General features: G+C 38.9%; 14 protein-coding genes, 1 long non-coding RNA gene and 2 other non-coding genes across 24 annotated transcripts; 8 read left to right on the forward strand and 9 right to left on the reverse strand.

Moving 5' to 3' along the window:
* Positions 1–13,006: 13,006 nt before the first annotated feature.
* On the forward strand, positions 13,007–16,578 carry LOC116209667 (glucan endo-1,3-beta-glucosidase 2). 2 transcript variants are annotated; one of them, XM_031543384.1, is made up of 4 exons: positions 13,007–13,229; positions 14,592–15,845; positions 15,966–15,993; positions 16,112–16,578. In XM_031543384.1, the coding sequence occupies exons 1-4, from the start codon at positions 13,163–13,165 to the stop codon at positions 16,260–16,262; spliced, it is 1,500 nt and encodes a 499-aa protein (XP_031399244.1). In that variant the 5' UTR covers positions 13,007–13,162; the 3' UTR covers positions 16,263–16,578. The 2 variants fall into 2 exon arrangements, with proteins under 2 accessions (XP_031399244.1, XP_031399245.1); XM_031543385.1 differs by lacking the exon at positions 13,007–13,229 and adding an exon at positions 13,708–13,843.
* Positions 16,579–18,191: 1,613 nt separating this feature from the next.
* LOC116209669 (GDSL esterase/lipase At5g37690) lies at positions 18,192–20,681 on the reverse strand. The gene is made up of 7 exons (XM_031543388.1): positions 20,444–20,681; positions 20,079–20,326; positions 19,822–19,949; positions 19,582–19,708; positions 19,327–19,439; positions 18,929–19,178; positions 18,192–18,798 (listed from the first exon to the last, which is right to left on the reverse strand). The coding sequence occupies exons 2-7, from the start codon at positions 20,311–20,313 to the stop codon at positions 18,590–18,592; spliced, it is 1,062 nt and encodes a 353-aa protein (XP_031399248.1). The 5' UTR covers positions 20,314–20,326; positions 20,444–20,681; the 3' UTR covers positions 18,192–18,589.
* A 692-nt stretch (positions 20,682–21,373) lies between these two features.
* Positions 21,374–25,028, forward strand: LOC116209668. The gene is made up of 5 exons (XM_031543387.1): positions 21,374–22,678; positions 23,380–23,438; positions 23,573–23,701; positions 24,083–24,218; positions 24,366–25,028. The coding sequence occupies exons 1-5, from the start codon at positions 21,980–21,982 to the stop codon at positions 24,744–24,746; spliced, it is 1,404 nt and encodes a 467-aa protein (XP_031399247.1). The 5' UTR covers positions 21,374–21,979; the 3' UTR covers positions 24,747–25,028.
* Positions 25,029–26,204: 1,176 nt separating this feature from the next.
* LOC116207928 (DNA repair protein RAD4) lies at positions 26,205–31,907 on the forward strand. Its single transcript, XM_031541056.1, has 14 exons — positions 26,205–26,443; positions 26,978–27,102; positions 27,256–27,537; positions 27,618–27,710; positions 27,847–27,939; positions 28,036–28,137; positions 28,388–28,437; positions 28,719–29,363; positions 29,775–29,878; positions 29,973–30,130; positions 30,376–30,570; positions 30,692–30,844; positions 30,939–31,148; positions 31,334–31,907. The coding sequence occupies exons 1-14, from the start codon at positions 26,398–26,400 to the stop codon at positions 31,712–31,714; spliced, it is 2,637 nt and encodes an 878-aa protein (XP_031396916.1). The 5' UTR covers positions 26,205–26,397; the 3' UTR covers positions 31,715–31,907.
* Positions 31,908–32,248: 341 nt separating this feature from the next.
* LOC116207931 (HMG-Y-related protein A-like) lies at positions 32,249–35,112 on the reverse strand. The gene is made up of 3 exons (XM_031541063.1): positions 34,987–35,112; positions 34,085–34,264; positions 32,249–33,067 (listed from the first exon to the last, which is right to left on the reverse strand). Exons 2-3 carry the CDS (start codon positions 34,151–34,153, stop codon positions 32,555–32,557), a joined length of 582 nt encoding a protein of 193 aa, XP_031396923.1. The 5' UTR covers positions 34,154–34,264; positions 34,987–35,112; the 3' UTR covers positions 32,249–32,554.
* LOC116207930 (senescence-associated protein AAF, chlorolplastic) lies at positions 35,036–39,129 on the reverse strand. 2 transcript variants are annotated; one of them, XM_031541062.1, is made up of 13 exons: positions 38,870–39,129; positions 38,037–38,413; positions 37,759–37,902; positions 37,568–37,641; positions 37,211–37,287; positions 37,036–37,107; positions 36,658–36,726; positions 36,424–36,470; positions 36,198–36,327; positions 36,038–36,106; positions 35,841–35,944; positions 35,622–35,697; positions 35,036–35,560 (listed from the first exon to the last, which is right to left on the reverse strand). In XM_031541062.1, the coding sequence occupies exons 2-13, from the start codon at positions 38,366–38,368 to the stop codon at positions 35,426–35,428; spliced, it is 1,329 nt and encodes a 442-aa protein (XP_031396922.1). In that variant the 5' UTR covers positions 38,369–38,413; positions 38,870–39,129; the 3' UTR covers positions 35,036–35,425. The 2 variants fall into 2 exon arrangements, with proteins under 2 accessions (XP_031396922.1, XP_031396921.1); XM_031541061.1 differs by having other exon boundaries at positions 35,036–35,517; positions 38,870–39,124.
* An 819-nt stretch (positions 39,130–39,948) lies between these two features.
* LOC116207932 lies at positions 39,949–41,216 on the reverse strand. Its single transcript, XR_004156986.1, has 3 exons — positions 40,886–41,216; positions 40,666–40,694; positions 39,949–40,418 (listed from the first exon to the last, which is right to left on the reverse strand). It is a non-coding gene; the product is annotated as an uncharacterized LOC116207932 (long non-coding RNA).
* A 667-nt stretch (positions 41,217–41,883) lies between these two features.
* LOC116207929 lies at positions 41,884–46,348 on the reverse strand. Of its 3 annotated transcripts, none has more exons than XM_031541058.1 (10): positions 45,638–46,347; positions 45,366–45,503; positions 44,592–44,759; positions 43,975–44,112; positions 43,702–43,820; positions 43,461–43,593; positions 43,216–43,345; positions 43,047–43,126; positions 42,782–42,916; positions 41,884–42,568 (listed from the first exon to the last, which is right to left on the reverse strand). In XM_031541058.1, the coding sequence occupies exons 1-10, from the start codon at positions 46,157–46,159 to the stop codon at positions 42,338–42,340; spliced, it is 1,794 nt and encodes a 597-aa protein (XP_031396918.1). In that variant the 5' UTR covers positions 46,160–46,347; the 3' UTR covers positions 41,884–42,337. The 3 variants fall into 3 exon arrangements, with proteins under 3 accessions (XP_031396918.1, XP_031396917.1, XP_031396919.1); XM_031541057.1 differs by having other exon boundaries at positions 44,592–44,783; XM_031541059.1 differs by having other exon boundaries at positions 42,523–42,646; positions 44,592–44,783; positions 45,638–46,348.
* Positions 46,349–48,299: 1,951 nt separating this feature from the next.
* On the reverse strand, positions 48,300–58,110 carry LOC116208284 (valine--tRNA ligase, chloroplastic/mitochondrial 2). 4 transcript variants are annotated; one of them, XM_031541632.1, is made up of 27 exons: positions 57,760–58,109; positions 57,530–57,614; positions 57,174–57,300; positions 56,791–56,874; positions 56,530–56,624; positions 55,867–55,958; positions 55,254–55,307; positions 54,716–54,768; positions 54,567–54,634; positions 54,171–54,246; positions 53,624–53,707; positions 53,310–53,458; positions 53,102–53,219; positions 52,881–52,997; positions 52,471–52,691; positions 51,816–51,905; positions 51,502–51,613; positions 51,181–51,291; positions 50,830–50,967; positions 50,644–50,694; positions 50,453–50,565; positions 50,233–50,380; positions 49,793–49,897; positions 49,593–49,694; positions 49,414–49,486; positions 49,120–49,286; positions 48,300–48,882 (listed from the first exon to the last, which is right to left on the reverse strand). In XM_031541632.1, the coding sequence occupies exons 1-27, from the start codon at positions 57,896–57,898 to the stop codon at positions 48,754–48,756; spliced, it is 2,901 nt and encodes a 966-aa protein (XP_031397492.1). In that variant the 5' UTR covers positions 57,899–58,109; the 3' UTR covers positions 48,300–48,753. The 4 variants fall into 4 exon arrangements, 3 of the variants coding, with proteins under 3 accessions (XP_031397492.1, XP_031397493.1, XP_031397494.1); XM_031541633.1 differs by having other exon boundaries at positions 57,174–57,363; positions 57,760–57,802; XM_031541634.1 differs by lacking the exon at positions 57,760–58,109 and having other exon boundaries at positions 57,174–57,361; positions 57,530–57,598.
* Positions 58,111–62,683: 4,573 nt separating this feature from the next.
* LOC116207219 (protein C2-DOMAIN ABA-RELATED 4-like) lies at positions 62,684–64,100 on the forward strand. The gene is made up of 4 exons (XM_031540105.1): positions 62,684–63,064; positions 63,240–63,335; positions 63,517–63,815; positions 63,886–64,100. The coding sequence occupies exons 1-3, from the start codon at positions 62,954–62,956 to the stop codon at positions 63,808–63,810; spliced, it is 501 nt and encodes a 166-aa protein (XP_031395965.1). The 5' UTR covers positions 62,684–62,953; the 3' UTR covers positions 63,811–63,815; positions 63,886–64,100.
* A 16,467-nt stretch (positions 64,101–80,567) lies between these two features.
* On the forward strand, positions 80,568–86,834 carry LOC116207207 (transcription factor MYB1-like). The gene is made up of 3 exons (XM_031540096.1): positions 80,568–80,958; positions 81,499–81,628; positions 86,049–86,834. The coding sequence occupies exons 1-3, from the start codon at positions 80,829–80,831 to the stop codon at positions 86,641–86,643; spliced, it is 855 nt and encodes a 284-aa protein (XP_031395956.1). The 5' UTR covers positions 80,568–80,828; the 3' UTR covers positions 86,644–86,834.
* Positions 86,835–96,500: 9,666 nt separating this feature from the next.
* On the reverse strand, positions 96,501–97,583 carry LOC116207638 (probable calcium-binding protein CML23). Its single transcript, XM_031540673.1, has one exon. It carries the CDS (start codon positions 97,453–97,455, stop codon positions 96,937–96,939), a length of 519 nt encoding a protein of 172 aa, XP_031396533.1. The 5' UTR covers positions 97,456–97,583; the 3' UTR covers positions 96,501–96,936.
* Positions 97,584–106,803: 9,220 nt separating this feature from the next.
* On the forward strand, positions 106,804–110,222 carry LOC116207637 (probable serine/threonine-protein kinase PBL7). The gene is made up of 6 exons (XM_031540672.1): positions 106,804–107,747; positions 108,299–108,559; positions 108,669–108,841; positions 109,008–109,087; positions 109,200–109,347; positions 109,613–110,222. Exons 1-6 carry the CDS (start codon positions 107,111–107,113, stop codon positions 109,955–109,957), a joined length of 1,644 nt encoding a protein of 547 aa, XP_031396532.1. The 5' UTR covers positions 106,804–107,110; the 3' UTR covers positions 109,958–110,222.
* A 275-nt stretch (positions 110,223–110,497) lies between these two features.
* On the reverse strand, positions 110,498–111,181 carry LOC116207639 (polcalcin Syr v 3-like). The gene has a single exon (XM_031540675.1). It carries the CDS (start codon positions 111,075–111,077, stop codon positions 110,820–110,822), a length of 258 nt encoding a protein of 85 aa, XP_031396535.1. The 5' UTR covers positions 111,078–111,181; the 3' UTR covers positions 110,498–110,819.
* Positions 111,182–112,411: 1,230 nt separating this feature from the next.
* Positions 112,412–112,493, forward strand: TRNAS-AGA. The gene has a single exon. It is a non-coding gene; the product is annotated as a tRNA-Ser (tRNA).
* Positions 112,494–112,576: 83 nt separating this feature from the next.
* On the reverse strand, positions 112,577–112,650 carry TRNAN-GUU. Its single transcript has one exon. It is a non-coding gene; the product is annotated as a tRNA-Asn (tRNA).
* A 2,656-nt stretch (positions 112,651–115,306) lies between these two features.
* Positions 115,307–117,602, forward strand: LOC116209241 (transcription factor bHLH83-like). Its single transcript, XM_031542830.1, has 5 exons — positions 115,307–116,071; positions 116,355–116,474; positions 116,741–116,806; positions 116,970–117,035; positions 117,204–117,602. The coding sequence occupies exons 1-5, from the start codon at positions 115,379–115,381 to the stop codon at positions 117,324–117,326; spliced, it is 1,068 nt and encodes a 355-aa protein (XP_031398690.1). The 5' UTR covers positions 115,307–115,378; the 3' UTR covers positions 117,327–117,602.
* Positions 117,603–141,052: the final 23,450 nt, after the last annotated feature.

Raw genomic sequence — 141,052 nt, forward strand, 5'->3', positions numbered from 1 at the left:
TAATTCGAGATTGCCATCGTGTTCAGAAAAATTCGCTGATCGATATTGTGCGATGAATTTATTTTCAATCTCGAATTTTGTCCCGAATTTTGAAAATTGACGTCGATGTACGCGAAATTCGAAAATGTCCCAAATAAAATTAGTGTTAAATTAGGCAAATTGCTATTTCCAAAAATGTCCTAAAAAGTCGTGAATACTCGAGTAATTAATCGGAAATATTTCCCTCACGAGTGGTAAAAACGGCGATTTTGCCCCTCTGGAGCCGGTGGACCAAAATTGGGTGCTGACAGCTTGCCCCTCTTTGGTTGCGTGCTCGGATAGAGGGTGCAGCCAAAGATTATGAGAAGCACCCGTTCAGTCTTGACGACCACCTGGCCATTCTCCCAGATGCGACAGACCTGTTTGTGGGAGGAAAAAGACAAAGGATTCATGGCAAGGAAATGATACGGTGTGAATTTGTAACTTGAAAAAGCAAATGCAAGGCTAAAGTTCGAAAAGCAATAAATGCGGACACGAAATCCGGGGATGCAGAGTCCCTAAAGCAGTAAATGCGGACACGGAGTCCCTAAAGCAGTAAATGCGGACACGGAGTCCGAGGACGCGGAGTCCCTAAAGCAGTAAAGATGGACACGGAGTCCTGGACGCGGAGTCCGGAAAGCAGTAAATGCGGACACGGAGTCCGGGGACGCGGAGTCCCTAAAGCAGTAAATGCGGACACGGAGTCCGGGGACGCGGAGTCCCTAAAGCTGTAAATGCGGACACGGAGTCCCTAAAGCAGTAAATGCGGACACGGAGTCCGGGGACGCGGAGTCCCTAAAGCAGTAAATGCGGACACGGAGTCCGGGGATGCGAAGTCCCTAAAGCAGTAAAGATGGACACGGAGTCCGGAAAGCAGTAAATGCGGACACGGAGTCCGGGGACGCGGAGTCCCTAAAGCAGTAAATGCGGACACGGAGTCTGGGGACGCGGAGTCCCTAAAGCAGTAAATGCGGACACGGAGTCCGGGGACGCGGAGTCCCTAAAGCAGTAAAGATGGACACGGAGTCCTAGACGCGGAGTCCGGAAAGCAGTAAATGCGGACAAGGAGTCCGGGGACGCGGAGTCCCTAAAACAGTAAATGCGGACACGGAGTCCGGGGACGCGGAGTCCCTAAAGCAGTAAAGATGGACACGGAGTCCTGGACGCGGAGTCCGGAAAGCAGTAAATGCGGACACGGAGTCCGGGGACGAAGAGTCCCTAAAGCAGTAAATGCGGACACGGAGTCCGGGGACGCGAAGTCCCTAAAGCAGTAAAGATGGACACGGAGTCCTGGACGCGGAGTCCGGAAAGCAGTAAATGCGGACACGGAGTCCGGGGACGCGGAGTCCCTAAAGCAGTAAATGCGGACACGGAGTCCGGGGACGCGGAGTCCCTAAAGCAGTAAAGATGGACACGGAGTCCTGGACGCGGAGTCCGGAAAGCAGTAAATGCGGACACGGAGTCCGGGGACGAAGAGTCCCTAAAGCAGTAAATGTGGACACGGAGTCCGGGGACGCGGAGTCCCTAAAGCTGTAAATGCGGACACGGAGTCCCTAAAGCAGTAAATGCGGACACGGAGTCCGGGGACGCGGAGTCCCTAAAGCAGTAAATGCGGACACGGAGTCCGGGGACGCGGAGTCCCTAAAGCAGTAAATGCGGACACGAGTCGGGGGACGCGGAGTCCCTAAAGCAGTAAATGCGGACACGGAGTCCGGGGACGCGGAGTCCCTAAAGCAGTAAAGATGGACACGGAATCCTGGACGCGGAGTCCGGAAAGCAGTAAATGCGGACACGGAGTCCGGGGACGCGGAGTCCCTAAAGCAGTAAATGCGGACACGGAGTCCGGGGACGCGGAGTCCCTAAAGCAGTAAAGATGGACACGGAGTCCTGGACGCGGAGTCCGGAAAGCAGTAAATGCGGACACGGAGTCCGGGGACGCGGAGTCCCTAAAGCAGTAAATGCGGACACGGATTCCGGGGACGCGGAGTCCATAAAGCAGTAAAGATGGACACGGAGTCCTGGACGCGGAGTCCGGAAAGCAGTAAAGTGCGCGGAGTATAAGGGAAGGTAAGGGCGGGGATGGATGCTAGGCGGTATGTCGGGGACGTCGGCAGAGGCAGATTGTCCCATTCCAAGTCGAGCTTGGTCGGGCGACGTAGGATGCCACTTGTTGCATCTTTGAGCCGTAGTCAAGTGGCCCCCCCCATAGGGCCCTCCACTCGGCTCGAGGTTGCGATCTGTTGCATGAGTCAATCGCATGTCCGTCAAGGAGGAGATGCCCCTTGGGGTTCCATGCGTATCTGCCACAATGAAGTTGCTTCGTCGGTACTCTGCCCCTGGGGTGGTGGTGTGTTTGATCTGTCGGAAGCCGGCTTTGCCGCTAGGGCGATGACTCGTTACTCTACCGGATGTCAGCTCTGTCGCAGTGGCGATTGTAGTTCGCTGGAGATGCCCTGGTCGTGCGATGAGGGACTCAAACTCTAGGGTAGAGTGCCTACGTATCCCGTGGAGTCGGGAATCAGAGTCTGCCGTAGTTCCCGCGTTTGTTGTACCTGTGATCTTGACATCATTAGTAAGTCATGAGATTACTAGCGATTTGTAAGCACAGGTAAAAGGAAGTGTTTGTGACGCATGCTCTTCGGTTTCGGGTCGCCTGGGCGACTCGTGAAGAGTTTTTGCTTTGGGGATGCAAATGGGGGTACAGCTTTCTGAGGCCCCGATGCGAGGCCTCCGGGGCTCCTGTTGGCCTTACATGGGCATATCGAGACGTTCTCAAAGGTGCCCAAGCGGCTCTATCGGTTGTTCGACGCGCCTGTGAACTTAGGACCCTTCTCGTCAAGATCTCGAAGGGCGGCTGCGCTTGTGACCCGCGTGGGGATTTTTTTGCCTAGATTTGATCAGGCTCGGTCTGACCATTTCCAGAATACTATGACTAGACCTCAGAAAGGAATGTCTGAGATTTCGGCTTTGTGGTAGCCTGTTGAAGGGTGGCTGTGACCCATTCTGGAGTAAAGCAAAGACAAACAGAAAAGAGAAAGCTTGGGGGGAACGCGTTGCCCCAGGCTAAAAGGATACACGAGTTCACGCTTGCCGTGAGATGTACCCCCTTCTCTTCCGTCCTTCGGTTAGTGTTGGCTGTCTTGAACTGTTTGGATTGCGTGCTTGGTCGCCCGCTTTGCTTGAAGAAGAATCCGCCTTGGATGGTTGAGTTCGGTAGGATAGCCGATCGGGGATCGTGTTGGAGTAGATAACCTGGCCATTTCCCTTGGGGAGCCCTGGTCCGCGCAGTGTGCGAAGGCCCAAGGTGACTATTTCGTTTATCTCTCGTTTTACTCTCCTTTTGCTACGGTCACCCACCTCGGGGCCGTACCTCTCAACCTAAAGGGGATGAACTCTCCTTTTGCCAAGACTGCCCGCCTCGGGATTTTCAGTCGTGCCTCTCTTTTGCCCTAACTTTTGCCTAGATCGCCCCGAGGGGTTTTCGACCTAGCAGGCTCGATTCTTTTTTCTCTCGAGTTTGCAAGGGCGAAGGGTTCGAATAATTCGACCTCCGAGTGCGTTGTGTTCTGTCTCCGTCGAGGAGTTTGCGTTTGCTGCTTCCCTTTTTGTCGGGGTTTGTTGATTCTTCTTTGAATTGGCGGTGCCGGAGTTTTATATCTCGACGGTACCTTGTTTTGTTCATTGACGGGTTTTTCCCGCGTCTTTTCTCTCTCTCTTCATTGGCGGGTTTTTCCCTCTTCTTTTCGCTCTGTGTCTTTTTCCCTTGCAGCTGGGTTTATTTTGTGCCCCGTGTATTTCTTGAAAACTCCTCGACTTTGCATTGCGTGGTTGCTTTAGTGTGCCTTGCCCCATTTTGTGAAGGTCGGCCTTTCATGGAGATTTGGCTTCAGGATATTCGGAAGCCGAACTTCGCGTTGCTCATCCTTGCAAACTTTACAAATGATTTCCCCTATCGTCTAAGAAGAAGAATAAGATTTTCCCAGGGATGCAGGTGACCGAGGTTGCCCCGGCATGGGTGTTGAACGCGGATGCCGTTCCTGACCGTGGAGGATGCCCCTGGGAGGATAGGTGCTCTTGAAGTCGGCGTACGTGCTTTGCTTCGGGGCCATGCTTGCTATCGACTGAGATGGTTGGGTTGACAGCATGTGACTCACTTAGTCGTTTTTGTCTTAGGCTTCGTTAAAAGGGGGTACTTCCACATCAAGCCTCTTTCCTATCAAAGTATAGGGAGAGAGACCTGATAAGAGTTCTCGTGGAAGTGCGAACCCGTGTATCGCTCTTCGCCTGTAGCCGGCGTGCCCCTGTGAAGTATGACGAAGAAGATGATGTATTAGGTGATTATACGGTGAAGTATGTGGTAAGAAATGTAAGGTGGACCCATGGAAAGTTCCCTCATCCAGCGCGCGACCCATGGGGTGCCGCGCGTGGGGGACACTCAATTTCGAGATCTAGTCATCGCCACCCCAGAGTGGGCAGACCGTTGCTAGGGGCCACATAGGTGTACTTTCCCCAATTGCTGGTTGGCATGCGCAGCCGTCCTAGGGAAGGCTCGAGAAGCTGGATCCCATGAGGACAGACGAATCGAACAATTCCGACAGAACCAACAGGGCATCTTCAGGGCTATCCTAGTGCGCCCGTGAAGGGCTCGTTCATGTCGGGAGCTTGTTTGGGAATGCACATAAATGTAAAAGAGAGTTTAGGGAAGGGTGCATGTTGCCCCAGTGGCTAGTTGATGGCCATAGTGGATGGTGGGCAGGATTCATTCTCTGATCGGAGATGTGACCGTGCTAGTGACTTTCGCGGCGGGTGGGCAGGGCCATGCTCTGTTCGTCGGAGATGTTGCTTGTGATCTTTTGCGGTTGAAGGATTAGACTTGCTCCTCGGAGTATCGCTTGGATGAATTTGAATCCAAGTCGATTTTGGATTTCAGATGAGCCTGAAAACAGTAAACGCGAGGTGTCAAAACCTGAAAGTAGTAAATGCGGGGCCGGAACCCAAAAGCAGCAAATGCGGGACCGAGGCCCGACGAGGGCCGAAACCCAAAGTGGTGTCAAAGCCCAAAAGTGGGGCCGGAGCCTGATGAGGGCCGAAACCCAAAAGTAAATGCAAGGCTGGAGCCCGATGCAGGGCCAGAGCTCGATGCGGGGCCGAAGCCTAATGCAGTAAATGCGGGGCTGGAGCCCGATGCAGGCCCGGAACCCGATGCGATAAATGCGGGATTGATAGGAAAGTGCAAGAGATGCAAAAGTAAAGGTCAATGCTGAGGAACAGTGCAGGGCACTGCAAAGCGGTGACTCTGATTTTTCTTGCGGTCTTGCTTTGTGAAGCAAGGATGGGGACTTAGTGTTGAAATCCCAAGGAGCTGGATGAGAGACGTTTGTTGTCTCAATTGCGGTCGCCCAGTATTCAGGCTGTCTTCTTGTCGAGAATTTCCTGCAATGGGAAAAGAAAACAATGAAAGAGCATAAACTGTTCAAGATTTCAATGTATGAGTGTAGGGAAGCGAACTGGCCTGGTAGGTGACGCGCGAGCACACCAAGAGACATGCATTGATATGTTAAGCATGCGTGTATGAGTTGGTGTGAACGTGCTCGGACATGTGTGAGGCACGCTTAGTTGCTAGTAGATGCGCAAGGTCTTGCGGAGAGATGTGCACATGATCACGCGGTGATGCTCTTTGCGATGATTTGCACGACTTGTTGGTCATGCGAGATGAGTTGGACCCCTTCTTCGATTGGCAGCGTGATCGCGTTTAGAAGCTCCGTGGCGGGTGGGCTGGGACATGCCATGTTCGTTGGAGCTGCCGCTTGTGATCTTTCATGGAGGGAAGGTCGGTCTTGAGTGTTTGGAGTCCAAGGAGGTAGCAGAGAAGTGTTTCCAGTCTTGATTGTGGCCGTTTTGGATTCACGTTGCCTTCTTGTTGGTTATTTCCTGCAATGGGAAAAGAGGAACGATGAAAGAGCAAACTATGTTCGCAATTTTAACGCAAAAGCGTAGGGGATCGAACTAGCCTGGTAGGCGTCGTGCGAGCGTGTCGGGGTGTGTGCATGGGTAAGGTGGAGGCATGCTTGCACGACGCGGGAGGACGCACTCGGTTGTGCTTGTGGATGTGCTCAGTTGCGCGAAAAGACGTGTGCGCGATCACGCGATGACGCTTAGTTGTGTGAGATTAGTGAGAAGCTGGCTTTGCCAAGGAAGGTGCATTGGTCCTCAGGTCACGGCTTGCCTTGCCGTGAAAGTCGTGATTGGTCTACCTGCGAAGAAGGTCTTCACTCACTTGCATGGTGAGACGTTAGCTGTTATGCAAAACAGTAAATGAGTAGGATACATGCGATGCGTGAGTTTTTCAAAACTAATGCCGCCATTCACATTAACTCAAAACGATCGAAGTACAATGTAAATTTTATAAAATAAAGCCCTAAGCCAGTCTTCCACTACACTCGGAGTTTAAGCGAGCTCCTGATTGCATTTTTGTAGTTTGGCATGGGTCGGAGTAAGCTCCCATTGAGGTTATGGTTAGCCGACCAGTTCCACATCTTTCTCAGCAGCTTACTGACGAAGGTGATCGATCCTGTTGTTGGTGAGGTCGACTATTGTGGATGTGCCTGAAGTGGGGGGTGTCCTGACAGGTGTGCCGGTCTTGGTTTGTGGAGACTTGGTGGGAACCTGGTGCATTGACGGACTTTGTCGAGGCACGAACAAGAGACCGAGCAAGGCGTCTCTTACCAAGACGAAAGGAAGACTGCCTTAGGACTCATTCATATGAATGACACCCTAATTTTGTAAAACAGATGATGCGTGTGTGCGAAAAAAAATTAATGCCCACGGCTTAATACAAATTACAAGATACATCGCTCTTGAAATAGAAAAGATTCAAGTGGCACGCAGGCCGACTCAACGGACTGTTTGTCGAAACCGGGTTAGAGGATAGCATGGAGCTCCTGCAGAATGCATGGTTTTAGTGCTACAGGGACCGTGCTACGTAAGGATGGGGGCTCACGACTCAAGGGTGTCAATTCCTTGAAATCGAGCGGGGATCTTTGGGGGCCTAATCGACGGTCCAACCGTGCGACGTACCCTTACTCGGAACCCCTATTTAACCTATGCTCCTATTATCGGTCGTGGGACGCGACCCATAGGTACCTAGAAGCTAGTATGATATGCAATACATGTACGGGAAATAAAAGTGCGTTTAAGTAGATAAGCGGAAAATGCGGAAAACGATAAATAAACAAGCAAACAAAGCAAGCGGAAACGAGCCCGAACCCTCTAAGTGTCCCCAGTGGAGTCGCCAAGCTGTGCGCACCCGAATTTCGTCTCGTCGGGGCACGCAATGCGCGAAGCCTCATTGCAACGCGGCTTGGGAGTGTCCACCTTCCCGGGGACGCGCGACGAACGCACGTGAGAAGGAGTCGCCACTTACTGTTTACGACCCGTAGGTCGAGGGCCGTTGAGTCGCCCGGGTCTAGGGGTACGGGGTACACCTAAATGCTAAGGCAATGATCATGCGGAACCGAAAATTCCGAATTCGGGGGTTCTATTACGTGCGGGCCTACATCCCGCACGCCCTTTCGGTACTCTAGCTTGCTAGGCTTGCCGTTTTGTTTATTTACCGTGTGATTTAAGGTTGCACTTGACTCGCCCGTTTTGACACCGTAAATTCGTAAGCACTCTCAGGCCTTTTCTGCTTATCAACCGGGATCCTTACATTGACCGAATGAAAATACAGGTATGCTTGCATAAATGAAGATACAGACGCTTGTACTGTGTTTTGGACCCGGATGATTTGCATCAAGCCAAATATTCCTCTCGTGCATGCCGTGAGTCTTGAAGGACCGAAATAAAAAATAATGCAACGCGGGCTCATGGAGCCGGTGGTCGGGTTCGACCGGACCGACGAATAACTGAAGAATCGTTTGACTCTTGAGATAGCCGTGGGACAGGTCGAGCTCCCGGGTCATGTCCTGACCACGACTCATTCATCCTATCCGAGTTGTCTTTCCATTTAGACATCACTAAGATTGGGACGTTGAGTCGAGGCAAGACCCGATGCCGCACTCGGGTTGCGCGCTCTTAATGTGCATGGGCGTTGGACCCCGTGATATCGTTTCCTATGAGTTCAGGCTTGAACCGCGATGTATACAGCAAATAACAGAAAAGTACATGTTGCAAAGAGCACGTATTATCATGTTGCATACATATAATTATATAAACAAAATTATTTAAATGAGGCGTATGCGTTATCGGTGGGGAATCCAAGTAGGAAAAGCGATTGGATATCTTTGGAAAAATGTTCGCAGACGAATTTGGATAATTTTAAAGAACAGGGACGGATTTGAAAATTCGAAAAGTTCAGGGATTGGTTTGAAGATTCAGAAAAGTACAGGGACTGGTTTATAAATTCAGAAGAGTTCAGGGACTGATTTGAAAATTCAGAAAGGTTCAGGGACTGATCTGAAAATTCTAAAAGATGAGGACTGATTTGAAAATTCTAAAAATTGGGACTGTGCAAAAATTTACTGAAAATGTCGTAGGACTTATTTGAAATGAAATTGAAAATCAGGACTGATCTGAAAGATAAAAAAAGAGGCCCGAGGACTAAACTGAAACAACTCGGAAAGTTTCTTGGAATGCTAGAACAATTCTGGAAAATTCAAGGACTGATTGAAAAATGATAAAGTGACCGGGGCTTGATTGAAAATGATTTTGAAATTCGGGGCAAATCTTAAGAAAATAAAAATACTTCTTCTGGACTGAAATGTGACAAAACAGAAAGTTTGTAAAATCGAGTTCGGAGACAAAACGATCACCCACGCGACTCAAAAACATACACTGCACATTATATCCATCAAGAAAGCAATAATATTCAGGGAATGAGCCCTAATCAATGCCACTAAGTTGAGAATTTACCTAGTTCGGAAAGTTGAGGGGTGATTCTGTAAATAAAAAAAAAGTCAAAGATATGCTGGGCGAGTTTGACCGGGCCGGTCTGAACAGTATCGGGCCGGTCTGAGCTGGATTGGGCCGAACTCCGATGGAATGGACTGGGCCGAATGGAAGATTGGGCTTCGGAAGGATGGATGGGCCGAAGTTGGCGGACTGGGCCGGACCTGCAACAGAGAAATAATGGGCTAGTCCCGAGATGCGGGATAGGGCCTTCAAGAGTCGGGCTGGACCGTTGCCGAGTCGGGTTTGGGCTGTTTTGGCTTGCACAGACCCGAATGGTAGCAACAGACCCGACTGGAAGGGTGGACAGGCCCGACTGGCACAAGTCGGGTCGGACGTCGCCACGGAGGCTCCCGATGGAATTTTGAGGCAAAGTCGGCGGCATTGGACTCCTAACTGACTGAGGAGCACAGTGATAGATGGCCCGTAGCGAGATTCAACCCGAGCTGACCTGTGCGTCCCTTCAAAGTTCGGATCAGAAAAGACGACCAGAGGAACAGGCCCGACTGGCACAAGTCGGGTCGGACGTCGTCACGGAGGCTCCCGATGGAATTTTGAGGCAAGGTCGGCGGCATTGGAATCCTAACTGACTGAGGAGCACAGTGATAGGTGGCTCGTAGCGAGATTCAACCCGAACTGACCCGTGCGTCCCTTCAAAGTTCGGATCAGAAAAGACGACCAGAGGAACAGGCCCGACTGGCACAAGTCGGGTCGGACGTCGCCACGGAGGCTCCCGATGGAATTTTGAGGCAAGGTCGGCGGCATTGGAATCCTAACTGACTGAGGATCGTGCCTGCAGTGGTTTCATGAAGATTAGACATGTCTATTTGCCTGAGAGATGCAAAGAAAACCGGTAAAAACTGGAAAAATCTGTAAAAGGAGAAAAGAGAGAAATGGCGGTGGTGCGCGGTTGAGCGGCTCTCGGCACGTGACCACCTCGTCACGGGGGAGAGTGAGGGTCATGAGGAACCCTTAGGAAATGATGGCACGACTTGCCATAGTCGTGAGGTGGTGGAAATGTCGAGGAAGCTCGGGAAAACCGTGAATATGTCCTCTGGACAGGGCGATTTTGGCAAGCTGGAAGCTTCAAATCACAAAACTAACATCGGAAATGGACTCAGGAGGTCGAATGCATGTGGGATATGAAGTTTGGTCAAGTTTGGATCGGGTTGGGTGGCGGTCGCCGGAAAACGGGATTGGTTTGGCCTTGTTTGGCCTGGTTTCTGGGCTGAGGGGCTGAGAGATTTTTCGAAAAATCGTCGAGCTGTGGATTTCTCGGTCGTAGGCGAGCTGGAGGTTTCCGGGTCTTCTTTGTCTGTGAGCTCCGGGATCTTTTTTGTCTGTGAGCTCCCCCCCCATTCCCCCGGACGAGCTGCGGGTTTTTGTCCGAAAAGAAAAACCGAGAGAGAGAGAGAGAGAGAGAGAGAGAGAGTGCGTTTGCGTGTTCGAGGAGTCGCGTGCGCATAGGGGTTGGCGTGCGGCAGGCAGGCTCGGGCGCAGCGGCAGCAGAGGTCCCGAGACCGGTCCGTCCCTGCCAGGAGGAAGAAGAAGAAAAAAAAAAGAAAAAGAAAAGAAGAAGAAGACAGGAAGAAGAAGAAACGATGAAGAAGAAGAACAGGAAAATGGGGGGAGGGGGGCCTGGTTAACGGTCAAAGTTGTCAGACTTTGACCGTTTGACCCTTTTTTTTTTTTTTTTTGACGCGCGTATAAATTGAAAATTCCATCTTCTTGATCGGACGTCGAAAAAATAATTCGAGATTGCCATCGTGTTCAGAAAAATTCGCTGATCGATATTGTGCGATGAATTTATTTTCAATCTCGAATTTTGTCCCGAATTTTGAAAATTGACGTCGATGTACGCGAAATTCGAAAATGTCCCAAATAAAATTAGTGTTAAATTAGGCAAATTGCTATTTCCAAAAATGTCCTAAAAAGTCGTGAATACTCGAGTAATTAATCGGAAATATTTCCCTCACGAGTGGTAAAAACGGCGATTTTGCCCCTCTGGAGCCGGTGGACCAAAATTGGGTGCTGACATTTACATTTTGTGATAATTAGTTGTTATTAACTGTGATAACCTCAATATATTTTGTGATAACATTAAAAAAATTAGTGATAACTTGTCAAATTATCATAAATTGAGTCTTAGTTATCACTAGTTGTGATAACCTTAATATATTTTGTGATAACTTGCATTTTGAATGAGTTATCACAAATTTGACTTGAGTTATCATAAATAGTGATAACCCATTTATAATTTATGATAACATGAAAATATTATCAAAACATTAACATATTTAGTAGTTAAAACTCCTTTTGTACATATTTTTAAATTTTATTATTATTAACTATATGAGCAATTTTTTCCTAGTAAATTTCATAATTTTTTGATAAGTTTCTTTTATATATTTCTATTTATTATTAATATAATAGAGGAAATAAAAAAAAAAAAAAGAAGGGTGGGGTTTGTTTTTTTTGAGAGGGTTTTTTACCGGTTGGAACCGGCAAAACCGGTCCTCCATCCTTTATCTCTCCTCCAGGGACGGTTCGCGCGTGGACGGGAGAAGCTCCCCTTAATGAAACGGATTACGACTTGTCTATCTATCAATGCTAGTTCCAACACTCTGCTCAGTGCTCTCTCTCTCTCTCTCTCTCTCTCTCTGGGTAAATGCAGAGGAAGGGGAAAAGGAAAAGCTCCTCTGGCTTTAAGCAAACCATTTGCAAAAGTACGATGAAAAAAGAGAGACAAAAATGTGACCGTTGAGTTGAGGCATAGCTTTGCTCTACTCTGCTAAGCTGCAACTTCAAGCTCTTCTGGATTATTATTTGTCTGTTTCCTCCTCTTTAGCTAAGCTTAGGGACGGAAGGAGGGACCATCTAAAGTGATAGTTTAGTGGTTTCAAATTCATTCTCATGTACTTGGTAATCTTAAAGTCTCAAATGCAAATCATCTCCATGTAGTGTTGTTAGAAATATACTCTATGGCTTGCGTTTGGGAGACGTCAATTTTTGTGAACTGTATTAAACCTTTAATGATATTTATGCTGATGTGATCAGTGTTTGCGTTAATTATTTAGCTTGTCTGATATATTCAAAATTGAACATGGGAGTTCGAATATTACATAACGGATGTGATAAATTTACCATCAGTGCTGCCCACCCCTTTTTACTCGGCAAAATATAGGGACCAAGGGAGGTCTCTCTGTCCTTTGCTTGTTTCTCTCTTTTTCACTACTTGCCCGTTATTAACTTCAAGCTACTACACGCCATCTCCTCTTTTAAAGATCCTATATTTCCGATGGCACAATGTTTTTCATCTGCTCTTCCCATTCCGGGCGTGGTGTCCAATATCTAACAATCTGACACAAGATCAACGGAACAGAACATTCAATTGCTAGACCTGCTAGTGCCCTGGAACTATTATATCGTGCTGAGCATCAATTAATTCTCTTATATATACAGACATATATCTATATATATATATATATATATATTCAGACCTGCTAGTACTAGGAGTATATCGGAGATAGGCACTTACTTACTAGGAATATACGTATGAAGAATCAAATGAGGAGCATTGAGCTGAGGAAATGACATCTACTGCAAGTAGAGGAAGGGGACAAACGAGGATTAAAAAGAAAGGCTGGCTGCAAGTGCAACGGCTATTTTTAATGAAACCCAACCGAACCAAGTCAGGGGAGAATACTCGAGTTGAGTGTCTTCTTGGGTTTCCTTGACAGGAATTCTTTTGCACGCTGCACTGCATTTCGGTAAACATTTAACAAATAAATACTAATAGTCCAACTTAAATATTAAATTTAAGATCTCTTAATAAAAAATGAACATATGCACCATAAATGTATTACACCGTCTTTTGATTTTATTTTATTTTGTTTTCTTTGTTTCAAATGGGGACACCATTTGATTCCTCAGCCGTTCGATCTCCCCGACAAAAAACTTTCCACGTGATCTGTGGGGTCATTCCCTCCGTTCTCTCTCTCATCTCTTAATATTCTCCCTCCCCCACCTCCTCCTCAGCTTATTTTTATTTCCTAATAGTCAAGTCACTTTGCTTTCTCTTTCACTCTCTCTCTCTCTCTCGTTCTCTCTCTGTCTGTGACTGATTACTTCATTATTTGGTTTTGAGTCTGAGATTCTCTCTAGAGGGGGGTCTTTTGCGGAGTCTGCTAGTGCTTCCATGGCATCGCTCCATCTTCTTCTTGCCTTCCTTTTAGTAGCTGCTTCTACTGTTAGAGCTGACCAAGGTGGGTCCTTTTAGTAGCTGCTTCCACTTCCATGGCATGGCATTGCTCCATCTGCATCTTTTTTGTTTGTTTGCATTCTGTTTCCTTGAGCTTCTGGGTGTTTGTTATCAGTTTAAAATTTTCATTTTTTTCTTTTACTCTTTTCCCCTTTTTGTTCTCGAGTCTGGTGTTAATTCCTCTCCTACCCGGCACCCATGACCATTTCAAGGATGTGTTTACTGCTGCAACTGCAATGGAATTTTGCATAGTTATAGGGGAAATGAGCAACTTGTTTAACCTATAGTGGATCAGAGAAAACAGCAACTGAGCTTTGACTGGATAATTTCTTTTGTCAAGCTTAGTCCAACTGCTGGATTTGGTAGATTTTTTCATTTTTCATTTTTCATTTTTTCAGGGATGCCGGTTTTGGTAGGTTTGTTGATTGAATAGGAAGTTAAGAGGTCTGATATACCCAAAAGAAAGGGGAAAAAAGGGAGAGAGGGAGAGGGAGAGAGAGAGAGAGAGAGAGAGAGAGAGAGAGACAACATAAGGAGGGCTGGGGGTATTAAATAAATCTTCAAGAATGCTGCTCCATTTCCTGCTGTTGAATCAGAAATGTAAAAAAAGAAACAGAGGTCGGGAGGACATTGATTGCAGTCAAATTATTTCTTTTTTCGTGGTTTGGATAGAAAAGTTATTAAAAAAATGTTTTTTTATTTTTTTAATTTTATTTTTTTGGGTGGGAGTAATTCTGCACACTACTTGCATTTACAGAACATAGAAAGTAATATATTGGAACCAGTGATGGTCAAAATTTGCTACATTTATAAAGTATTGCCTTGGGGTTAGATATTGGGAGCTAGCTAGCTGGTCTTATTAGTTTCTCTGGCATGAATTACTGGATATTTCTATGCTGATTGATTGGTTCTTCAGTTTAGCACAAATAAGTTAAAAAGTTGTGCCATGGGACTCTCCTTTTCAGAGTGCTCTTAAGTTTCTTGGATGGTTCTCATCTCGATGAATTTTTCTTTTCGGAGCAAGGATAAGCCTGTGAGTGTTGGAAAATCTGAATGGTGGGCTGTTACCAGTTTCTCTTCGATGTGCAATCACACTCCTAAGCTGTAATCCTAAGCTTCTCCTAGTGAAATCCTAATTTCTAACTTGAACAGTGTATGAATTTCGTCATGCTAGATCAGTTTCCTGGATTCAATCCAAAGTAAAAACCCTTTCTGTCGGAAGATCTCAAAATAAATATCCAAGATCTCAGGAATGAATCACCACATCAGAAGTGTCCTGCATTCACGTCTTCTCACATTTCTCCTCATTCATAGTAATTGATATTTTTTGCGGAGCAACAAATGAATTATGCTGCTTCTCGTGCAGATGCTTTCATTGGGGTTAATATTGGAACTGACTTATCGGACATGCCCCACCCAACACAAGTAGTGGCCCTCCTCAAAGCCCAGAACATTAGGCACATCCGCCTTTATGATGCAGATCGTGGCATGCTCGTTGCCCTGGCGAACACGGGCATTCAGGTCATCGTCTCGGTCCCCAACGAACAGCTTCTAGGAATAGGACAGTCTAACTCCACTGCAGCTAAATGGGTCTCCAACAACGTTGTTGCTCATTACCCGGCCACCAACATCACCGGAATTGCTGTTGGCTCCGAGGTCCTGACCGCTCTCCCCAATGCAGCGCCAGTTCTTGTGAATGCCCTCAGGTTCATTCACTCGGCCCTCGTGGCATCGAACCTTGACCGCCAGATCAAAGTCTCTACCCCTCTCTCTTCCTCAATAATCCTGGACTCCTTTCCCCCTTCTCAGGCTTTCTTTAACAGCTCGCTCAACTCGGTTCTGGTCCCAATGCTTAGTTTCTTGCAGTCAACCGGCTCATACCTAATGCTCAACGTGTATCCTTACTATGATTACATGCAATCTAATGGTGTAATCCCGTTAGATTATGCACTCTTCAAGCCTCTTCTTCCAACGAAAGAAGCAGTCGATGCCAACACCCTTCTCCACTACACCAATGTATTTGATGCCACGGTTGATGCAGCATACTTTGCGATGGCTTTTCTAAACTTCACCAACATTCCAGTAGTAGTGACCGAGTCCGGGTGGCCTTCAAAAGGAGACTCTAATGAGCGTGATGCTACTGTGGACAACGCGAATACGTACAACAGCAATTTGATCAGGCATGTGCTCAATAAGACTGGGACCCCCAAGCACCCCGGGATTGCAGTGAGTACCTACATCTATGAGCTGTACAACGAGGACACCAAACCTGGGCCACTCTCAGAGAAGAACTGGGGGCTGTTTGATGCGAATGGGAACCCTGTTTACATTCTACACTTGACAGGGTCAGGGTTGGTGCTGGCAAATGATACTACAAACCAAACATACTGCGCTGCGAAGGAAGGGGCAGACCAGAAGATGCTGCAGGCTGCTTTGGACTGGGCCTGTGGGGCTGGTAAGGTGGATTGCTCGCCATTGATGCAGGGAGGACCGTGCTATGAACCTGACACTGTGATGGCGCATGCGACATACGCCTTCGATACTTATTATCATCAGATGGGGAAGGCTCCGGGAACCTGCGATTTCAATGGGGTGGCTGCAATTACCACTTCGAATCCAAGTAAGACCTACCTCAAACACCCAAATTAACATAGATATATGGCTTCCTTTGCTCTTAACAATTTGACTCTTTATACTCTGTCCTGTCGGCTCACTGACGGTTCTGGTTACACTGGTGCAGGTCATGGTTCTTGCATTTTTTCAGGAAGGTAAGTATTTTTATCTTCATGCCCTGTCCCCTGCCTCTCAGCTCAATGAGATGAAACTGAAGCTGTACTCGGTTAGCACTAATGTCTTGTAACTATGCGGTCATGTTTGTGTGTGCAGTTTCGGAAGGAATGGAACGTCAGTTAATGTCACAGCGCCGTCTATGAATTCAACGAGCTCAGGATCACCTCTGGGGCTTTGGCGTGGTGGTGTTTCGACAAGTATTCTGTTGTTGATCAAGTCTTTGGCCTTGAGTGCACTGTTCTTGTAGTCTCCTACGGCGTGAAACTGAAGGATACGTTAGCAACTTCACGGAAATATTCTTCTCTTTTCGTCTTTTCGGAATTGTGAATTGCATTCAAGAGTAAGCATTTCCCCTTCCCACGGAGGAAGTCTGTAGGTAGCTGGCAGGCGGACAGTTTTAGGGGGGAATGGACATTGGACATTGGACATTGGACATTGGACATTGGACATTGGACATTGGTCAGGTCAAATTTTGTAATTAAAGGGGGGGAAAAGAAAAAAAAAAAAAAGAACAAAGTGAAACGCAAATCAGATGAGATTGAGTTTGTTGTTCTTTCGAGTCCCATTCACAGAGCCATCACTACCAGTTCAGTTCAGTTGCATAATATTTTGCCGGAGTGTGATTGGATTATTCACTGAAAACGAAGCACATTATGTAGGCAAAAATGTAACTTTAGAGAAGTATGAGGCCCTTATCATAATGATGATGGGCCAAATCCAGTATAATAAGGGGGGTAGTGCGCTTCGAATCGAAACTATTGGAGGCGCTCGTACGGAAACCCTAAGGCGGCCCTCTGCTTAGCAGTTAGCTCTATATATATTAAATCACATCAGCCACCAACTCAGCTCTGCTCGCCTCCTATCCTATACCATGCAATCCGTGGTTGCGGGATCTCATCCCATGCCCGCAGCAATTTGCTTTCTGTTTCTGCAGATCTCTCTCTGTCTTTGGTTTTTGGTTTTTGGTTAGTCCCCTTTCCCTTCCCTCGTCGTCCTGTCCTCCATCCTCCTTTCGAAACTCTTTACGAGAAAGGAAGGAAGGAAGGAAGGGATGCATCCAACTATGATTCCCTGCGTTTTCTTATTGACAACAGCAGCGCAGGGGAATACGAAGGGATGCAAAATTGAAAGCTCAAGGGTGCCTCTGGACATGCAATTTCCCTGCATCTCCATGGAATTTTTCACTCTGCATTTTCTCGTAGGCTCCACAGTTACACACTTTTATCATTCCCAATTTGTTTATTTGTTTGTTTGTTTGTTTGTTTTTATAAGATGATGATGCTCGATGATGATCTTTTTGCTTTAACCACACCGAAGGGTGACCTGAGCGGTGGATGTATGATCCCGCGTCATTTGGCTTGAAGAAATAGCAGATTGTCATTGCTTGCAGCCCTCTGCTTGATTGTGCTTTGATGACACTCTGTTATCTAGAAGCTGAGAGATATCCTATCCTCAAATATCTCTCGCTTTTAGATATATTATGAGAAGAAAGGCAGGCTTCGGCAAGCAATGCAAAGTCTCTGGCTTTTGCGGTTTCTTTTGGCTCTAATGGCGGAGGACCATGCCTTCCCCCCCCCGTCTCAGTAAGTTCCACCTCTTGTGGAAAAACTTTGGCCATTCGACTGAGAGCAACAAACAAATCACTAATTTTGTTTTTATGTTTCTTTTCCCTGGTCGAATCAAAACTTCAAGTCGAATTCTTCTGCTCTTGCAAATAGAAAGTTCTTTTCTCTCGACTTCAGCCTTTAGTAGTCGGTTCGTCTTGCCCCTTCCCTTCCATAGATCGATTGATCGATCGATTGATGGATGATACGTATACAAATAAAAGCTCCTTCTCCTTCTTTTTATTATTATTATTATTATTATTATAAAATAATCTCCCTCTCTCTTTCTCTCTCTCGATATAAACACACAGGAAGGAAGAGCTTTTCAATCTTCCTCGTATCTATTTTTCCCAAAATTATTAGTTCTCTACTTCGTTTTCTGTTCTCAACTTCTTTCCTGGCTTGTTTCCTGGTACTCTCATGATTAAATCATCAAAAAAGTAGGACAGATAAAATTCAGTCGTTCCTCGTGGACTCAAATTGTTGCTTTTCATGATAGAGCAGCTGCTCGTGTTGATCATGTGGAGTCACCTTAGAATTCCTACTAATGCCATGGAGAACTATCTTTGAAATTGGAGTATAAACGCAACGTTCATTACCGGAGAGGCTCAAGGACTACAAAAGATACAAGAAGTTGTATTATATTATCAGCTAGCTCATCTGATTAATAATTTAAAATACATGCTGGAATCTGAAGTCCCTCTTTTACTGAGAGGTTCGACCCTGAGCAAGCAGTATCCATGTATGTTATTCGTTTGTACTTTTGCTTCTGCATTTGGCAGTAATATTCTACTACTGCTTGTTAAATCCTTTTGAATCAATCATCGGAATATCCAAACTCATTTCTCCCCTTTGAATAGAGGATATAGCAATTTCTTTTGGATTTATCAATCTAAGCAGGAGACAATTCTGAAGCTTTAGTTCTATCAGTGACAAAAGTCTCCACTTGAATTGGCGATTATTAACAACATCAATGGGGAGCTGGTGTTGGGGCAGGAGGTTCAGGAAATAAGCTGGAGAAGAGTTTATCGGCGAGCACTGCATTTGCTGCATCAGACGGATGAAAGGCATCCCAGAATACATATTCGTGGCGATTCTTGCACAGCTTGGAGTTTGGCAAGCAAAGTCCTCCCAGTTTTGTGTCCACATTACAGCATGAACTATTGGACACTTTGAAACCTGATGAAAGAACGAAAAATTATTTAAAAATCAACATAAAAGTTCCTGAAGATTAAAAAGAGAAAGGAAAAAAAAAAGGAACACAGCTTGGACTTGGACTTGGACTTGGGACTGTAGGCTATTAGATTACCATAGGCTGAGGGGTTGGTGATCAGATCAAGAACTGCAGGGTATGTATCTGCAAACGCCAGCTGAACATCGGGCAGTTGGCGGTTAATGGAGGCTATAAGCCGTTGTACTCGGGCGTTGAACACGAGAACCCATTCGTTGACTCGCTTCAAGCATTCGCCTCTTCTTGATTTCACCCTCTGTGAAGGAATGCAGCCCAGTGGACCGAGCCCATGAATGACCATCTTCCTTGCTCCTAATTTGTATAGCCTCTGAACGTCATCCATCAAACTTTTTAAGCATCTTATTATTAAAGCCGCAAGAGTGCTTGGGTACAGTACAGTACAGTACAGCTGATGCTTTTCTATGTTTACTTTACATTAAATGAAGAATAAGTAAAGGATAGGGACAGTTTTCTACCGTTAATTGATGTTCTAAGGTGGAGGCCAGGAGTTCCACGAATTCATCGTGAGTGTACTGCTGACCATCAGCTAAGAAGGGCTGCAAGAAATTGTTCACATAGTCATTGCTACCTGTAGAATGGTCCACAGCAAGACCGTGTTTTGTTAGGCTCTATTAGGTAGAAGTCTGTTTTTATTAGGTTTTCTTTTCTTGAAAGTTCAGAAATAGAACTGTCATTGATCGATCTGAAGGAGTGGCAATGTTCTGGTTTACCGATCCCAATAAAGTACAGAGCTTTACTGCAGAACCTCTCTGCTGCCGCTGCTCCAATTTTACCCGCAATTGCTTGTTTTGTCTTGTTGAAATTGTCTATCTGATCATCGAAGGACAATCTCTCGATCTGCAAACAGCACAGAACCGGGAACACATCAAGACTTGCTTCATGAAATCCGTCGCTGCGGGGCAACTGGAAAAAGGGGGAATAATAGGGTGAAAAAAGGTGTTTCTCGTTACAAAGTAGATTCCAGTTTCATTGAGGATTCCTGCTCCGCCAGATGCATAATTAACCCCTTCGAGAAGTTTATCGTCATTTGGAGACAATGATAAATACGGCGGCGGTGATGGAATCCCGAGCTTTGCAGCTGCAAAATTACAAATATGAAGAAAAATAGTATGAATGAATGCTCCGTAAACACCAGACAGCACTTTGCAGAGTAAAATGAGAATGAAATTAAAGAACAAAGTAAGTGTCCTGGTGATGAATGAAGTACATATTATGTCGCCAATGGTACGCCCATTCGTGAACCTTCCCGTGGCCTGACCTCCTTCGTAGTCAATCCCATACCATGGATAGTTGGATTTTGCCAGAGAGTACTGCATGTAGTTATTGTTCCCAACTTCTGTCAGTGAATCGCCGAATACAAAAGTTACTGGCTCGGCTGCTGCAGCAACTGCCATCACAGCAAGCGCAGAAGCAACCAAGAAAACCATCCCGGGAGTCTCCATCTCTCAGCCGATTCTAGTCAATGCCAAGGGAGGGGAAAGTCTGGACAGTTATATATAAGATTTCTTGAAGCCAGTATGATTATATTAACACATGGGAATTGAAGTGATGCCCAGTCTTCCAAGTTAATACCTGCTGCCAGTCAGGTTGGTGAAATGGATATAAGGTATTCGTGAGGGGCAGCGCGTAGTGATCTCGAATTTTCAGAATGGGAGGTCCGTCGATTGGGCAAAATAAAGGAAAGCAGAGAAAAGGGATATCAACTTCATAGGGTGGGTGGCTGCAGCCTCAGGCCAGTGGGTGGCCAACTTGACTCCACAAGTCATCGGCGGTAGTTCTATTAGGTTTATTTTTCTCTCTTTTGGGCATTTGATTTGGGAAAGGGTAACCCAATGGTCTTTAATTCCATATTCACCTCAATTTGACTAAATGAACTCCTGCGATATCGAATTAAGAAGAGCTTAAATTATACGACAAGATATCTCCAATCCTCGTCTTCGCTAAGAAGCTCAATCAAAGAAAGCAATGAGCATGTATAACATTCTCTCTTTTCTTTTTCTTTTTTTCCCTTCCAGCTATATCGATACAGGTTTAGCTGTTTGATTTGTTTCAATGTTCTGCAGAAGCTAACGAATGCAAGGGGATTAACCATCTGTTGATGCTTTTAACATTGTCCACTTTTGACAAGTGAAATATTGATGAGCCATCTAATGTTGCAGTTTGGCCCCTTCACAAGCTCGTTGATATTGAGGGAAAAAGAAAGGAGGAGGAATAAAGTGAAAGAAGGATTGGTATTGGATCAGAAAGCACGAATCCGAGATCGTTGATAGTAGATTCTCGCGGTTGTGCGAGCTTACTGAACTGGCAAGGAAAGCCAACTGCTCTGTCAAGTGTCAAAAGCAAATAATATACGGAGAGGAAATGCCAAAGGAACGAAAAAGTTTTATTCTTGTTTTGCTTTTGCTTTGCTTTGCTTTGCTTTTCTTTGTAGTATACATACATACGTACCTGGCCATGAGCATATAATATATATATATATATATATATAATAAATTGGGTTGGATTGGATTGGGTGTCCCATGTGCTTTGCTTTGTTTAACTCCCTGTAGTGTTTGCTGTTGGAGGAGAGGAGAGGAAAGGAAAGGAAAGGAAAGGAAGAGGAGGAGGAGGAGAGGAGACCTCAGACCAGCGGAAAATGGGGACTGGTCGGAGGAGCCCGGCAGAGAAAGAGCAGCAGAGCATGACATTTTATTTATTTATCTATTATTCGTCTTTCTTCTACATTGTCTCACTGTAAATGCTAAAAGAAGGCTGGGTTGTGTTCTCGATCATTCTCTCATGTCCCTCCACCACATTCTGATTAATTAATTCATTCATTCATTCATTCATTCATTCTTCTTCTTCTTCTTCTTCTTCTTCATACCATAGCAATAGCATAGCGTAGCACACCAGCACAATACAATACAATGCGATCCGATCCAATCCAAATCCAATTAATCAATCAAACAAACCTTAGCTTAGCTTAGGAATCTCCCACTTCCAAAATTCCAATTCACATAGCGTAGCATAGGAATTCTCTCTCTCTCTCTCTAGCTGAGCTGAGCTGAGCTGAGTGATTAGTGATACGTACTCTACAATACAATCCATACAATACATAAACACATCCATATGTCGGTGGCTTGCGGCTTTGAATGCGTCTTCCTGCTTGGCTTCTCCCGCTGGGCCTGGAAGCGCTGCACCTACGTCGGCTCCGATGACAGCTCCGCCTGGCCCCTTGCCACCCCCGACGAGTTCGACGCCGTCCCTCGCATCTGCCGCCTCATCCTCGCCGTCTACGAGCCCGATCTCCGCAATCCCCAATTCCCCCCCGCCGGCGGCTACCGCCTCAACCCCGACTGGCTCGTCAAGCGCGTCACCTACCAGCAGACCCTCGGCCGCTCCCCTCCCTACCTCATCTACCTCGACCACCACCACCGCGAGATCGTCCTCGCCATCCGCGGCCTCAACCTCGCCAAGGAAAGCGACTACAAGCTCCTCCTCAACAACCGCCTTGGCATGCAGATGTTCGACGGCGGCTACGTCCACTACGGCCTCCTCAAGTCCGCCATCTGGCTCCTCAACCAGGAGTCCGACACCCTCAGGACTCTCTGGCTCGACAACGGTTCTGACTACACCATGGTCTTCGCCGGCCATTCCCTCGGCTCCGGCGTCGCCGCCCTTTTGACCATCATCGTGGTCAACCACAGGGACAGGCTGGGTGGGATCCCCAGGAACAAGGTCAGATGCTACTCCGTGGCGCCCGCTCGCTGTATGTCCCTCAACCTTGCCGTCAAGTACGCCGACGTCGTCAATTCCATCATTTTGCAGGTCGGTGGCCGCTGCACTCTGTATTCCCTCTGAATTTGGAAAGCTACCACTAGCTTAGCCTTAGCTTGCCTGTGATCATTTTGAGAACTCCGGTCCATCTGATTTCCCGCTGTCGATCCCATACTTCTTCCTAGTCTTGATTGAAAAGGAGGAGGATGCTGCTGCTGCTGCCTGCTGAAATTTTTGCCTGTTCTTTGGGTGGGTCAGTCAGTTAATTCTAGCATGCAAATCTGTGAGCTCTGGCATGATGCAATTGCAATAATGCCGCTTTCAGCCTCGAGGCCCTTCGGATGGCATTTGCCGTCATTCATATTGTTCAATTGCCGGCTAGTTTCTTGTAGAACTCCCTTTTTTTTTATCAGGTTGGAAGTCCCTCAGCCAGCCACTCCTGACTGTATCTCTCAGATGACAGATGATTAATTTGATCGCCTAAAATTTTATAGCTACCGGGGAAATCGTGTTTCAACAGTCAGGATTTGATGAAAAGAGGATGCATATAAATATGGTTGACGTAGCATTTGAATCCATGCCAAGATCAGACCCACAGAAAACTGGACTAAGCTAAAATGAGAAGGCGGATTCTTTGTTCCTCAAGTTTTTGGGACTCTATTCCCTTTAGCATATATTCCATGCCTACAATTTGGCGAAAGCATTACTGCCCTAGTAGTGTTGCTGTGTAACCTCTTTTGTGGTCTTACCAGGATGACTTTTTACCAAGAACTGCTACTCCCTTGGAGGATATTTTTAAGTCGATTTTCTGGTCAGTGTCCCTCATAATTTGCTTCGTAACCTTTTCTCTTTTAAAACTTTGGTGTGTCGATCTTTACTTTGTTGGACATTTTGGAGTGAGTTGTTATTATCCTTTCTTAATTCAGGCCTTAATGATTTGGACAGCTTGCCCTGCTTACTGTTTTTGGTCTGCTTGCGTGATACTTTTATTCCTGAGGGACGAAAGCTCAGGGACCCGAGAAGGCTTTATGCACCGGGAAGGATGTACCACATTGTTGAAAGAAGATTTTGCAGGTACAATTAAGCACAACTTTAAGTATGTCAACAGGAATACTTTTACTTGTGCATCTTCTGAAATCTTCTGTTTATTGTTGTAAACAAATTGGCTGACTGGGCTCATTACTTGTGCCAAGTGCTGTGCTAATATTGCCTTTCAGCAATTGCTGATTTATGTTGAAAGTAAATACCTGTACTTATTTGGTGAGAGATATTGACCAGCTCATTGATTTTCTTTCATAATTTTTGAAGTAAGTATCCTTTTGCATTAAATCAATTTTAGTAGCTAACAAAAGCGTTTCCCGATAAAGATATCATGCTCTCCACATAAAGTCATTGTTGAATTCCATTCCTTCTGTGTGATTGTTCACCAAGGTAATAACTTGTTTGTCTTCACAGATGCGGGAGGTACCCTCCAGAAGTGAGAACTGCCATTCCTGTTGATGGTAGGTTCGAGCACATCGTCCTGTCATGTAATGCCACATCTGATCATGCCATTATTTGGATAGAACGAGAAGCAGAGAAGGCTTTGGAGGTAAAGCAGTCGGAGTTGCTTAACGTTTCTCTCAACTTTTTTTGCTTAATAGACAATAAACATTCCTCACAACTTGCATTCTCGTCATTGATTTTGCAACAAATCTTCATGATCGCCTATATGATCAAATGGAATTATTTCTTGCAGAGAATGAAAGAGGTAGCCTCTGAGACCATTACTACTGCTCCTAAGATACAGAAGATTGAGAGGTTACAGACCTTGGAAAAGGAGCACAAGGATGCACTCGAACGAGCTGTGAGCTTGAACATTCCTCATGCTGTCAACTCAGCAGAGGAAGAATGCGAACCGCCACCTCCTCCTGAGGAGGAAAGCATGGAGCCCCTAGAGGCAGAGATGAAGGCAGAGATGAAGACAGAGATGGTGCCTGCTGATGCTGAAGGTAGCAGCAAATCAAAGTCTGCTGATGGGAGGACTAACTGGGATGAAGTGGTCAAGAAGCTTTTCAAGAGGGGCGAGTCCGAAGATCTTGTCCTAAAGAGAGAAGATCACGATGCGGACCCCCTATAACAGGAGCTCTGCGAGGATTATGCAACTGTTTCTTTATGTTTGTTATTCTTGGGCAATGAGGGTTGAGCTTTTCTGGGATTTCCTTTTTGTCTTTTCGGTTTGTTGAAAGATGAAATGCCTGCTGTGTCAACCTGTCCTGGTGCAAACTTTTGTAAATCCATTCCCCTGTCTGTATGATACTCTCTGCATTATCTGCTCCAGTCCACCAACGATTAATGAAGAGAAACGTCCTGATCTTGTTCGTCGTATTAGATTTAGAGATCAGCACTGTTAAATGATTCATTCTTTTGGCTGATGCCACTTTGTTGCAAAAGGCTTATGCTGTTCGTTCTCGTTCGTTGTATTAGATTTAGAGATCAGCACTGTTAAATGATTCATTCTTTTGGTTGATGCTACTTTGTTGCGAAAGCTTATGTTGTTCGTGTTAATGAACAGTGAGTTTACATTCTTTGGTACGTCTACTTGGTAGGCATATAGATTAAAACAGGAAAGAGAGTGACACCTGTAAAATAACTGCAGAGAAGAGACGATCAAAATTAATTATCCCTTTTGGTTTTTGGAATTATTTTTCATTTTGTACTGCAAAGCAATATGAATGCTATGCTGCAGGCAGACTGAGGACTGCTTGAATTTAATGGTTCGATTCGAGGACCCTCCTTTTCAGTTTTCATCGGGGTTCATGTAGAGATTTGTCCAATTTTTCCTCATCGAGGAACTGCATGAATTAATGGCTCGAGGATGCTCCTTTTCAGTTTTCCCTGGGTTCATGTGAATTGCAGGGGTTGTGATTAGGAATTCAGCGTGTTAGCAGGTCAATTGAAATTGTAATTTGCCTTATTGATTCGGTTTTCACATAGATTTTGTTTCTGGATGATTCCTCCTATAACTCAGTTTTTTTTTTTGGGAGCATTTTTCTTTACATTCATTTTTAAATAATGATAAAAATTTTATTATTAATTTAATCATCGAATTTTTAAAAATCCTAACCACAGTTGGATCCTCAAAAGGACCTTTCTGTTTTGATTTTTGAAAATTCAAGAACAAAATTGGTGATGAAATTTTTTTTCAGGCACTTGCGTGTTGACTCGCTACAAAATTGATGATTCAAGTATTAGCACGCTAAAAAAAAAAATGCTACTCTATAGAGGCAAAATTTCCACGTCGTTCTCTGGCAAGACATTAATATAATGGAATTAACTTCTTTCGGGAGGCTCCTTAAAATGGGTTAATTACAGAGATCCATAGGAGAGCACCACGTCATCACATGTCGAATTATTATGGATAACGAAATAATAAGAATCTTGTTAAATAGTATGACATTTCTTATATAATAAGAAATTTTTATATAACAAGAGATTTATTTAGTTTTAATATAATAAAATTCATGTTAAATAATAAGAATTTTTTTTTTTTTACTCTCTAATATAGTTCCCCCACCGCACGCCCGGGTTAAACAAATAAAGGGCGCCTCCTCTACCCTCCTCCTCCTCCTCCCCCTCCCCCGCCAAAAAGAGAGAGAGAGAGAGAGGAGAGAAAACCTCCTCGTTCGTCCGCCCCGAAGACGAGGAGCAAAGGAAGCGCACTACTTTTGACTGTGAAAGGCAGCGTGATTGATTGCCTGCGTTTCTGCAATCAATTGGCAAGAATAAGAATGAGGGCTTGCACGGACTCCAACTCCAAGGAACAAAAGATTTCAGGCAAAGCTCTTTCCTTTCTCCTGCTTGCATTCCTGCTGGCTGGTATACTTACTTTCCGTGTATTCTCTTAGCTTTTTCGTCTGCCGGGCACTTATATTGCGTTGATGCTTCTTGAAATTTCATTCGATTTCATATCAATATTTGCTGTTCGATGGCGTCTTCAGTTCCTGTTGGTTTCAGGAGAAGTTGGGAACAAACAAACACTGTAGATTTTCTCAAATGACTTTGTGTTTCTCTCATAAAGCATAATCAAACATTCCTTGCAGCTTATGTTTATAGAATCCGATTGGATCACCTGGTTGGTGCATCCACATCCCAAATGGGTTGGAAAAATGTGTTTTTTGCTGTCAATGATTTCACGTAGAGACGGCCGGTATACAGTTTGGGCGTCAAAAATTTCCAGACTGAGGAAATGACAAATATTTTCTCTAAGGGTGTCATCAGCATTTATTCCTCCAGTGAGATTGTTGCACTGTCGGGTAGGACGGTCAAATGAGAAGAATTTTAAGATGGTTCCTTTGGATTTGATTTCAGAGGATCTTGCTCATGTGTCGCAAGAAGCTGTAGAGAAGCTCCTGAGGAGGAGCAGACCACGTGGCTCATCGCTTAAGAATCAAGACGAAAGTTATTCCACCAACCATGGGGTGTCTCTTGGCTTGGTGAGTCTCATTGTACCAGCTTTCTTTTATATGTTATGCTAATTGAGCACCTTTAGAATTTTCATTGCTATTGCAATTTTGGATCATATCCCTAAACATGGTGTCAAAACTAAATCCAACTTCTCCACCTTTTATCTTCTCTGGGTTTTGCAGGCATGGGGCGAGGCAAACAAGAACAGAGAAAAAGATGGTGCAGAAAATGAAGCAAGAGCTGAAAGAGATATTCTCAGAGGACAGGTTGATGAGAAAGGTCTCTCTGTTTCTGTGGATATGGAAGAAATGAGTGATTCTGACTGGGAAGATGGTTCCGCTCATACTTTTAAATGTAAAGAAAATGATCCAGAGACTTCCATTAATGGCATCACCGTTGAATTGAGCCCATCCCAGGATCTTGCCAGAAGGAAGACTAACCGCCGAGCTTCTGCTGAAGATAAGGTTGCCAATTCGCTCTTGCTTTAAGTGAGCAACTTTCTTTCCCTTTGCCAATGAGCTGAAATTTCTATTTTCTTTGGCAGGAAGTGGCAGAACTGGTCCACAAGGTTCATTTACTCTGCTTACTAGCTCGTGGGAGGATAGTTGACAAGGCTTGCGATGATCCACTTCTTCAGGTCATCTCTTATCACATGGGATAAAGAGGATTGTTCATATTCAGTGTGCTGTAGACACAGATAGCATCCCAAATGAAGCCTGCCACACCAGTACCTTTGTCATTGAATAAACTTATTCCATCCTTGCTTTCCACAGGCTTCTCTACTCTCTCTTTTACCTGCACGGCTGCTGAAGTTATCAGAGAACCGAGAACCTACAGGAGTGTCTTTATATCCTCTGATCAGTTGGGTATATATCTTTGACTTTCTTTGATTAGTATCCGGCAGCTTTTGCTCCTATCTTGATCTCTCTCTCTCTCGCTATCCCCACTTTCTGATGTTGCAGTTTAGCAATCAGTTCAAAGTCACAAAACTCTCCAGTGATGAGAAATCCTTTCGTTCAGCATTAGCTCATGCTCTAGAAGCTAAACATGGAACCCCCGAGGAGGTCGCTCCTTGATCTTTTATTTCTTGAGAATGCGCAAAGATAATCGATAATATCTCTGTATTCAAAATAAACTATAGTATAAGATGGCTTCTCTCGCGTTGTCTTTGCTTTGATTTGGAAGACTGTGCTTAGAAGCCAACCTATTATGATAGCATAACTTGCACTATCTTCGTATCTGCATACGTATTGGAAAAATTATTAGGTTTCTTGTGTCTATTGCATAAGGTTCACTTTATGTTCTCATTGGCAGATTGCAGCATTATCTGTGGCACTCTTTAGAGCTCTGAACTTAACAGCCCGGTAAGGCTTCGTAACATATCAAAATTTTATGGTGTATGCTTTTAGATAGGATCCTGCATTAAGCTGGCTTTCACTAATTTGGCAATGAATGTGTTCGCCGATAACACTTTAATTTTGTTGAGTTTGTACGAATCGTGTACATTTTATTATTAGATGCTTGTTTTTGTTCTTCTGGCGGCGCCTCCCCCCCCCCCCCGGGGCGGTGGGAGGATATATTGGAAATTATTGAGGAAGTAAGGTCTTTTATCTCTAGTGTAATAGGTATTCCTCCTTTTCCTCAGGTTTGTGTCCCTCTTGGATGTTGTCTCCTTGAAGCCAGAAGTTGACAAGTGTGACTCAATCTCCCAAAATGCCCAAAGAAAGGGTAGAGGAATATTTAAGAATCCGACGGTCATGGTAGATGCACAAAATCATGAACCTACATCCCCTGCTCTGCCATCTTTATGCAGCGAGAAGAACGATTACGAGAATGGCAAAAAGCTAAAATTGTCCAATGCAACAAGTGAAATGGATGATATTCAAAGATTAAAAAGGAAAGGGGATGTTGAGTTTGAAATGCAGATGGCAATGGCTTTTTCAGCGACAACTTTTGAAGTTGACAAAGATGCAGGGCGAGAAAAGGCAGCTAATGAATCATTGTCTACTTATCCGAAAAAACAAAGAAGAATTACAAACGTAGAACTTCCATCTTCTTCATCCCAGCCTCTCCCAACTGCAGTTGGAGCAAGAAAAGTTGGATCTCCTCAGTATTGGGCAGAAGTCTACTGCAGTGGAGAGAACATGGTAGGAAAGTGGGTCCATGTTGATGCCATCAATGGCCTTTTGGGTGGTGAGGGGAGAGTAGAAGCAGCAGCTGCTGCATGCAGGACATCTTTGAGATATGTAGTTGGTTTTGCAGGATATGGTGCAAAAGATGTGACCCGCAGGTTTTGATTTCGTCCCTGCTGCTGTCTTCTTGGTTTAGTTTTCCATTTGAATGCTGCCATTAGTAACTTATAGGTTAACTTTTATTTCATAATCGAGCTGTTTATTTTGTTGCTACTGGCTTCTGAGTGATTTGATTTGCCAATTAGTACATGCAGAATGTTGTTTATAGTTTGCAGATGTGCTGGAAAATTCTAATCTTAATGAAGGAAAGAAGTGCTCCCTGCTACATAGACCCTGAATTTAGTCAAACATAAAATGGATTACATGGCTAATTTATAGGTCCCATTGCATGCTTCACCTATGGTACTCTGGGATTCTTAGCTGTCTGAAAAACACCAGAAAGTTTTGTTGAAAACTTGAGGATAGTATAATTAATTGGATTGGCTTGGCTGTATGTGTAAAATGTACAGGTACTGCACAAGGTGGTATAAAGTCGCACCACAACGGGTGAATGCTGCTTGGTGGGATGAAGTTTTGGCACCACTGAGGGAATTGGAATCGCGAGCAACAGGAGGTATCTTTATTTGCAAATTCATGATCTAGCCCTAATTGATAATGATTGAAAACTATAAGGTATTCCTGTGGGTATTGATGGAATGACCTCCCAGATCGTATCAACTTGCCATTCCCAATTGAATCCGGACTGCATGAGGAGATGGATTTAGAATCTTCCACGAGAAATGGTTTTGTTGCTACCCGGAGCACTCTTGAGGATATGGAACTGGAGATGCGGGCATTGAGTGAGCCTCTTCCAACTAATCAGCAGGTAATGAAAACTTGACTTTGTAGGTACCATTGGCATGATTTTATGTAGTTTGCATGTTATACGAGAGTCATCTGATCTGATAGAAGCTTGCAAACCTATGTGGGCCCCAAAGTTTTTCTCCCTGTATTCTATGGGTTGGGTTTTTTTTTTTTTTTCTGACAGAGGAGGAGCACTTCTCTTCTGCCCTGCAAAACGGTCATGGGTCTTGTTGTCAGGTGAATCTGATGGAAGGTGTTCTCCTGCAGGCTTATAGAAACCATCCACTATATGTTCTTGAAAGATGGCTCACTAAGTATCAGATAATTCAGCCAAAAGGTCCTCCGCTGGGCTTCTGTAGTGGTTATCCAGTTTATCGTCGAAGTAGTGTGCAAATGCTCAAGACAAAAGAAAAATGGCTGCGGGAAGGACTTCAAGTTAAACACAATGAGCTCCCTGCAAAGGTATATTCTTTTTTTGTCCTGGAATCCTACCTTCTGTGCACTTAGAGTTATGTGTATTGTGAAACTTATTTGCGTTAATGCTGTAATTATCATCACCTGTATGGAGTATTCGTTCTTATAGGTTTTAAAACGAACTGATAAACAAAGCAAAGTGCAAGCTCATGAGGATGATGATTGTGAAGAGGCTAATTTTGAAGGAACTATTGAATTGTACGGAAAATGGCAGTTGGAACCGTTGCTTCTGCCTCGTGCAGCTAATGGCATTGTGCCTAAGGTGAACTTTTAATTATATATAGATGAGGATTATTATGATGTTGTCAGCTGGTGTTGCAATTAATTATGGACCATTATGTGAGCAAATTTTGTAGAATGAGCGAGGTCAAGTAGATGTCTGGTCTGAGAAATGTCTTCCACCGGGCACTGTGCACTTGAGACTGCCGAGGATATTTGTTCTTGCCAAGAAGCTAGAGATTGATTATGCACCTGCAATGGTTGGATTTGAATTCAAGAATGGGCGCTCCGTTCCTGTGTTTGATGGGATTGTTGTATGCTCTGAATTCAAGGATGTCTTATTAGAGGTAAATCTGCAGCAGCTGGTTTAGTTGGTCCTTTTCTTCTTTTTTTTTCCCCTCCTAAAGTGCAACTTCCTTGTGGAGATAATTTTCTGATAAACCTTATAGTCCTCATATTTCTTTTTGCCGTTGAAGTTTCTGAATGCAGCAAGGGAGAAGTCCCTTGAAACCTAATGTGGGTTCTTTGTCAGGCATATGCTGAAGAAAAAGAGAGACAAGAGGCTGAAGAAAGGAAGAGGAATGAAAGAGAAGCTATGTCCCGTTGGTATCAGCTTCTCTCGTCCATCATAATTCGGCAGAAGCTCAACAACTGCTATGGCAGTGGGCAGCTCGATAATCCCGGCAAAATGGACAAACTGAATGCTAGAGATGCTGGTGAAATTCAGAGTAGGAGCCAACAGCAGGTGGAGAGAATGGAGATTGAGCAGCACGACGTAGCGTCAGGGTCAGGAGCACAAGCAGAAGAGCATGAGCACGTGTTCTTGAAAGAGTACCAGAGTTTTGATGGCGAGAGTTCACTGCTAACTAAACAATGTCACTGTGGGTTCTCAATCCAAGTAGAAGAATTCTAGATTTATGACGTGCTTTCTAGTTTCTGCAGCTTCACGGTCAAGGGAATTTTTGGTAGGTCTTGTTTGTACATATATGCATGATTGATTTCACTATTTAGTAACGCATGGGAAGAGCTTTGTGTATGGATTATGACACACGAGAAATGCCCCATTATTAATGTTATCGAAGGACGTGACAGCTGCATTCATTTCAGGGGAAGGTTCTTTCTTTGCCCAAGCGGATTCAGATTGACTGGGTATCAGCCAGCTAGCCATAGGATGTCAACATCTGCTTTGACCTCAATATGCATGTTACTGCTGATCCTGTTAAATCCGCTGTCAAAATTCATATCACCCATCAACTAATGTCGTTATCAATCAAGGGGTAAAAACAAATGCATTTTTAATTTGTGAAATCTGTGTGGATGGGAGGAATCATTGACCCAATGATTACATAAGCAAACCTGCTGCCTGAACATGGAATATTCCCATGCTTAACAACCACCAAAAAATTGAAAAAGAGTTTCACGGGGAGAGATGCAAAGCTTGTAAATATAGGATAATAAACCTGCCAAATTCATCATATTTGCATTGCAACCACAGATCGTTCCTTAACCAAAGGAATATTAATTAGCCATCAAACAAAGAGTAACTCCCTAGCAGTCCAGTCCAGTCCAGTCCACCACACACTCTCCCTCTGGCGTCGGCGATTATACACACAAATTACATAGACAGACAGACACGTTAGTCAACCAAAACATAGATTATACAGACACCCAAACAAACAAAAATTAAAGACGGCTAATATCTCATCAATCACTATAACACCTCTCTCTCTCTCCCTCTCTCTCTCTCTCTCTCTCATGTCTCTACACTAACTTCAGCGGATGCAGCCTTCACCTTTGGAGGCCTACCCCTCGGCCGGCCCGAAGGCGCAGCAGCTACTGCTGCCACCTCTGCGGACCTGCCTAAGCCTCCGCTGGGCTTGGCCATCTTTCTTGGGCGGCCCCTTGGCCTGCCGGTGCTCGAAGCAACCTTGGGTTTGGTGGGCTTGGGAGAAGCATTTGGGTCCTTTGGTGGGCGGCCCCTCGGCCTTGCAGGGGACAGCTGGGGAGCAGTGGCACTGGGCGGCAGGGGACCCTTGGGCTTTGGGGGGCGGCCACGACCTCGACGTGGAGGCGCTTGGTCCGATTTAATGTAGTTGTTCTTCCAAAAGACGAGGTCCCCACTTTCTTTCATCCGGTTGAGGTTGTCTGACAGCAGCTGCGAATGACCGGCCGGTAAGTCCCCATACTCGGATTCAATGTATTTCGAAATTGATGATTTGTTGGACCCATTCTCCTCCTTCAACGCTTTGAGGGCGGCCATTATCATCTGATTGAGAACAAAAACAACAGAAAGCTCAAATATCAGGAAAGCCATGGCAATATTAAAACCTAAACTAAAACCGCACTGTCAGATTAGATTAGCACAGGCCTGGCCTCGAATACGTATGCATGCGGGACCTTGCAATGCCATCAAGAAATGAAAGAAAAGACATCATTCATAACATAACTACGATGCGTCCATGCGTGTTACCGGTCGTCTCTTCCCCGAAAGTCCAATCAATTCATGATATCAAGAAATCTTATTATTGTTATTATTATTATTATTAGAGGGTTTATTTGCTTGAGAGAGAAGCACAACTACTGCATGTCTGAAAATTACAGAGCATAAACGATATCGTTAGGAAACATAAATCCATGGGAGTTAAGTTTTAAACCAAGCCGACGAAGAATGAATTTTCAGGTTTCCATCTTCGCCGGCCATGTTCAGCTCAATTGATGGCCGAAACATTACTTATATTATATTATTTATTTATTTATTGATGGAGCTCAATTATTATTTGCAAAAAAAAAAAAAAAAAGAAAGAAAGAAAAAGAAGAAGAAAAACTAAAGGCTAGGGTTTGTACGAGATGAATTAGTCTTCAATTTAACAGGGAAAACAGAAATCAAATTCTTAAAATCCTGCGCAAAAATTGAAGTATAATTTGCCATTGAACCAAAAGAGTATATTTGTAACAAATAAAATGTTCTGTTCTGTTCTGTTCTGTTTTTTTTTTTCCATGAACATTACGGAAACCCCATTCTCCAAAATGAGATCCCAAACAGGTGAATCAAAAAATTATGGGACAAAAAAAATACTGAAATTCTAACTCAGAATCACAGTAAAATTCAACCCAGGAGAAAGAGAACAACCGGAGCTCTGAGGCAAAAGAAAAAGAAGCAACGGAGAAGTAATTTAGTCCTTTAATTTTTGTTGTTGTTCTTTATCTTTCTCCGTTATAGCTATTAGATTATATTTGCCGAGGATCAATCGTTCATAAGGGGGACTAAATTAAATGTATGTACCTCGGGGTAAGGAGGAAGTGATGACTGAGGCTTATTAACCTCAGCAGCAGCAGCAGCAGCAGCAGCCATTTGGAAGTCGCAGACAGAGAAGAAAGAAAGAGAGAGTGAGAAAGCGAGAGAGAGAGAGAGAGAGAGGATGGCAGGCAGTCCCCACAAGGCAGCTACAACTCCAACAACTCCCTGTTCAAAATCATCCAGAGACTGAGAGAAAAAAATAAAATAAAATAAACTGTTGAATAAAACTTTCTCTCTCTCTCTCTCTCTTTTTCTTTTTCTTTTTTCTTTTTTCTTTTTTTCTGGGAAGGGAAAAAAAAAAAGAATGAAAAATTGAAAAGCAGAGCAGCTCAGCTTGGGGTAAAAAGAAATGAAAGGCAATTGAGATGAGATGTGGATTTCAGGGCCATGGTGAGGTTTTCTTTTTCTCGGAAATTGGAGGGCCCAGATTCTCCTTCGCCGGATAATCCTACGGTTCCTTTTTTCCCATGAAAATATCACATGGATCGATGACTTTAGCTAAAAAAAAGAAAAAGAAAAAGCAAAGCATCACATTTATTTTTAAAAAAGACCTGAATATATAATCTGATATTTAGGGGTGAAAAAAAAAATAGAGAAGAAGAAGAAGAAGTAAAGGTCCCCCACCCCCAACAACGGAAAGGGAAGTAAAGATACCATAATCTGACCATGGGCCATCCAACAAGCCAGGCCCGGCCCAATGTAGGATGGCCCGTGAGCTACTTCACTCCGATGCTTTTACATGCATACACACGCACACATTTGATTTGGAGGAGTTGGGAGTTCCCACTGCAAATGCAGATGAGAGCCCCCCTTGGATTGGATTGGATTGGATTAGAAGCTAATTTAGTCGAATTTCTTTTGAAGCCAAAGAATAGATCATAGCTCACCCAGTGGCTGACGAACACGGCAAAGACAAGACCAGCGGCACAAATGCAGTGACTATAAATAATTGCATCCACATTTATAACCGTTGCGCTTTCGCCTAAGCACAGTAGGAGATGGAGATGATAACTAACTTAACTATATACATTGCTTTGCATATCGGGAGGGACTTCCCTTGGCATTGAGCTCCCAGCAACATAACATTAGCATTGCAACATTTTCCCCTCTTCTCCATCCTCCATATCATTCATTGCGAGTAATGCGGCGCTGGCCTGGCCTGTTCACCCTTCCTAAACATCAGTTAGAGCTTGAACAAATATTGAAATAGATATCTACAGTGTGGTTGCTGGGTCTCTCATCTGGTTCTATATATCTGCATTTCCTTCCACTCCATTGCTGTCCGCATCGTCCCTCGTCTCTTGATCCACCATGAATCTCCAGCTATCACCTTCCTTGATTTCCCACTGATTCTTTAACTCGTTGATAGCCTTTGACGCGGCAGCAGCAATCGCTGGGTTGCTGTCCTCTGCCAATCTCTGTAGAAGAAAGCCAAAGACGAATGCATTTTTTTTCCCCTTCCTGTTGAAGAAAATACTTCACTTCCGTACACATTTGGCGGTCAATTTGCAGAAGAAGTTACCTGAAGAGCTCCCATTCCCGCATTCCCGAGAGTCCACATTGATGGAGCTGTGGCGAGTGCGTTGGCCAATGCTTTTCTATGAATTGATAGAAGAGTAACAAGAAGGGGGGGAAAAAAACTCTCATAACAAGTGGAAGCAAGTACAAGTCTAATATTCTTCTGAGATCTTTTTTCTTCTTTTTTTTTGGGATGAGTATTTGAGAATATTTTTCCACTCACCTAGTATTAACATCAGGGGAACTTGAGCATTCTGCCAACAGGGATACACTGCTCTTACCATCCATTGCATCGAGATCGATGAGAGTTGTTATAAGCAATTCAAGCTGCTCAATATTTTCATGAGTTTTAAGCTATTTGGTAAACTTGCAATCCGTATAAATTTTTTTTTCTAATTTTAAAACCTAGTGAAATCAAACCTCCTCAGGATCAGTATAATCAATTCCATCAGCCTCCGAGAGTGCAGATGCCATGCTCCAGTAAGCTTCCTAGACAACATCAATGGCCAGGAATCAAATGTGTCCATCCATCAAATACAGATTTGAGCAAACTACTGTAAATGAGTGATCCAGGCAATACCTGGATAGCAGTTATTCGGTCAGTTGATACTTCCCCTGGAAAGAACTCGAGAGCTTTCCCATTCTTTTCCAGCATTATACGTCCCATCAAGTCACTGCGTGAAGGAGAATCCTCTTCCGTACGCAAAGGGCTGACGCCAAACATTCACAGCTACAGTTAAAAGAGAATTGACTTCATAATAATGGTTTGGAAAATAAAGGGGATAGGTTTATGTATTAGAACTTACAATCTGTACATTTTGCTCGCCATCATATCATGGATGTTCTTAACAAACTGCACAGCCCCAATGCCCCAATGAGACTACCTCATTAATCTTCATAGAAAACGTACACTATACGAGCATTATAAGCTTAAGTATGTAAAATAGAACTTTTGAGCAAATACTACACGGGGACACTGTTAAGTCGAAGAGGCATGAAGCTGAAACTGTTAATATTACAGGGTAACGTGAAGAACTCACCTCCAAGGCCATTAAAGCATCTTCCATAGCTCGTTGTTTGGCACGGAAATCAGCGAGGCGCAAATCAGCCTGAAATATAGCTAGTAAGTTTAGGCATGGACAATCAAGTTCAGAAAAGTAAAGAGCTGGCTTCGATGCTGGTGAAACTAACAACTATAACATCCCAACCAATGGTTAGGGCTCACACTTCCTTCTCAGCTATTTCGTTAATGAGAACACTATAAGTTCCAACACAGACATTACGCAAACATGTAGAGGGTGGTTTTTTACTTCATTGTTTGTGCATGATGGCCTCCACTGCAGGCTATGAAGGATTATTTTTGCTCTTTCAGCAATTACAAAGTCAGTCGGTAAAGATAACAGATTAAGCATGCCCACCTCCAAGGCTCCATCACTCCAATGCTGATCCGCAGCAGTTTTCAGTTTGGACTGGGCCTTGTTCTTCAGGATCTGATGAGGAAGGGAGGTTCACCATGTTATGTATCAGTAAAAGAGACGAGCTCAACATTCCTATGAGACAGTAAACTAGCACTCAGATTTCCTTTAGTCATACAGTCGCAATATGATGAAGGCGCTCAGCTTTCTTCTTCATATTCCGGTCAATCTTTTCAGTATCCTCTCTTGCCCGAGCTGTCCAACAAATGTTAATGCAATCAGGAAGATAGTCTAGAAAATGATAACGACAAGAGAAAACAACACTTGACATTTTTCTCACGAGGTCTCGACGCGGTGCCCTCCTAAAAAATTGAGTACTGATGAAGTCTAAGTAGCAAATTCTGGATATTGGATCATTTGGAACTTCCCTTATGGGTAGATTTGAAAAGGTGAATTCCACACTTAAAACTAACTAAAAGACTTGATCGAACATTCCAAAATGAAATTGTTGAAGACACGGAGAAAATAAACTTACCATTGAGCTTAAGAAACTCTGAGCCAAGAATGGCAACATCTTGACGGGCACGGGCATCCAATCTCATTATGCCTCTAATTAATTTTGAAAATGTGAGAGAAAAGGACTGCACATAAACCATCTCCGGAAATGCAACGTAGATGGACAGAGGTAAAAAGATTGAGTGAAAAAGGTTTTGTCATTATTATTACCGAGAAAGCAAGACAATGTCGTTGCGAGCCCTTTCGTTGACGAACTTAGCATCATTATGAATGAACCTGCAAGCTTCAGCTAGACCCTGACTTGACTTGGCATCGCTCTCATGCATCCTCAGCTGCTCATTTCTGGCATCTCCCCTGCGTGCACCATTTCATGGGTTGTAGCGAAGGATTATGTGGAACCAGAGGTGGAAAATGTGAGCATCCAATCCACGGAGATTTTCTCATGTATATCTATCCAAGAAGGTAAAGGTATCTCTGTAGGGAAGTACCTCAAATTTTCCTGCCGAGGAACATCTGAGCAATCAGCATAAGGTGTGGGCCATTCTTTAGTCTCCGTATCCTGAGGTCTGGTGGACCAGTGCACAGCCGGAGACTGCCGATGACCACTCGGCCTCCAGGTTCTTGCAAACAGACAAGAAAGGCGCTCATTTAAAGAGTCGAATTTCCTCAGCAAGAGACCTCTGCTACTGCTCAAGCGCGAACAGTGGTTGGACAAGGGTGATTTGGCAGCGGAATCTGCTGTTTTGTGTGATGGACTACTCATCACTGCCCTGTGAGTTGCTATCGGACTGCTAGGAACCTTGGCCGCCATAAATGCCATACGTACAGAGAGACCCGCTCACCAAGAATTCTCGGATATCATAAGCTGACAATAAAAAAAAAAAAAAAAAGGCCCGAAGAATTAGGAAGCATATATTTTTATATATACAACATGAAGGGATCATATCATCTTAAAACAAATTGAAGCTCAATTTTATTGTAAATAAGCACGCTGGAAAGGAGGAAAAAGAAAAAGGAAAAGGTTATAAAATAAATTTTTAAAAGAAAAAAAAAATTGTGCCATCATGAATCATCTTGCTCGAACTTCTTCAATGGTGAATCCCCACTGGGCATCAGAAGGGAAGGGGATAGCAAAGACCAATTAAGTAGTCGATAGTTAGTTAATCAACCAACCGACCCACAAACATGGAAACTGTCAGCAAATTATAGTTCCACACAACGAGTCAAGTGAAAGCAAGCAACTCGCAAGAAAATTAAATTAAAAATGAAATGAAAAGGGGAGGGGAGGGGAGGGGAGGGGAGGGGAGGGGATTTCGAGTACCAAAACTGCCGGTATGGATGGAGTGGGAGACTGAAGAAAAGAGCGTTCGCAATCAGAAACCTGGGCAAACAGGCGCCGGCCCTTCAGGGAGGAACAGGATAGATTAGATTAGATTAGATTAGACAACGGTGAGAGAGAGAGAGAGAGAGAGAAGGAGGAGGAGCAGTTTAGGCGGAGGACAACATTAATATATACGTGGAGTGGGGGAAAAAGAAGAGAAGAGAAGAGGAGAGGAGAGGAGAAGGGAGGAGGAGGAAATGGATACTGGAGAGGAGTGGTGGCCCAGCAGCAAGTAAGTAAGTAGTAAAGAAAAATGAAAAATGAAAAATGAAATGAGAGAGGGGATTAAGAGGAGAGGAATGGAAGCGAATGGGAGCCACAGAAATGGCGGGTGGGGGACCCACGAACAAGTGTACTCTCCATCAATAATAATACATTTTTAATTTTAATATTAATATAAGATTAGAGGGATAGATATTGTAATATATGGTATAGTAAAGTAGGGCTGGTAGCGTTGCCTCGTGTCCCAACCAAACCAAACCAAACCAACCCGAGGGAATTTAATTGAAAACGAGAACCAAATCGCTGTCAACCCCCGCCCCGACTAATTCATGTTAGGGAAAAGTAATAATTTGTGGAGGATTAAGATTGTTCAGTCGCTGTACAATATCATATTTATGCACGGCCATTGGCTTTAATAATAATAATAATAATAATAATAATACCTCCTGGCTCGGCTCTGCACGGATCCACCACAACCAAGGCGGCCCAGCACTGCACACACAACAAGAGATTGCATTTTACCGCATACATGTGTGTATGCGCGTGTGATTTTTATTTTTACGAAGGAGGTTCAATGCCTAAAATAATAAAAAAAAATAATTTTAAATAATTAATAAAAAAATACGAGTAGTCTTATTAATTATCGAACCTATGATCTATAGGTCAATAGACGAAGGTGTGTGCTGGTGCGTTCCACTCTCTTTTGATGGGTGTGATCTTTATCCACTTGAAGATACAATTTATTATTAATGAATATACCCACCGGATATATTTATCTATATATATACACACATATGGCAGTCTTGGTTCTTTTCAGTTGTGTTTTTGCGGTTTGGTTCCACTCTCAGAGTCAGGACAACTAACCCCCCAAAGTTTTGTTCCCGATTCTACCTGTGCTATGAATGTCATCAGTTAATTGACACGGATAGATTTCATGGATCCAATCACATCGACTTCAACAAAGTAAACCATTCGCTGACGAACAGAACCCGATAGCTACATCATCGAGATTGATTCTTATTTATTATTATCAGCGAACTACAATCGACCGAAGACGACACAAACAAATAATCTATGATAATTAAGGGCACTCGGGACTGTTTTCCTTGGACTTCATGTTATTGTAGCAAGGGCAGGTCCCCTTGTTGCCGCAAGTGCTTGGAGGGACGCACAGGCATTTAACGCAGCAATTGAGGCAGAAGAACACGCATGGCTTCTCGTGCGATGTGGCCGAGCATCTGTACACACACGCACTTTGTCTTGCACTCTGCACACACGCGCACCCCCATCAACATTTATCATGAAAAAGAATTAAGTATATATTATGTGGGTGTGTGCGTGTATCAGTTCAACTTCAATACTACTGCCCCCATCGATCCCTACGTTATTTAATTATCATCTATGCATCTCTCCAGCGAGTGGCAATATATTACAATTAATGCATAATATCTCTATATGGAGGTAGCTAGCCCTCAGATAAAATTGACGACTATGATCAGCAGAGCTTCATTCACCTTTCGGGGCGAAGATGTCCTCCAGAGACCTACACGAGAAATGATCGATTGCCGGAATGACAACATGAATAATTCCAAATCAAGAATTCAATTCACCACAAGCATAAATAAGAGTGCAATGCACTGGATAAGTTAAATCCAATGAAATGACATGAAAGGGAAGCAAAGCAAAACAAAAGAAAAGGGGAAGCAGGCTGATGCGACAGACAGACGGACGTACGTTATGTTAGGAGATCGAGAGCAGCAGAGAAAGCACGAGGAGCAATAATGTACCATTGCAGCTGCAGATGGAACGTACTGGGTGGGAGTGCTGCTTGGGCCAAGGGAGTGACTGACTGAGGAAGAGGAGGACTTCTTAGGAAGGAAGAAATGGAGTGAATAAAGGAGGAAATAAAATCGCAGGGGCGAGTTTCAATAAATGGGGTGAGGGGGGAGATTATGCAGAGAGACTAAATCGGCTTGAGTACGGTAAATGGCGATATATCGAATGAATGCGACCGTCTTTTCTTTGATTCTGCAAGCAAAAGGAACAAGAAGGAAAGTGAATGATCATGGCGGATTGATTAGCTATCCACATGTGTGTGTGTGTGTGGGTGTGTACACGCACATAGACGGGCAACTCACTATTCAGTCAACTGGGAGGGAAAGGGAAGGGGGAGAGAGAATCTTTGTTTCTTTTCTCAATGCGTCCATTATATTTGTTATGTCCCGGTTTTTTTTGGTTCGTTGCTGTGATTCTCTCTTCTTTCCGATTTTTCTTACATCATCAATCATAATAATAATCGCATCGTTTACAACGGACGGATCCCGATTACCTCTTTTCAAACTCTTCCATAGGAAAAACAAACAGGCGGCCCCTTACACTAAATGTTCAGAAATTACATACAGAAACGATAACTAACACACACGACTTGGAAGCTCGAATCAACAATCGCTGCCGAAAGCTCAAAAACAATTCACAATTGGATGTCCAAATCCCAGAATATTATGCTTACATATGTAGTCTAAGCAAATAAAACGCGCATTTATTTCCATCCTCACACTAAATCGCAAACCCCCTTACGACCGAAAAATGAAAATCAAAGGCAATACAAAGTTACAAACACGCAGAAGCTCCATTCCAATCAATCCTCCGCCAAACATAGTTTCTCACTTGAAAAACCTCCATTTAATCTCGTCTATCAGACATAATAATAGACAGTAATAATAACTCAAATCTCAAGCATAAATTAGTAGCAAACGCCCACTTTATTTTGTGAATGTGCTATGGAAACAAAGATCATATCAAAAGTACCTTGGAAAAATTCCCCGTAAAGTTAATAATTTTTTCTTTTTCCTAGCAATGGGACCCCATCCGCCAATCCAGTCCGGGCAAAAGAAGCCCTCAATGCTTTTTGATAACTCAACATTTTGGGGAAATGTCAGCCAACAGGATTTGGCCGCTGCCACAGCCACCGCCACCCTTGATCCCCTAGCTAGCTACTTCATTCCCTTACTTCTAACAAACTTCAAAGTAAAAACTCATACTCGGCCCATCCTTGTTTGTCAATGGGCGTTCTTACAAAGCTTGATGAAGCCTCCTCATAACTAAACTCAATCGCACTTTCATGGGTATATTATAAGCTAACACCATTTATGTGTTTGCTCTTTAAAACTCTCCCCAAATAATAACTCAGAAGTTCTGAGGGATGTTGAATAGTTCGGAGAGTTTCTTCAAGTCCCAATCTTCCATGTTTTGGGAGGCTATGGCAGCCCCGATGGCAAGAATGGATGCTAAAACTGCAAACTTCATACACCCATGGCCCTTTGAAATTTTACCCAGGATAACTTTGCAGTATTTGTCAGCGTCCTTCAGCAAGGCTCTGCGAGCAGTATCCTCTTCCTTTGGCAAGGCTGTCTCATTCTGATTGCACAAAAATCGAGTAGCAGATCAGTATAAGTGATTCGGCCCTTTTCCCTTTTCCCTTTCTTTTCGGGCATACTGAGAGAGGGGGGGAGGGAGGGAGGATTACAATTGATGTGGGCACCCAAAAACCATATTACCACAGAAAAGATGCGGTTGTGCAAATGTATATACAGCAAAGCAAAGATTAATGAGAGTAATACTATTCATTACCTTCTGTCTGAAAGCCTTCAGGGTTTCCCTCACAGGGTCAAGAGTATAATGCTTAACCGAGTGAACTTTCCATTCCTCAGACAGTTGTTTCAGAATGACGACACTGGCCTCGAGATTATCCATGTAAAGTTTGTCCTGATCCCAAAAGTTTTCCAATTTGAGAATGTACAGATATAGAAGGGGATACTCCGAGGTGGAGAAAGGGGGGGGGAAGGCTCATATACTCAGAAAAATGAATGTAAAAAACCTTGTATAAACTGCTTACCCAGAGCTTGTAGCATTCACTGTTTTGAGTCAAGCACCATATGAAGACACTACTTGCTTCATTGCATAAATCAGAGATACCTGCAAATATTTTCCCCCCAAAACCAAGTCAGAGATTCCTGCTTGCCACAGCGAAGTCCATCTGCTATGCATCAGTAAACAACACTTACCTTCTCCAGCAGCTTTGATTGCAAAATTTGACATCTGCACAGCGACTTGTTTCAGTGCTTTGCTCCCAGAAGTGCCAGCGAGTGCAACTTCTCTCAAAGTCGGATAAACTGCTTCAAATCTCTCAGTAGCCTAAGGACAAAGCACATTACAGGAAGTCTCAACATCCATAACTGATGGGACTTGGTAGTACACATTGAGTAAAAAAGAAAAATAGCCTCTCCAATCATTCCAGAAGAATTAACACCTTAAGTCGGGCTGAAGGTGCTGGGAAAGTGACTCTCATCAAAATCTCAAAAGCCGATGGTGGCACCAGGCGCTCTCCCTTTCTCACAGCTCCATTCAATAGTATAGGACGAGCTTTTGGGGAAGACAAAATTCTGGCTCAGGGAACAATAGGAGAATGAGTAAGACAATTCTAATTAGACTTGAAATCAGATAAGATAGACTGGAGCTTATGGGATCTAAAATTCTGAATTATATACAACCTCTCCACCAACTGCAAAATTAAGTCTCTGGACTGTGGATTGCAGCTCTTGCCATTTACCAATGGCAGGAGGAGACGAGCCCACATGTATAAACCCACAGACAGATCTCCTTGAGAGGCCTGTCCCAAAAAACATATATATCAAGTTAAAAGGAGAATAAGAAAAAAGTCATACATGAATAATGAAAAATTTGAAAGGAGCTTTATGTCAGGGAGCAGAAAAACATCTCCCACCATTATAGTGATCATCATTCACCAAATCTCCTAGTAGTACCTGAGAAATCACCCATACAGTGATTGGAAGCTTATCTTGTCCCTGATATCTTGGATTTTCCTTTAGTTGCGAAATTACACTAACCAATGCATCCGGTTTTCTTCGCAGCACCATAGCCAAGGCCACAAATATGCCAACCTGTTTTCCATCATCGCAACAATCGTAACAACCTAAAAGTTAACGGAATATTCATGGACATAACATTGGTAGCTTAAAAATTTAAGAAACTCTGGACATATTCAATAACACCAAAGTTATACTATAAAGCTTCTTTAACAATGTTGGTTATAAATGATAGGAAATAGTCTTGCTCCTTTTATAGGTTTATTTAGAAATAAGCGAACGATAGACACGCACGTTGAATATAAAGACATGGATGATTGACTGTAAATCACCCATCATGCGAAGCTTGGTATAAGAATACACACTCTAAATCACTACAAATTCCAAAGTAGCTGATAACCATGATACAAATTCAACAACAATAGCAGCACAGCTGCTCGTACATATGAACGACAATCATACCTGCAACGCAAATTTTTAAAACTTTTGGTGAAATACAGCACATGAAAAACTGTTTCACCAGCATCCTGAAACATCAGATCCCAGAAAGTTACCTGAGACTTTGATGATACCGGCTGGACCACCTTCTTGGATACCTTTGAAGCAGTTCCAAGATGGCTAGTTAAGTCGGCAACAATGGTGTCCATTGACCATAGAACAAAGGACCCAAGTGCCTCCAGGGATCTCTGGTTTAGCCAATCAACAGATGCCTTATAGACATCCTGCGATATATGACAGATCGGAATCTGATTGTAAAATGATAAAAGAAAAGAAGAATATCAGGGCTGTTAATACTTTCAAAATCAAACCTCAAAGACAATCAGCACAGAAGGGCCCGCATATAACTTCTACTGGATGTGCATGTTACCAATGTTAACACTTTGAAACAATGACCACAACAAACATGCATATGTGATAACTGAGAGCAAACCTAGTGATCATCCAAAGGACAAGGTTTGCAAAGTCATAGTTTCCATTGATGGAGCGAAAGCAACTACAAATAAAGGCCTTAACAAGATTTGCATGGAGGCAGACATCAAAACCTGATCCCCTCATGCAACATCAGCAAAAAGCAGAAAATGCTTTATTACGATGGTTTAGGGAAAAAAGAAAGCAAGAAATGCTTTGTTACGATGGTATGGGTGGAGAAGATAGAAGTTTGCAATCTAACCTGAGGCCATTAGACCAGATTAAACAAAAAAAAAATCATTTTTTTTTCCTTTTGCCCCCAATCGAAACCAAAAGAAATATGCTACTGCCAGGTACCCAACTTCACCCCACATAATTGAATTGAAGCGAATTAATTAATTGCCCAAGGGAATGCTTACGTCGACCAATTTTGCCACGGGAGACTCCTTGAATATCTTCAACCAAGGGAATTGCGCAGCACCAACCGATGCAAATGCGCGGCCGAAGTAATCAGCAAATCGCATGAGCTGTATGTCCTGCTGCGATTCGTACGACACCTAAAACGGAAAGTCGGAAAGGTGAAAAGAGAAAAGGCCTCGTACATACTTTTAGTACCGGACGGCAGTTGATCACACGAGCGATGGGGACTAAACAAGCAAAGCAGGTCGAATTATTAGAGATCACTAGTTACCGTGATATCAGCGAGGAACGCACTCAGATCAGCGGCGTCGATCTTGGCAGCTGCCTCAGCGACAGTCACCTTGGGCTTCTTAGGCTTCTTGGGCTTTACCTTCTTCACCTGCCCGCCGCCATTCTCAACAGCGGCAGTAGCGTCAGAGTCGTTGTCGTCCTCATCGTCATCATCATCAGAATGGCGCTTCGATCTCGATCTGCCGGCAAGATCAGTAACCGCAGCAGCGGAAGCAGCAGCCGCCTGAGCCTCACGAGCTCTCCGGATCCGGTCCTCGTACTGCAGCTCGATCGACTGGAAAATGTGAGGACCATTGAAGGCGGCGCCGTTGGGGCTGGAAGCGGAGCTGGAGATCTCCTGCTGCTGAGATTTCAATTGCTTCTTGTGGCGCTTGGGATAGGAGACAGTCTGCCATCCGGAATTCTCCTTGTTGTCGTTGCGGTTGGAGGACTGTTTGATTTGCCTCTCCTCTTCCTCCTGCTCTTTGAGAATCTGAGCTATGACATCGGAGTTCTCGTCCATGGAATCGAATCGAATCGAATCGAATCGGATGGAATCGAATCAGTCTCTGTCTCTGTCTCTCACTGGAGAACAACACGAAATGGAATCAGCCTCTCTATGAAAAGTATGGTTGGTTTTAGAGTTTGACGAAGAGAGAGAGAGAGAGAGAGAGAGAGAGAGAGCCGACGAGGTGAAGAGAGTCTAAGAAGAAGAAGAGAAAGAGACGAAGATGGACAACTGAGTTAGAGAAGGACAGAGAAGTTAGTTCCCCCTTGGACGGTTTTGGCCCCTGTGACTCCGAATATTACTGACCCTGCCACCAGATCAGATCCCAACCCTTTCCCCACCCCCCCTTACATACACTCACCCGCACAGGGAAAGGGAAAAGAAAAAAGCAATGGATAACGCAAAAATAATGAAGAATTCAAGAATGTGGATTGGACGTGGTGGTAATCGATATGAAAATAATTTAATTGGATGTGTTCTTCGTATGATTAGTCCTGCTTTAGGAGTGAAAGGAGTAATTATATCAAGAGATTCTTATTAGAAACTCATCTACCTTATTATTTAATTGTTAGTGATTATGTGAATATTTCAACTACTTTGTAATGTCTTTTAGGCTTGTTTTGAGACCGATGTTGTTGATATGAAAGTTCTAAAGTTTAATTGCTAAAAAATAAATATTGATTTCATAATGAGTTAAAATTATTCGATTTGAAACTGATAAAATTAAAATTAATACTTATAAAAGAGAATAAGTAGAAGTAGTTTTCATGAGCGTCTATTAAGTTATTAGTGAAAATCACATTTCTTACTTCTAATATGATGATCTTGAAATAATTTATCGAATATTAGTTTTACTTAAAAATAAGTAAAAAAATCACTTATACAACTGTAAGCGTAATTCCAAATAAAAACTCAACAGAGCTATTTTACAAAAGCAGCTATTTCATATTAGCAAAAAAAAAAAAACTTATTTTGATATTATTCTTTGGGCTATATATGGTATAAGTAATCCAAGTGAGAACATTTACAATGTTCCAAAATTATTGCTTTGAATAAAAGGTAAGTGGAAGAATTTTCAGTAGCGTGAGGTGGAACCCTTAAGAAACTACCAAGTCAGGAAATATATATTTCCAATAGTATTTCCATGAAAATGAATATATAAAAATTAACAGTGTGCATTAGAAAGAAAAATAGGGGCATGAAATGGATAGAAAAGTGAGTTACTAGGTTCTGTTGTTTTTGATATTGTACTAATATATATCCTCCATATAGGGGTTGTAAATCTAAGTATATATGTAATAAAGGTAATATAAAAAAATGAAAAATTAGATATTATTTTTTCTTATCGCGAACGCAAAGAAGTAGCATATCTAGATAGAAAAAGAAGCATACACACGCACACGCATATATATATATATATATATATATATATATGTGCGCGCCCGCGCAAGCGGCGTGTACTGGTACTATTCGTTATTGGAGTAGTTATTAGTTGTTTGTGATGATGAAAAGTCAAAGCGAAGCTTTGATTGCAGCCCAGCCCAGCCCAACCCGGCGTTGCGTAGGGGAACAGCTCGATTCCCTGCTAAAATGATCGAGCTAGACATGATATGACATGATATGATTAAAAAAAAAGAAAAACCTACGACTATATTCCCTGCGATTATGCCATATCACAGTTGATCAGAAATCCACTCAACTCAATCCAGTGGAAAACAAGTAACAAATCGAAATAATGAATTCATCTTGTATATTAAAACATTTCGAAATAAATAATTTCTCTTTCAATTTTCAATGAGAATTGAAAATTGAAACATTAGATACTGAGAGATCATATCCGGTAAATGATTTCTCGTTTGTTTTTTTGTTTCTTGATGATAAAAGATTGGATCTCTTATAACAAGATCGTTTCTGTCTCTGTCTTGCTTTTCCACTCATTTTTTTTTATCATGACGTCATAATGTTCTTCATAAATAAAAATCAGTTCCTTTAATTCGAAATCCTTATAATATTCATTGAAGTGGTTCTTTCAGGGATTGGACTTCGAGGTATCTGATATGTAAAATGGTTCAATCCTATAGCCTGGAATCTTGCTGAATATGATTTGTTTTCCCCACTCATCATCAGTAACTATTAATGAATCTGACATCAGATGTGCAGTCCAGAAGCAAACTAGTCAAATTACCGAATAAACATGAATCACCGAATCCGCAGAACGATGACTGAAACTCCCGGCACAATGTACATATAATCAAAGAAAGTGTTTCGTTGAATTAATTGGGACTTCTTCCGACTCTGGCATAAGCTAAAATAAAATGCTATGCTGCTGAGCAATGCTTGGCAGCTGGGAAATCTCGCGATCCCCTTCAGCTCTTGACCTTCCAAAGACAATAATCAGTGGCTGCTAAATCGGCAGTGAGTCGAAGTCGTCTTCCTGCAAAGACAGCTCTTGCTCGAGGATGATGATCAGAATAAAGAAATGCAGCCTTTATCTGCTCCTATTTTAAACCCGTGAATTCAGGGCCAGTTAACCGGACAAGGATCTCGAGAATGAATACATGATTGACTGGCATTAAAATGAGGGGGGTGGGGTTTAAAAAAAAAAGATTCTATTCAGAAACTAAAACGGTCGATTGGAGAAAGGCCAGGCGATTTTTAGTGAGAGTAATCTTCTCTCTTGCTTCTTCTGCCTTCTCTCTTACACCACGCACAATGTCCTCCGGAGCTTTTTCGACAAACTGCATAAAAGCCACTCAATACTCTTAGACAAGCCCTTCAGGTGTTATAGACAAGCTCTTCTACTACCTCACAATTTCCCTTCAAAGTTTTGAAAATGGAGATCAATCACCAAAGATCAAGAGGCCTAGATAGGCACGTGTTCTTAATGTCAAGATTTTAGGACTATTAATAAATGCGTCGATGTCTTAACTTCCATGTATAAGACATAAACCACAGCTTTGCTGGCACAAACATACCTTAGGAGAACTCAGGCGAGATAGAAGCCCATCATATTCCGCCTGCATCTTTGCAAGGCGTTTGGAAAGGCGTTGAACTTCAGCAGAGACATCAACCATATCAGCAAGCGGAAGATAAGCCTCTAGACCTTCACCAGCGACTAAATGGACAGATTGATTCACATCTCCTGTTGTTTTACAGCCCCATCAAATACACCGGGATAAATACAAGTGCAGACAACAAGTGTATAGACTAGTATAGAGACAGGACTGGATGGGGAAAATAAAAGTATGCAATTCAGGAGTAGGCATAACCTGGGGGAGACTCCGCAAAATGGATATTATCCAAATCTAGTCGGGAAAGTAAAGCTAAAACCTCCTTCTCTTTCTGCATCAATAAAAATATAGTTGGAAAGGGGCAGCAAGGGCCTTAGTGACTAAAGCTATTGGTTCAGCCACAAAGTACAGTAATTCAAGGAATGGAAGTTCCTTACAGATATGTACTGAGTCACTTCAGTACTAGCCACTATAGATGCAGATATACGCTTTGCTGGTTCCACAGAGTATTCTGCTCGAGCATTTCGAATAGATCTGGTCTGAGGACAAAATAGGGTGATATTTTTATGATTTTTATTTCTCAAATATGATTTACCCGAAAAGTTACTCAGCATCTATAATAGAGTTATAAACTCACCAGTGCTTGAAGATTTTCGAATTTTTTAATTGAACTGGTTTTCCTCGGAAGTGATGTATGGGGCCAAGTGGACACTATAAGGGCCTCTTTCCTATTTGGTAAAGCCTAGACGTAAGACAGAAGAAAAAGAAAATCAGCAAATGCCTTGATCAAACAATTTCTGCGTTGGTTTCAGAAAACTCAGTCAGAAATAAACCAAATCAGATGAAAGGACACAAAAAATAGCATTAATTAACTGTATGGATGATGTTATCAGCACGAGTGTGATGAAGGAAAACATGAATAAACCTTGAAACGCTGAACATGGTAAAAAATATTCTACACTACTTTTCGTGCTTAATAACTGATATTATAGATCCCAGGATTGTAGAAAGTCAATCAGACAGATTTATGAGGTTGGGGTAAACATGTAACACAAGGCAGTTAGAATGTCAACTCACCTGCCACAGTTCCTCAGTAACAAATGGCATGAAAGGGTGTAGCAATTTCAATATATTTTCAAAGACATACAACAGAACAGCCTGTGCAACTGAAGCACCTGACCCATCTCCTGTATGGTACAGCCGAGCCTTGCTGGATTCAATATACCTGAGAGTATGAAATTACTAACTTCAGTCTAACAACAAGAGCAAGAAAACGTATACGAGAAAAAAATCATACCAGTCAGCAAAGTCACCCCAAAAGAAGTCGTATATTTCTCTTGCAACATCTCCAAAGAAGAATTTGTCATAGCTTGCAGTGACTGTGTCAACAAGTAAATGGAGTTTTGAGACCTAAAACAGTAAACAAATCATCAGTTTATGCAGAAATATTGAGCCGGTAAAATAAGGAAAATTGTCTATTGGCCTTACCACCCAACATTCTGGTAAAGGTAGGCCAAGCAAAGACTCCTCTTTGTCGAACTGAAAAAGTAAACATTAGAAAGGTATTTTGCAAGCGACGGAACAGAGAAGTTCATGGTTCGCAACTGAAAGGAACCATTAAAGAAAAAGCCTGACATGCAAAAATGTGATTGCATATCTACTTCTAGGCCAAACCTTGATAGCCAAGATGGCTTCCCAAGCAGATCCTTCACTCTGATTTGGTAGATTTTGCAGCACAAATTTACCAGCATTCCACAGCTTATTAGTGAAGGCCTTGTTGGAAGCCAACCTCTCAGTTGATAGATTAAGGTCCTGAAAGTAAGCAAATGGAAATAGAAATTAGGCAGTCACATTGAATTGATATGCACCGAATGCTTTCATATTTGACAAAACTAGTCCTATCAAACGGAAATAGTCGCATTTGATGGGACTAGTCAGTATCAGTATGCACCGCATGCTTTCACACTAGCATCTCTAAACTAAAAGCTAATAGATAATTAGCCGTATTAAAAAATTGATGCGAACCTGACCAGCAGTTCCCAGAGCAAGTGTAAACCGTAAAGCATCAGTTCCAAACTCTTTAATAGTATCAATTGGATCAATTACATTGCCCAATGTTTTTGACATCTTCCTCCCCTGAAAGAAGTAATGATCAACAAGACAAGAAAGTCTGCTCTAATACATATCGAATCAGAGAAGGAATTCCAAGAGCGAAAATTCACGCTCAGCTTACTTTGATGAGAAACTACTTATCCTGGGAACAAAATATGAAAGATGACATAAATGACATATAACACGAAAACATGGTGGAAACAAAGGCAACAGCTTACTAGTGGCCTCACTCACTTGTGAATCACGGATAAGTCCATGAAGATAGACATATTGAAACGGAACAGTCCCCGTAAATTCAATCCCCATCATGACCATTCTTGCCACCCAAAAGAACAATATGTCATGCCTGTACAAACATGGGAAAGGTATCACATGCTTTTTAAAAATTACTTGAGATTGCGCATCAAAACCAGAGTCAAAATTCTCGCTCAAGGCAATGGAATTGAAGCTATCTATTGGAGGCCTCCTTCGTTAGAAAGAGGAGATTTTTCTTTTTTAAAAAAGCTACAAGAAATAAAGATGGAAATGTAACTGAATGGAGGACATACCCAGTTTCTAATAAGGTTGTTGGATAGAACCGTTTGAAGTCCTCCGCAGACAGATCTGGCCATCCTAGAGTACTGAAAGGCCACAAGGCACTGACAACAAAAGCAAGATTAAGTTAATTGCACCACATCCAATTTATTCCATACCAATGATATTACAGCTTTCCAAGTCACTGAGATCATGCAGAAATATAAAGGGCAGAAACTCCACAAAGTAGATCAATGATACTGTTGTTTTCGACAAACAACAATACATACGTATATTATGTATAAACCAATGCTCTCCTCTATCATGTAAAGATTTTTTTAATACATATATCTTACAACTAATCAATATTTAAATGTACATATCATTTTTGGATAAGTGTCGTTGCTTCTGTTCATTCCATAAAAAAATATTTACAGCTTACATCATCAATTACATTTAAATGTACATATCGGTGTAGAATGATTTAAAATAGGATGAGAGACGCAGACCATCTATTATCTCCCCATATAAAGAGAAATATATTATCGTGTAAAACTTCTGAGAGCAAAATATATATATATAATATCTGAGATGTGGAAGTTCAGGTTAAGAATGAAAATATAGCAATATACTGTACACCTCTGGCAAGTTCAAAACCAAAGGAAAAGGCTGGCATTTCTTAGAACAAACCTTGAAAACCATGTGTCCAGAACATCTGGATCCTGATATATTTCTACGTTCTTTCCATACTTCATCCTAGCTTTCTCCAGAGCTTCATCAGCACTCCTGGCAACTATATATTCTTCTTCACAGTCTTTTCCCACAATATACCAAACCGGTATTCGATGGCCCCACCATAATTGCCTGCTTACACACCAGTCCTTAATGTTTGATAGCCAATGATTATAGATCTGCAATCACCAGAATGAATACCTTCAGGCATAAACAAGAAGATAAGTGGCAGTTGCCCAGTTGAGCTACCTAAATTGGAAAAACAATTTCAATAAGCACAGATGAATTATGGCCTTCCAAATTTCACAAAGACATTGCACAAAATTTGCCCTAAGACATGGGGAGAGATTTTCTCACATTTAACATACCTTCTCAAATCTTTCAGGGATGATGGTTAATTCCCCCTTCTCAACTGCTTGAAGTGCTTTCTCTGCTAAAGGCTCCATAGATACAAACCACTGCTTGCTTATTAATGGCTCGATTATCTGTCATTTAGATTTGGCGCGGGAGGAATGTCAGAAAGAAAAAAAAAATTCATGCATATTTAACAACCAAAACTTGTAAAAGCAAAAAAGAACACGTGACTCACTTCCCCACCGCGCTGGGACCTGGGAACTCTAGCGGTATGGGGTTCCTGTTTGACAACTAAACCAGTTTCTTCAAGGTCAAACCACAATTTCTTACGAGCTTCAAAACGATCAAGCCCACTGATACAACAATTGGTCTTCGTTAGAAAGCACAAACAAAATTATTCTCCAATAGAATACATAATTGTCCAAATCTTTCAAATTATTTACCTATACAATCCAGCCACTTCATTGAGTGTCCCATCTTTATTCATCACATTGAGTATAGGCAAGCCAAGCTTTCGTGCAAGAAGGTAATCGTTATGATCATGCCCAGGGCTTATCTTCAGAACACCAGTTCCAAAGTCCTTATCAACATACTGCATAAAGGACACCAATGTATAATCCAGAAATCATTTTCCCAAATCTGCTAAAGTGAATTTGAGGAAGGAGATCAGCAGTCACCACTGTGAACTACCATATCTCATCTTTAGTAGAGATAATTGGAGAAAGAGAAATATTGAAGAGACTGAGTGACTCTTTACCTTGTCGGAGATAATTGGAATGTGGCGGCCGTATGTCATTGGTACAATTGCCATCATACCGACATATTTAAAGTAGCGTTCGTCCTGCAAAAGCATTATTAGCACATCTCTCTCAATATTAACAATCCAAATCTAATAAAGACAACCATAAACCTTTTAGTTATCCAGGCCAAAGCGACATAATTTGAACGTGCTTTTCAACTTAAAAGATAGTGACATATCCTCTGAAGGGAGGGATTTGAAAATCGCCACTTTTCATGACACAGTCGCAGTGGCACCACCTTAATATATATAAGTTAGAGAGGTGTCCTTTAATTAAGCTGAGCCACTAGGAGGGCTTATTGGCTTTCTGTAATTAGATGAATAAACAATTTCCTTTCGCTGAAGTGACAAAACTACATGAGATAGCTAACTTACAGAAAAATGGGAGTGGCCATGGCATTTAGAAAGCTTTACCCACTATGTTTCTTCCAGGGATTACATAACAGGTAGAAACCCAAAAAATATTCTGGCATCATCTACTGTTACAAGAAAAAAATTACCACACCTGAGGATTAACGGCAATGGCTACATCACCAAACAAAGTTTCTGGGCGGGTAGTTGCTACAGTCAGGTAATCATCCCTACGAGAAGATGAAGCATGTTAGTATGCGTAGCAGGATAACCATTTGATGGATAAAGACCTTTCTATTGTTTAATATACATGACCATGATATATAATCTTCAACAAAATCTATAAACAGTAAGAGATTTCCTAATTTTGGTGAGGGTTTTCTTGCCACTGTCAGATTCTCATGGTGATTACCAAGTAACCAAGCAAAACAAAGCAGCACCACCAATTGAATTATCCAATAGAACTCAAAACTGCCAAGAGAATGCTTTTTCATATGCATCTTTAATTATAGTAAAACACCAAACTAGATTAGAAAGCACAAGTCAATACCTTGAACCACCAGCGACCCGATATTTTATGTAATACAGAGTACCTGGCTCTTCAGAATATTCTACCTCCTGAGAATGTAAGATGGGACAGTCATCAATAGTATGATCTCAAGAAAGAGTAAAGCCCATGGGAATCCTAAAAGAGCTTACCAAGTCTGAAACTGCAGTCTGTAAGTTTGGGGACCAGTTAACCATATATGAACCTTAAAAGAGAGAGTTAGACCACTTTAGTGACACTCATGAAATGATACTCTGCTTATGTATCAAACAATACCTCCTCTATGATTAATGAAGCTAACTCATAAAAATTCTGAAAAGAGCCCACAGCACATGCATAAAAAAGATTATGAGAAATCAAGACTTCAACTTAGAGAGCTCGTTCTCTAGCATATTCCTCGGGCTTACACTATTATAATCATGAAAATAAAAATGCAAGGCAATGGTCCTTCCAGCTTCATTTTCTTTGGTCAATACCTCTTCGTGTTGGATAAATCTTAGACATTCAATATTCAGCCTATGAAGTTATCAACTCATAGAAGTGAGAAGAATAAAAGAGGGAGCAATTGCATTAGCAACAAAGTTTCCTTCAGGAGTTTGAATTAATACAAGACTGCAGTTCAAATGGGATTGCAATCCAAAGGTAATCTCAGGTCAGACAACAATTCGTGACAGATTTTGGGTCACATACCTTGATAAATCAAGCCCTTCTCATGAAGCCTCACAAAGGCCTCAATTACAGCTCCTGAATAAAAATGAAAAATTCAGCCTCCAAAATAGTTCATTCAAGGGAAAATCCGAGATATCACGGCTCCTTTGATTTCGCAATCTGATTTTAAGATTTTAACTCTAACTTTAACTATACTTACTACACAATAAAAGTCAACAATACAATTATTACTTTTTCATTTTTCTTCAATTTTTTAACCATTCAATTCAATTTTTAATAATAAATTATCTCAATTATTCATTACTTTTTTCATAATTTAACAATACAATCATTACTTTTTTTCAACTATTCATTACTTTTTCACACTTTTTCTCACAATTCAACATCGCAATCATTACAAACCAATTAAAATCAAAACTCAACCCAACTCAACTCTGAAACCAAACACACTAAAACTGCTTGGGTACAAAATAGCATTCACTTTAGTATATTTCAGGCTGTAAAATTCAAAAAATAAACAAATACCAAAGGGTGAAACTGCAAGAGAGCATTGTCATTGCCACAGGCTGTCAAGGTTAAAAATTGGAAAAATTCTTTGAAATTTTATATACACTTTATAGTAAAACTGCCTTACGACTTAGCTGCTCATCAAGAGTGAAGTGTTCTCTGGACCAATCACAAGAAGCGCCAAGTCTCTTGATCTGATTCGTAATGGTCCCACCATACCTAAATCATTAAATAACACATAAATTTTCCTTAAAAACACTAGAACAAGTAGAATGGGAACATGCATACAGTAATTCAACCAACACGACTGCAGTGTAAGAACACCATTAACATATAACTAACATAATAAGAATGAAGACCAGCCAACCAGCAAATATCAACAATGGCCTAATGATTTAACTCTGGCAGCAACAAATCTACTTTGTGCTCAGAAATGGTGCTGAATCCTCAGAAAATGAGATATCGAATGAAATTCTCTTCATCCTCTGTTTTATTACAACCCTGCACCCATGTCTTATTCAAAGCCTCTAATGATGAAAATATACTGATGTTCTTCTTTCTGCATCTACTAGGCAGAAGAAGCCAAAAACTCACGCTAGAAAAACATAGCCTTCCCTTTTGTCAGTTTGTCGTTGGGGACTCCAACTACCACCAATTGGTGTCTCAGATAAGTAAGACTATGAATTCCCATAAATGAGAAACCAAACGACGATCACATTGTGACCAATCATCAATCATATTATGATAAGTAAAATGCAGAGATGATGCATCAATCTGGGAAGATGTGTACTTCTCCTTCCATTCCCATACGCGACTTGTGAACGCATCCCTACTCAAGTCGACCCTTTTTATCCCTTCCGAAGCCAGCATTCTTTCTACAACCAACTGAAAGCAAATCAAAAACCCAAAAGAGAATTTGTAAATTTTTCCGAATAAATTCTATATCCAAAGAGTAACAGTATAGTCATACATATAAAGAAAAGAGAAAGACAAAGTAGTGCAACTCATTTTCGGTCAATGGACTAATCAATACATAGAGCTTTAGTCGAACCTGAGTAGCAATACCAGCATGATCAGTTCCAGGAACCCAAAGTGTTGGCTTTCCCTTCATTCGATGGTATCTAACCAAGATATCCTGATATAAATAAAGCATCAGAGGAAATTAAGGGACGTGAGGCAGAGACGTGAAACCATAGCTGGAAAGCTTGACCACTAAGAGAGAGAGAGAGAGAGAGGAGAACGGCGCATCTGTGGGTTGAGGATATTAATCTAGCGCTAGAGCTTCTTTCTCTCTTTTTTTTGTGCATTGACAACTACAAATGTTCCCAATAATTTCTCAAAAGTTATGAGAAAGAGAAAGATTGCGAACAAAAGAAAGCTTATTCACCAAAGATGGAAAACAAGTGCCAAACAAAACACCGCTTATATAACAACCTCAAGTGTCACGAACATTGCATGTCCCATGTGCAGTGAGCCGGTGACGTTAGGCGGTGGCATTGATATAACGAACGGTTCACTTCCTCTATCGAAGTTGGGCTTAAAATATCCTTGAGACTCCCACCTAGCATACCGTGATTGCACACAGTGATCAAGTTGTCGAGCAAAAGACAGCATTCCTCATCCTCTTCCAGGAAAAGGAAGCCAAGCAGGGAAAGAATGTCAAACATTAGTCAAACTCAGAGCAGCCAAGCGAAAGAAAGAATATATCAAATAAGGGAGCAGACTGACGCATTCTAACGACACCCACTCAGATGCGGGAACTCCAAAGAAGAAGATGATAGAGATGGTACCATTTATATATTCTTTCTTCGGACGTGAAATCGAAGGACTTTCCTATCTCTGGAGAAGTAAAGACGCCATTCTCCGACGCACAAACTGAAACGCAATTAACAGAAGAATAATGAATACAAACTGGAGTGGTTCCAGCTTCCACTTTAGAGCAACAGGAAGCTCGGAAGTGACCAGAAGATGGACAGAGGGGCACTACTAGTAGTAGTGGTAGTACTAGTAATATAATTACCAGCAAAGAACCTGGCTTGCAATCTGTTAACCTGCCGGCGTGGAGCTCTGATGCGTCTGGAGAAGAGGAGAGGATTGAGTCGATAAGCAGAGGTGGGGGACAACAGAGAGGGCCCCGGCAAGGCCATGTGGAGCTTCATTGTGGTGTGGCTTCTAAGAAAGAGCTGAATCGCTTTCTATGCCTTCCGGAGTTACGTACTTCATGTGAGCGACGATTGAAGTAAAATGTTGATTGAAGACTAGCAGAAGCAGGCCCAGGCAGGCAGGAAACGGTGAAGGAAAGATGGTGCCGAGCTGAGCTGAGCTGAGCTGAGGTTTCAGCGCAGCGGCAGAGAGAAGGAGAGAGAGCAGAGCAGAGAAGATGAAAGAGCAGACGAGACGAGTTGGATAGCGTGGGCTTCAGTGGGCCCATATTTGGGCTTTCTGAAATTGGGCTTTCCGAAAACTGGCCCTTGGCAGACCAATAAAAGAAATTCTTAGTTAGGCCTGATTCCTGATTTTGGTTGATTGAAGTGATGGTGGTATAATTGTATCCCTATCCTTTCTTAAGTTGTGGATTTACAAATTCTATAGTAGTAATAGATGTTATCAAATATATATATATGAAACGGTAATAGAATATAGTTTCAAATGCCTATTATATATTAAATAGTCATATGAAACGGTAATAGAATATAGTTTCAAATACCTATTATATATTAAATAGTCTTATAATATATATATATATATATATATATATATATATCAGCTGATGAAGATAATGGTTAGAACTGTCAAAGAAAGAATCTATGTGTTCCCGAGTCTTCAGAGTAAGCTCTTGGTTCCAAGCTTGCTGATGAAGAGAATGGTTAGAACTGTCAAAGAAAGAATCCATGTGTTCCCGAGTCTTCGGAGTAAGCTCTTGGTTCCAAGCTTGCTCCATTGTTAGAATTAAGGCCCGAATGTAATTAACTATAATTTTGTTTTGGCTGAGAGTTGTTTTACATCATTGAAGTATTGGATGAGGAGTGTCGTAAACTCTACGTGAATATTTTTTTGATAGGACTGAAAAGTCTCAACACTGGCGTCCAAGAAAAAAGCCAACACGAGGGCATGTGCTCTGTATAGATAATCTCTCTGTGTACATATAATTATATAAGACAGAATCAAATGTATATATCATCAATTGCCATTTCACTGCCGAATCGATTCAGTTCAATTTGATTCTTCAACTTTATAAGATTAATTAATTGCTTGAAATCTCAGCAAGACAAATGCAAATGCGCCGAAATGTGAACTTAATTTACGCAAATTAATGATTTACTCTTATGATGATGCAACGCTGTGAACATCATAACGCCCGATCCTTTTGGCAAAACGATCATATATTATTCTTGTTCTGCAGAGCCAGTGTAAAAGTAAAGCCTATCAACCTCCATGACCATCCGTGTATGTGGCCTTTTTAATTGATACCAGCACCCACCTGGCCGTAAGAAAGCAATATGTCTATCAGTGTCAAGAGGAAGAAGTAGTAGTAGTTATATGTGAAGGTTCCTTCATATTGAGTTGAGTCATGCTCTCCAACTTCCGCCATCAATCTGCGGCTGAATCTGCTTCTTATAGAGGAAAAAGTTCCTTCCCCCTGAGGAGAGGATCCAATTGGCTCCAAAATAAAGTACTCAAAGCTGCAAGAGAAATATAAAATTCTTCTTAATTTAATAAGCTGGAAAAGTAATTAATTCAGGAACGAGGATCAAACGATAAAGATAGCCAACAAATTAATTACTGCTTATATGATTACCTGAACAGGAGAAAATTAGAAGGAATGCATACCGGCAGCTCCTCCAGCACTGAAGAGCTGGACGAAGTCCTTAGTTATCATCTGTGCCGAGAATAGGAAGGCGACCCTCGAGGGCATAAGACTTGAGAGCAGTACTATCGATGACCCCATTAATGAGATCATCATACTGTTGACCAATTACCTGATCAATAGGTCGTACTGCATGCCCAAGAACATTAACCGTTTGAATCTACTCCAGCTTCTTCGAGTTTCGAGGTGTGATGAGCGTCACACGGGTGCTGTTGCTCGTCTTATGCTTGTGCAGCATCGTTTCCTCGGGAGCTCTCAACTGTTCTTGCATCTCCTGGCCAGGAAACGTACGTAATTAGAGGAGCTTTATGGAACCCATACATATAAATATCTACAAAGAACTGTATACGAATAAAGTTTCAGGCTTCCTGATGGAGAGTAGCAATCAATTTTTCTATCCTCACCACACCTTCCTTAGCACAATATAATAGACTAAAAACATTAAAAGTATCACTATCTTTTAAATTTTGCAAATTTCAAACCTATCTTCTTACATGAGAAGACAACCTCCCTCCAAAATTTTGGTGAGAAGGGGGTAAGCACTACCATATAGAAGACAAAAGAAATAATAATAATAATAATAAAAAGGGCACATGAGCCAACTGAATTTACTCCTCTATGTAAGTAGCCATTTTGCTGGTAGATTTGCACTTCTTCAAGCAGACCTAACCAAAGGAAGACACAGGTACAGCAAGAATTGAGACCCAAAAAGAACCATCAGACCATCAACATGAAGGTAGATGCTTGCCTTGAAAAACACCTCTCAGTAAGTTGTGCTTCACTCGTCATTCTCTTTGTACCATCTCCATAGATTTTTCACAGATTGCTTGCATGTGCAGCTGGTTTTCTACTTCATCTCTCTGTTCGGATTTAAAACAAAAAGAGAAGAATGAAGGTTTACGTGATAAACAGATCCCATGAAGACAGAAGTAGAGGCTCAACTTAAAAGAGAAGTAGAGGTTGACAGCGGCTTACGTTCATTTCTTACTTCGTAGTTTATTCATAACACTTGCTTTAAAAGAAACTTTTGGCTGGTAAGTCGCATGATTTTTGTTCTCTGTCGTACTGCTTCCAAAGGAAGTTGAAGCTGCATCTCCAATTTTTGCAGCTAACTAAGCATGTGAGGGAAGTATAAGTAATTGACTTACTGTGCTATTTAATTGTTGTATTTTGGCTTCTCTCTAGCAAAGCAAGTTCCCACATAAGCTGATACAAAAGACAACAGCAAGGGGTGAGATTGATTGCTAAATTTTACTTTCATAGTACTGCCTTAAGAGAAAAATTGCCAGTTCAGGTTACCTGATTGTTGTTCTCTTTTGCAGTTTTTCCAGGGAGGGTTGAAACTGCACTCACAGAAGCACTGTTAAAAAAAAAAAAAAAACACTTCAACTGCTGTTTGTTTCCCTTAAATAACAAAGAGCACTTGACAAGAGGATCTTCAAACAACAAGCCCACCATTGAAGCATATGTTAAGTGCTCATTTTCCTGTTAGGTATGTTTTTTTTCCCCTTTTGTATATTTACAATGAAAATATATATATAAAAAAAAAGTTATGTTACAAAAAATATATGCAAATATCTTTTACCCTTCCATCATTTTTCATACTTACAATATTTTTCTCGCCGCCATTCTTCTAACAGATGATGCTACTTTCTCCCAACTCTTCTTCTACGGTTCTACCATATGATTCTATTTTTATCTGTTTTGAGAGGAACGTGGAGCCTTTGAGAAATGGTTCATTGGAGCAAGATTCTCATGATGGAAACATTTGCAACATGTTTTTCTTTTCATAAATTATAATAGGGAAATCAGGAGAAAATAGCAAATATAGCAGGCTCAGAGCAAAAAGAAAATATATAAAGTAATTGAAAAAGGCATCATCATGGATTAGTTAAAGCGGTTCGATATTTGTTCCGTTTAAGTAATGTCTCGGGTTCGAGTCATTGTGAATGGAAAAAATCCAAGTTAGGAGAGCTTTAGCTACGGGAACTTATTTCTGATCATAGTGAATAACAAGTTGATATGCGTGATGCTCGAGCGATAGCATAAATTAATAACTGGATATCAGAGAGAGACATTAAATAATTGAGAGGGAAAACCCTAAGTGATTGCGTACTAACGGCCGAGTGATGGAGACAATCAAGAAAGCCCTTAACATGATTACATCTGCAGAATGCAGAGTCTCAGCAGTAGTTCTGGTTATTAGAATTAGAATAGAAATAATCATCAAGTAAATACTATACTATACTATACTATACTATACCGGGCCTGCAAATGCAAGCTGTATCGACGGTGTCCTACTCTGGTTAGTGGTTAATTGATCAGGTGATCACAAGGAAGAAACTGACCCGATGAAATCCAATTGCTCGTCAAAGACTAGAGGTACGGTGGTCACATCACATGTCCGGTTCAATGTTTTAGTTTCCTAATACAATAGTAATTGGGCTATTGATGCCAAAGCCATAATGCAATTGCAAATCTGGACCGGACTTCCCAACCCCGAGACAGTCAGACAGACAGAGCCCACCAACCAAATAGCTATAATAGCCGGCCAGCCCATTCCCAATCTAATATACCAAATCAACACTGTCTGACACGTCAAACAACCGCGCGCTTTCTTACCAAGAGCAATTAAAGACCAGCCCGTAGTTATTATAGACTAAAATATTTAATGAATGATTCATTCACATAAGAATCAATTAAAATGATCATAAGTGGAAACCAGTGAACTCATTATGGAGTCAATTTTTCACTTTTAAATATCTTGAATTAAGTGTTATATATTCAAGTAAATAAGTAATACTTATCAAATATTTATTCGTTATTACATTGTACTCGTACTAGACTAGAAGGACCAACAAGTTGCTAATTTATTATTATTATTATTATTATTATTATTATCATCATCAATTTATTTGTTAAGTAATTAATATGAATATATCATCAAGTGGAATTGATTACATATTTGTTCATTGACATGGTTTCTCATTCTCTGCCCTCCCTTCCCCACCCCCTCTGCATAATTAGTTGACCAATCAATCATCTATATTCTATACATATAAAGAAGGTCGGCCGGAACCTTCCTCACCTTTATTATTACCTTCCCTGAACCTGAGCAGCTGAGCTGATCGAGGATACATAAAACTTGAAAGAGAAGAGAAGAGAAAAACACTGTATTTTCTCCTCTTCATCTCATAATATATATCCCTATCAAATTCTCTCGCCTACATATACATATATATAAACATATACATATCTCAGTTCTCAGCTATATATATATATATATATAGTTAGAATAACCACTAGCCCAGTCTCTTGTTCACAGCAGGCCACAACAAAATCATCAATGGAGCACCTCTTGGGACTTCTCCGCATCCATGTCCACCGGGGTGTTAACCTTGCTGTTCGGGACGTCCTAAGCAGCGATCCTCATGTAGTCTTCCGAATGGGCAAGCAGGTTCTTTCTTACTAATTATTAATATTCTAACTTAATTTAATCTTCTGCTAGCTCCACCACGCCATATATGACTTCATCACATCGGATTGCATGAAGATCTGAGCAAAATTAAACCCCCCTTTTTTTTTCTTTTTTCTTTTTATCTTCATTTTTTCCCCCTCTCTTTTGGGAGCAGAAAGTCAGGACTCGGGTCGTGAAGCAGAACATTAACCCCGAATGGAACGAGCAACTAACCCTTTCCGTAGCCGACCCAAGGCAAGCAGTCAAAGTGGTGAGTGTTATCATCATCAAAACAGAATTAGAGATCACTCGTCAACTGATCAACTGCATTCATCGATCATCATTCCCCATTTGGTTAATCAATATATATCCTTGATCAGCATACACAAAATAAATAAATCTCTCCGGCCGATCCTTCAATTCAAATCACCTGTAATTAATTGCGCGTGCAGTCAGTTTACGATAAGGACACCTTCAGCTTAGATGACAAAATGGGGGATGCAGAGTTCGAGATCGGGCTGTTCTTGGAGGCCCTAAAGATGCGGCCGGGTGGCCTCCCAAGCGGGACCATAATCACGAAGGTGCAGCCCAGTAGGCAGAACTGCCTCGCCGAGGAGAGCTGCATCATCTGGAAGGACGGCCAGGTGGCCCAGAACATGATCATAAGGCTGCGAAACGTCAAGACAGGCGAGATTGAACTCCAACTGCAGTGGATTGATATCCCTGGTTCAAGGGGGCTGCATTAATTAAGGTTAATTAGTTGATCAAACAATTTGAAAATTTAATTCAGTCTCTGCTATCTAATAATTAATTTCCCGCAGTTGCTCTAATTCCCTGGGTCAGCTTTTTGTGCACAAAAAGGACCGTCGGCCCGCCCAGGCTTTCTGTAATCGATCAAACAGCGGAAATGACCGCTAGCATGTCTCCTCATCATTCTCGACTGCAGAAAGGATATATGATATACTTTTTCTCCAGCTATGCATGCATATTATATTGATCATATATAAAATTCAACAAGATTGATTAGAATGGATGATTTATCATTACGACTCAAGTAAAGTTCCCCGAATGAATGAATGATCGATCGTGGCGAGAATTTCACCGACAACCCTAATAATAAAAGAGGTGGATATAATTAGATTTGGTAAAAAATTAGTATGTCATAAATTTTACAGATAATTTTGTAATTATCATATATAAATTTTGATGATATATTAAAATTAAAATATTTCACGTCCAAATATATTTATACTTACATACTAGAATCATTATTAATTTTATTGATTAATTCTTAATTTATATGCATTTATTTATTTAATCATATTTAATCCTAATTGTATACATATATTTACTATTATATTACTGTTTATTACACTGTATTTAACTCTATATAATATATAGGTTGGAGGGAAACCCAATTTTTGGTTTTAGTTTATTTATTTATTTATCTATTGCAAGGTCAAAATAGATGCCGGCCCTTGTGTGTTGTGTCCTTGTCAGTCCTTCGTATTAATTCAGTGACTTCATCATCTTCTTAATTAAGTAATCTTAATAATTAAAGAATTAATAATTATAAGACAATAAAAATTAACAGTGATTAAAACGAACGATCAACCAACTTTGATCGTGATCGCCATAATGCCCTGCCCTGATTTTATAGTTATTACTATTAATTAATTAAGAGTTATAGATTACTCATTTAGTAGGTACATGATGACACTAATGCTTCCCGATTCATTTCAATCGAGATGAGACGACCTACAATATTTCTAAACCATTCCAGAATTAAGATAAAAGGTATATATCATGAGCTTGAAATTCAGAAACACCATGAATCAGTATTATCAGAACCGGACTAAATATTGAACCGGTTGAGACATTGGTTCATGGATTCGTAGGTTCAATCAGGAGTTTAAAGGTTGGACCGCTTCTTAAATTAAAAATTAAATAAATGCTATATTATTTGGAAAAAATGATTGTTGATGATACCACGCATTGAAATGTGGAAATAAAATAGCAGAAATGATTGGTTAGCTAATTGATTGATGTGTGAGTCTAGAAGCAATGGTACTTTTCAGGTCAGGTGTTCAAATTACACCCCAATCATTCATTTTTCTAATTTATAATGAAGAATGGAGAATCCATTGAACCGGCCGATTTTAGTATAAAATCGTCCGGTTCTATTGGTTCATGGGTTCAAACATGCATTTGAGTCTTTTAACAGAATTGACCAGAGAGAGGGTGCCGGTTCCCAATTCGATTGGGTCCGGTTCTGATAACCATGCTATGAATTGTTCCAAGTCGATGACCACAGGAGATTACATTACTTGGTTAACTTTATGTTTTTTTGGCAAAAACCACATATCACTTGCTTATGGAATTACCTAGCTATATATAGAACCTGAATTAATATGAGTTGGCAGGATGTATTATACGTATTCGTTGGTACTAGCCTGGTAGGATGATTGCTATCTTCTATATATATGTATGTATTAGCAAAAAATTATAGTATCTAATATTGTTTTTTTTTCCCCTTTTCCCCCTCAATAATATATACTTGTGCTGTGCAGAAATTCTATTTATTTTTGCCTGATCATATCATACGATACGACGACGAGGTGAGACCATACCACGGGCCAGTTCATGTTGAAAACTTAGGATGGGCCTAGCTATTATTACTATTCTTTCCTCTCTCTTTTTTTGGGAGTTAATATTATTATTAAATTTTAAATAAACTAATAATATATTTCATTTGGACTCGGGCTTTCCTGAGAGTGGGCGGGCTTTCACATGAATTTTTAGGCTCGATCATTCATCATCGTCTGAAAAATGGCCCCCCACTTCGGGCAGCGATTGGTCCATGGTTTTATTTCTGGCCCGACTAATGGATTGATCATGATTATTGATTGATTATATATAAATCTGAAATGAATATTGAATTGATAAAGTCACTTCACCACCGTGCACGAGAGAAGAGAAGAGAAGAGGAGAAGACTCGTCCCTCTTGGTTGATGTAGGAATGGATCCAGGATTTTGGTTGAGGGGTGAGTCTTTAGGGGGCATGGGAAAGCAACTTAGTCGAATTAGGAGGTGAATATAAATAATATTATTAAAATTTACAATTTTTCACATCATATCAAAATTTTAAAAGAAATTTATTTATTATTATTATTATGGAAAAGAAAGAAAAAAAGAAACCAAAGTTGTCAGAATCGCGATTCTACCTAGAATCGGTCGAGAGTCGTAGAATCGTGAATCGCGATTCGAATCGCGAATCGTAAGATTCTACCTATAATTAAAAAAACATATGTAACATACTTTCATGAGCAAAAAAATCAATTCTTGTTCATTCAAATAAAGACCACAAATCAACAAATCAACAATAAATCATAAAAATACAAAATATCATTACAAATTACCGAAATTTATGGTCCAAAATTCAAATCATAACTCAAATTCCCGAAATAAAAAGTTCATAACATATGTCATAGCTCATAACATAAAATAAACAACCATATCAAATCTCATTCAAATTTTCATCATCAGCTACATCATCATCATACAAGGTCCCTGGGAAGCAGCTCTTTAGCTATATAAGCAACTCCTATTTTCTTGTAAGGAGAATCAATTAAGACAGTGGCCTGAGAGAATGCAAAAACTTTGGATCAATAACAGTGGCCAAACTCCTATGTGGGCTCTTTCATCAGAGAAGCTAAGCTAGCTCACTCAACCACTCGAGTTGGTCCTACTACAATACATTCAGATTCGGTCTTTAAAAACATCAAAATAGTTCATTTCGTTCAACTATGGGAGAGTACAGTTACTACATAAGCACAGACCAAATTGACACTAGCAAAATACAAGAAAGATGATCGGGAACAAGACTTGTATTGTGTCGAATATTGGAAGCTCAGCAATTAACAACCATTTTCAGTAAAAGCTCAGCAATTAACAACCAGAAATTCAGCAGAACACGAACAAAAGTATTTTCAGTCAACTATGGGCCGAATTAAGCAACAATCAGCAATTCAGGATTCTCATCGATACCAAGCGAAACTTGTTTCTCGCAACAATCAGCAATCAACAATCAACTATGGGCCGAATTCGCAATCAACTAGGAATCGACTCCCGGCAGATTTCTGATTCGCAATCGGCTGAATTCAATCAATCAACAATCAGCAATTAACAACCAATCAGCAACCAGCAATCAACAATCAGCAATGCGTGCTTTGAACAGTTTGAATTTCAGGGTGATTTCAGTAGGTTGAATTTTGGTGAATTTCGGTCACCGTATGGTTATTGAGGGAGCGGGAAAGAAACGAATCTTTGCCATTGGAAATGAAATTAAGCATATACTCTTAGGGTTCTCTCAGCCAGACTTCAAAATGTTCGACGGAAGGGGAGACCGTACCTGCAATCGGGCGATTCCACAATCGGTAACCGCAGCTCTGCCAACCGAAGGAGGTGGATGGAAGCTCCGAAGCTCCGAAGGTGGACAAGCTAGCTTGTCGGAGACTCGGAAGAAGTAAGTGGTGGACCGTCAGTCGAATCTCGTAGAAGCAATGGAAGATTTCGTAGAAGCAATCGAATTGGAATGAGGGAGAAATTAGGGTTCATCCGACGGGGAAGAAGGAAGAAAGGGTGGGCAGGAGGGAGAGGATTTCGGGTCTGGGCTTCCGAGTCTGGGCTTCGGCCCGCTTCCTGGCCCGGGCTTTGGCCGAATTGGGCCTGAACGTGGAATCGCAGAATCGACCCGATTTTGCGATTTCACGACTTAGCGCGCGATTCCAGCGCGATTCTACAATTCCAACTCACCTCGTAGAATCTGAATCGGTGACCCCCCCTTGAATCGTAGAGTCGTACGATTCTACGATTCGAATCACGATTCTGACAACCATGAAAGAAACTATATATATCATTCCCGGTTCATTCCGTGACCGCAAGTTGGGGTCGACCATTTAATTGGGACCATTTTTCTCTGCAGTTGACTCGATCGGTTTTGCAATTAGACTACAGATATGCGCAATAATATTCGAGAAGAGGATCTCTCTTGCTAAATATGCGTGGAACCACATATACACGCACTCACACACACACGTATATATATTTCTATATAAAAATTGCATGTGCCAACCACTCAATATTTATACTTATGGTGGGACCCGGACCAGTCTGCGGACTTGCTTTCTGCTGCTTGGAGCGCCAAATGACCGCCCACATGGAAGTGGGTCGGACGACGGCCCACAATTAGTCAATTACTATATCAGTAGTGCCTAGTGACTAGTGCTAGTGAAAATGTACTCGCACTTTATTGTGCGATTTTTTTTTAAAGAATTACAAAATACAATATCTTTTAAGTGACTTCTACTGTTTTATAAGTTCCCTCAATTTATACTGTCTTATAGATATATAAAAATTTTGGCTTTGGGAAATTCAAAATTAGTTCCCCTCAAATTATGTTGTATACTTAACCAAAAAAAAGGGCTATTTAAATCACTAATTCAAATTCAAATGCAATACAGCACGCTACAGGAAATTCACTAATTACAAAAGTTCACTAATAATAGAAATAATGAATAACTCAGGTCTGAAAATCACAAACAGCTTAATCCAAATTATTGTGCAAATTGTGAATATTATAATATTCTATTAATAATTTTTTTAGTTTTATAGTATATTTATGCGGATTTTCTTGGAATTGCAGGGACCGGTAGTCCTCGTTTTAATCGGGTCTTGCGAGATTATATTCATGGAGCAAGACCGGACATAGTTAATATCTTGGAGCCAAGGACTAATAGAGGAGTGGCGAGCAAAGTATCACGGTGCTTTCGAGATTTCTCTTCTGACCAGAAGAGGATTGAAGCTGTCGGGCTTTTTCTGGAGGGATCTGATTATTGTAGAATCCGAATGCTATTATTGTGTCTAATATATCTCGGTTCTCTCAAGCTATGCACTTCAAGGCAAGTTAGGGAGGTCCATGGAGCTCGTGGATCACAGAAGTGTATGAGCACCCCTATGGAATCGGTCCGGCGGGAGTTGTGGACCGACCTCACGCGGGTGGCGAGGGGAATGAATTAAGAATGGCTCGTCATAAGAGACTTTAATGAGATTACTGCCATTAAGGAGCAAAGCAGAGGAGCACCCACCAATCTCTTGGCATGTCTCAGGTGCCGCAACGTTTTATGGTTTGTTTGGTTTTAAAGTGTGATTTTTTAACTTAATTTTACCCACAACAAAACAAAATAACACATACAAAGTCAAATGGTAGATCCAATTTATATCACTCTTTTTTCCACAACAAAATAAAATAACTCATACAAAATCAAAGAGTGAGCTCCATATATAATCATTTATACCACTCTTTTTTAAAATCAAAATCTAATTTTAAAATCCTATTTTGAAACCAAACGCGACATTAGAATAATGCAATCTGATTGACCTTGCAAGCATAGGACCGAGACTCCCCTGGAAGGGCTCACAGGTGGGTAGCTATGATCATATCTTCAAGTGCCCCGATAGAGCAGTTAGTAATGTACTATGGTGGACACGATTTCCAGAGGCAGTGGTTCGGGTACTTCCTAGAATTAAGTCCGGGCACCACCTTCTTTTATTGGACTTCAAAGAAACATTCGAGCCACGATCGGGAGGGAGGCCGTTTCACTATCAACCAATGTGGCATAAATAGATTTAGAAAAAAAAAAATTCGTGGACGATGCAGATGTTGAGAAAGGCAATCATAGAGAAATGGAACTTTGATTTGGCGAGAGTTAGAGAATTAGAGATAAAAGATGTATTGAAGTTCGTATACACTTTTATCCAGTAACTTAAGATTTTATATTTTATTTATCGTGAGATTATCCTCGCTATTGTATTAGGTATTCTATTTTCATTTCTTTGTATTATAAACCTTCGCTGTAATTGGCAATAATAGGGAAACAGATTAAGAAATTAATGAGGAAAATTAAATGAAATGACGTTTGGTGCTTAATTTGGTCCACTGTGCACCGCATTTGGTTTTCCTGGTGGATCCCATTTGTGAGTTGTTGGGTAGGGAGTGGAGCATTCAGATCCATCACACTTATTGCGACAGAAATTTTTATACCGATTGGTTGACAAGGAGTACTTGTCAGCTGCCCTTGGAAGTTCATGTTTATCCGCACCCCGACGGGGTATGAGCGCTATTTTTTGGATATGTCCTTTAAACTTTCATACCCGATCTCTATATTACTTAGTTTTTTTTTGTTTTTTTTATTGGGCTTAGCTCTCGTTATCCATAGGGAGAAAAGAGAATCCGCAGATAGATGTGGGACGATGCTAGTGGAAGGTTAAGGACAAATTCTTGCATGCAGAGAGGATATGACTATTTGTGACGGAGCGGGACAGTTTCAGTGATCGAGAGGGAGGCAGATCATCATAAGTGGTCCTAGTAGTAGTAGGGGCGACCCCATTTTTGAACCTGCATGCACATATATATATATGTATACAGTAGCATTAATGTAATATAATTACTAGGAATGAGTATTCATCATTCGTTCCACTTCTCTGTTCTTTATTTGGTTGCCTTGTAAAAATTAATTAGAATGGACACTCCTTAATATATCCGTCTTTATTTTTCAACTTCAATAAGACGGATAATTTTTGTTGAAATATATTATTCCACACGAAAAAGTTGAAAAAGAAACTATCAACTTATATGAGGTTAGGTCGAACAACCTATCGGCTTAACCTTTTAGGTTGCAGATGGGCTCAAATCTGTCTAGGTACAAGTGAGAATTTTTACATATTATTAGAGCGGATTACGCTTTCATGCGCATATGTGGGTTCACACCATGTCAGATTTGATTTCGAGACAATCAAGAGTGCGTCTTATGTTAGTCAATCCCGAGAGTGGTCCGGTCCAATTTCGAGATAGTTAAAGGTGCACCTCTACATATAGGCCCGAGTGCGGAGCTTGAGACTAATTTGGTGTTTGTCCATCGCTTGAGTACGGAAAAGGCTGCTCGGCTCATAATTAGTTATTGAGGGCGAGTGTTTGTTTAAGGGCACATGGCATGTACTGGACCACACGTTACCATGTGAGAGCGAGTGTTATGTGGATGCCGGCTCATAATCAGGTGTTGAGGGCATGTGTTCGTTTAAGGGCACGTGACGCGTACTAAACCACACGTTATTACGTGAGGGCGAGTGTTATGTTGTCCCACACGGAAAAATTTTAAAAAAAACCACAACTTTATATGAGGTTTAGGTCCAACAACATATCAGCTTAGACTTTTGGATTGCAGATGAGCTCAAGTCCTTATAAGTCCAAGTGATAATTATATATATATATATTTATTTAAAGAAAATTAAGGTAGACTTATTTCACTCCTTCACTTAATAGAGTTAAATAAAAAAAAAGGAAGAAAATTTATATGCATTTTTTATTTGTGTACATCCTAGTAGTCGGAAGCACAATAAATCCCGACTTATCCAGTTCGAACCGGATTAGTTCACTAAGAGGTAAAACTCTCACAACATGTATTTTATCTATTCAAATGACTCGAACTTGCAATAATATACACTTTCGATAGCTTCTAATGCCACTTTGGTAATTGGAGTCAAGTTTTGTAATTGAAAAAAAAATGAAGAAGATTACATTCGAACTTTTTATTCTATTCAATCACATATATTAAATATCAATCCAAGAAGTACTTTTTCCCCCCTCGATGTAATTACATTTTTCATTAAGTATTCATCGTCATATATGCATCCCATTCTCTCATACTATGTGGGTGACGTAACGAAGTTGCAACTGGCAAGCGAGGAAATGTGTGCCATTAAGAGATTTTTTTTTTCTTTAGGCGAAAAGATCTCGGCTCGAAAGGGAAAGATCGATTGTCCAAGACTCCAATGCAATGCATGAATGGTCCAAAATTAAGCATATACTATACATACATTGTCAAAGGTCCCAGTCTGCAGGTTATGTCTTTATATATATATATATATATATATATATCCATATATATACCTTCTGTAATATCTGGAGGGATGTCCAGCCGTGACTTGAGGGAAAAATTTCCAATCTAACATTTGTTTCTGACATAGAAAGGAAGCATGTACGAACAAATACAGTTATTATTAATTTTAGTTAATTATTAATTAATTGTAATTTTAATATAGGCTTTATTTAAATTAATTATTACTTATTTTATTTTATTTAAATAGAGCAGGTCCCATGTTGCGCTCAGCCAGCGAGTGAGACGCATATTGCTACTCTTGCGCGTCTTTCTTCTCTTTATGTTTTAGTTTGCGCATCTTCAATCAAATAATTTGAAGCCGTTAAATTATATTTCTAAGATAAACAGGGATTAGTTTAATGGCATTGTGTTGCTATTTTAAGCTTGAGGTGCTATATGCGTCTGTTCATCCTCTTCCCTATTTTTCATTTTGATTTTTTTTTTCCTTCATTGACCTTTCAATCCAAAATCAAGCTCTCTATTCTCGCTCTTTCATATTCTTTTCTTCCTTGTAAAATAAAACATCATAAGAGATGTAAGATAACCCATCCACACAAGGTGGTTCATTTGCATCACGAGCTTGTTTGACTCTCGGGACCTTCTCCGTTCATTATATTGGGGCTTGTTTGGCCTTCCGCCGCCCCCTCACTTGGAAACTCGATTGGCCCACTTCAAATGCTCTCTCGCATTAAAAACTGCATTGGAATCTCGCTTCAGCCCAGTCACGTTGTCCGCCCTTTCCTTACATCTATCTATCTTTTCTTCCCCAGCCTCTCAATTTGAGGAGACTTTTTCCACCAAGTCACCGGATGGGATTTCTTCGTTATCACTATTATTGCCCAAAATATCAAAGCGAGATCCACCCTAAGCATGCAGTTCCTGATTTGACGCCTCCTTTCCATCACTGTACCCCTTAAACTTTTGGTAATTCCTCGATTTGCTCGTCCTGACTTGTACGATCATCCACGGCCCAAATTCGGAGGAGCCACCCTTTTGCTCGCTCACCGGCGGTCCGGCCATCTCTTTATCCTTCCCCGCCCCCATAATGCCTTGGACTACATCCCGACCAGCATGAGCGATTGCTTCCGTAATTTCTTTCTACACCTTCCCAAGCCTCGTCCACCACCTGGACATCATCCTCCTTACTTGCATTTTGTTCATCTGTACATCTCTCACGCCTAAGTCCCACCCTACCGTAACTGAAGCATACCAGATTAAGGCCTTCGTATTCCACGCGGTAAATTACATCCAATGACTCCACTGAAGGGTGTAAAAGGTTCTTCGAGTTTCACTTCGACCCCATATCCTTGCAAAATTCCCTCTATTCGAATCCACCGTGTTCCGATCAATCCTGACCGGTCTACAAATGCATAACCCATCTGTCTAAGAAGGACCTCATTCCGATACTCCATAGGGAGATTGGGAATCCGCACCCACACCGCAACCCGATCAATCTTGGCTTTGTTGGGTAAGAAGTCCAGAACCCATTCCCGGATCGTCAGATAGTGTCCTAATACCAGCCATGGTCCACCGTGAAGCGTGAAGTCCCTATCTTCATCATTCGTGAACTTGACGATAAAGAAATCATTAGGTAAATCTGTTAGAGATAAATCTCCCTTCGGATTCCAAAGCTTCTGCAGACGATTCTCGAGGACTCCATAACTCTCTCTCCTTCCCAGCACCTTCACAATCAAGGAGCCTCCCCATTGGGCACGGAACTGCTCAAGTTCGACTTGGGTAACCAAAATCTTGGGGCATAATTTGTTCGAGTAGTCTACCATCGCACTATCATCCACTTTAATCGTTGCTTGACCCTTACGATACGCCAGCAAACGAGCAACAATCCTTCTTACACGTCCCTTCCTCAGCAAGGCATCTCGATAGTCTACCCCCCATCTTCCCCTTCCCCCTTCCCTTCATCACCATCTCCTCCTCACCATCCGTACCTCTGGACCTACGATACTCCACCGTCCTGACCCTCATCACACTCCTACAGAGTTGATCTTTCTCTTCCTTCGACTTGCCCCCCTTAGCCTCTAGAGACTCCCCGGTGTCGCTCTCACTCATTCTGAAGGCCTCTTATGTCTACAAAATTTTAGTATTCCTTATATCAATTTATTATCTACCGAAAAAGAAGGAGGTTTATCAAGTCATAATCATAAATGCTTGAAACACGTAGGTGCTATAATATATAAATAAAAAATTCTGGACACTCTCAACTGAGTTGACGATCAAGGGGCACGTACATCCTAATAGCTTGTTCAGTGTGCATTAAGCAGCCACCGAGGTCTTATTTTGTTAAGGCTTTCCAGCTTTGAATTCCTCTCTTTAGTTCCCTCCCCGGCCGTTTAATTTATTTTCTTATTATATTAAGGCTTTTGGATTCTGGAATAATATCTCTCTTGAAAACATCAAAGCGAGGATTTATCGCGACACGTCCTTCTTCTTCTTCTTCTTCTTGACAATTTTCCCGTTTTCTCTTTATCTTGGCTTCAGTTCATTTTTCTTGGAGATAAATTGCAAACATGCGTTGGTGTCCTTCTCAAAACTTGCAAATTTTATAAAACTCGAGACACGTGGTTCGATGTGACATGGATGTCTAGGAAGGACTTGTGCGTCTTGACTCGAGGCCTCACCTGATTTCGGGAAACTCAGTTCGGGGCGTGAAAGTTCTTCTTATATCACTTTCGGATAGATTAACCAATCCGTTGGCTTTTTAGGGTTCTTGACAACCCTGGAAGGTCCAGGGGATCGGTTAGCGTCGGTCACAGGCCGAGATAGCCCGCACCGCATATTCTCTCTTTTTCGAAAATAATTTTCACCTTAAGGGCAAAATCGTCTATTTGCAACTTAGCGACACCCCTAGAGTTAGAATAAGAGAAACATTACGGTATCAAGGTAGGGATGTGCTACATGTCTAGGCGCAGGTTCATCTGCATAGCTTGCTCTATCCGACCGATGAGATTCTGTTATTCTAGCATAGTCTTGGGTAGTTAGTTCGGGTGGATTAGCTCAAAATACAAATACCGAATTAATTGTGTACTTGGTTATAACAAAAATGGGCAATAGCGAGATAGGCACTAGGTTCTAGGACTTACGGGCGAAATCTATGTTCGGTAATAACTTGTAACAACCGTAGTGTCACAACATAGAACAATCCTAAAAGTAACCCACAAACACAAGACTTGATAATAGAAGTCACGTACGTCAGGTTCTCGGAAAATAATGCCGAATGCGAAATACCTTCCCGAGGCGATCTTTGATAGATTCACACCCTGTACTCACTTTGTCTGCTTCAGGGTAGGATTTGCATGCCAAGATATCCCGGTTAATAATCGGTTAATTCACGTAAATTCAGCAATAACAAAATCTCATTGTTTGTTTATTTGTGTCCGCTTGTTACATTCTTGTACTTGTTTGTTATGCGGATCGAGCCCAATCCTTTAGGATACGATCCATACGGTGTCCAACGCCCCAATCGTAGATCACGGGATCCAATCCCCTAACACTGAGCGCGCATCTTAATTTCAATCTCAGTCTTTTCAAACCACACGGTGAGCACGAGTGGAATAATAACCAAACGCGAACCGACCGGGATTCAGTTGTTGTAATTTGTATTTTTTTATTTGAGAGAACAATGTAAGGGTTTATGTTGTACATTTATTCATGTAAAGAATCCCGATTAGAGAGTGGACGGTCGGAGTGCTTCTTCGAATTTACGGTGTCAAAACGCGTAAGATGAGCGAAACTCAATTAAGCGGTAATTAAATCAAAACGACAAACCTAGACAAGCTAGAGTACCGATAGGGCGTGCGAGATATAGGCTCGCATGTAACAGAACCCCCGAATTCGAAACCTTGAGTTTTATAGACCATATGCCTTAGCAATTAAGTGTACCCCGTACCCCTAGACCTAGGTAACTTGTCGGCCCTCGATCTTCGGGTAGTAAAATGGCAAGTGGCGACTCATTCTCACGTGTGTCCGTCGCGCGTCCCCGGGAAGGTGGACACTCTCAAGCCGCGTTGCATAGGCGCGCGCACGCGTGCCCCAACGAGATAAAATTTGGGTGCGCACATTTATATATGTTATTGGTGAATATGATTTGTTAATTCTATCAGCCATAAAATAATAATTTTTTTGGCTATCGCGAGGTATCCGGTTTTGCTCGACTAATCAACACGGTCTCATACGCAGACCTACAGGTACACAGAATAAGGTAAACCAATCAAAGGCCGTCTAGGTTGGCCCCAAAGGGGATTCAAACTTGGGACGGTGGGATACATATTCTCCTCCTATTACCACCAAGCCAAAATTCTTTTTCATTTCCAAGAAAATAATAGCTCAAATTGTTTGTCTAACGTGACATTGTATCATGCTGACATTGTTTTTGTCATTCTTCTACTTATTTCCCGAAGTCGGTTGCACCGATTTTAATCTTAGTAAATTTTTATATTCTTGGTAAATGGTTCCGGCGATTTTATCTTTCAAAAAAAAAAATCTTAAGTGGGGCCCACTCCTCTGAGAACCCTCGAGCTAAATCAATATCGTACAATAAATAAAGTGTTTATTGAGTGATAAACAACTCTAATTCCTGTAAGGAAGAAAACACAAGTTTGAGTCCTAAAAAACGTACTTATTGTGAAGAAGAATAATCTTTAATTCTCGATTCTCCGGAATTACGAGAGCATTGTTTCCTATAATTTTTACCCACAGAAAAAAAAATCAATATCGTACAAACGGGTCAGTCATGGATGACCGAGGCATCATTAGGCAACATCATCTTCCTTCATATTGATATCTAGTTGACAAGTTGTCGTCTTTTTTTTTTTTCATTTTTTCTGTTGATAAATAAATAAATAATTGAAAGTATAGATTCTTTGGCTTCATTTGGTTTTTGATTTTTTTAAAAAATATTTTTCTCTAATTTAATAATAAATTCCTTATATACTTTTTTTAGCTATTTTTATAATTAATTTTTTAATAATAAATTTCAATCTACTTTCACATCTAAATATACATAATAATTTTAGTAAATTTTTTATCTACTTTCACATATATATATATAAGTATATATATCCCATACATCTATATATTTATCAGCGTTTACAATCATTGCACAAAATCAAGTTGAGTTAGATCATTATATTATCCAACTCGAAAACTGAAAGCAAACTCAACAACTTTTGAAGTATGGATGAATGCTATATATCTTGCCCTCATACATATGTATATATATCCACACGCATGACTTGGGTACATGGACAAGAGCTAGCTCTAATATTCCGGTTTGGGATGATTTCAATTGATGACGTGAGCATAAAGTGTGGGAAAAAATGAAAAAATAACTATGAATTTATATGAGACTTGGATAGTGGCACTTATTAGCTTGAGTTTTTAAATAAAAAATGAGTCTGAATTCGTATAAACCTAATGAAAATTCAATATGATATTAAAGTCAGGTTACGCATATGAGCGTCAACGTGTGTGTGCACCCACATCACGTCAAGCCCAATGGGTTCAAGTGTAGCCATGAGTGCACCTCGTATTAATCTCCACATCCGAGTATGTAAGATGAGCCTGGCTCGAGGTTGGTTGTTGAGGGCTGGTATCAAATGGCATGTGATGACATGTAGGCAAAAAAAAACTACACGTTATACATGAAGGCGAGTGTGGAAAAAAATGAAAGAATAATTATGAGTTTATATGAGACTTTGATATTGACACTTATCGGCTTGAATTTTTAAGTAGAAATGAGTCTGAATTCGTATAAATTTAATGAAAATTCAATATAAAGTGCCAAGGAAGGATTTAGCGCAACCATTCTGATTGAGATAACAAATCGTGTCACTGGTAAACTTTGTTACACGTGGATCATTGCTTACAGTTGTACTGTTGGATATGCATCCCAAATTAAGAATCTAGGATGTTGCATTCCATGTGCATGTACACTAGGGCATTGTACTCTCTACTAATCATATGTGTGTGTGTGTGTCGGGGAGTCAGAGAAGAGAAAAAAATGCGTTAATGAATATGAATTGAGTTTTGATTTTAATTAATTTGTAATAATTGAGATGTTAAATTATAAGAATAAGTGTGAAAAAATAATGAATGTATTGTTAAATTGTAAAAAAAGTAATGAATAATTGAAAGAGTTTATTATTAAAAATTGAATTGAATTGTTAAAAAATTAAAAAAATGAGAAATTAATAATTATATTTTTAATTTTTATTGTATAATATGTAAAATTAAAATTAAAATTAAAATTTTAAAATTAAATTGTGAAATTAATTTTACAGTACACCTCTTTGACAGTAAAATCGCAGTAAGAAAGACTGAAAACGAGTGGCAGCAGAGTTATGAACGTGGTTGGTCAACGACACCAATGATTTCGTTCTCTGCGCTGACAGATATTGATTTTTAGTGTGAGATTAAATAAAGATTTGACTAGTGGAGCATGCTTGCCTTCCTAATATTTCTATTGTCGTCGTCTTTTTTCATTATTTAATTTTCATATTATATCACATGACATATTATATTGTATGTACATTTTTTTTCGGTTGAAATATTGTATGTACATTAACTATATGTATATTACGATCAAGTACATCCCGAGTCAGCTGATTCATTCGATCCCAGCACAGTGGCTGCCTAGCTAGCTCCTCTAACTTCATTTAGATTTCTACTCCTTTTTCTTATTAGTGGTTACAAATGGAATTATGGACATATAATGCATGGTGGATAGGGGATTGGAGGAAATTATACATAATAATTATGAGATTCATTGGGTCGAAACTTTCCGACAGTTTTAATTTTATATATTGATTACAAGCATAACTAGTTTCATTAGCTAGAAACTCGCACCAGAACTTGAATGTAATCCATTGCCATTCCTAATTCAGAGAATTGCATGTTATCGCCAAAAGAATTAAACTGAGAGGAAAAATCGAGCGAGAGAAAGTGCATAAGAGAAATACATAATTAAATAAAAGTTAATTGTACTGAACTCAATTTATAGATCGAGTTTAGAGGTTTGTCCTGAGCTTGATTCTTCACGAGCTAGTTAGGATTTTTTTTTATGGTTCTTCATTATATACTTGCACTGTTGCAAGCATGGATAGACCAAGGATTTGGATTAAGGGAGGTTAGCTCCATAAGGTGGCGAATAAGATGGTGATTTTTCCAGAGGAGAGAGTGCTAACATGACGAACTTCATGGATTAATCCAAGCGATTCACCGCTTCTTTCTTTTAAATAATGTTTATGATTCGAGTCTTATGAATGAAGTTCACGTTAAGATAGTTTTACCCCTAATAGATTTTTCTGACTCGAACTGAATCAGTCCTGGCTTATTTATTGGGCTTTTGAATATTATATATTGCAAAATTGAAATTTAATAAAAAAAAATTGAATAGTAATATGTATTAAAAAAAGAAAAAAGAAAACATGTAACTTTTGTCCGAGCGCGTGGGACACTAAGCAAGGGCTTTGTACATGCAATATCACAGACTGTTAACAGAAATTTATAAAGGAAAAAGAAAATTTATATTCGATTTTTCGGTAGGAGTAAATAAAACTTGACATCAAAATAACGTTTTTGGCCAGAATTTAGTGGACCATCAACTTGCTAGAGAGAGCAAGTTTTTGTCGGCGAAAATTAATAGGTACACAATCAGTATACATTGGACGATAAAATATGTACCGAATGGGCTGTGGTTGTCGTATAGTGTTTTGGTAGTTAATACCAAAATACGACTCGAAATTTTTTTTCTGGGAAAAAAAACCGACCCGAATTGAGAAAAATGAAAAACAAACATAAAGGGTATCAAATAACGCTAACGGTGATTCTTGGCACGGGTGGATCATTAGGTTACCAAAGAAGTCCCCAAGGGTGCGACAAAAGAAAAATTCATTGAGCTGTCGTTGTCTTGTAAATGTCTTTTTTAGTATCGGACTTTTTTCTTTCTTTAATTTCTTTTCTACTCGTTCTTTTAATTTTTTTTCAGTTATGAAACTCATGAATCCTATAAATTTAATATAATAAAATATAAATCATAATAATTAATAAAATGATTATCAAGTGAAGACGTATGTATTTTTTTATTATTATTATTTATTTCCCACATGTATCCAGCAGAATATTGAAACGTTCAAGGAGGGAAGCAGCAGCTGCGCATTAAAATATGCATATATAATATACATATATAAACGTGTATGGTAAACAATTAAGCACGATGCTTCCGAAAGGCTCTCTTCCCTTTTCTACAGTTGAAATGGAAGCAACAGCTAGAGCCCCTCCTTTTAGCGAGGGGAGCATAAAGTGACACGTTAAAAGTAAGGGAAAAAAAGTGTTTTGTGACATTCTTACTCGATACGAAAATACAAGATTCTCCTTACCAAAAAAAAGAAAATACAAGATTCAGAATTTGTAAATAAATAAATAAATATATATATATATATATATATATTTGTAGTTACAGATTGCAATAAACAATAAAATAATGAGTTTTCCTTCCTTTGTTTCGAAACTAGCAGTCGCAAATATTTGCGACAACAAAATATAAAGATTTGCATTGGCCTCTTGGAATAGAAACTAACTAGCTACCCAGTTCTATAGCTTGGCTATTGTCTATGAGTGTCTATATATAGAAGAGGCGCCGCAAGAGGGTATAAGAAGAGCGACCACATCAATCAACACAGCAAACATATTTGGGTTGTAGACGCACTGTCGACAACGCTGTATATTATATATATTTATATACACGGGGAAGTATGATGATGGAGAGAGCATCATCAGGAGTGGTCAGGAAAGGTGCTTGGACTGAAGAAGAAGATCATCTTCTCCGGAAGTGCATCGAGAAATTTGGAGAAGGAAAATGGCACCAAGTTCCCGCCTCAGCAGGTTATTATATTAAATATACTATTATATCATCATTATATGTTTATATGAACATGCAAATACAAATTTTTATATGCATGCAATATATGTTTCCACCCAAAAGAAAGAAATTCATTTGTAGAGTGCATATATATATAGATAATATTTTGAACTTTTTCCAAATATATATATATCGGGCGATCACAATGCCCTAGCAAGCTGAATACATAACGGAACAAGGACTGTCGACTGGCGTTGTCATAGTGCTTGCCTTGCCTTTTCGGTTCTTTATATTTTTTCTTATCTCCTGAAAATGAAAACATACAAGGGGATTTCGTAATAATAGCTAGCCGGCCAGAAAGCTGCGTTTCTCTTAATTAATTAATTGATGAAATTTCTACCGAAAAAAAAAATTAATTGATGAAACTTGTGCGCTGGTCTGAGTATATATATATATAATATATATATATATAACAGAATAATGTTGAGCATCATATTGCTAATGGATCTCATGAGTAGTGCTGATCGATGATGTGCCTGCGGTTTCCTTGATGAATATATCAGGTTTGAATAGGTGCAGAAAGAGCTGCAGACTGAGGTGGTTGAACTATCTAAAGCCAAACATAAAGAGGGGAGAGTTTCAAGAGGACGAGGTCGATTTGATCCTTCGCCTCCACAAGCTTCTCGGTAACAGGCAAGTCGTCTCGTCTTCTGGCCTCAATTATTAACTAGTCAATACTTGCCTATTCCGTGGAAAAATTTTGTCGATCTTCGCATGACAAAAAATAACTACTTACTTTATCAAGAGAGGATATAGCACAATGGTGCATCTCTCGTCTGGTGATCAAGATATCTCAGGTTCGATATCCGGTGGGACTACCCGTGTCCCTTTATTAGATATTTAGGATTTTTATTTCAATATACTAGGCTCATGGACATCCCCTGTAACCGAAAAAAAAATAACTACTTACACATATGACATATATGTAAATAGCAGATCGAAAGAAAAGATATTTTCAAAACCATATGTTTGACCAAGTAAACATAACAAACACAATGAAGTACAAGTGAGATATTGTGTGTGTGTGTGTGTGTGTCGTCAGTAGTTAAAACGATAGATGTGGATCGTCTTCCATCGTTCACACAAGTCTTCGATCAGCTAATATTTTTGTTTGCAATAATGTTGTTTTTGTCATTTTGCGGATTCTGTCGCCCAAAAAAGAAAAAGAATTGGGAAAAAAAGAAAAATAATTTAATACCTCAGCTTTTTGCTGAGAGAAGAATCAGCGGCATGCATGATGATATTGATATGTAAATTTTACAAACGGTAAGACATTATCTTTTGGAAAAGGAAATGCGAGGAAGGGGACTTTCGTGAAAAAAGAAAAAAAAGGAAAGCACTAATTAATTTATAGTGGTCCGGGCTTCAGCTACGTCGTCTCATAACAATAATAATAATGATGATGATGATGATGATATGCCGATGACGACGGCAAAAGAGGAGGTACAACTGTCGGCTGTTTGGAAAGGAGGAGATCGGAACAACATCGTCAATGAAGTGGGGAGGGTGAGAAACTGTTGGCAGCACGGCAGGGGAGAGAAGGAGACTCGAACATCAACGACAACTCGACATCGAGGTGGAGAAGGAGAACAATAGTGAAGGGAAGCAATGGAGCAGTAGTGGCAGCAATTGGGAAAGGTGAAGAAGAGGTTGGGATTTCTAGAACGAGCAGGGAGGTCGAGGCTCTGTTTTTGGGTACGGGAGAGAGAGACAGAAGAAAGAGGGAGGAGTAGCACTAGCAGGGAGCAACAATGGGGAAAGGAGGAAGGAAGATGAGGAGCGACAGTCGCCAAGCCGAGAGCAGAGGAGGTGACCGATTTGAAAGAAAACCATAATGAAATCGTAGCAGAAGCGGAATAAGAGATAAATTTGTTGGGTATTATAATTTCATATGGAAAAGATAAAAAGGATAATCATGGGTTTAAATAAGGTATGAATAGCAATACTTATAAATTTGAACTTATAAGTGAATATGAGTCCGAATCTATATAAGCTCAATGAAAATTTAATATGGTATCAAAGCGTATTACAGTTCCGCGTATCCACGTGAGCTCACACTACGCCGACCCAATATCAAGAACAGCAAGAAGAGCACCTCATGTTAGTTCTCTCTCGCCCGAGCATGGAAGATGAGCATAGCTTGAGGTCAATTATTGAGGGCAGGTGTTCACGGGCATGTGATAACGTGTAGATAGAAATAGACCACACGTTACACGTGAGGGCGAGTGTTGAGAATTATAATCCCACATGAAAAATATGAAAAGAATAATCTTGAGATTATATGAGGCATGGATACCAACACTTATAAGCTTGAGCTTTTTAAGTGGACATGGATCTGAGCCCGTATAAGCCCAATGAAATTTTAATAATTAAAATTCCATTTATTCGTACATGTAGAATTGGTAGAATTTTATTCCGAATGCGTGGTATTATTTTGCCACGATTAAATAATACTAACTTGACCATCTTATTAGGGTTTATCGAAAAATATCTCGTTTGCAAAATCTCCGCAAGATCGCCAAGTAGTCGTCTTCTTGAATAATCACCTGAAGCCACCTAAGTGTTCGACCCGTAGCTCGTCCATACGAACGCGTCTACGCCAAGGGGTTGTTCCTTCTCAACTCGAACTAGTCTCCACGGGTCGCTCATACGATTGGACTACGCTCTCTAGCAAAAGCAAAACGGGAGGTGAACTCCACGTGCAACGGGCAATCAACGAAAATAAATTTTCTCCAATCGGCCATGGCAAGAGATAGCACGGGCTGTCTTTATTCAGCCATGCACCTCCCGTCTGTTTTTCTCTTCTTGGTCATGACTTGCCTCTCTTTCAGAATTGGCCATTAACACACATATACATATATAACATATATATCTATATATATGATCATATATTTGCCAATTAGCCCTTAGGATTATTTAGCAATCATAATTAATTCATAATTAATTACAATTCGTAAATAAGTCCCAAAAACTTAGGTAGATTGTGTAAAACTACCCCTAAATTATCACATAACTCACATAGGTCCTAAAAAAAACTGTAATACATTTACTAATATATAGACGTTCTATATATATAGTAACTTTCCATTTAAAGATACTATTATATCGAATATAATAATTCCTTAAACAAGTCCACCTCAATATTGGATTTGACTTCGGGATGTGCTAGCACCCCTACAACTACATTGCAAGTCTAATTCGATGATTGATTACTAATTAACTGCCTTAATTAGAATCAATTAATTCTTGACTCAAGTACATTCTATTGTGTGTGGCTAACTAGGTTCATCACTAAAAGGCAATGAGACTGTAATGTCAACCATTTTGACATTATTGGGAACTCCTTTCCATAACCAAAAACATAATTTTCAAAATGCCATTGGTTTTTAAAGATCAAGAGTGATACTGAGCAACATATCATGATAATTCAATTAGTGACGAATGTTTGATTAAGACATTTTGATGAACCAATGACTATATATGCCATGCACTCAAGTCCTTTCACTGCAGATCTCGACCTAGCTAGGATCATGGTTAACGTCAACCCTATAACTGACAATATAGAATCTCTGGAATCTCTGAGCTTCTATTCATAGATCAATAGAACTTAAACTAGAAAATCTATTCTATTTAAGTCCATTCACCTTGGCCAAGGGTTTCCTTATCAAGAACATAACTCAAATCTATAGGATCTTTCATTGTTTATTTAGGTCAATGAATCCCATCTTGACTAGGCACTTACCTCCATACACAACTGACTAGGACTACTGTCTGTTGGATACCTATAATTAGCACAAGTGTATTAGCATGAGCAAATCCTAATTACCCATGTATGAAATAATCGTGTAATATCAAATCTAATGACTATATGCACTAATACGGTCCAGATAATATTCACTGACAACAATAAAGCTACCACGTGAATATTATATGCACGTCACAATTCGACTCGCTTATTTCTATAAGTGTCCACATGTCTGTCTCGCTATCAGATATCGAATAGCATGAGACTCACTACCCCATCTTCATTAGTATTCTATACTAATAATGGATACAGACAAAGGTAACGGTTTATTCGGAATGACAGTGCCCATGTAAGATTCCTATGACCGCGTCTTGCACTGCATTGCATGGCTCATTTTTTTCAAAAGAAGAAGTGGGATCTTGCAGGTGGCATGTATGATAGATAGTGTGTACCACTAGCAAATATTTGGTAAGTATCATTCAGCCACTTGACTGTGTAATACCCAATCATAATGTTTGAAAGTGGAAAACTGACATCACAGCGGTTCCACAAACTCTTACTTATAAGCATTCTGCTTGGATTTTATTTATCCAAAGTGGATGAGTAATACTCAATGAATATTTTCTCAGTGTACCATAGGATTTCGAGGACAACCTACTCTTTATATCATACAATAGGCGTACGATTATAAATTGAAACTATCTAGGCCGAGTTCTACTTTCACAATGCTATAATTTTGTATTCGTGAATTTCATTACTTAATCCAAAATGGAGAATTCTCATGATGCAATAATTATTGAACCATTCGATTGCAATTATTAATGAATAAATAAATAATTTATTAAACATTGAACAATCAAAAAGTAGATTACACCATATAACTGATTACACTGTAGATCTTCCAATTCGAAACAGATTATTTCTTTCTTTTCTTTTTTTTTTTTGAGTGTCTATATGAAAAGGGGCACATTTTAGGATAAATGTATGATACATCACTGTCATATTGCCATTCCTCTTTGGTAGAAAAAATGGGGCAGATGCGCGAGAAAATTAAGAAAGAGCATGTAAAATGGGTGTGGCAACCAGAAGAGATCACCTAACATGAAAGAGTGTACGCTGTTAGGAGCCGAAACTAGAACATGAACGCCGAGAGGGAGGGCCCTTCATATGTGAACTAGAACAAAGAGCCTTTTTTTTCTTTTTTCTTTTTTCATGAACGAACAAAGAGCGTACTTAGTTCACCCATATATGAACCATAAATACACACACACACACAACAATATTCATTCGTGTATTGATGGCATGCAGGTGGTCGCTCATTGCAGGAAGACTACCGGGAAGAACGGCGAATGACTTGAAGAATTTCTGGAACACTCGCTTGGTGAAGAAGGGTAATGCTACTCGCAAGGACATGAGCCATCATCATCATCAGAAGCACAAGCCTCAGAATTTGGTCAAAGTCAACGTCATCAAGCCTCGTCCTCGGACCTTCAAGAGTTTTGCCCCGATGAGGCTGCAGACCGGAGAAGTAGCTGCCACGACATTGATGGCCATGCCACCCAGTTGCCAGATCGTTCTACCAAGGGATGAGCAGTTGATCAGCTCGCAGCCATCGGCACTGCTGCATAGAGTAGCGCAGCCAGTACCTGCTTCTCTGGAGAATGACGTGAGCTGGTGGGAGAGCCTCCTGTCGTCGTCAGAGAAGGCCATCAGTGATCAGGTGGGCGACAGCACCGCCACCACCTCAAACTCAAACACAAACTCAAAAAACAACTTGTTGTCTGGAGACTTTTGGTCCCAGGAAATGGTCGACGAGGGTCAGCAGCTGAACAACGGTTGGAACAACGAACTTTTTGATGACGTGGCGCTCAGCTGGTGCGAACTTCTAGGTGCCAAGCAGTGACCGATTAATTGTCTAATAAATAATGTATTGTTTGCAGGTGAATGTGTATTGCACGCCTTTTAGATTATCTAGTCAGTCGTATGTTAATTTGTATATCGACAAGCATTTGATTTGAGAAAACAGTCTAGTTCAGTGGGACAAGATGCAAATTTAAAATTAAGAGATCATAAGTACAATTCTCATCAGTGAAAGATATGTATTCATTTATTTCGTTTTATATCATATTATTTTATTAGGCCAATGCTCTCTCTTATGATCATAAATAGTGTTGCGCGCAACTTTAATTCTTTTTAAATGTAATTTTCAATATATTCTAATTCATCCAAAATAAGTGATTTGATTTCAAGTTAACATTGATAGATAACGAAATTTATGTATTACTTATTCATTAATGCATGCGCATTGAATAGCTTTATGCAAACCTATATATATAGGATCATAAATGATAAAATAGCTCCAATTATCAAACCTAAAATTATTATAAGATCCACAAAACAATAGAGTCATAAAGATGATTAACTGAAAAGCAAAGTTCGAAGTCTATTAAATCTCGACAAGTTATTGAGTACAAAATAATGATATTTGATTTGATTCTGTAATTAAAGCCATGTTATCGGAAGAGAGACCCATAAAATATTGTGACGCGTAAATAATTTGATTTGAGTATGCCGATACTTTAGTGACACGATATTACAAACTGAAATTACTTCTCAAAAAGTTGTCTTTCTTGACTCTTTAGAAAGAGGACAGAGGAAAACTTCAATCTTAAAAAAAAAAAAAAATTTCTTTCTACAATGCTTTATTTATTGACACGCGGCTCAGAACTCTCCTTTTGTTTAAGTGCTAGTGTGAAGACCCGTACGATACTGGATTACTAAAATTTGAAGATATAATTTTCTTTTTTGATAGGTGCAATTTCATTAATACTTAATGGATCAGAATTTACATAGCATGTCAACAAAATGGTCAACTAATTTCATTAGCCATATTGTCCGCAACCCTCAATTTGGTATATGAAAAAATTTTGCCATCAATTTCATACACAATGTTCGATTCCATTTATCAAAATGCCCAAAATGACGTCATATTGATATTTTTTTAAAAAAATGGATTAAAAACTACGTCGTTTTGGGTATTTTAACAGACAAAATCGAACATTGTGTATGAAAATTGATGGCAAAATTTTTTCATATACCAAATTAAGAGTTGTGAATAACATGGTATATCAATTTGATAGTTTTGTTTTACATCATATCATCAAAAGCAAAATTAGAAGTTAAACAACAGGATGTGACTTTGTTAATAAAAAAGTTAGGGAAGGACATTACTCTCAAGCAAACCATATCTATAAATCAAAGCTTTACAATCCATCTTCTTGCCTTTGAAGATCCTAGAGTTTCCCTCCTTCCAGACTAAATAAATGTGACAAGTCCAGCATAACTTTTTGAGAATAGTCACCGATGATCTTCCTTTATAACAAGTAGCAACATTCAGCTCAAAAATCTAGTCATGTTAGACCGACTGGCTCTAATTTCTGTTAAACACCATCCCAAACTTCTCTCATACGTAAAAACACATGAGAAGAAAATGTGGTCACGAGTTTCCATTTTAGTAGTACAAAATTCATAGAAAGCTTATCCATGTAATCATTACAAAGTTTGCAATCTGAATTTTGTGGTAAGTCTATCTAAGATTGCAAGTCATGAGATGAAAATTATACGTGGAACATGTCCTGAGAACTAGATAAGCCTGTGCCAAGGAAATAGAGCTAGCATATTGACCCTCTTAGGAAGTGAAGTGAAGTTAACTTACTTAACTTTACTTATATTATTTTGATAACGAAATTAAGTTTGATTTAATTTAATTTGAGGAGATGGAGACAAAAATAATTGGGAAAAATATGTGAAAGCATTTGAAGAAAAAAATAAAAGAGAATTTGATAAATTTTATCGTTTCTTTTTCCAATATCAAATTTGTTATATGGATATTAGATAGAATTGTGAAATTTTTAATTAAATTTTTAATTTTGCTGATAGGTAAATTGTTATTTTAATAACGCAAAGCATTGAAAAATCTTGAAAAATATGTGCAATACCTAGCGTAGCAGGTTAGTTCTAGTCTAAAGAGATAAAATTAAATTCTTTTTTTTTTAAGAAAAAGAAATTTTCTTATTTTAAATGAAAAGGGGTATGGAGAATATTTTATGAGAATTTTCCAAAAGGGTCCCCCATAATCAATTAATTCACCACTCTTTTTTACCTCTCTACCCCGATTAAAGGACACATAGCTAAAGAATAATTTCCTTTAAAACTCTCCTTTAACTTTATATATATATATATATATATATATTAATGAATAAAACAGCACTTCCCCCTTAAAATAAAGGGAAATTTACTTAAAATGGCAAATGATTTACTCGTTTTGTCAAATCTATCATATGTTTTTTTTTGTCAAATCTATCTCATGATTTACTTTTTCAATCAAATCTATCACAGTGTTATCTTTTCCGTCGACATCTAACGGTCGCGCTGACGTGGCGCCCACGTGGCAAGTGTGGCCTACTATCTCTTCACGTGCCACGTCAACGCGGCCGTTAGATGTCGACGGAAAAGATAATGCCGGGATAGATTTGATATAAAAAGTAAAACATGTGATAGATTTGATAAAACGGGTAAATCATGGGCCATTTTAGATAAAAATTCCTAAAATAAAAGAGAACCAATTGTATTAATTCTCCTCTCTTTATAGATAGATATAGATACATAGATCGATTTCGTTTCCGCCACACACCATCTGATTGATCAGCCGGGCACATATAGCACAGAGTGTATATGTTTTAAAACATATACAGCTAATTATAGATTGATGAACAATAAGTTAATTTTTTCTTTGATGAGAAATACTCGAGAGTTTAATACAATAAAATATAAATTTTAATAATTATTAAAGAGAATAGATAGATTCATCAGAAATTCAAACTTAAAATCCTTAATTACCATGTGAGACTATATGCCACTCGTTACACCACTTTCTCCGCAATAAGTCCATCTTTTGAAAATGGTAACTTCGAAGTTACTCAGTTGGGTTATCTTTTATATTTAATGAAGTTACACCTTTTCTTTCTCTCTCTGTATATAAATGTTTTTTTATATGAAATATATGATTGTAATGTTATAATGATAATATATCAATGTGTATCTGGAATAGAATATTATGTTCCCCAACATCTTTAATAATGGGTCCAACTAGATAGAGGTAGAAAGAAATTAGAACCAATAATATTCTCGATGCATTGAAATGAAAAGGGCAAGTTAACATGCAATATGAATACGACACTTTCTAGCGATCTATCAGTAATTAAGCCCCGCTACTGGAAATTGAATTTGGGACCCAGTCCAGCTATGAGAACATATAGAATTCATGTCTTGAGGATTGGCCTGAGCAAAAGGGATGTCCATTTTTAGAAGCTTTTAATCATATGGTGGAGAAAATTCGTAATCAGTTGGCGAGTTCCAATGAATGATTTTGAAAGCAAATACATCAAACAGCAAAGCAATGTGGGCCGTCTAGTTATTCCATCAAGCATCAAATTAATTATTTGTACAATTTTACCAAAGAAGGTGTGGCATTATACCGTACGCTTTCGCCTTGTAGTGAATAGGTTCCATATTCATTTGATCATTATTAGGATTTCTATTTCGCTGTACTAGACTCTTATAATTTTATTTTGATAGGACGTGAAAGGAATGGGAGGGGAGGGACTGTTGTATAGAATTTCTAAAAAACTTCATACAACTTTCCTTCCCCTTTCTTTCATTTCTCTCCGTTTCCCTCAATTCAAACAGAAGGTTAGGCCTCCATTGTAATCGAATTATTTATAAAATTTATGAAATTTCATTATTCTAATTGGTATATTTCATCTTTTTTTTCTATTATAAGAAAAACTTTTGGTCTAAAGGAGCGAAATCTAAATAAAGGGCAACGAAAGACCTCCTAGCTTGGATTGAACTCGGGCCTTAGATTCCGTCAGCGACTTGTGCCACACAGCGCGAAAACCCTTCTATGCATGTAAATATACAACTGTATATATATGTATATATCTTACATCTTACCTTATACTTATTATCATGTAAATTATGATATATCTTACATTATTATTTAAGGAAAAAGTTCATATTTGTAACCGCCACAACTTTTATACAAAGCTCAAGTTTATTACATAAATGTATATGTATATAAATTAGGGTTTGTTGCACCGTATAATCTAACGTTGATAAATATTCTTAAATCTATCTCAACGTCATTTTTTTACCTGAGATATCCTAACGTTGCTATTTTTGTTTCACCAACTATTCCCTGGGACTAGATAATGACATCAAATTAGTAATGTTGGGATACCTCAGGTAAAAAATCGACATCGGAATAGATCTAAAAATATCTGTCAATGTTAAACTATATGGTGAATATACCCTATAAATTACTAAATTTTTCCCAATTTAAGGAAACATAAAAAAAAATTAAAATAGTCATATCTCTATTACTTCAAATATCTCCTCCATTATCTCCCTCCTCTATTTATTTTTAAAAATCATCAAATTCTAAGTCAAAATATCAGTGTACTAGTACATGTCCTCGCATGGTAATCAAGATATTCTAGGTTCGATATTCAGGTGGAACTATTCTTGTCCATTATTAAATATTTAAAATTTTTATTTCATTGTACTAAACTCGTGAACCTCTATTGCAACAGAAAAAAGTCTAAACAATAAATGTTACTTTTATGATTTCAACCTATGATTACCAAGTATATCTATCAGTAGATTCTACAATATATAATCAAGATATTCAAGGTTGGATACTCAGGCGGAATTATCCGTGCCCGTTATTAAATATTTAAAATTTTTATTTCGTTGTGCTAAACTCATGGATCTCTATTGTAACAAAAAAAAATCTCAACAATAAATGTTACTTTTATGATTTCAACCTATAATTATCATTTATATCTATTGGTAGATTTTACAATGTATAATCAAGATATTTTAAGTTCGATACTCAGGTGAAACTATCTGTGTCAATTATTAAATATTTAGAATTTTTATTTCGTTGTACTAGATCCATGGGTCTCCATTGTAACAATAAATATTACTTTTATTATTTCAACCTATGATTACCATGCATATCTATCGGTAGATTATACAATGGAACCCCAACTTGCATTCAATGATGAAACATTAATTTCAACCCTCATATCACATCAACTTTTAATTTCACTCGTCCATTATTTACATATTTTGCCCATAGTACTTCTAGTATTTAATATTTTCATTTTACAATTTTCGCATACAATACCATAGCACCGTTCCCAAATCTTCTCGCTACATGTACCAATTACATTCTGCCACATCACCAAACCGGACCATAAAATCGATTTTTAAAGAAAATCAGCTTAATATAAGCCGAACACGTTAGCGACATGTCATCGACATATAAGTGGGTTTTAACTTATGGATATGTCAACGACACGCCATTTACGCGTAAGCGACCCTCTAATTTTATTATACTTTACATGTGATTCGTGGATTTGTGACACCATTAAAAGATTTATGGGCTAAAATGTTATCTTTAATATTAAAAGGATTAGAAAAAACCATCGTTCCATCATGTAACATAATTTGGCATTCCTTTGTAGAATTTGCCAGCTATTATCCTCCTCTTTTTATTTGATTAGGTTAATGACTCAAAAAATTGAGGACTTTGTCCCCCTTCTTTTATTTTTGTCATGAGCTTTTTTACTTGTAAATAAAGCACGAAATTATTTTTTTTTCACAGGTTGCTCATCCATCCCATTTTACATCCAGTTTGTTAAAGTGGGGGACAGTGGCACACCACTTTATTAAACTACTATAAAATAATAAGAGAATAAGAAATTAAAAAGGGAAGAAGGAAATAATGATTTTCGATCGGAGAAGGGGGGGCGTCCTCGGCAGCCATCCATGACCCAACCTAGGAAGGACGTCGCCGGCGGCTCCTCCCGGGCCCCCAAGGCGGCAAGGTTCTCCCAGACTGCGGGCCGCACGAGGACTTCTGTTTTTTTTTTTAGTATTATTTTATATAATTTGGATTCCACCATTTGTCACCTCATCGATGTTTGCTTATATGCTTCGTGTCACAAGCCTAACCTTTAATTTTGATTTCGTTTTATATTGTTTTTATCTTTAGATTTCTAGAAAAAAAAAATTAATGCAACATCAGAGCTCTATTTAATGAAAAATGCCACATCAGGACCTAATGACAAAAATATGAAAAGTTGAGGATAAGAATGACAAAAAAAGAGAGAAAGATCTAGGACAAAAATGGTACAAAGGTTAAAAATTGAGGATCGAAAAAAAAGGTGTTCTGTTTCTAATTATTCCTTACTGAGGAAAGACAAATTACAAAACCATCTATGGCCCAATTTTAGAGAGTGACGGCCCGGATTCGCCGGCCCGCACCAACCTCGTTGCCAGGTCGGGGTTAGATAAAATCAAAAGGTCAGTTTGGGCTATTTGAATCTATACCCGGCCCAATGGGTAAGCTTTGGGTTGGGGCTGCATAAATCTAACCGCAGGTCCAATGTGCTGGACAAATCTAATCCCGGCCCAATAAGCCTCCTCGTAAATTAAAATAACTCAAGCATTTAGGATGAACCGGACAGCATCGAGTTGCTTAATTGTCTTGGAAGTGAAGGTGATACAGCCGTCACCAGGATTAGGAGGATAGAACAACCCCACCGCCGCCCTGCCTTGTCAAACTCCAGGGTGGCTGGCTTACCTGAACATAGCCCCGTCACCTATTAATAGTGATTCAGGAGATCGATCCCCTGTCATTGTAATCCCTCATTGCTATATACATATATGTATAGCATGCACGCAATATTAACTAACACACGGACCACAAAGAACAATTCATCTCGTGCTGCTTCTCCATCGTTGCTAGCTAGTCAGTTAAATTATATTAGCATATCTATATCTATACATATGTATGGCCAGGATAGACACACAAACACTAGCACACGCAGACAAGCGCCATCGATTGAGAATCTTTTTGTCAAGTAGCTAGGATCTTGCGCTCGCTCAATAATGCATGCAATCACTAAATAGGGAAAAAAAATTGAAATACCATCCATTAATTATAGATGATCGATCGATCCTTGTAACTTGTTGATGGTGTCCGGTCAAATTAGCTAGCTATTATTTAAAGGTAGTCTCTTAAATTTCAATTGAGGATCCGGCTTTGCTGATCATTTGCATATATATATATATGTGTGTGTATTACTGATGGACTGGATGGGAGGAGAGACGCATATATGATGAAGAATATTATTTATATTATTCCGCCCTTCTTCATTTTTTGGTATGAATCATGGTATATGTGAGTCCAATTGAGTCCTCATTAATCTAGTCAAACCAGGTCGGCCTACTAAAACGTATAGCTCTCACATTGTGAATTTTCTACATTTATAAAAACTCGAACTCGAAACCTTATTTCAGCGGAATAAAAACCAAATCATTTAAATTAACTCACATTGGTTTTTCGGCCTTTTTTTCAAAATTATCAAAAGAGCATGGAAACTCTCCACCCAAAAAGAAGAAGAAGAAAGAGCATCCAGACTAATAAAGAAAGAAATAATGTTTGGTTCCTCTATATATATGTATAGCTATATTGATCGTATGTTATCTGCTGGCTATTACCTAATCTCAAATAGCTATGTACCCTTTTGCTGCATTCAGTTGGTCCTACCAGCCGGGAGATTCTATTCAATATATACTTAACACCTAATCTAGACAAAAGAAAGTATGCATGAGCATGACATATATAGGTTATGCAATTTGAGATAGCCAATATATATAACGACTATACCCAGCTAGTTTGCGTGCACAGATTTATATATATCACACAGTATCGACCATCATGCATACCACCAGTCTTTGACTATATATATATACAGTAGGGTAATGCTACCATCGAAATGATTAATATTCATTTCAGTGGTTTTTGTCTTGATTTTCATGCCTATAGTATACATATGTATATGTATATGTATATGTATATATTAGTTGAAAAGGATCGCCCACTTCAAAGTCCAAATGGAGATAGCATTTGACTTTGACCACGATTTTATATGAAATGAAGCCCAAGTTTTCTGCTTTGGGACGAGAAAGTATATGCAATTAGTTAATACAGTACATGCATGATATTAACTTAATTAGAATATTGAAGGAAAAATAAAAATTGAGAGAGAGAGACCAAGAGACTCCATAAGGATGTTAATGTTGCTATTAATATTACTGTTATCATCCGAAAAGAACAAAGCAATATATATGTACATACTTATATTGGATGTCTGGTGGGGGGGTGGGCGCAGCAGATTGGACTCCACTCCACTCGGTAGAGAGGAGGATGTGGGTATACGTCTCGGGCGAGCCCAATGCGCCTGGCCCACTGAAAACAACATTCCCCGTTTCGTAGGTTAAAAGCAATGAAATTTGGAGTCAGTCAGTCAGTCAGGCAGTCTAATGAATGAAACGGATCCTCCATTTTTTTTCTCCCATTAAAAAAAAAAGGGATTCGTAGATTAAAAAAAAAATAATACTAACTAATGTAGAGACACAAATAATACTATCATCATATATAGAGCTACCATTGTCTGGGAGAGCCCATCCTGAGTTTGTAAACTTCAATAGATTATATATGCAGTACTAGACATATGAATCTTCCATATGATTTAAAAAAAATTGTATATGCAATAATTTTGAAATTATAATCCCCATAAAAAAAAAAGTACACATGCACCCTTCCCCCTCCCATCTATCATCTCTCCCCCTCCTAAAAATCTTGCACTTATCTATTCTAACCTCATAAGTTCTAAAAATGTTATAAGCTTTTGACTTATCCCTACTAATTATTTGAGAATGAAATGACTTATATTTTGATTATGAATTTCAAAAATTTCAAATACTTGTTTTTTGTTTTTTTTTTTTAAAAGATCCTGTAGTATCATAGAATTTCCTCCACACAAAATTTGTTGAGATCATTTGTAAATATTTCCTCCAAATAAAATAATTTTTTTTCGATCATAAGAGAGATTTATGAACTTAATATAATAATATGAATTATTAAAGCATAAACGAAATGACATATAAGTTCCACTGATGAGAATCGAACTTAGAATTTCTTAGTTTCAATTCGACGTCTTATACCTCTACACTAAGACCCCTTCCTCAAAATAAAACTTTTTTTTATTGTGACATTTTATATATGTTAAGTATAACTTTATATATATTCCCCTCGGCCCTAAAAATAAATTTTATAACTTTGAAATTGCCTATAGTGAGAATTAAACTCGAAATTTCTTAACCACCGGACAATGACGCGTGGCAATGACTTGCATGCTTTTTCTCAGTATCCTACGATTTCAATTTCAAGCATATGACTTCTTTTTTGGCTGAGTAAGCATGACTTCATTTTATAACTGCTCCTAACCAGTAACCGATAAAAAAAAAAAAAAACGCGTCTTTGCTTTTGCTTTCGTGCTTTGCTTGGTTGCCGCGTGAAGTCCTCCACAAGTTAATGTGACACGTGGACCACTCGCTGACCAAGCTCCAGTCCCACTACCCTCCCCTCCCCTCCACCCTCCCATTCTTTCTATACAAATATACATATATATTTTATATATGTATCTTCTATCCACAAGTAACTAATTGGTTCATTCATGGTTCGACTTCGTTGATGAATAATCTGCCCGGTATTTGTATCTTCGACGGATATATATATATATCATTAACAATCAACACACACACATACAATAAGCCCAGATATATCGAGTGGCGCCAAATCATCAAGCACATTATGTTATTTAGCTATAGAGAATTACACTTAAGAACAATGATGTCAACGTACACTCGTTTTGCTGCCTCTAGCTAGCTAGCTACCTACATCCGAGTTCGTAATTTAAGAGCAAGCAACTGCAGAACTCAATAATATCAACCATTCAACGACATATATTTGTAAAAGAGAAGGAAGGAGGTTCGATCGATGAGCTATAATTAACTAACTAGCTACTATACTCTACTCTAATTAAATTAATTACAGTTTAAAGAAGAAGAAGTTAAATGGCACGTACTTATGGTCCGGTACCGCGGGCAGGTCGGGTGGGTGCTTGATCGAGCGAGCGAGCGAGCAATGCCAAGCCGTCAAATATTGATATTGATAATATTGATAATTGATATTGATAATTTCAGGTGGAAGAGTTAATTAATTAGTAGTAGTAGTAGTGGTGGTGGTCATCATGACCTTGAACTCCTCGAAGTTGACGTTGCCGTCGCCGTCCTTGTCGACGGAGCCGATCATCTTACGGCAGTCCTTGAGGGAGCACTTCTGGCCGAGCTTCTTCATGACCTCGTGGAGCTCGCGGGCGGAGATAAGGCCATTCTGGTCGAGGTCGTAGAGGTCGAAGGCGTCCTTGAGCTCCTTGCTGGTGTCAGAGCCGGAGCCACCGAGGATGAGGTCCGTGAACTCGTCGAGGTCAATGTAACCGTTGCCGTCCTTGTCGATCTCCGACATAGCGCGTTTCGCCTCCTCGAGGGAGGCAGGGGAGGGGGCGAGGGCGCTGAGCACATCCCGGAGCTCTTCGCACGAGATCCTGCCGTCGCCGTTCTTGTCGTACTGCTTGAACACTTGTATCACCTCGTCGATGTTGCCCAAGCAGCAGCTCCCGGCAGCCACGGCCCCTGCAGCTCGTTTGGATCCGGAATTCGACCTCTTGGCCATCATATCATATATTATATATTAATCGTCTTCCTTCCTTTCCGCAGCGCTGCTGCTGCTGCTTCACTTTCCTTCCGGGATGGCCACTCTCTCTCTCTCTCTCTCTCTCTCCCCCAACCATTACGCTCTGAGCAGGGCTTTCCTTTTATAGTGGCTGGGGGGAGTGCAGGCTAGCTGAACGCGTCCAAAACGCGTGAGGAAGTAGGTTACTTCGTTCGGCAATTTTTTAGCCCTACCGAATTTTTATTTTTTATTTTTTAAAAAATAAAAATAATAGTATCATTTACCTCTCCATCAAAAAATAAAAATAAGATAAAAACAAAAACAATAGTAATTGCATAAATGTGATAAATGGCGAAATTCTCGGGACCAGCACTGAATATTCAGTCGGCTACCCAAATACAAAACATTTACTCTTATTGAACAAGAATTTTACGGTGCGTTTGGTTTCAGAGTTAAAGTAACTTTGATTTTGATTGTGGAAAAGGACAAAATATTGTGTAGTGTGTTGAGTTAAAATTAAAGTTAAAATTTTTGACTTGAAAAATGTATATTTTTATTGTGTAGTGGGTTGAATTAAAGTTAAAGTTAAATTTTTTATGATTTTTACCCTGAAAATAAACAGGCCATTAGGTTTTGTACAAGTTATACAAAAGGTTTCTATACACAAGGATAATATTTTGTACTTAGGATGATTGAATATTCATTTGACTGAATCCTTGCATTTTGCATGATGAGTAGGGGTGTGCACGGGTACCGGATATATCCGGAACCGGTTGGAACCTACCATAATGGGTAGGGTCCGGGTAACTCGTATTGAAAATAGGGTAGGTTTCAGGTATTAAAATTAGGAACCTGTGAAAATCGGTTCCGGTTCCGGTTCCTGCCTACAGGGTACCCAGAACCGGTTATTTATTTTAAAAAAAAAAGAGGAAAGAGTAAAGTTACTATCTCCTCTAATGAATCAGAACATACGCACTTTGTTGTGTGAGATCGTATTATGAATGTTCAATTTTGTCGATGGATTGATGAGACATATTATTATTTCATTGTTGTGGATTAATCTAAATTTTGTTGATATTCTATTTGGCGTAATTACTGATTATGTATGTGAGATTTTCGATTTTATTTAGCGAGAAGAAAAAATTTACAGGTTCCAACAGGGTACCCGAAACCTGTGATATAATACAGGTTCCGGGTAGGTTCCGGTTCCATGATTCAACATGGTAGGGTCCGGTTCCAAAATCTTGGAACATGTCCCTTACATGGTAGGGTCCGGGTATTATGAAAAATACAAAATATCCGGAACCGATAACCCCTAATGATGGGGACTAGAAGACTAGACTAGAGAAGAGACATGAGATCACATGTTGTGCAGTCGATTCGCGATCTCGCTTTCTCAAGGGAATAAAGCATTATTTATGAACGAAAACATGTCACTTGAGACAGTACATGTGTCACCACACATAAAAAAAATCTATTTTAACAATAAACTTTTTTGTAACATTTTTTAAAAATAAAATGATCTTATAAATTATTATTAATTTATGATATTATCACGTAAAGATTTTTCCGTTGAATTAAGTAGAGTAGAGGTGGTTGTATTTCTGGCGGCTGGTTATGATGTGACCGGAGTGGGGTCCGGGGCGGTGCCAGCTGCCACATCATATATTGAGCTCCGTGATGATCTCAGGGAGGCGGGTCTCTATTATCCTTGCTAATGCCGGCTAATCAGTCTAGTCTAGTGTGTGTAGTGTAGTTCAAGTTGTACACAGACGAAGGATGGGGTGACATTTATTATGGGTAGGGCTATTTCCACTCCCATTTGTATCTAATCCATCCCTTTTATAATTTATAGGACTAATATACCCTCCAGTTTATTTTAGTAATCTCCAAATCGAGTGCTGCTAAAACAGCCGATTTGGCACTACCGAAAGTAGAGTCGTGTGGCAGTACCGTAATTTCAAGGAAAGCAAGGGGTAATTTTTCCATTTTATCTTCTAGACCTAAAGAGCAATGTCTTTCTCCTTATTCGTAATAATAAAATGTCACCGTATATATATTCAACTAAAAAAGAATAAATAATTTTCACCTAAAAATAAAACACAATTATTGTAAATTCTTCTTTCGAACACTCCGCCTTGTGGCAGATCTTTTTTTTTTCTATTGAAAGGCAAAAAATATTATTTACAAAAAAAAATTTATGTCGCTACTCAAATCACTTTGCGCTTATTATACTGGTAAATTGTTAGACGACCTTAAAAATGATGTAGAATGAAGCATGTTATATTCAATTATTATTTTCGATTGACAAAAAGCTAGTAAGTATATTGAAATATTCAACGTACTAAATGATGGTGACACACGACTATGAAATAATAATTATTGGATTTTATTTCTTATTCGTTCTAACTTCGGTATTTTCCTATGTCATATTTATCAAGAAAAAGTCGTGCACACGTTATGATTTTTCTTAAATTGCTTTAATTTATTTTTTCTTATGAAAAATATCTTTAATTATTGAAAATGGATTTTAGTTTGTAAATCAACAAAATAATTGGTAATTGATAAGAAGAAACATATTGATTGTCTTTTTTTTTTTTTGGAAATTAAGTAAAAGGACCCATATAAAAGTGCGATTTAAGGATTTCTTGAACTAAACAAGGCAATGAGAGTATGAAGGTCCTACGAGTCGTAAAATAGTCAAAATGGGTGTGGAAATAGTCCCACTATTTCATGATACCCGAATTTCAATTCAATGGAGCAGTTAGACGCGTGAAGCAGAGTAAATTGCGCCGCTTTCAGATCCCTGGTGGGACCTCCTCTTCGTTCTTTCCAACCAGCGAAAAAATAAAATAAAATATTGAATCAGTTTTCCATGGGCGTTTGCCCGGTTAGCTTACCGAAAAGAAAAAGATACATTGAATCAGCGATACTCGCTGATTTAGCCGAATAATGTCCGATGAAAATGTTTAAATTTAAGAAACTACCTTATAAACGGTCAATAATTAAGTTTATGGATGAAGAAACAAAAGGCTCTTAGTGAATGTGCTGAGATGTCTCGACTCAAGATAGATAACTGGTAGATGCTAAGTTCTGTAAATAAACTTGTAGGATTTGGCAAAATTAATTAATTGGGTCTTGCTCGACTGAAGTGCAAAGAATATATTTATATGCATATGTCGACTGTTGACAATGAAAACCATATATGGTGTATTACAATTTGATGATGAGTAGTGTTCCCACGCTACCGCTAGGTATACGTAATACATATTACATACATACATATATATATGTATATACAGTAAAAGTTTATATCAATTAAAGCTAGAAAGTGAGTAGGATGTGCATGTCTGGAAGTTGAAGGTAGTTGGCTGCAACCGCGTAAACCCTCCTACAACTGAACAATATATAGCAAAACACGCCAACAATCATTTAATTAATGAAAAGACAGAGAGAGAGAGAGAGAGAGAGAGAGAGAGAGAGAGAGAGAGAGAGGGCATCCATGTTGAAAACGAACGATCCCGTCCCGTGGAGCTGGGCTGGACCACAATTCCTTAATCAATTTTGTTCTTCTTTAAAATTAATCTTTTGCCCGAACTCATCGGATGATATGCAGAAAGCATCAACGCAAATTAAGACTTCCAATTAATTTAAGTCGTATCATTATTATATATTTATTAATTTGGTATTATATCATATCATACAGCAATTTGAACTGGCCATCAGACGAATCAGCTTTTCATCAATCGGAATGTTTATAGGCCCTTCATGCCAGCAAGTGAGAAAGAACCTTTGTGCATCCGATTATCTTTGCATGCAAATTAATGTCACTGTGAGAAGTGAGGACCATTCATTCAGGTACGCAAAGCAACTGGTTTACGGCGGTAGGTAGCGTTAGCTTGTGATTTGTGAAAAAGTTACGAATTCAGGATATATATATATATGTGTGTGTGTGTGTACAAGCTTCCATCGAGATTTAGGTAGGCTTTTTTGCACGCATCACATTTGGCAAAAAAGTTTGCACTTTATAAGTGAGAGCCCCAGATAGTCCATGAAATACAAAATTTAATGGTACGTTTAGTTTTAGAGTTAAGTAGAGTTAGATTTTGATTTTAATTGGATTATAATGACCGTGTTGTTGAATTATGAGAAAAAGTAATGATTGTGTTGAATTATGAAAAAAGTAATGAATAGTTAAATAATTTAGTATTAAAAATTAAATTGAATAGTTAAAAAAATTAAAAAAATTTGAAAAGTAATAATTGTATTGTTAATTTTTGTTGTATAGTAAAAAGTGTTAAAGTTAGAGTTAAAATTTTAAAAACATAACTCACAAACCAAAAAGAGCGTGTCCGGCCTATTGGAATATCGACTAATGGGCATCAAGTAGTTAGATTACTAAAGCCAGCCCAATCCATCATCAAAACATGTCCGGTCCAGGGCATGGTCATTGTGTCTTTCTTTTTCTTGCTGGAAAATGTCTTATTAATCCTAAACCTAAGGATTTCAATCAATTGATTGATTAATAAGTTTGCCTTGAACACGAGCTGAACCCTATTCTCATATCACGACAATTCGTCCAATTGAATCAGTTAATTATATTTAACATGATAATAAATAAATAAATAAATAGAACCATTTAAGAAAGAAGAGGAGAGGACGGACTACGGACCACGTGCCTTCCGTAAATTCTTCATGCTCTAACAAATCAGAGGACTCATTAAATTTACCCAACAACGTCACGGCCTTTCCACCCATCGGAAACATAACTCAAGTTGCCAGTCAAATGCATTAATTATTTAATTAATCGAATTAATTGAAACCAGCTTGAATTTGAGACCCCATTTAGACTTAAATAAATGACGCGTAGTATAATGGCATTCTTTGCGGGTGTTTCATAGTCTAGAGGATCCAAATTTGAAGCCCCTTATGGTATTGAACTACCCTTCCCCTTTAAATCGGTATTTTATTCTCTTACCTTAGGCGAATAAATCTCTCGTGTAACCGAGGAAAATACAATTTGAGATCTCATTTCTCAAATACACATATCTAATACTATCTAAACAGTTATACAAATGGCGGACAAACTGTCCCCCGATAGTTATTCTTCACTTGATTTCACCGAATCCGTGCTAGGCGCTATGTTAGACATAAAAAGACCGAAAATATTGTATGCGTGGCGGAAGCAAATGCCCAAATTTAGTACTTTACAAATAAAAACTGATAGGAACTATAACTTTAGAAAATTCTAGCCAAAATTTAAGAGGCTGGGGACTATTTCCACCTCCTATTTGAGTAATACACTCTATTTGTTATTTGCTGTACAAAATTACCCCTAGTTCCAAATTTATGGCTCTAATAAATATGATTAGACCACCTATTCTCTCTCGCAAATCCATCTTTTTCTTTCTTCATTTGGGCACAGATTTTACCATTTGTAAACTTACTAACATTATTGTATCTTAAATCGTTGTATAATAGATAAAAAAATTCTTAATGATTCCAAATCTCCTATATCTTGAGCTTGATTAATGTTTTAAAGAATCTCAATGCCAACATATAAAAATGAGCCAAACATCATTGACCTACAAGGGGTAGACAATATCATCAGTATTATGGATCAACTAATCTCATTCATTAAATGTCCTTTTAAGATTAAACAACTAATCCTTGCATAGGCTTTCTTTATGAAATTTATTAGTCACAGAATTGCAAAAGAGTTTGAAACATGGGATGGGGATATTAAGTTTATGACATGCACTTTTATTTATTTATTTATTTAGTTTTTACTTTTGATAATTTTTTTCTTCATTTTAAGTTTAATATCTATGTTCGTATAAAATTTTCCATGGTCAATCTTTTTAATGATCCTATATTAGATACGAGTTGCCTTTATTCTAATAATAGACAAATATTTGGGCCATTCGGTTACTAATGAGTAAAACTCTCACAACGTTAATTTTCTTCATTCACAAAATTCAAACACAAGACTTTACTTAAGGGGAACAAGTATCGAAACCGCTTATACCAATAAACGTTAGAGAATTTTCATGTCTTTAATTATATCTAGAACGTTGAATTTGAAAAAAATTACATATCTCGAGAATTTCTTTTCAATTATCGAGGACACTTTTAGTTTTTCAAATTTTCTTCAATTGTATGTTACCAAGTTGAAATAATATTGACTTGTATCCAAAATTCATTGAATACCACTGAATTAAATATATAATAAGGGAAGGTCAACTCATGTAGAGTTGAGGGCCTTAAAGTTTGCTCTATGTGGCGCAACTACGTCTTGTTCCCTAGCTTTTACATATATACTAGATGAAAGGCCCATGCTATGCACTAGCTAGATTTGTTAGGCATATTAACAGTCGGTTACCACATGCAATATATAATTCCTTCCATGACTAAGATTAGTCCGTAAGGATTGTTTTTAATTTTCATTTGCAAGTACTTATGTTATTAAATTATATTTCTTATTACTTGTATTTTTGTTCAAGTTTCTTTAATTTTCTTATGAAACCGATGAAGTTTACAAAAATTGAGTTTCTATAAGTTCATAGAGTAGAACATTTTTTGTGTGTTTATAATGAGGCAATATAGTTGCAAAAGATGAGTTTTTTTTTCTTTTTATAATAATACATATAATATATATATATATGATTTTTCGATTTATATAACTGAATTTTTGTTGGAGTTCTTGAGTGATGTGGCTTGATAGTTGTGTGCCACTTATCGCGTTATAATTTGTGAAACTGTAAAAGTCATTCAATCACGGACTACTTACATCGTATGTGGCATCATCCAATGAATTGATTCGGCTTTAGGTTAGATCGGGTTATTAGCCTGCTATGGCTGCCCCAACTAAGGGAACCTAACCGCCACGGAATGTTCCTTTCGTCATAGCTCGCTGAGACTTTAGTCCAACTTGATCACCGCAGCCCCACCAACACACTAGTGAATTAAGTCAAGGCCCACTGGATCAAGCATTATGGGTCGGCCATCGCCATCCCATAATATACCCACATAGTGGCGAGCTTTGCGTCCTCAGTGAGGTTCGAACTCGTGATGTTCAAGTAGAGTATTTGATGCTTAATCACTAGACCACCGTGCTGATGGTGTATGTTGAATCCTAAACATCCAGCATCTAAGCGGAAATGACGAATATCATGCAGTATATAGATCCATTGCTGTCAATATCTTGTTGCCTCGATGATGATAATAAATAACTTATATATATATATATATATATAAAGATATAATAATTGTAATATGTATATTTGTCTATATGCGAAGAGTGTTCCATTTATTGGATATTTAACTATTATATTAAAGAATATCACATATCTTGAGATTTTTCTTTTTTACCAGTTATCAGAAAAACTTTTGTGTTTAAAAATAATAAATATATTTAGCTATGTATATATGATATGAGCATGTTTCCAAATTCATTGAATATAACCCAACCACAATATAAAGGAACCATGTCTTGCTTCCCGCTTTTATGTGTGTGTATGTGAATATATATAGGACTGATAGTTGCCCTCTCCTCCCCTCTGAACTTCAACCAGATCAAGAAATTAAAAGAAGCTCATTTGACATTTCATTCGAGAAACATAATTAATTATATGCAGTCCTTGAAATTAATATATGCATCTCGAATGTTCACTATTCGATTTTAAAAGAATATATATATATATATATATATATATATATTTATAATCATGAACATTCTCAGTTTAATGACTAAAACTAATCCTATTTAGAATTTAGCTCAACCTTAATCCTGAGCGCTTCCAAAATATTTCTTACCCTTAATTACCACTTGAATCTTAATCATTGTGAACTATATATAGCGTAATCTCAAGGAGTTTTATGTAAACGTGCCCAACCCCGATGCACGAGGTCAATGACCCGACATTGAACCTCTTCCTCCCTCCTTCGATATGTAATCTTCAATATCTCGATTTCTTAGTGCTGGGTTTTCAATCAGTAACCGCGAAAGAACTCATTGCACAATTAGACTCAGTATGCACCACACCATCAATGCCCATCCTCCCTCGGTAGTTTTTTTTTTTAACATAAATAAAATGGAACTTTTGATCCTCAATCTTACATCACTTTTTTTCTTCGTCCTAAATCTTTTTTTTATTTAACTTCATCTTTAGTGTTACACGTTTTTCTCACTTCAGTCTTACCGTCAGCTTTTCCGTCCAAATATTTTAAAAATTAATAATTTTATTAGATATATTTTGAAAACTAACAAAATTAATAAAAAATTTGAATGGAAAATAAAAAAAAGGGACAAAAGAGTAAGAGTAGGGCGGCCGGAACATCGTTGACAGCCACCCCTCTCTTGGCAAGGTTGGCAGTGGAGCTGCCAAGGACCTCGCTGGGAGAAGGGCAGTACACCTTCCCCTAATTGAGAGATCCCAGCCAAAATAAGGATCCTTCAATTCCTAGGGGAGGGGGCCCTGGCCATACCTCCGCTGGTGAGGTCGTTGGTGACCCCTGACCTCACCTGTGACCTCATCGAGGAGTTGCCACCGGCGACGACCTCTCCCCCAAGAATCAATGGATCCCTCTTGCATGGTCGTTGGCGACTCCAGAGATCGCCCCACCTCGATGGTAAAATGCTAATCTTTCTATTCTTTTTAATATTAAAGACAACGTTTTAGTCCATAGGTCTTTCAGTGGCGTCACAAATTTATCGGGTCATGTGTAAAGTATAATAAAATTGGAGAGTCGCTTACGCGTGTCTCGTTGTACGTATATATAAATTAAAATCCACTTACATGTCGATGACATGTTGGGCTTATATTTGATCTATTTTCTTTAAAAATCAATTTTTATGGTCCGACTTAGTGACTTGGTGATAATGGATGATGTGACCGAATGTAATTGATACATATAGCGGGAAGATTCGAGAACAACAATGTAGTATTGTAAGCGAAAATGTAAAGGCTTAGAAATACTAAAATAAAATATGTAAATGATGAACGATGAGATCAAAAATTGATAGGATGTAATGATTCCATCGTGAAAATACAAATTGAGATTTCCATCATAGAATCTACATTCTTTTTATTTCGGAAAATCCTTCCTAGAACTAGAATAATCCAATTCTAATCCATGTAAATCAGAATCATATATTTATTTACGTATATATATATATATATATATATAAATTCTCCACTTGTCACTCTTTCTTTTGGAGAAATTCTTAAAGCGTAAAGGCGACAGGGGAGGGTGGGGGAGAGGAGGCAGCAGCTTTCACTTTTCTATGTCCCCTTTATCTCTCTCTGTCTCTATATATCTAACTTTGTTCTTCCTTTCACTTTATTATATTATTATTCTCTCTCTCTCTCTTTTTCTTTCTTTCTTTCCTTCTCCCCTCCCCCGTTCAGTTCAGTTCAGGTCAGTTCGGTTCCCCAACCATTTTCTTGCTGATCAGTTCGTCCCACTTTTCTTTCCTTCCTGGGTTTCTGTGAAGTGATCGATCAATTAAAACCAACCAACCTCCACTGGCATTGGCATTGGCATTGGCATTGAGATTCGATCCCGCTCCTCATCTCATCTCATCTCATTCCGCCAAAAGAGGATGGAATAAATATAAATAAAGAAGTAAAAAGGAAAAGAAAAAGGAGAAATCATAATGGGCTTCCGCTACTTCCTACCCAATTTGGCTCTTTCTCAAGCTCCAGACTCTGCCACTACACTTCCCCTGCGCTGCTGTGCTGGTCCTCCTCACTGTCATCACTGCCACCCTCGCGACTTCAACCTCCTCAAGAACATGGTTTGGGACCTGCTGGGTCTTTCTTCTTGTTTCTTGCCCACCTCCTCTACGTCTTCCTCTTCATCTCCCTCTTCCTCCCGCAATCAGAAGAAGGCCCATGGCCGTGGCCTTAAAAAACAGAGCTTGGAGCAGAACAAGGCCTGGCTGCTCGCGGAGTCCGGCGGTCCCGAGCTCACCGGCGTTGAACCCCAGTCGGTCCACTCGTCCTTCAGGTTTAGCTTCTGCTCCCAGGTCGAGCTGGAGACGACCATGAACAACAATATTGGTCCCTCCAATGACGACGACGACGACAACAACAACAACGCTGCTGCAGCCATACTGATGGTGAATCTACACAACGCCCTGGACTTGGAGGAGGATCAGTCCAGTGCCCGAGAGCAGAGATGTAGGCGGATTGCGTCTCTGGAGAAGAGCATTTCTCCATTCGCCTCCAGCACTGCTCTCATCAGGTTCACCTACACTGAGATTCTCTCCGCTACTCGCCATTTCTCCAAGGGTAAATACCTCTTTTTTTTTTTTTGTTCTTCCTACCTCGGCAGTAATAAAGGTTTTGAATTCTCCATCAACGCGGATTTCCGTTTAAAAATAAAATTGTTTCTTTGACGCCAGCCAGCCAGACAGTGCTATAGACTGCATAATACAGGCTCCTGTCCTGTCCTGTCCTGTCCATCAACGCATGTCTAAACTAACGCTCCCTTTCACTTGTGGGCATGGATTGAAATTGATTAGGCCGGCCGGCGATGAAGAATAGATTAGACTGAGCCCTGAGATGAGATGAGATGAGACGAGAGAGGTCTGGAAATAGAACCTATAATATAATAGAAACTGCTCTTTTCTCGTGCCATATATTATTAGGCCTGCCATTCAAGCTGATGGCAGATTTTGGTTGTTTAAGCTGTTTAACCACTTGCTTTGCTTTGCTTCCCTCCTATCCAATTTCGAAATATGCTTGCAATTAGTTTCTTTTGGTAATGTATGTGTATGGCGGAGCAATCCCACGTGACGTGATATCTTGTCTGAGTGAATTTGCTGTGCTTCGGTATATAGGCAGAGTTTTGGGAAGAGGGGCACTGAGCTGCGTTTACAGAGGGAGAGTCGGGGTTCTGAGAACCGCTGTAGCGATAAAGAGGTTGGAGAGGGAGGACAAGGAATCTCCCAAGGCATTCTGCAGAGAACTGGTGATTGCCAGCTCTCTTCACCACCCGAATGTGGCTCCTCTCGTCGGTTTCTGTATGGACTCAGAGGAAGGCTTTTTCTTGGTCTACAAGTATGTCTCTGGCGGAAGCTTAGAGCTGCATCTGCAAGGAGGTATGTCTTTTTTCTCTTGCCTTCTGTTTGCTCGTAAGGTAATGTAATTCGAGTTTGAAATATTTCAGATTCTAGTGGGTTTTATCTTTCCTTAAATTCTCTTCTGCAGACAGGACGAAGGAAAAGAAGAGGTGCCCGACGCTTGCTTGGTCAATGAGGTATAAGGTTGCTGTCGGGGTTTCTGAAGCCATAGCATATTTGCATAATGGGACTGGGAGATGTGTTGTTCATAGAGACATCAAGCCCTCGAACATTCTCCTCTCCTCGAAGAAGAAGCCCAAGGTAAAGATTTGGACGAGAAGTACCATTGGCCATCTATTCTGCAGCTGTGTGATTGATTCTGGATTAGCTTCGCTCTACCTTTCTCCTTATGTTCTTGATGATTTTAATGTTTTGCTCTTATTTTCTTGATTTGGACGAGAATTACCATTGGTCGTCTGTCCTGCAGCTGTGTGATTTTGGATTAGCTTCGTGGACACCAGTGCCTTCTGTACCTTTCCTGTGCAAAACTGTGAAAGGAACATTTGGGTGTGTAAGGACATGTGTTTTAACTTGAGAAACAATACAATGCCCGGTTACTTCTTTTCCCGCTTGTCTAAATCTCACAGAACGAAACTGATATGTGTATTGTGTTCTGCAGCTATTTGGCGCCTGAATATTTCCAGCACGGGAAGGTCTATGATAAAACCGATGTATATGCCCTGGGAGTGGTGTTGTTGGAGCTGATAACGGGTCGAAAACCAATTGAACCTAAAAGGCCCCCGGGAGAGGAGAATTTGGTAACATGGGTATGTGAAGGAAGAAGTTGATCCTTGCACAGTTGCCTATTAAATGCGGTTAGCTATGTGATTGTGATGGACGAACCTATGAAATGGGACTGGTCCCTCGAGGAACTATTAATGTAATGCTGGTCTATTCTAGGCCCATTTTTTTTTTTTTGACGGGGAGGAACTAGCAATCAAAATGAGACCACTAAGTTAAAACTTAATGCTACATCTCTCCGGCACATGACGTTTCACTGAGTGGAAGGTGTTTTCCTCTGATCTTTTGCAGGCAAAGCCTCTACTGCATAAAGGAATTGGAGGAGTCGAGAAGCTGCTCGACCCACGGATTGAGAATGCTTCAAGAAGCTCAACTCAGATTGTACGAATGATAGAAGCGGCGGCAGCCTGCATAAACAGCGAAGAATCACGGAGGCCCCACATGAGGGAGGTTGTTGCGATACTGAGGGGCGAAGAGGAACCGATTTCCTCCACTAACAAGAAAAAGACCAGCTTTCCCAGCAATGGACATGTGATGGACTCGGCACAGTTGCAGCAGACAAAGAGGGAGATGAGCAGTCACTTGGCTCTAGCAATGCTGGGGGTCGAGGACGATGATTACTTCTATTGGAACTGACCCCTTGGAATCATATTTGCTGATTTCGTTTTTTTCCTTTTCCTTCTCATTTTTTTTTTATTTTTATTATATATATATTTTCTTTCTTTTTTAAGCTTGAGATTTGGATAAGGAGGGAGTCCTGCAGATCTAAGCTGAAAAAAGATTGTTAGAACTGTACATAGGCAGGTTGATGGGTGATGAGTGAGATAACCCCGTGGCGTTCTTGTCTATACAACAGATCCCAACTGATGATATTTAATTGAAGATGTCCATTTTTCTGTGATTGTAGAGAAAAGAAACCAATGTTTACCCAAAAAAAAAAAAAAAAAAGTGAGAAGAGAAACCAATATTTATCTTTTGATCAATGACCGACAGATTTCTCTTCTTGGATTATCTCATGCCCTAGTTCCTATAGGTGCCAGGCTTAATTTTCGGGCATTGGCTGTCTTTCAGTATTTAGCGGATCCTAAATACTAAATAGATGTGGTGACGGATATACGCTGAAATGTTATATATTCCAATTCACCTTTAAATTAAATTGATCTTTGGTATCTTCCATCACCGAACCAAACCTCACCTCCGGTCAAATTACTTCAAAACAAAAATGAACAGTTCAGCTACCACCAATAATTATAACTCCAAAAGGAAAAAAAAAAAATTGTATAGAAACAATGTACCCGCTTACAATGCGTGCACCCACTAATTTGATTCCAATCCAAGGTAATTACCTCGACAACCCGGAAGACGAATTTTCTCCACCCCACGAACCACGCACCACCCCCCCACCCCCCCAAAAAAAAAAAAACAAGAAGATATATTTATAGCTATTAATCGATAAAGAAGAATAATATTGTTGCGGGAGACTGGGAGATCATATTGCTTATTTAATCAGCTTGGCAACGTCCTTGATTATGCCTGGATTTGCTAGAGCAAAAGCAGCGAACTCATCGAACGAGATGAAGCCATCGCCATCGGTGTCAATCTCTGCCATCATACGCTTGATTTCGTCATCCGTGACAGACCCGAGAGTCTTCAGTGTCTCGCCGAGCTCCGATGACGAGATCTTTCCATCCCCATTGGCATCAAACCGCTTGAAGATCCGCTCACGGGTTGCTTGGTCGCTCGCTGCATCAGCCATTTTGTTCTTTTGCCTAATTTTCAAGTTTCTCTATTACTTTCCTTTTGTGAAATTCTGAGAGGAGTTGGGCATTTTTTTTTTCGGTAGGAGGAGTTGGGGATTTTGGTTCTTAAAAGGGAAGATTCTTTCTAATTAAAGGGCTGTCAATTGAGGAACGGATCTTGGGGAGGAGGCCGTAACTGTTTCTTACCGAGATTAAGGTTCTTGCGTAAAATAAATAAATAAATAACGAAAACAAATGTTTGGATGTAAATGAAGCCATGTCAGAAACTGAAGTAGAAGGTTTGCTAATTTGCGATAAATTAAAATTAAATGGTTGAATTCCAAGGGGAAAAAAATAAATGGTTGAAGTGTGCAATGATGTCGTTTTGATCCGGGACTAAAAAGTTCGGAATTCTATTCTTTTCGGTGAAACTCCTTGCGTCCTTTTAATTCCTTCACCTATTTATTACCTTTGGTTATGTTTAGTAAAAAAAAAAGATAATAAAATAAATTATTAAATAGGCCAATAGGTACGTGGCTTCATATAGCTTGATAGAATTGCCAGAGTTATTATCTACACTAGATCAACTCACTCTTGTGATGCACGGATCCAAAATCTTGAAGCAATAGTTTTCTTTATTTTTTTTTCACGTTATATGGTAAAAAATTACATCAAATTTTAATAATATATAGTTATTTTTTTAAAAAAATAAGTAATTAATGAGAATATATGCTCGTATTATAAAAAAAAGAGAATATATACATTCGTTTACGCATTTGATATTGTAAATATGTATATAATAAGTTTATGATAATTCTATATAATAGGCACTTATGAACAATCTAGATAAATTAGGAAAATTAATTTATATATTTTTATAAGAAATATATGATCTTTAAAAAACATATATAATGATAATATATAATTTTTTGGAAATCTCAATTTTAATGGAGAAAGTACTAAAAGTCTTGAAGGATATTCAAATATTTGTATTATTGAGAATATAATAAATTTATTGATACAAATATAATATAAATATGTAAAGAATAAGGACATCTTGTTCTCAAAGGCCCCACAACCTAATCTATATTTTATTGTATAATATATGATACCCATCTGACTATCTATTTTTTAATTGTGATGAAGAAATAAAAGAGTTTAAGTTTTTATATTTTATTAAAAATTATTTTTAAGTGATACATGGCTAAAGGAGAGGTCCTCTTGGCTTAAGTATAGATATATATGCTGTGATGTCATTTGCAAATAATTGGCAATATCCTAAGGATTTCAAGTTTTTTCTTCCCTGGAGTTTATCGACAAAGGTTTTGTAATTGTTACTTTTCTGATATCAGTGGGCGTGCCGGAGTGGTTATCGGGCATGACTAGAAATCATGTGGGCTTTGCCCGCGCAGGTTCGAATCCTGCCGCTCACGGATTTTTTTGTTCTTCCCATTTTATTTTCATTTATTTATTTAAAATAATAATAAATCAAAAAAAAAAAATCATAGTACACAAACGCTAGAAGGAGGGCTTGAACCTCCGACCTTGTGGTTAACAGCCACACGCTCTAACCAACTGAGCTATTCCAGCGGCCTGTCATGACTCTTCAAATTAATCAATTTTATTTGTACATAGCCGCACTCCCTTGTCCTCAATAATCGTCTCAATGAATACCGACATTCCTATTGATTATAATAGGAAATCTAGAAAGTTTAGAACCCTAAATTTAACTTAGAAATATATATATATATATATGTTTCGTTTCATTATTGCAGGTGAAGTTAAGATCGAAATAGATATGGTAATGCTACCTACATCAACCCATATACCGAGAAGACATATATTATAAATCAATCTATATTATGCGAGATATAGGTTCCAGTACTTGCTTTTGGTACATCATAGGGGTAATGATATATTAAACCTGCAAGTTAGTTCATATTTTCCTTTTGCTAATATTGCTAGGCATTTTTCTTTGAAGAGTAACACTAACACCTGTTACATATATTATGGGTCTCGTGAATAGAGTATATTATCGGAATTATGAGACTGTGCCTGTGAGACAATGTTGACAAGTAACATGTATGTTTTGAGGATATTGCTTTGGTTGGTTAATAATCTTTTTTACATATGATTGTGATTATTATGAGAAAAATGTGAAGACGTGGATAATCTTTAAATGTGCCTCAAACTAACTCAGAAGGGCAAATATGATATGGGCTTGAACAGGTAGGTACTCCTCGTCTATCTTGTATGTATGGTACATATATGTATTTACTTGAAATGCATGTATGGTACATATATATATATATATGTACGCATGTATTTACTTAAACATATTCAAGTAATTTACTTATAATTCAAGTTAATTATATAAAAAGCAAGTAAATTATTTGAGATCAAGAAATTTACTTGAAAAATTGTAAGAAATTTACTTTTTTTTTTGCTAGGTAAAAAAAAAAGAAAAAAAAAGAAAAAAAAGGAGGAATTTCTCCAAGGCCACGTCAGAATCTTAATTAAGAAAAGACGTATTGTCCCCGCCCGCCGATACTGCACGGCCCCTTCCGAGGTCTAGGTCTTCTGCCGGCTTACTGTATCGTACTTGGGTCGGCCCATGAGGCTACGTGTTCTTTTCTTTTCGGCCCAAAGAGATCTGTCATTATTATTATTATTATTATTATTATTATTATAGGGAGAGATCAGTCTGAGTTAATATATATATATATATATATATCTATACTAATCTATATACAATATATAAAAGCGTGTAATGGGCATATAACGTGATATTGTGTCACTAGACACGAAAAATTCCAATTTTTTTTCAACAATAGATTTTTTTGTGATATTTTTAAAAATTAAGAGATATTGAAGAATTTGTATTGACTTTAATATTGTTACATGGTATATTTATTATATATATATATATTTTCAGGATTGAGACTTTCTCGAGAGAGAGGGAGGAAGGAGCAAAGAAGGATCCTTTTATTCTAGTGCATGTGTCACTATATATAATTGTTGGTTCCAGAACTTGAGACTAATATAACCAAATTGAAATGAAATATTTTAAATTAATTAATCAATTAATTCTTTTGTGTATTCCACCGAAAAAATTAATTAATTTTGTGGGGAATCCGAAGGAACGACGTGGGACTACGGCGAGAGATCCGCCGTTGCTCTTGCTGCTGCTGATACTGATGATGATGGGCCTCTCTCTCTCTCTCTCTCCCCTTTCCTTCCCTTCTTCTTCATGTCCATTCCCCTGCCAAGTGCCAGCTAACAATCCCAATGCATGGAATGGAAAAGATTTAACTAATATTCTTTAACACCACAGGACCATCGATAGGGGAGAAAGTAATTAAAAGTCGTTATTTATATCAGATCTACGGATACATCCTCCACGACATAATTAAGTTGACAGCGTGAAATAATTTCATGCAATCCGTCTGAATATAGAAAAATGTATTGAAAAAGTCACTTTGAATATATATTAAGATTGGCTGTAATTTGAATCTCTTATCATAGCGAATAGCACTTGCTAGTTTGATCCAGTACGTGCATACATAGCCACTTAGCTTGACATGGCTCAGTACTTATAAATTACGCCACGCACATCAATCTCTTTCGTGTATTCAATTAAATCATCCAATAATATTAATCAAACATATACAGTATATTATAAAATATCCGTCTCAATGAAAAGCCGATAGTTGATTCTAATTACTAGTTTTGCTTCTGGGTGACGGCCTATAAGATAGCCTACTTAAATTTATCGCCCAAAAAAAAAGAAATTAAATAACAAAGCTAGCCTAGCTAGGGCACATCCCACGTAAGATAGTTCTTTTTTATTCAGTGACAAAGAAGGCCTATAAGGTTAATATAAAAAAATAAAAAAATTGAAAGAAAAAAAGTAAATTCATGAACGAAAATTAAATTTGAAATCTTTTATTTTTTAAGCGAGAAAGTAACTCCCTTTCTTGCAAGGCAGTTAATTTGATAAGGTAAATTGTTGCTCTGTCTTGGTCTTGGACTTTTTAATTAGCTAGTCAAGATATAACTAGTTAATATGTCTTGGAAACCCTATACATATATATATATATATATATATATATAGAGCTCAAACTTTTTTCATCTCGAACAGAGCTAGTAGTTAGCCGCGCCCACACATTTCTTTATATATATATATATATACGTCGCCCCAGGGGATCCCCCTAACACAAAGCTAGCTCTGATATATTCCGCTCAGTCTACCAGTAGTTCCTTCTCCTCTGTACTTTCACCCTGCAGAAAAGAAAAGGGACATTGTTAACAAAGAAAAATGCCTCGAGAGCTTATAAGCTCGGGATTGCTTCAAGCTGCGGGCGCTTCCAGCTCGTACTACCATGACAGCTTCGACAACAATGGAGGGGGAGAAGCTGGAGGAGGCTCCTCCTCACAGCAAGCCCTCTCCGATCTCTCCAGCTCTCATTCTCAAGGCTCCTTCGGCTATGACCATGAGTACCACAAGCCTCCACTGTCGCTCGACAAAGAAGACAACTTGGAAAAGAAGAAAACAACCAACATCGTCGTCATGGACAATATTAACGACAGCAACATCAACAACTTTCTTCATCGTGGGATATTAATCAATCGCAGCGATATAGGGTTCCGAGCTGACTCTGTGATAAATTTCAAGAACGGCAGTAGCGGGTCCGCAAGCTTCATGAACGGGACTGGATCTCTCCTTAGCTTTGAACAAAGCCATCAGATGCGGACTAATCATCAGAAGGATACTATTAATGACGACTCTTTTATCTGGAAAGATGATCCTAACAATATCCCTAGCTGTTATGGTGCTGATTCCAAGGGTAGCCCCAGCTCTCGCCTCCTCGATGAACTGAATAACTGTAGTTACCACCAGCCAGGGAGCAGCTCCTATGGTTGGTTGTACTCAGATGCGGCAGTCATAGCTGCAGACAGAATTCAGGAGACCGGGACACAGGGAAGTGCACTTCTTAAGCGTCCGTACATGGTAAGTGATTTACACTTCCTCCATCTCACACACACACACACATATATATACACTCATCTAGTGTTATGTGTAACTTATTAATAAAAGATGTAATCGGGTTCTGAGTTAGCTAGACAGGCTCCTAAAATTATGCCTATGCCAATTCTCAATTAGGCTATCGATCATCAGCTTCGAATATGAGCTTAGTTTTCCCTTCATATATATCTCGATAGCTATAATGATGCTATATATCCACTAAAATCACACGGTTAATTAACGTTTGTTATGGTAATTCGAAATGTAGGGAGATGAGAGCGCGCCAGCAGCACAGCCATCAAAGAAGCCATGCACCAATGCAGCCAAGAGCTCGTCATCAAAACCTAAGCCTGCTTCATCAAAGGACCCACAGAGCATCGCAGCTAAGGTTCGGTAATTTGTTTCCCAAAAACTGAGGGTTTAATTAATATCCTCGTAATAAAAAAGAAGTTGTTTTAAACGTACTTATTTATAATTATGTGGCTGTGGGAGGATATATATACTTATTCTATTTTCTTGATTCAGCCCAAAGTAAAACATGATAATATATATGTTAGAGGGTACGAGAAATTAACAATCACTTGCAAATTAAGTGAAAATATTAGTAGTGATAAAGCTAAGAGATCAGAATGTTTGTTTCTAATTAATTTCTAGAATCGGAGGGAGCGGATCAGCGAGCGGCTTAAGATTCTGCAAGAGCTCGTCCCAAATGGTCCTAAAGTACTGCTCTCTCTCTCTCTCTCTCTCTCCCTCCCTCCCTCCCTCCCTCCCTCCCTCCCTCCCCAAGGGATTTCATGTGGATCGAATATCGAGTGGCTTTCTTTTCAAATGTTCATCTTCCACATCGCATTTCATATATGCACCTTTCTTTTTTAATGCGCAGGTTGATCTGGTAACCATGTTAGAGAAAGCTATAAGCTACGTCAAGTTTCTTCAGTTGCAAGTCAAGGTATATATTAGGGGAAGAAAATCTTTCCCCAATACTACACACGCACACACATATATATGAGCTCACAGCCAGTGGCAACGTATACATAATCAATTAAGTCCTCTTTAGTTATCTCCCTTTGTGATTTGATTTGATTTGATGATTCTATATATTTGCATTTGCATGAAGGTATTGGCAACCGATGAGTTTTGGCCAGCGCAAGGAGGGAAAGCTCCCGATATTTCACAAGTAAAGGAAGCCATTGATGCAATCCTCGCATCTCAAAGAGAGAGAACTTCAAGCTCAAAGTGATATAAATTATATAGATAATGTACTTCGAGATAATTAATATTAATATGTACGTAGTTGCTAGAGCTCTAGCTAGCAAGCAAGGAATAATCAGATATATTAATTTAATCCTAGCAGCTGGAAACAATGGCAAAATCCTACTTTGATCATAATAGCTAGAGGAAAACAAGGAAGTTCGTTCTCTTCCGTAAGTAAGTAGGCGGTGATGAACTTGGGAGATCAATAACAAATCTCTTTTTCCTTCCTCCATCAACTTATCCCAGTCATATTTGTACGTTTCTATCTATCTATCTATCTATCTGCTATATGTATATTGGAGAGATTTAAGATCCAAAAAATCTAGAACCAGTCAATGCGATCATATCAATCAAGTATGCGCGTATACGTACGTAATTACATAGAGTATAGTGAACTATACTTTCTTTTAATTAATTGTTTTGAAATTCGACCAACCGATAATGTGAAAATATTAATCTCAAGGATCACCAAATACAAGGAGCATACTTCAAACACACGGTAGCCCATAAGGTAAGAACCTCTTCGCACGTTGCGCTACTTAATGCAAAAAAAAAAATAGAGAGAGAAGAGAAGAAGAAAAGAGTAAGTTAATAATACTCGAACTCCAAAAATGGACGTAAATTGATCAATTGCATGATCCCATTCAATTTGCTTGGAAATGAACGTATATATGTAATTGAGGGATAAGTACATGTTAACTTCTTGAAATGATCGCCCCAAAAAGACATTCCAAACCGTGCATTTTCTTTTCATTTTTGCCTATGATTTACGAAATCAAGAGATTAGATTATTTAACGACTTCATTATTATAATGAATTAATCGTTCCCACCGCCCAAAAAACAACCAAGGCATATAAACATTCATTACCATAAACAATAGACATACCCCCCATCGATTCGTAAATGAATGTCTTGAACATTTTGTCAATTTCCGTCAATTGCTCTGAACAACTTTCTCTAACCTATAGTATAATTATTTTCCATCTCTTACCCGTAGAACAAGGGAGAAAAAAGATCTTTTAGTTAGAATTAAACGTATGGCCTGCCAATTTACAACACTAATGTTTCGCCTAAAAACAGACAAGCCAATCTCCGGCTGACACGTGGTAAGACGTGCATATCAGGCGTACCAAGGCATTGTGCCAAGATTACGGCAAAATCACCAGCTATCCTCACCGTCTTACAGCGTAGCTCCACGGTCCTATATTCCCTAGGGGTAAGCAATAGCTAGGTTACTTATAGATAGAATTGTGTGGTGTGTCGTGGGTGTCAAATTAGCGTTTAGACTATGAAGCGGCTTTTGAGGGTTAAGCCACCGAAGTTCTCCCCACGAACATGCTATTTTATGCCTTAAAGTGCTTGTGCGGGGAGTTGACAGTTAGCCAGCTCTAATGATAGGTCAATTAGCTAGCTCTAATGATAAGTCAGCGGCTGAACAACTAAAGGACTCGCACAGGGTGCAAGTGACTCAGCTGGAGGCAGCCAAGTGTAAAGAAATCCCAGCCCAAGAGCCGAGATGGGGGTAAAAGCCAAATCCTTGCCTGGACGGTAAAAGAAAGAATAGAGCCAAGGGCTCGGGCGAGGAAATGTGAGAAAAAGAATGAAACAAGATGTTCCAAGGGGTAGATGAAGAAGAACAGAACCAAGGGTCCCGATGAGGGACAGAGACGAAATGGGAGAAAAAGAGACGAAGGAGGGTTGGAAGATGCGAAAAAGTAAGATAAGCAAAGTACGTGGTGGAGAGCCGCTCGATTGATGTGTTGCCGAGAGGATTAAATGTTGCTCATACTCTTGGTTATATAGGCATGACCTAGGATCCCTAACCCGAGAAAGAGTGAGCTTAATACTTCGAAAACAATCAAAACTAAGCAATAAAATCTCATGACACTAACAATTGGCTAAACTAGGAAAGTGAATATGCTCCCTGGCTAATTAAATGGAAACTTCTTAGTTATAATATTCCACTTGCTAAATCCTCTAGAAATTCCCATATGGGCGATCTCTTAATCATGGAAACACTTCCGGCCATCACAATTAGGGCACTAGTTGTGTCTTTGTTGCATTAATCGCACGCATCAACCTAAGCACGTACACAAATCGAACTTGTTTTCACACTCGGCTAATGACCAAATATGTAGTGCTAACTCCCATGTCTGGTGTGCAAATCAAGGAGATGTCTCCCACTGCCATGTAGAGTAATATATTTGTCCTCTTAAGTGTTTAGATTCGTGCGTTGCTATTGTTTCGGAAAGAATTGAAACTCATCCCTCTAGAGAGCTAGCTGTGATATGATCTAGCTAGAGGACCCTTCGCATGGCTTGTTCGATTCGTTTGGCTCGCGCTCTTGTACTTGCTATAGCTAGCACATGCTTATCACAAAGCTCGCCTTCATGCCCGACCCTGTCATCCTGAGATTCTTCCTCGTGCCCGTGCGAAAGGTCCTCTAGCTGGATCATATCAAGCTGTCATGATCTCAACTGAGTAATCTAATCAGCCCAGCTAACTGCCTCCACGACTTTTCCCCTGAATCTCAGACCCTACAACGATTGTCCAAGTCGGGTGATGCCATGGATCCTCGAGTACGGCCTTCAAGCCTCCGATCATGGATCACCTCTACACGTGGGCCTCTTGGAAAACGGGTGTAAACAACTAGTTAGGTAATCAAAGGAGTCAATATATGTATGTGTTGATTAATAAAGCATGTAAACTGCAAGCTTCCCATCTAATTGCTCCAATCTCGCTCACTTGGTACTTAATATATATCGATCTCTTCACAACATGAAAATGTCATTGCCTATTTTCTATGAAGAAGATTATTGTCTGTATAAGTTCTAACATATTAATTATGTATCATGCATATACTTTTTGCCGAAATGTAGCGTTCATATACTTATCTTGATAAATAAGTTGTCATCTGCATGCTGCCTTTTTATATGTAGCCAGTTTAATTCATGTTTCATCGGGCGCAAATTTCACCCGTTAATTTGCAATTGATTGCATTGGAATATGATCCCTTTGCTCTGGCTTCATCGGGTAATGTATAAAACTTAATAAAGTTGACGCTAAGCTAGATATCCTTTTAACCCTTTTTTTTTGTGAAGCTTCTATTATATTTTACACCCTCACTTTTCGTCTTTTTTTGTTGTCTCAAGCTATTATATAATTCCCCTCATTAATAATTAATAATATTTAGGTTAGGCTAGTGTGCAGATGTGCGAGTACCGTACATGTGTAAATTTGAGCGTGAGAGAAAATCTTCTTCTTGGTCTAGCTAAGCTAGTAGTGACTACCCACAAATTAGCATCACCCACAACTAGCTAGCTAGTATATGTACAACTTGTAAATTTATTGGATACATGAGTAAGTGGTGTGTTGGGTTCATTTAATTAGAGCTTCTTATCGGGAATGTAATATACCGCATAACATGGGACGGGACATGTGGGTTAACCATGTGAATCTCTTTAATAACTCACACCTGCCGGAAGTCTACCCTGAACTAACAGCCCAATTATTAATAAGTAAGCCAAAGTGAATTATTTAATATATACATATATATATATATATACATATATGTCACATCACATCGATCAGCTTGTCTAAAAACATGCCATACATAAGTAATTAATCCTTTTGATAGATATATAAGTAATTAATCTGCAAGCATGTTACGTAATTGGCAAAAAAAGAAAAAGAAATAGTAATTACATTTCTTGCATGCATATATATGTAATAAACGTATCCTTTTAAAAAGATATAGTAATCAAAAGAAGATGTAACATAGTGGTGCAAACTCTTGCCTGTTGACTTCAAAGGTAGTAGGGTCGATACCTAGTAGGACTACTGATGTTTCTTTATTAATTATTTAGGATTCATTTTCATTGTACTAGATTTTATGCTTCCTTTGGAAAAAAAAAAAGGTATGCACAGAACTAGGTAATATCATCGCCATTGTCATGTTGATTTTATGGAGGAATTTCGACGCTGGTACAACAATGCCTTGCCATCTAATTGGTGGTCTTTATGTAGGTGTACATAAACTTTGTTGTACTAATTATTAATTGATTTTCTTAGCTGGATTAATGTTCTCATAGGACAAGTTAGAGATCCCCCCCATCCCATGAACCCTAATTTGTAATTTAGTTTCAGTACACCTACGATACGCTAGTTCACACCGGCATTGCCCTAATATACATATCTTACTTACATAGATGAATAATGAATACATACATACATATATATATAGATCGAAGCCGTGTGTTTCTTTGACCTTGAAGTCATTTAATAGGGCACGTATTTTGAATGATGACGTGCATGTGTTTAATTTCTGTCTGGAATTCCATGCAGGGCAAAAGAATTGCAGTTGATAAATTAATTCAGAATGATTTTCAGCTAGACTGATAAATTAATAAATAAATAATGGAGAATGACAGGCCAATTTGTCTCTTAAAGACATGTCGTTCCCGATCTGGTAACTGATCGTATGAGTATATATAAACATACTCCAATGATTAGATGCTAGTCTTTCTGACATTAATGAGAAAGATAAACTTTAACTAACCGATGCATTTTAATGATCTTGAAAAAATTATGCGTTTCGCATATATACTATATGTACATATATTTATTTATGTGAAGAACAAACTGCGTGTATATATTGGCAAGATTCATGCACTTTTCTTTCCTCCTTTAATCTATATATATATATATGTATGGTGTATCCCAACCATAAATAAGAGTAAAAATGCAATTTTATAAATAGCATAGAGTTATAAATGTAAATGTATAAATAATATTTAAGATAAAAAAATATTATTTTAATAATATATATGCATAAATTAAATTCAAATAAGTAGCGAAACGATTATAAATATATATTGATTCATTTTAATTAAATAATTATCAAAAAAATAAATTAACGTCTAGAGATCTACATTTATAAATAACATATATATATATATACTTCACTCTGTCTCTATAAAATTAGACTAAAATGACAACTTTATATTCATTAAGAGATTATTTATCAAAATATTTAATAATTTTAATCGAGACACATATAGTATTAAAGAAAATAATATTTGATAATATAATTGTCACTTTCAATTATCTTTATTTGTTTTTACTAGCATTGAACAATTTTACTTTAGAAAGATATCTCTTATTAAACATTTTAATCGGGATGTCAAATTTTAAAATTATCATTAAAATAAGTCTAGCTAAAACCTGTGCATTGTACAAGCATAAAGCTAGTACATATATATATATTGGTAACAACATATGATAGTTAAAGCGATTGAGGTGTGAGGAAATTTCTTACGTGATTCACCAAATATAATAAGTATAGCATCTTAAAGATAACAATGTACAATCGGCGCCAAACCAGTAATTAAACATAGTCACATAATAACCAGCTAATATATCATATGTGCAGAAGATTAATCAAATGCAATTGAGTGTTGGGGGGAGTGTCATATACACAGAGGAGTCAAAAGTCAGACCCAATAATTTCGATTTAATAAATATTCTCCGCCAATTATTCCCAAAGCGAATTTCTGAAACATTAATAAAATAGTGAAATACCATTGCAAAATGATTTGGGGGATAAAGACAAGCTGTGCAACAATTAAATGCACATGACTAGCAGAGCTAATTGAAATTCTTAGGTTTGAATCATGTGAGACATATATATATATTTATATTCCCATCGAAATTATATAAATAGTTCAAAATACAAAAAGATAGATATATATATATATATATATATATATTAGCTCTATGCGATTGCTTTCGCGTCCGGTGCAAACTTGGGTTCTGGTAGGAACGCTGAAATCTGGAGAAGAGACAATTTGGGATTAGCAGAAATCGGACAAATATTATCGTAATGGTAATTTTAGAGAATGGAGTGATTACAAAATAGGAAAGAAACTGCATGCTGTTTCAAAATGTGGAAAGTTTTGTGAGGAAAGTTGGCGAGATTGGGAATTGTGGAACATTTTTTTCAAAAAAATAATAATAAAATCCCTTTTAGGTAATTGAAGAAAGCGGCCACAACATCAAATTTTGACTTATATAGGAGCATTAGACAAACAGATTGGTTGGGTGGGGATTTATAAATTATTAATTTATATCTATATATACACACACTCTTAAGGTAGCTTAATTTATAGAGTGATTCTAGCATGGGACACTAAATAATATTTTATGATGGGACACTAATTCGATTTATTAGATATCTCAACATGAAATGTTGATCATTCATAATTTACATATTTTACTCCTCAAATTGTAGTCATTTAACTGTTCATTTAGCAGTTTTTGCCCATGATAGTTGGTACTTGTCCCTCACTCATCCGACACATGGCTCAATCGCACCTTCACACGTGTCCACACGCGAGACAAAATGTAATCGGATAATGGGTGAAATTCAACCCTAATTAATTGGACTAATACCGAATCGATATTCTAGTTTTTGCAAATTTGATTTGGTCTTATTTATTCAACCGATTTGTTCGACTTTTCATTAGTTCATTCTATCATTTTTTAACCAGTTTTTTCGGATTTTCATTAGTTCATTCTAACGTTTTCAACTCCAATCACCACGTCTGATCATCATCTAACAATTGATACGGAGGTTTCGGCCTTTTTCATCATCAAATTATTTCCACGAACAACCGATTTTCGCATTTCTTTGTACCTAGTTGAAAATTTTGTTCACCGAAATTGAAACTTCAACTCTCTCATCAATTTCGCGATGCTTTCAATATGAAAAGAGTCTCATACCAAACGTCCCGCCATTGTGACGGGAAACTAGTTTTGATTACAATGGCCAATTCCTATCAACATGTTTTGCATCACTTCGTCAAACTGTGCCATGGCTCAAGGCTTCCCACAATATTTTTGGAGAGTTCGTCAGAGGCCGGCCACGTTAATCTTTCTCATTTTTTTCGACCTCCGATCAATTTTTCTTTTTGGCAACGATAATTTTCCTTATGTTATTCCCTTATATTAAGGGATATTTTGCAATTTTTTCGGTAAATTGATATTTTCCAAGGATATTTCATTCGTTAATTGAGTTAATTTTTCTTTCTAAAATTATTTTGTATTATTGATTCAAGCTAATTATCTTGTCTGCTAGAGCTCACTTGTGCTATAAATAGTCTTGGGAATATAAATCTCTTTATGAGGGAAAATAAAAACATTAATGAAGAGGATCCTGATAAAAAACTAATAAGTTCATATATTTATATATTGGCCTAAGCCAATTCTATAATTCACTTAAACAAATCTAACCAAAGTGATAACAGCGAATAACTGTTAAAGACTTCGAGCAATAATGATTTTGGTCAATTGAATGACTTGCCAATGTCGATCTTCATATTTATTTATAGTCTCGATTGTTGATGAATGCAGTAATGACGACAACCATTTGATAGAAATAAATATTTGGAATATAACTAACTTTTATTTTGTTTATCTATATTAACACAAGTTAATTGTAATATCTACCAGAGCTCATTTGTATTATAAATAGTTTTAGGGATATAAATTTCTTTAGGAGGAAAAACAAAAGCATCAGTGAAGATGATCCTAATGAAAAACTAATAAATTTGTATATTTATCTATTAGCTTAGACCAATTCTATCCGTTTAAGTAATTCTAACTAAAGGAATAATAATAAGTGATTGTTAAAGATTTTGAATGATACTGATTTTGGTTGATTGAATGACTTGCTAAGGACAACATTTATATTCTATTCATGTTTATAGTCTCAATTATTGATGAATGTTGCAATGATGACGACCATCTAATAGAAACAAATATTTTGAACAAAGCTAACTTTTATTTTGTTTCTTTATATTGGCTCAAACTAATTTTCATGTCTATCAAAGCTCATTTATGCTATAAATTGTTTTAGGAGTATAAATTTCTTAAGGTGGGAAAATAAAAGTTTCAGTAAAGAGGACCCTAATGAAAAACTAATAGGTTTTTATATTTATATATTGACCTTGGCCAATTCTATAATCCGCTTAAGCAAATTTAATGAAAAGAATAACAATGAGTCATCGTACGGTTAAAGGTAAATGGCAGTTAGAAAAATCATGTTTTTTAGATTTTTTTTCCCATTTTCCCAAATCTAATTTATCTTTTTAATTCCATAATTTTAGGGACAATGATCATAAAAACTAACATTTCATATTTTTAGGAAGTTAAATTATGGAAGTCATTTTTTCCCTAATTTTTTTCGGACAACTAAAAAGAAAGGCAACTGTTCGTTCATCCGAAGCCACCATCGACGATGGAGTTCATCATCTTTAAAATATGTTGAGCCTTATTGCAACAATCTTGTTTCCTTTCCAAAATCTCGATATCGTTTCATAAATTTACGTTCCGCCATGCTGTGTTCATCCAACTCCAATCTTCCTCCAACTGCACAACAAGATAGACACCAATGGTCGTCTCTAGCACGTAGAAGCATGGTCGGACATAAATCTTTCATGAAACTTTAATCATAAGTTGACTAAATTCATTCATTTGATTCACTTGATTCTATATTGTTTCATTCAATTGTAATTCTCGAAATGAAAACCTAAGTCCGTCTTTTTATTCTCCGGTGATGATGGATGCCATGGCCAACAATGTTGTTTTAGAAGAATAACTAAATGTTTAAACTGAGTCTACAAATCAGATCGATAAATCCAAGCCGATTCAATTATGAATAGCTTTGTGTTAAATCAGTTTTCTTGAAAAAATGTTCGGTTAAAAAAGTCGGGTCGGGTTTGCCGTGGTTCGAGTAGTAACAATTAAAGGGTGGGGTAGTAGTTATGACATGTGTCAGTGTCTACAAGCGACGCATCATCAATCCAGCATATTTGATTGTTTTATAATGTGATCTGATGATATTCTAACGAGATTCAAAAAACCGTTAATTAAAATGTAAGTTTTAATATTTAAATGGTGAAAAAAGTATATGTCCCATCATTACGTTATTTAAAATGCGTTTAGTTTTAGAGTTGAGTTGAATTGAGTTTTGGTTTTAATTGATTTGTAATGATAGTATTATTGAATTATGAGAAAAAGTGTGAAAAAGTAATGAATAGTTTAGAGAAAATAATGATTGTATTGTTCAACTGTGAAAAAAAATAATGAATAGTTAAAAGAATTTAATATTAAAAATTGAATTGAATGGTTAAATTTTTTTAAAAAAATAGAAAAAGTAATAATTGTGTTGTTGAATTGAAGATAAGTGGGGTCGAGTTGAGTAGAGTTAAAAAAAATTTTGAAACCAAACACACCCTAAGGTCCCATGTTAAAATTTTCCTAATTTCTATTCCCAAAATAATGTATGGCATCAGCCCCTTTATTTTGCTGGCTGGCTAGCTAGTTTATGCACTTTGGGGTAATTCACTTCGGGGGACAGTTCTCGGGACGTCAATAGAGAGAGAATTTTTATTTTTGCTGAAGTCATAAAGAAAGCAGTGAGTGACAATAAATTTGGGGCAAGAACAGCATGCATGGGAGGTGAAGGAGATGTCCATGTCCTTTGGTCTGATGGACAAGGAGCGCGCACTCACACATAGGAGTGTAAACGAGCCAAGTCATTTGCAAACGGTTCAAACTTGGCTCAATGAAAGCTCGAATTCGACTCGCTCTAATAAAGCTGGAGCCCGGTTCAGCTCGAGCTCGCCAGTTAAACGAGTCAGGCCGAGCACATTCGGCTCGTGAAACTTGCAAGTCTAAACGAGCTATATATATATATTCTTGTAAGTTATATATATGGTATATTATGAGGTCCATTCCCATCCCAAAAAAAAAATATAAGGCCCACCCACACCACACAATGAGAGTTGAGCCCATTATCCTGTCTTCGCTCTAAGTCGGGTCATTGATCTAAACAAGCCTAAACGAGCCGAGTCAAAGCCTTCGCCTGTGCCAACGACCCAAGCTCAAGCTTGACTACTTACGCTTGCACAAGCCCATGCTCGAGCTCGAGCCCACGAGTTGACAGGCAAGCCGAGCTTGACCTTGCTATATTCGGCCTCGGCTCAGCTCATTAACATCCCTGCACACACACATACATATATATATATATATATATATATGCTAATTAATAATTTATGATAGATAAAAGTACGTAACATGCATGTGGAATTGTCGTAGAAGCTAGAATTAAAGTAGTCTAATTGGGGCGTGCATGCACATAACCCATGCATTCAATTCGGCCCCAAACATGCACCACTTGCTCCTCCTTTTTCCATATGCTAATCTGGAATTGCAATATCCCCTTCTGATCTTGACTTCAAATAACATATATCAATTACAACAGTTAATATACTTATTCTATATATCCATTATAAATTAGCCAGACAGGTACTATATAATAAGGATAATAATTTGACCTTCTCTGTCAAAAAGTTTAGTTTTATATTTATTGTTATGATATATGATTTAATGAGGGAAGAAGCATATATATATAATAAACCTTGTGTGATTAACAATTAGTACGTCTTATCAAATCCCACTGGGTACAGCAATTCAGTGCCATGTGTCAAATATTTAAGTAAAGAGAGGATGAAACCTCCCGCTCGCATGCATGGCCAGGAGCAAAGGGATTAATTACAATTTAATTTAATTAAAGAGGGTGCAGCGTAGTGCTGCAAGCCCTCATTTAGGGTGTGTTTATTTTCGGAACAATGTTCAACTCAACTCAACTTCACTTATCTTCAATTCAACATCACAATCATTATTTTTTTTATTTTTTAAATATTTTTAACCATTCAATTTAATTTTTTATATTAAATTCTCTCAACTATTCATTACTTTTTCACAATTCAACAACACAATCATTACTTAATCATTATTTTCTCCCAATTATTTATTACTTTTTCACATTTTTTCTCATAATTCAACAATACAATCATTACAAACCAATTAAAATCAAAACTCAACTCAACTCAACTCTCAATCCAAACACACTTAGTGATCAAGATATCTCAAATTTGATATTGAGATGGGATTACTCGTGCATCTTTATTAAATATTTAGCATTTTCATTTTATTGTATTAGGCTCATATACCTCTTTTATAATATGAAAAAAAATTACAATTTACAATAATCTTTATATATACAAAAATGTAAATTAATCCTCTAAAGAGATGTCTCCAAATACTCATATACATTGAATAACTCTTCGATATTGTGTAAATTGCGACGCGTGTAATTATAAATAAGATTTTCGAATTAGGAAGATTTTTTGATTGATTATTAGAAGAGTATATCAAATAGTTTAAAAACTAATATATATATATAGAGAGAGAGAGAGAGAGAGAAATATTGCCGTCAAATGCAATTCTTTTCGATGTGCATCTTGATATCGGAAATACAATTGATTCGGTCAACTAATTTTATTTGAGTCGAGTTGGTCCATTAAGGAGTTGTAAATGAATTTTTAACTATCCCAAACCTTAATGCAGCATTGAAAGGTTTTGCCTATTTGGATCTTATAGAGTTTAAGAAGAGTATCATATTTTGCATAAAAACTCTTCCCACGCCGGTTAAGGTATAATACTAAAATACCCCTAACAATTATTAGATTTACAATATACCCTATTCATTTATTAGAAGCCCCAGCTTTTATTCCTTTCCAGGTTTGTGAATTTTTCTCCAATTGATTGACCGTTTGGGAAGCTTGCGGAGATTGACCGTACGCTTCTAACGGGTTTCAATCTGAGAAGGACTCGACCATTGCAAATCCGTCCCATGATTATCTCTAATAAAGCTCTTTCATCATGTATTTTCTTCATTTACAAAGACTTCTTTAAAATTTTATTTAAAAACAAAGATCGAATCACTTGAGTCAACTTATATCACTTGCCATCAAATGCAATTAACACTCCATAATAATGCAACAAGAGATGTACTTGGAGAAAAATTTATATATATAGATATATATACATGTGTATATATATCCAAACAAAAAAAAATGTCCATCAAAGATTAAGTTTTGGGATAGGTTAACATGTCAAAAATAAATTGAAATATATAAATTAAGTTACTAATAGTTATTAAAAAAGTCATGATATTTTTATATGTGCATTGAAATTTCAAGATGGACAGATGTGAAAAAAAATTATAATTTTGATTATATCATAAAACTTACAATGGAATAATTCACGTAAAATAGTGCTAATATATATATATATATATATATATATGTCAGCACCCCATTTTGGTCCACCGGCTTTAGGATATGACATCAACAAGGCTCCCGACTAGGGTTCCACAACTCTAACAAAAATGGCGAGGGCAACATATGGAATTTTATAGCACACACAATTGATCTCGAAGAGTAAGGCACGAATTATCAATATTCGAACCGAAGGCAATGGACAAAAGGGAAATCACGCCTCTGTATCATTTTTTTCGATGAGAACGACTATCTTCGTGGATCCTAGAACTAAGTTCGATATTTTTAGATCAAGGTTTGGTGAGTTAGGGAATTTTACAGCACACACAATTGATCTCGAAGAGTAAGGCACGAATTATCAATATTCGAACCGAAGGCAATGGACAAAAGGGAAATCACGCCTCTGTATCATTTTCTTCGATGAGAACGACTATCTTCGTGGATCCTAGAACTAAGTTCGATATTTTTAGATCAAGGTTTGGTGAGTTAGGGACATTTCAATGCAAAAATCACTTCGAGAGCCCTTTCGAGCAAAAAAATAAAATTCGTGGGATCTGAGGTGCCCAAACAGTGAATACAACAGCTCGAGCATGGGATTCGACGCATAATATCACGGTCAATCCTGAACCTAAAAGGGTGAATTCCATATGCTTGACCTAGGAAATCGAGTTAGGTTCAATTTGACGGGTCGTTCATTCCAAGATTCAATACGGAGAGAGAGTTATGAATTTTTTAGCGCACCATGCCCGAAACTGTTAAACCGGGATAGATGCTGTCAGTCGAGGGGGAAAATCCATAAAAAAAATTCAATTCTTAGTATTTGCAAGTATGGCCAACGTCATTGGATTCATAATTCACTGAAGATTCAGAAAATAAAAAGAAATAGGAGATATTGTTTGCTAGATTAGTACAGAATCGAATATATTCTCACAGATTATAACCAAATCTCCCGGTTCGGGCCAGCTGTCAAAGAAAAATTGTTTCGGGGACTTCCCGAGGTCAAACAAGCTTCAAATTTTACGAGGATGTGCCCAACTCATGGAGAGATCAAGGAAAAATATCAGATAGACCGAAAGGTTCATGGAGAAATTCAGGAAAATTCGGGAGGTTGAGGTCAGCTCATGGACTGTTGATGACAGGACCCTAACTTCTCTCCTCCAGCGGCCTCCTTTCCTCTCAACCCTCACCTCATTCCCAAAAAAAAAGGAAACCCTAGGGACACTCTCGGAAAAACCTAGCCGCCACTCCCATAGCTGGACACCTCACGGGGCCTCCCCGGGGGCTCATTCTGGAGGTTTTTTTCCTTTCAGCTACTGCTCTCCTCTCGGTTCTACCATTACACCATCAACGTTCCTCTCGGATCTAAAAAAAAAAACCCTAGCTTCCCTCTCACCTCACAGCCGCAACACTACACACCTTGATTCTCCCTCACCTCATTCCCTCACAAACAACCCTCAGTAACCACCTGTCAGCTGGTCCTCTCCTTCACTCCCTCAGCTGGCCCCCCCATTTTTCCGTTTCTGCATTGCTGTTGGTGTGCTGCCACCTGCATCTCGACATACTTCCTCCCTTGGATGGCAACCAACAACATACATTCCTCTCCATCACCATGACCATGGTCACAACCATCCTCAGTGAAACCAGCCCCGTGAGCTTTTCCTCAAGCTCCTCAGCTCCCAATCCATTGCCCAATTGCTGTACTGGCCCCCGCAGGCTCCAGTTGCTACTGCTTGTTTTGTTACAAGCCTCGACGACCTCAGCGGCTGAGTGGTCGCCCCTCTTATGCTGTCCAATCCCTCATAGCCTTGCTCAGTGCCTATTTTGCTCAGCCTCGATGATTGAAACGTGCTATGTGAGTTTCTTTGATCTCAAAATTCGGATGCTTACGCGTGACTGAGTCACAGGATATTTATTTGAACATTTTCGTGTTTCGTTTACTTGATTTCGATGACTTATGTTGTGCTTGAGATGGAGACTGACTTTTTATGATAATCTTTTGGTAAATTCGGAGCCGTTTTGTTCGATTTTGGTGTTTGAGGGGTACGTTTTAGGTATGAGCTGAACTTTGTTGTTATCCTCAAATGGATTGGAGTTGTTTAATTCAATCTTGATAGCATGAGACAATGTTTAGTATATGGGCTGAATTGCATAGTTATTATCCAATGAACCTGGGCATATTTAATCTACTTTTACGGTTATGAATCGTTTTTTGGGTATGAGCTGGAATGGTTAATGATCCCCTGATCGATTCGTGTTTATTCCTTTCAAGAATAAAATGAGAAGCTGAGTTTGAGGCATCAACTAAAATGTGGATGATATTTTGACTAATTTGGAATGATTTGGCTCGATGTTAACGTTTAAAAGTGGAGCTCAAGTTAGCAATTGGATTAAGACATGTTCTTTGTTTGATTCAAGATTGTTTGGGTATGTGCTTGTCACTTGTGCATTTTTTTTTTTTGACTCGCGGCCAAGCTGCAGTGATATATATATATTTAATCGATTTGAGTATCCTTGCATGGCTTCAGGGAATAGGAGTTGCGTTTGGTGTATGGCCTAAGCTATATGACGATATCTTGATTAATCCGACTATGTTTTACGTGGTTTTGCCTAGAAAGGATTGTGATTGAGCACCTTATATTTGGGATCCAACTTCAATTCTCTCACTGTTACAACAAACATTGGTGTCCTGCATGTTCTTCGCAAGAGAGTTATTTAAAGGCACGGTTGAATCTTAGTTGGCTGAATGCAAAGCAAACCAATTTGTTTGATTATTTTTATTAATGGCATTTTCAAGTGTGACATTCATGTTGTGATATTGACGATGCTCGTATCTCAGTGAAATGTGTTAAGAATCATCATGTTCCTTCGAGCTTCCTCTCACATGGTCCAATGTACGGTGTCAAACTTGATTTCCTTGCATGTCCATAATGAGCCTAAATTTATAATGCATTAGGACTCCTAGAATTTCTCCTCTTATTGTGTTTGGAAAGCTTTATGCTGGCCTTTGCCCCGATTCTCTTGTATTTTTTTTTCTCATTTTGCATGTCACCCCGAGCCTTGGAGTGAAGAGAAGAAAGTTGGAGAGACAAGAAAATAGAAGACCGATGCCGATGGGACTTGAAGACGACGTGGAGACCTACCTAGGCTTAGGTTGAGTCCTACTTGAAGGCCACCACGGTCCGTGGTAGTCATGGATCTTCCGAGCAAGCTCATTCCGAGAATCTCTTGGGATTAGGTATAAATCTCCACCTTAGTACATGAGATAGGTCTTTTGACGTTGAGTGGATTCGATGAGCTTGATGCAACTGTGTGTCCATGATTCGCGTGTTTTGAAATGTTACTTGCATTTTTAATTAAAATCTCACACGACCCATATTAATCATGCAAACTTGAGTTAAAATCGGTTCTAATTTCGGAACGGTCGGGAATTAAAGCTCTCATCGAACGGTCCATCAATGGCCGACTCGACGGCTCGAAACTCACAAATTCAAAGCATTCGGTAACTTTTAATTAACTTTAAAATTCCACACACTCAGGGAAATCAGAAGGTTAAACTCGATTAAAATAAATCACTCAAATCTTTTAAATGAATTGCACGAACCGATTAATAATCTGTAATCGCGTCGACAGTTCAAGAATTATTAACCATGCCCTTTTTAAATTCACAATTTCAAAAGTACCGAGATACGTGCCACGTATTCTTGATTTTCCCCACACACACACACACATATTTTTTGATTCAAGGGCGTGACTATCGGTTCTTGACCCATCGATATCCTAGCAGTGTCTCGTGCTCCCATTTCCCTAAATTTGTGTTTAGAACAGGTTAAAAAATACGAAAAACAGATTAATCTCAAACTCGACTTAATCAAGCATGGGCGAATAGTCAAGTAGAGGGTTAGGTTTCGGATTTTAGGTAGAAACACTTTTAATCTGTAAAAGCCGTATTGTCACGATATAGAATAATCTAAAAACAACCCACACATTCAAGAAATGACTACAAACATTATGTCTGTTGAGTCCGTTAAAATAATGCCGAATGCCACATACCCTATTCATCATCCCTTTTGTTTGTTTAGGGTAGATTTGTATGCCAAGATACCTCGGTTAATAATAAGGTAATTCACGTAAATTCGGCGATAACAAAAACCCCATTGTTTGTTTATTTGAGCATGCTTGTTACATTTTTGCACTTATTTGTTATGCGGATCGAGCCCGATTCCTTAGAACTCGATTCACACTGGGTCCAACGCCCAAAATCGTCGATCACGGGGTCTAGAGCCCCCATACACTGAGTGCGCATTTAATTTAATTTTCGGTCTTTTCCAAAAATATACGGTGAGCATGAGTGAAATCATGGCCGAATGCGAACCGACCGGGATTCAGTTGTTGTAATTTGTATTTTATTTATTTGAGAGGACAATGTAAGGATTTATGTTGTACGTTTATTCATGTAAGAATCCCGGTCGGAGAGCGGACAGTCGGAGTGTTTATTCGAATTTACGGTGTCAAAACGCGTAAGATGAGCGGAACTTAATTAAGCGGTAATTAAATAAAAATGGCAAGCCTAGACAAGCTAGAGTACCGATAGGGCATGCGAGATATAGGCTCGCATGTAACAGAACCCCTGAATTCGGAACCTCGGGTTTCGCAGACCATATGCCTTAGCAATTAGGTGTACCCCGTACCCCTAGACCGGGCAACTCACCGGCCCTCGACCCTTCGGGTCGTAAACAGGTAGTGCCGACTCATTCTCACGTGCGTCCGTCGCGCGTCCCTGGGAAGGTGAACACTCCCAAGCCGCGTTGCATTTAGGCGCGCGCATGCGTGCCCTGACGAGACGAAATTCGGGTGCGCACAATATATATATATATATCAGGATATGAAAGCAATTCCCTTGGGTGGAGGCGGCGAGTGGATGGGCACTTCGCACCCGCAACCCATCCTCCTCCTTTTTTTTAGTATTTTCTAAATTTAATTATACATGTATCTTCTTTTTTTTCAGTGTGTGCCACTTGCTATTCCGAAATTTACTATGTCCGATTAATCTAGATTCTATTGAGATCGACCCACTAAGAATTAAATATCTGCCAATCATGGATTTTCTCCAATCACAAAACTTGCACACGATGCCTTACCTAAGAATAACAAACGCCGACTCACCTAAAATCAACGTGACCAATCCACGTTGATAAAAAGTCTATCTCAATTCATCACCAATTTAAAAATAGTCACTTTTTATTTTTGATTTTTCAAAAAATGCAGTAATTCGCGAGAATGGGGTATCCTATAGTTATAGTAGATTTATACATAATCTGTACAAGAGACAGTTGCTTCTGAATCGTAAAATACTTGCACAAATAGCTATATTAAATAGGAATTGTCTTTATATGATTTCCAATGAAATCATATAAAATGAAATCATAAAATAAGTAAATTGGAAGGAATCCGACACAATATTTGAAACTGTGTTCCACTTAATATTTGAAAGTCTACCAGATTCGATTAATCTAAGTTCGAGTGAGAACGACCCATTAAGGAATAAATCTCTCCTGGTTATTAATGTTCTCCAATCACAATACTAACACCCGAGACTATACGTGCCCTGAGCGGTAATATAAAAAATTATTAAAGAATAATATATTATAATAATATTTTTGGAAAAATAATAATAATTAATTTAACGCCATAGATAGAACTGTAATGATATATTATAATAAATAAAAATTAAGTGATACATTTATAGAAATAAAAATGGCTCAAATAAGGGGTTTACTTCAAGTATTTTCTTTTCTTTTTCCTATCGAAATATGTGTTCTATGCTAAAAATGGGTGTTAAGAGAGGAGGACTTTCATTTTTTTGGAAATTAATTAATTAAATTGATTATATAGATAGTTTTTTGAGAGTTAATAAGGTTATTTAATATAATAAAGTTTTTTTGGTAATTCATTAAATATTTTTGTAACAGTGACATATGTTTAAAAGTAATTTAGAGTATCATATATTTTTCGATGTATGCCCAAGTTATATTATAAATCCTGATATATCATAATGGTTTTCTTATTAAAAATATCATATAATTTTTTTTTCATAAATTTCAATATTTTAAGAAATACTAATTGAGAAAGTAGCCTAATAAAATATAACATAACTTTATAACTATTGTAAATAAATTTTTGACAGAGCATAAAAAGCTATTATACTCATACTTTTTGAATTACAAATAATATTTTTTTTCCTTTATCCTACGAGGAGGCCCACAAACATTTCAAATCTATTATTTTAGAATATTATAGTCATATATAAATAAGGGGTACTACAAATAACAATTTCTTAATATTGCATCTATCTGACAAATTATTTGAGGGAACATTTGTACCCGTGACGATGCGCGGCCACATTCCCTAGTCGTTTTTTAAGCAACAGTATCTGTTACACCAAAAAAAAAAAGGTATCACTACACCAACATATCATCGTTTTTGTGTAATTCGAGTTTGAAAAAGTCCTGAAATATTATGAAAATTTGAATATCTAATTTTTTTCTTTAAATTTATATGAATTACACCCAAGTATTGCAGAGAGCATAATATAAAAGTAACCTACGGATGCAACACATGGAATATAGACATATAGTACGCATTATTTAAAGCGCACGAATCAAGAAGTTTGATATTATTAGAATAAAATCAGCAGAGTGCACATAGCTAACATGAGCTCGTAGACGAGCTTTGGCACTTAAAATTGTTCCGCATAGGCCCTTAATTCCATCGCAACTGGAAGAACAGCTTCGCATGCACGTCTTGCTTTCAATTTTGAGGGGAATTATAATCATCCCAGCATATGAATATCGTGCGTCAAAAGCAAGCTGGACAGAAGAATTATTGTTACTTTAGAGATCAGTGACGATTATTAGGAATGACATCTGATATATATAGTTAGTTATCAAACCCAAAAGCAATACAATTCTCGTTCTTTTGGGTGAAAAGAATAAGATAATTCTAATCATGTGCAATTCTTTTTTGTCGGTAATTTAATTCTTGTATGTTTCTCTATTGATGGAAATGGAAAAGTACACGAGCTTCTTTTTTTTTTTTTTTTGATAGGTAAGATAGATAATTTATTACTAATGAACTGGAGGTACATCAAAAGCTGGATAAATAACCCTCAAGCATACAAAAGGAGTGAAAATTCAACGAGAGGCAGCATTGTCCTAAATCATGAGCAAGAGAGTTATCAGAGCATGAATCCAATTACATTTCCAATCCGAGAATTGTGGAAGTAAACTTACAATATCTGACATAATACTCCTAATGTCCCCGGCGGGAGGATGAGTTCTATGAAAAGCATCTCCTAGCAGAAGAGCATCAGTGCGGATCCAAATCTTTCTCCAACCACGGTCAAGAGCTAATGAGATAGGCAGCAGAGCAGCCTTGGCTTCGGCCTGTAATGGAGAGGCAGCCTTTGCCGGTTCATTCCAAGAGCAGGAGATGGGTTGGTACGGCAAGTGCATAAACCCTGCAAGACAAGCTATGTCGGGTATCCAGGCTGCGTCGGTGTTGATGTGAGCCCAGCCCTGGTCCTGGTGGAGTTCATGGGCTGCCTCTCTGTCTCTGTCAGAACTGAGACGCGGGTCGAAGTGCTCACGAGGTGTCTGTTTGTTGCTATGTTGTTTGAAGCTTCGCTTGATCCGTAGAATGGAGTCGCTGAGGTCAGCCTTTTTCCCTGTGTGCAAGACATCATTCCTAAGATTTAGAGAACAAAGAACAATCAGAGAGCATGCTAGCAATGTGATCAGGAGGGTTAACAATGAAATTGACAATATCCGTAACTGTAAGAGAAGTGCATGGAAACGAATTTGACAATAAATTCCCTACAAGTAACACGATAGAAAATGCAATCACCAAAGATGTGAGTATAATTATCGGAGCCAGTTAGATAGAGCGGGCACGAGGCATCGCTCTATGTGAACCATGTGAGGCATTCATTTGCTATTCTCCAAAGGTGGAGTTTGAGACGGTCATGAAGCTTCAGTCGCCATAGGGAGGGGAGGGGGGAAGGAATAATCGTTTTCGCCTAGCTAAGGAAGGACTAAAATTGATTTCAAATGATGTGATTAGTTTCAGACGAAAAGGCCCAAACTACTAAAGCCTTTCTTATAGCCCAAACAACTGAGACTCAGCCCACAGGGCTTCGAGTTCCATCAGTGCGGGCTAATTAATTATAGGGGGGGCACAGGTTCGACTGACTGCGCTCTCCCCCCATTAACTCTTTACTTTTCTTGCCTTTAATTTCAGTATTCTATTCTTCTTCTGATCATTCTACTTTTCATGACATTGTTTCTAAATTTAATTTTAACTATTTGAAAATAAAAACATTATTTACTCTTAGAATATTTTGGTCATTTCCCACTATATCCTTATTCTAAACTTTGATATATAACAAACACATGATTAGAATAATACACTATTCTTAGGATTTTAATTTTAATCCCATCCCACTTTGAATTCCATCCTTAACCCGGCGATCAAACATAGCCTATGTGTTTTTGCTTGGGTCTTGTTTCGAGCTAATGGACTTTCCGGCTATTTCCTTTGCGGGTCCCTATGGCTATATTTGGTATACCAAAATGAAAAGGATTAGATCTTTTCTTCTTTTTTTTCATTTCCTTACTTCATCTGCTTTTTAAAAGAAGTTGCGAAAGGAGCGTTTCATTTTTGATTTTTTTCCCTTCCAATTTGATAGGATCATCATTTTTTCATAAGACTTAACTTGAGTAAGGTTCATTTTAACGTTTTAATTGATTTTCATACAAGTATCATGTATTTTCTTTTAAACTCTTATATCTACAAATATATATTAATGACATTTTGGTAAGCAAGTTCGTTTTTTCTATTACACACTTCTATATGCAAGTCCAACGCAAAAAAAATAAAGGAGCAATTTTTATGGAACTCATTCCACTTCATTTTATTTCGGTGTATACTAGACGTGACCTTTGGGCCTAAAATTCTCCTCATAAGCTTAGTCCATGTCGATGATAAAAAGCGCCAGAGATTTGACATTTATTTAACTTGAAAAATATTTTACTCTTAAAAAAAAAAACCGGATAAGGATTATGAAATGAACAAGGAAGGGATGAAATGTCCACCTACAGGATTATTGAAAACTTTCATGACTTCCCACTACAGCATTCGAGAAGCTATACAACTTTATAGGTATTAGGCTAGACTAAATTAGATTACACTTGCATATATGATGTTCATGTGTCTGTCAGTCTAATGTGTAATGAGTAGTCCATGGAAATGAAACAAAAATCAATTTGACCCTTCTCATTTTGTTACGACTCGAGTGCTTTGATTGGAGAATTGGGTGAAAGGTCAAAATACGAAGGCCCGGCCTATTTCTTGACGGTGGAGCCCAGACAAACGGCAAACGATAAAAGTGTATATATATATATATTTATATAATATTATTGTGTTCTGATTAACAGAGAGAAGTATATACATATTATCTATTTGTACATACGAAGAGTAAGTATGGTGGGCGAAGATAAAAATTGGAAAAAATCTCTTGTCTTGTTGATGAATCACTTGAAACCCAAGAAAGGAATTAAAACCAAACCCAACCCAAGCTATATGATATACATATAATGTAATGTAATGAAAACATGCATTTTTGTATTTGTATCTCTTAGATCCCACTTATTTGGTTGGGTCCGAGGGGAAATGATCCTTCCCTCTCCTGCCCCTTTCTCTCCATATTTTTCGATCACGTGTAAGAACTAGAAACAAGGGCCAACCAGACGGCCCACCAACCCCACACCCTATGACACTACGGCGAAGACACTTGTATGTATCTTTAAGCAAACTGCAGTATTCATGCGACAGTGATGGATGCATTAGTCCTTCCACGTACTTGACTATCATTGGTTGCCATTAATTTTTAAGGCATAGCTTGACAGGGATCTCGTCAGCGGTACGGTATCGCCGACCGACTTATAACCGTTGGATCGATAAATAAATAAAATGTCGAATGCAGCGATTTTAAGGTCGACAGTGCCATACCTTGACAACATCTGGGCAAGCATTGAGTAGATTGCAGAGCAATATTTAAAACGCGTGTCATGTTCTATATTATTGGAAACTCGTTCGAATAATAGATTACATTACGTACAACATAACTTTGAAATTATACTCTCTCTTTCTTTTTTTTTTTTATATACAAATAGCGCCATTTCACGGGATTCTCTAATTTCTAACATAGTCGGCCACGGTAGCAGGAAATTGCACTTAATTGGCAGTCAATGATTATAGGTCCTTGGAATGGAAGAGCCCAACTCCATGCCTCGGGGCATCCTCTACTTTTTCCATTGATATTAAGTAATTATGACAAGCTGCTCATTAGCGAACAAACCTTCACCATGATATATGATATGTCACTGCTTTTTATTTAGGAAAAGAAGAAGAGAAAGAAGTGGATGTTATTTACTTTTCTCTACCTCTCGTTGGGGAGAAGCTAATGACGACATGACTTAAATTACAGGTTGACAATCAATAATTTGATGTATGGACATTAGTTTTAAGTTCCGTCTAATATGACAACAAGTTACACCAACACATTTCGTATTTTCAATTCACGTGCTTAGTATTTTAGTTACCATATTTAGTACATTTAGTAGTCGTGATTAATACAAATATTTCTCTCATCCTCCTTTTAATTTAAATGTTTCATACTTCACGTCGAGTATTTAGTGTTTTGTACAATCCATCGCCAATAATAAAAGTACGAAATACTTAAATCAAAATATTCGAACTTAAGTAGTAAAAGCGTTACCCGAACATTATGTCATGTTAGAATTTCTCTAAGTTTTAATTATTTAATTAATTATAGCTAATCAGGAAAAAATTATAATAATATAAACCATTTGATTTATGAGCTCAGTCGTCATGATTCATAGCGTGGCGGGCATGAGTCGCCATTTGAAATTCTTGAGCAATGACCTCTAGCCACAAATACAACACAACAAGAAGTAAGGAAAAGCCACGCAGAACAATATTGAATAATTTAAAGGGGGGGAAAAAAAAAAAGAGGAGGAGGAAACACACGCAAAATACTGCCCACCAAAAGAAACAATTTAATCCGCCGTAAGGAGACGACTCGTTCGAAAGAGTGGATCAAATAGGAGATTTTACCTTTTTAAATAATAACAGGGTCCCGCGCGTTGAAAATTCTTCTTCAATTTTTTTGACCCATCATAATAGTTTGTATAATGATCAATATGGTATATAACTGAAACCAATAATAAAATTATTTATTTGTAAAAATTATGTACTCTCTACTAATAGCAAATAATCTATTTCTTTTTTTCAAAAGATGGTATCGTGTTATCATAAATGATATCATTTTTCTTTTTATTTCATGGAGTGTGTTTTGAATGTATTAAAGGAGATAATTTTTAAATACAAAGCTAATGGTTTTGCTCTTAAGAATAGAAGAATATTAAGTCAAGGAAGACTTGTCGGATT

Source organism: Punica granatum, chromosome 5 (genome assembly GCF_007655135.1).
Source record: "Punica granatum isolate Tunisia-2019 chromosome 5, ASM765513v2, whole genome shotgun sequence".
Taxonomy (NCBI): domain Eukaryota; kingdom Viridiplantae; phylum Streptophyta; class Magnoliopsida; order Myrtales; family Lythraceae; genus Punica; species Punica granatum.

Bases quoted from the DNA above. Each gene is read 5' to 3' on its own strand.
- LOC116207207 (XM_031540096.1), top strand. From the start codon at position 80,829: ATGATGATGGAGAGAGCATCATCAGGAGTGGTCAGGAAAGGTGCTTGG. The intron at 80,959-81,498 runs GTTATTATATTA...TGAATATATCAG, and splicing joins CCAAGTTCCCGCCTCAGCAG to GTTTGAATAGGTGCAGAAAG. The intron at 81,629-86,048 runs GCAAGTCGTCTC...GATGGCATGCAG, and splicing joins CACAAGCTTCTCGGTAACAG to GTGGTCGCTCATTGCAGGAA.
- LOC116207929 (XM_031541057.1), bottom strand. From the start codon at position 46,159: ATGGACGAGAACTCCGATGTCATAGCTCAGATTCTCAAAGAGCAGGAG. The intron at 43,821-43,974 runs GTACTACTAGGA...TTTTTGGGACAG, and splicing joins CTGTATGGGTGATTTCTCAG to GCCTCTCAAGGAGATCTGTC. The intron at 42,569-42,781 runs GTAATGAATAGT...TTGTGCAATCAG, and splicing joins TGAAGGCTTTCAGACAGAAG to AATGAGACAGCCTTGCCAAA.
- LOC116207219 (XM_031540105.1), top strand. From the start codon at position 62,954: ATGGAGCACCTCTTGGGACTTCTCCGCATCCATGTCCACCGGGGTGTT. The intron at 63,065-63,239 runs GTTCTTTCTTAC...TTTTGGGAGCAG, and splicing joins TCTTCCGAATGGGCAAGCAG to AAAGTCAGGACTCGGGTCGT. The intron at 63,336-63,516 runs GTGAGTGTTATC...TTGCGCGTGCAG, and splicing joins CAAGGCAAGCAGTCAAAGTG to TCAGTTTACGATAAGGACAC.
- LOC116207930 (XM_031541061.1), bottom strand. From the start codon at position 38,368: ATGGCATTTATGGCGGCCAAGGTTCCTAGCAGTCCGATAGCAACTCAC. The intron at 37,108-37,210 runs GTATGACTAAAG...CTTCCTCATCAG, and splicing joins GCCTTCATCATATTGCGACT to ATCCTGAAGAACAAGGCCCA. The intron at 35,698-35,840 runs GTGAGTGGAAAA...ATCAATTCATAG, and splicing joins TCCCCTGATGTTAATACTAG to AAAAGCATTGGCCAACGCAC.
- LOC116208284 (XM_031541632.1), bottom strand. From the start codon at position 57,898: ATGAAGCTCCACATGGCCTTGCCGGGGCCCTCTCTGTTGTCCCCCACC. The intron at 54,247-54,566 runs GTATTGACTTGT...ATCTTCTCGTAG, and splicing joins CGGGTCGCTGGTGGTTCAAG to GGATGATTACCTGACTGTAG. The intron at 53,708-54,170 runs GTGTGGTAATTT...ATGCTTTTGCAG, and splicing joins CCATTGCCGTTAATCCTCAG to GACGAACGCTACTTTAAATA.
- LOC116209668 (XM_031543387.1), top strand. From the start codon at position 21,980: ATGTCGGTGGCTTGCGGCTTTGAATGCGTCTTCCTGCTTGGCTTCTCC. The intron at 23,439-23,572 runs GTCAGTGTCCCT...TGATTTGGACAG, and splicing joins ATTTTTAAGTCGATTTTCTG to CTTGCCCTGCTTACTGTTTT. The intron at 23,702-24,082 runs GTACAATTAAGC...TTGTCTTCACAG, and splicing joins GTTGAAAGAAGATTTTGCAG to ATGCGGGAGGTACCCTCCAG.
- LOC116209241 (XM_031542830.1), top strand. From the start codon at position 115,379: ATGCCTCGAGAGCTTATAAGCTCGGGATTGCTTCAAGCTGCGGGCGCT. The intron at 116,807-116,969 runs GTACTGCTCTCT...TTTAATGCGCAG, and splicing joins TCGTCCCAAATGGTCCTAAA to GTTGATCTGGTAACCATGTT. The intron at 117,036-117,203 runs GTATATATTAGG...ATTTGCATGAAG, and splicing joins TTCTTCAGTTGCAAGTCAAG to GTATTGGCAACCGATGAGTT.
- LOC116207639 (XM_031540675.1), bottom strand. From the start codon at position 111,077: ATGGCTGATGCAGCGAGCGACCAAGCAACCCGTGAGCGGATCTTCAAG.
- LOC116209667 (XM_031543384.1), top strand. From the start codon at position 13,163: ATGGCATCGCTCCATCTTCTTCTTGCCTTCCTTTTAGTAGCTGCTTCT. The intron at 15,846-15,965 runs GTAAGACCTACC...ACACTGGTGCAG, and splicing joins AATTACCACTTCGAATCCAA to GTCATGGTTCTTGCATTTTT. The intron at 15,994-16,111 runs GTAAGTATTTTT...TTGTGTGTGCAG, and splicing joins TCTTGCATTTTTTCAGGAAG to TTTCGGAAGGAATGGAACGT.
- LOC116207638 (XM_031540673.1), bottom strand. From the start codon at position 97,455: ATGATGGCCAAGAGGTCGAATTCCGGATCCAAACGAGCTGCAGGGGCC.
- LOC116207928 (XM_031541056.1), top strand. From the start codon at position 26,398: ATGAGGGCTTGCACGGACTCCAACTCCAAGGAACAAAAGATTTCAG. The intron at 26,444-26,977 runs GCAAAGCTCTTT...ATTTGATTTCAG, and splicing joins CAAGGAACAAAAGATTTCAG to AGGATCTTGCTCATGTGTCG. The intron at 29,364-29,774 runs GTTTTGATTTCG...TAAAATGTACAG, and splicing joins GCAAAAGATGTGACCCGCAG to GTACTGCACAAGGTGGTATA.
- LOC116209669 (XM_031543388.1), bottom strand. From the start codon at position 20,313: ATGGAGACTCCCGGGATGGTTTTCTTGGTTGCTTCTGCGCTTGCTGTG. The intron at 19,179-19,326 runs GTAGAAAACTGT...GATGACGTTCAG, and splicing joins CCTTAGAACATCAATTAACG to AGGCTATACAAATTAGGAGC. The intron at 18,799-18,928 runs GTAATCTAATAG...TTCTTTCATCAG, and splicing joins CACCAACCCCTCAGCCTATG to GTTTCAAAGTGTCCAATAGT.
- LOC116207637 (XM_031540672.1), top strand. From the start codon at position 107,111: ATGGGCTTCCGCTACTTCCTACCCAATTTGGCTCTTTCTCAAGCTCCA. The intron at 107,748-108,298 runs GTAAATACCTCT...TTCGGTATATAG, and splicing joins TACTCGCCATTTCTCCAAGG to GCAGAGTTTTGGGAAGAGGG. The intron at 108,560-108,668 runs GTATGTCTTTTT...TCTCTTCTGCAG, and splicing joins AGAGCTGCATCTGCAAGGAG to ACAGGACGAAGGAAAAGAAG.
- LOC116207931 (XM_031541063.1), bottom strand. From the start codon at position 34,153: ATGGCTGCTGCTGCTGCTGCTGCTGCTGAGGTTAATAAGCCTCAGTCA. The intron at 33,068-34,084 runs GTACATACATTT...GTTCTCAATCAG, and splicing joins CACTTCCTCCTTACCCCGAG to ATGATAATGGCCGCCCTCAA.